Source organism: Oncorhynchus kisutch, linkage group LG14 (assembly GCF_002021735.2).
Source record: "Oncorhynchus kisutch isolate 150728-3 linkage group LG14, Okis_V2, whole genome shotgun sequence".
NCBI classification, from domain to species: Eukaryota; Metazoa; Chordata; class Actinopteri; order Salmoniformes; family Salmonidae; genus Oncorhynchus; species Oncorhynchus kisutch.
Genome location: NC_034187.2, coordinates 82,417,081 through 82,561,259, shown reverse-complemented (window position 1 = coordinate 82,561,259; position 144,179 = coordinate 82,417,081). Strand labels below are relative to the sequence as shown.

The following is a 144,179-nucleotide window of genomic DNA, read 5'->3' as shown; positions in this document are numbered from 1 at the left end:
CTCTAACCACACACTGGACTCTACCCAACACACTGGACTCTACCCACAGACTGGACTCTACCCAACACACTGGACTCTTCACACACTGGACTCTACCCAACACACTGGACTCTACCCAACACACTGGACTCTACCCAACACACTGGACTCTTCACACACTGGACTCTACCCAACACGCTGAACTCTACCCAACACACTGAACTCTTCACACACTGGACTCTACCCCACACACTGGACTCGACCCACACACTGGACTCTACCCAACACACTGGACTCTAGCCAACACACTGGACTCTACCCACAGACTGGACTCTACCCACACACACTGGACTATACCCAACACAATGGACTCTACCCACAGACTGGACTCTACCCAACACACTGGACTCTACCCACAGACAGGACTCTACCCAACACACTGGGCTCTTCCCACACACTGGACTCAAACCCACAGACAGGACTCTACCCACACACTGGACTCAAACCCACAGACAGGACTCTGCCCACACACTGGACTCAAACCCACAGACAGGACTCTACCCACACACTGGACTCTCCCCCACACACTGGACTCTACCCACACACTGGACTCTACCCACACACACTGGGCTCTTCCCACACACTGGACTCAAACCCACAGACAGGACTCTACCCAACACACTGGGCTCTTCCCACACACTGACACATACAGTACTTACACTGAAACACCAACAGACACGTACACACACACTACACACGCCCCATCACACACATAGCACGCGTACACATGCATACTGAAGCCACACACACACACATTCACACTCACCACATACACTGCTGTTACTGTCTATTATCTATCCTTTACCCCTACCTACAGTATACTGCTGTTACTGTCTATTATCTATCCTTTACCCTTACCTACAGTATACTGCTGTTACTGTCTATTATCTATCCTTTACCCCTACCTACAGTATACAGCTGTTACTGTATATTATCTATCCTTTACCCCTACCTACAGTATACTGCTGTTACTGTCTATTATCTATCCTTTACCCCTACCTACAGTATACTGCTGTTACTGTCTATTATCTATCCTTTACCCCTACCTACAGTATACTGCTGTTACTGTCTATTATCTATCCTTTATCCCTACCTACAGTATACTGCTGTTACTGTCTATTATCTATCCTTTACCCCTACCTACAGTATACTGCTGTTACTGTCTATTATCTATCCTTTACCCCTACCTACAGTATACTGCTGTTACTGTCTATTATCTATCCTTTACCCCTACCTACAGTATACTGCTGTTACTGTCTATTATCTATCCTTTACCCCTACCTACAGTATACTGCTGTTACTGTCTATTATGTATCCTTTACCCCTACCTACAGTATACTGCTGTTACTGTCTATTATCTATCCTTTACCCCTACCTACAGTATACTGCTGTTACTGTCTATTATCTATCCTTTATCCCTACCTACAGTATACTGCTGCTACTGTCTATTATCTATCCTTTATCCCTACCTACAGTATACTGCTGTTACTGTCTATTATGTATCCTTTACCCCTACCTACAGTATACTGCTGTTACTGTCTATTATCTATCCTTTACCCCTACCTACAGTATACTGCTGTTACTGTCTATTATCTATCCTTTACCCCTACCTACAGTATAATGCTGTTACTGTCTATTATCTATCCTTTACCCCTACCTACAGTATACTGCTGTTACTGTCTATTATCTATCCTTTACCCCTACCTACAGTATACTGCTGTTACTGTCTATTATGTATCCTTTACCCCTACCTACAGTATACTGCTGTTACTGTCTATTATGTATCCTTTACCCCTACCTACAGTATACTGCTGTTACTGTCTATTATCTATCCTTTACCCCTACCTACAGTATACTGCTGTTACTGTCTATTATGTATCCTTTACCCCTACCTACAGTATACTGCTGTTACTGTCTATTATCTATCCTTTACCCCTACCTACAGTTTACTGCTGTTACTGTCTATTATCTATCCTTTACCCCTACCTACAGTATACTGCTGTTACTGTCTATTATCTATCCTTTACCCTTACCTACAGTATACTGCTGTTACTGTCTATTATCTATCCTTTACCCCTACCTACAGTATACTGCTGTTACTGTCTATTATCTATCCTTTATCCCTACCTACAGTATACTGCTGTTACTGTCTATTATCTATCCTTTATCCCTACCTACAGTATACTGCTGTTACTGTCTATTATCTATCCTTTACCCTTACCTACAGTATACTGCTGTTACTGTCTATTATCTATCCTTTACCCCTACCTACAGTATACTGCTGTTACTGTCTATTATCTATCCTTTATCCCTACCTACAGTATACTGCTGCTACTGTCTATTATCTATCCTTTAACCCTACCTACAGTATACTGCTGTTACTGTCTATTATCTATCCTTTAACCCTACCTACAGTATACTGCTGCTACTGTCTATTATCTATCCTTTACCCCTACCTACAGTATACTGCTGTTACTGTCTATTATCTATCCTTTACCCCTACCTACAGTATACTGCTGTTACTGTCTGTTGTCACTTGACCTGTATCTATATGTACATACAGTCCCTTTAGAAAGCAATCATACTCCTGGATTATTCCACATTTTAAGGACTTTGAGTCAGCCTCCTTGTGACTCTGAGGCTTTCCTTTTTATATATATATATATATATGCATTTTATTTTAAATAGCGGATATATGAAACATTAATCAGAGGCTTTCCTCATATGAACACCATATTATATACAAGCTGCTCCCTGCATTGTCACGCCTTGGTCATTGTGTTTTGTGTTTTCGTTATATATTTTGTTCAGGCCAGGGTGTGACAGGGGTTTATGTTATTGTATTTCATATTGGGGTTTGTAGTATTTGGGATCGCGGCTGATTAGGGGTGTTGTATAGGCTTGGCTGCCTGAGGCGGTTCTCAATCAGGAGTCAGGTGATTCTCGTTGCCTCAGATTGGGAACCGTATTTAGGTAGCCTGAGTTTCACTTTGTATTTCGTGGGTGATTGTTCCTGTCTCTGTGTAGTTTCACCAGATAGGCTGTATTAGGTTGGTGGGTGATTGTTCCTGTCTCTGTGTAGTTTCACCAGATAGGCTGTAATTAGGTTGGTGGGTGATTGTTCCTGTCTCTGTGTAGTTTCACCAGATAGGCTGTATTAGGTTGGTGGGTGATTGTTCCTGTCTCTGTGTAGTTTCACCAGATAGGCTGTATTAGGTTGGTGGGTGATTGTTCCTGTCTCTGTGTAGTTTCACCAGATAGGCTGTAATTAGGTTGGTGGGTGATTGTTCCTGTCTCTGTGTAGTGTTCACCAGATAGGCTGTATTAGGTTGGTGGGTGATTGTTCCTGTCTCTGTGTAGTGTTCACCAGATAGGCTGTATTAGGTTGGTGGGTGATTGTTCCTGTCTCTGTGTAGTTTCACCAGATAGGCTGTATTAGGTTGGTGGGTGATTGTTCCTGTCTCTGTGTAGTTTCACCAGATAGGCTGTATTAGGTTGGTGGGTGATTGTTCCTGTCTCTGTGTAGTATCACCAGATAGGCTGTATTAGGTTGGTGGGTGATTGTTCCTGTCTCTGTGTAGTTTCACCAGATAGGCTGTAATTAGGTTGGTGGGTGATTGTTCCTGTCTCTGTGTAGTTTCACCAGATAGGCTGTAATTAGGTTGGTGGGTGATTGTTCCTGTCTCTGTGTAGTTTCACCAGATAGGCTGTATTAGGTTGGTGGGTGATTGTTCCTGTCTCTGTGTAGTTTCACCAGATAGGCTGTAATTAGGTTGGTGGGTGATTGTTCCTGTCTCTGTGTAGTTTCACCAGATAGGCTGTAATTAGGTTGGTGGGTGATTGTTCCTGTCTCTGTGTAGTTTCACCAGATAGGCTGTAATTAGGTTTCACGTTCCGTTTGTTGTTTTGTATTTATCAGTTATTTCATGTATCGTCACTTTTTCTTCATTAAAGAACATGAGTAACCACCACGCTGCATTTCGGTCCGACTCTCTTTCTACAAACGAAGAACGCCGTTACACGCATTCAGTCCGTACTGGGACTCAGGTCTCAGTATCTAATATCCTGCTGATGGACTAATCACTATGCACACTATCTTTAAACATCTTTGTAATTACAATAAATACACAGTAACAGGAAAAGACTGGATCGATTCCATTTCCTTTTCCTGTCAGGAAGTTCGCTACACATGTTAAGGCATCTTGATATGTGTATTTTAATGGCTGCGTGTGTTCCATAACATAACATTGTATTTAGAATGTTAGAATGTTAGAATGTTACTACAACGTTCCTACACAATATACAGTACAACATAAAATGATGGATAGATTGAATATTAGAATGTTATGGTCATGTAATGATTAGTGTCAACATGAAGGATAGTTTTCGGAATCCTGTTTTGGGCTTTGTCTATCTATGGCTGTGACCATTCCAGGCCCGGGAACTGGTGTGTGGTGAGATGCAAGTGTTCCGCGGTATCTCATATCAGTCACATAGTTATTGTCAGTATTGAGAAGTGATTGAATGATCTGGGAGAGTATTTTAAATTCACTTAGTCAGCATCACTGCATCACTTATCTATTCTACCACCTGGCAGAGACCGAGATGGAGAGAGCGAGAAAGAGAGATTTATTTATTTATTTAAATACCTTCAGTGACCCAATAGCTACATCATTAAAAGCACAAACTTTACTTCATTTGAATAGAACTAGAAAGTTAGATCCAAGCCCCTCTTCTTGTCCACTGTTCATAAAACGCCCCTTGACCCCACACCACTATAAAGTCCCTCAGAGAGAGAGAGAATACGAGTAAACCCAAGAGGAGAGGAGAGGAGAGAGAGAGAGAGAGAGAGAGAGAGAGAGAGAGAGAGAACCCAAGAGGAGAGTCACCCAGCTGGAGGTAAGACAGGTGGAGCTGGAACAGCAGGTGAACACACTCCAGTCAGCACAGACCCAGACAACAATCCAGCACATCAATACTCCCTCAACCAGACCCGGAGAGCTGGAGGGGGAGAGAGACATGTCTGCACTCTGGACTCCAACAGGAGAAAGAGGAGTAGAAAAAAAACAGAGGTAGGAGAACATCAAAGCACTAGAGGAATAGGATGAATAGCTGAAGGAGGAGCTGAGAAAGATGAGGTTTGACAGAGAACAACCCATGAAAGAGCTGGCAAATCCCCCAGAGAAGCCAGCAGAACAGCCCACCCCAGACCCTGACCGCAGCCTCAGGACCACAGCAGGACAGCCCACCCCAGACCCTGACCACAGCCTCAGCACCACAGCAGGACAGCCCACCCCAGACCCTGACCACAGCCTCAGCACCACAGCAGAACAGCCCATCCCAGACCCTGACCACAGCCTCAGGACCACAGCAGAACAGCCCATCCCAGACCCTGACCACAGCCTCAGCACCACAGCAGGACAGCCCACCCCAGACCCTGACCACAGCCTCAGGACCACAGCAGAACAGCCCATCCCAGACCCTGACCACAGCCTCAGCACCACAGCAGAACAGCCCACCCCAGACCCTGACCACAGCCTCAGGACCACAGCAGAACAGCCCATCCCAGACCCTGACCACAGCCTCAGGACCACAGCAGAACAGCCCACCCCAGACCCTGACCACAGCCTCAGGACCACAGCAGAACAGCCCACCCCAGACCCTGACCACAGCCTCAGGACCACAGCAGAACAGCCCACCCCAGACCCTGACCACAGCCTCAGGACCACAGCAGAACAGCCCACCCCAGACCCTGACCACAGCCTCAGGACCACAGCAGAACAGCCCATCCCAGACCCTGACCACAGCCTCAGGACCACAGCAGAACAGCCCATCCCAGACCCTGACCACAGCCTCAGCACCACAGCAGGACAGCCCACCCCAGACCCTGACCACAGCCTCAGGACCACAGCAGAACAGCCCATCCCAGACCCTGACCACAGCCTCAGCACCACAGCAGAACAGCCCACCCCAGACCCTGACCACAGCCTCAGGACCACAGCAGAACAGCCCATCCCAGACCCTGACCACAGCCTCAGCACCACAGCAGAACAGCCCACCCCAGACCCTGACCGCAGCCTCAACACCACAGCAGAACAGCAGAACAGCCCACCCCAGACCCTGACCACAGCCTCAGCACCACAGCAGAACAGCCCACCCCAGACCCTGACCGCAGCCTCAGCACCACAGCAGAACAACCCACCCCAGATCCTGGACAGACAAGTAAAGAACCACCAACTCAGCAGACCCCACCCCCTCCTAGCAGCCCCAATGAAAACACCTTTACACCCCCTGAGGACACACAGAAAGCCACAGATTGTACTCCTTATGGACTTGAATGTGAAATACACACAAGAAAAATGTACTTTTCCCCAAACAAAGATATTAACACCCAAACAAAGATATTAACACCCAAACAAAGATATTAACACCCAAACAAAGATATTAACACCCAAACAAAGATATTAACACCCAAACAAAGATAGGTTAACACCCAAACAACCCAGTGCACCATAGACCTGCTATCTGAGGAACAACTAGAGCCAGTCACATAATAATTCACACAGGTAGATTCTTTTTAACCATTTCAGTCCATGGGCTGGCGAAGCAAAACATTTCTCATGCATATTTATTTTTGTAATTAAAATGACAAAAAAACATAATATATCTCACCCCCTCCCCTATAATATATCACACCCCTCCCCCATAATATATCTCACCACCTCCCCTATAATATATCACACCCCTCCCCCATAATATATCTCACCACCTCCCCAATAATATCTCTCACACACCCTCCCCCATAATATATCTCACCCCCTCCCCCATAATATATCTCACCCCTCCCCCATAATGTATCTCACCCCCTCCCCCATAATATATCTCACCCCTCCCCCATAATATATCTCACCCCCTCCCCCATAATATATCTCACCCCCTCCCCAATAATATATCTCACCCCTCCCCCATAATTTATCTCACCCCCTCCCCCATAATATATCTCACCCCTCCCCACATAATATATCTCACCCCTCCCCATAATATATCTCCCCCCCTCCCCCCCTAATATATCTCACCCCCTCCCCCATAATATATCTCACCCCCCCCTAATATATCTCACCCCCTCCCCCCTAATATATCTCACCCCTCCCCCCCTAATATATCTCACCCCCTCCCCCATAATATATCACCCCCTCCCCCCCTAATATATCTCACCCTCTCCCCTATAATATATCACACCCCTCCCCCCTAATATATCTCACCCCTCCCCACATAATATATCTCACCCCTCCCCCATAATATATCTCACCCCCTCCCCAATAATATATCTCACCCCTCCCCACATAATATATCTCACCCCTCCCCCATTATATATCTCACCCCCTCCCCCCCTAATATATCTCACCCCCTCCCCATAATATATCTCCCCCCCTCCCCCCCTAATATATCTCACCCCCTCCCCCATAATATATCTCACCCCCTCCCCCATCATATATCTCACCCCTTCCCCCATAATATATAACTCCCTCCCCCCCTAATATTTCTCACCCTCTCCCCTATAATATATCACACCCCTCCCCCATAATATATCTCACCCCTTCCCCCATAATATATCTCACCCCCTCCCCCATAATATATCTCACCCCTCCCCCATAATATATATCACCCCCTCCCCCATAATATATCTCACCCCCTCCCCCATAATATATCTCACACACCCTCCCCCATAATATATCTCACCCCCTCCCCTCTACATGTACTCTGGTCCCCATCGTCTCTCCCGTTATTAAAGCAATGCTCTCTAAGCGGAGTCTTTCAGATAGTTCCTCTCTCTCTCCTGCATATGAACCATTCGTTCTCCAAGATTCTCACATTTCAGTGGAGTCTACCTATTAGCATACTGGGTGTAATTGAATCAGTAGATTATACCACGGGCTGCGTTCGAGTACGCACCACCAAACAAACTGTTTAAGACTCATGTAATAACCAATAACCAAACAAACTGTTCAGAATCATGTAATTATCCCACTTTGAGTGGTTGGTTTGTTTCGTCTTGACGTGATTAGGCAATATGTAATGTGATTGGTTTAATTTTTGGGGGCCCGAGCAGATTACACCAATCGTTTTAATCATGATGCAAGTACAGTGCATGGGGGAGGTTCTTGTTGTGGAATTTACCCTTTGGAGATTTGAGGCTTGATTGCTCAAAGATTGGTTCTAATAAAATAACCTGTTAGAGCCATGATGTAAAAACAGAACAGAGATATACATATTATGCAAAGCTTCAAGATGTGTATGGTACCCCCAATAAAGCCATCCAAAGCATTCTACAGCCCTGGAAGTGTTGATTCCACAACCAAAAGGTCGGGGGGAAAAACTGACAGTATCTAACGAGATGTAATTTAATATTCTATGTATTTCAGATCAGACCACCTACTGGGGATTTAGCTACAGCATCACGCTACAGTAACAACCACATCCCTGCTTCTCACATAAAAAGCAGACTTTTGAAATCAAGTAGGCTATTGTCCGTAATTATCTTTTTCCTATATGTCAGAACACCATTGCATACTTATTGTAAGCTGCTATGGTTATAGGAGCGGCAGGTTAGAGCGTTGGGACAGTAGCTGAAAGGTTGCTAGATCGAATCCCAGAGTTGACAAGGTAAAAAATCTGTTGTTCTGCCCCTGAACAAGGCAGTTAACCCAGTGTTTCTAGGCCGTTATTGAAAATAAGAATTTGTTCTTAACTGATTTGCCTAGTTAAATAAAGGTAAAATAAATGTTGCCTAGTAAAATAAACGTTAAATATTTGTAATTCACATGTTAAAAGTAGGCTATATTCATTCGATTAAATTATCTTTCAATAACCACATTCCTTATTTACTCTGTTTCAGACCAGATTACCGTACAATAGATGGTAAAGCTGACAACGTCACGGAAATTATGTTTACCCTTCAATGGGGCAGAAAGCTGTGTGCTGTCATTGTCCTGGATGGCCAGATAGCTAGCAACAATGACAAGAAACTGATATGGTTCTGGATGGCCAGATAGCTAGCAACAATGACAATAAACTGATATGGTTCTGGAAGGCAGACAGCTAGCAACAGTGACAAGAAACTGATATGGTTCTGGATGGCCAGACAGCTAGCAACAATTACAATAAACTGATATGGTTCTGGATGGCCAGATAGCTAGCAACAATGACAATAAACTGATATGGTTCTGGATGGCAGACAGCTAGCAACAATGACAAGAAACTGATATGGTTCTGGATGGCCAGACAGCTAGCAACAATGACAATAAACTGATATGGTTCTGGATGGCAGACAGCTAGCAACAATGACAAGAAACTGATATGGTTCTGGATGGCCAGACAGCTAGCAACAATGACAAGAAACTGATATGGTTCTGGATGGCAGACAGCTAGCAACAATGACAAGAAACTGATATGGTTCTGGATGGCAGACAGCTAGCAACAATGACAAGAAACTGATATGGTTCTGGATGGCCAGACAGCTAGCAACAATGACAAGAAACTGATATGGTTCTGGATGGCCAGATAGCTAGCAACAATGGCAAGAAACTCGTACGTGGCTAGTTTTTGTCTCACCCCCTCCCCTATAGTATGTGTCTTTGTCACGGATCCCTCCGGGAACTTTCATTACGCACACCTGTCCCCTATTCCCACTGATTAGTACTTGTATAAGTGTGCCATTTGGTTTCCATTGGGCTGTCGTTTATTGTTACAATGTCCGTTGGTGCGTGTGAGTACCTGTGCTGTGTTGTTTTTTGGCGTTCGTGCCCTTGTGGATTGTGCAGATGATTACGGGTCTCGTCCCGTGTGGTATCATTGGGCGCGTGTGTTATTTATTCGAGGTACTCCTCTCTCTTTTGTTTGGGTTTCTACCCTGTGTTTGTTTGGTCTTCGTCCCTGTGCCTTTACACGGTATGCCGTAATTTGGGTACAATTTTTTTATTTATTTTTTATTACGCATTCCTGCGCCTGTCTCCCTTTTCATTCATACCAACGTGACAGTCTTACTATGAGATGTTTTGACTGATGTCATTTTTATGCTATTATGGCAAATATTCGCTAGCTAGCTAGGCAACAACTGTAAAGATGTATTTGAGAGACAACAAGTGCTCATTGTGCAAATTTATTTATGTTTTCAATAAACATTGAAGACAATATATGGTTTATAATTGTCAGTAATCTAAGAAAACCCCATCTGATTTGCCCCATAGTTGTGCACGTGTCATTTTTGTTGTTAAACAACCAACCCAAATATGGATACTGGAATCTTAGCTACAGTACCAATCACATCCTTTCTTTCCATTTTAGACTGCCTATTATAGTTTGGATTAGGCCCTGATATCCTCAACAAATTATTCAAACTGCACCATTAAGAGCATCTTGACTGGCTGCATCGCCTCTTGGTAAGGCAACAGCACTGCCCTCCATCTCATGGTGCTACAGAGGGTGTTTCGGAGGCCGAGCAGTTGCCGAACCAGACAGTGATGCAACCTGTCAGGATGCTCTCGGTGGTGCAGCTGTAAAACCTTTGGAGAATCTGAGGACCCATGAAAAATATTTTCAGTTTATTTATTTTAATTTTATTTTACCTTTATTTAACCAGGTAGGCAAGTTGAGAACAAGTTCTCATTTACAATTGCGACCTGGCCAAGATAAAGCAAAGCAGTTCGACAGATACAACGACACAGAGTTACACATGGAGTAAAACAAACATACAGTCAATAATACAGTATAAACAAGTCTATATACAATGTGAGCAAATGAGGTGAGAAGGGAGGTAAAGGCAAAAAAGGCCAACACTGGAATGGTAGTTTTGCAATTTAAGAATGTGCAAAGTAGAAATAAAAATAATGGGGTGCAAAGGAGCAAAATAAATAAATAAATAAAAATTAAATACAGTTGGGAAAGAGGTAGTTGTTTGGGCTAAATTATAGGTGGGCGGCCAAAGAAAGAATTGGTTTTGGGGGTGACTAGAGAGATATACCTGCTGGAGCGTGTGCTACAGGTGGGAGATGCTATGGTGACCAGCGAGCTGAGATAAGGGGGGACTTTACCTAGCAGGGTCTTGTAGATGACATGGAGCCAGTGGGTTTGGCGACGAGTATGAAGCGAGGGCCAGCCAACGAGAGCGTACAGGTCGCAATGGTGGGTAGCATATGGGGCTTTGGTGATAAAACGGATTGCACTGTGATAGACTGCATCCAATTTGTTGAGTAGGGTATTGGAGGCTATTTTGTGAATGACATCGCCAAAGTCGAGGATTGGTAGGATGGTCAGTTTTACAAGGGTATGTTTGGCAGCATGTGTGAAGGATGCTTTGTTGCGAAATAGGAAGCCAAGTCTAGATTTAACTTTGGATTGGAGATGTTTGATATGGGTCTGGAAGGAGAGTTTACAGTCTAACCAGACACCTAAGTATTTGTAGTTGTCCACGTATTCTAAGTCAGAGCCGTCCAGAGTAGTGATGTTGGACAGGCGGGTAGGTGCAGGTAGCGATCGGTTGAAGAGCATGCATTTAGTTTTACTTGTATTTAAGAGCAATTGGAGGCCACGGAAGGAGAGTTGTATGGCATTGAAGCTTGCCTGGAGGGTTGTTAACACAGTGTCCAAAGAAAGGCCGGAAGTATACAGAATGGTGTCGTCTGCGTAGAGGTGGATCAGGGACTCACCAGCAGCAAGAGCGACCTCATTGATGTATACAGAGAAGAGAGTCGGTCCAAGAATTGAACCCTGTGGCACCCCCATAGAGACTGCCAGAGGTCCGGACAGCAGACCCTCCGATTTGACACACTGAACTCTATCAGAGAAGTAGTTAGTGAACCAGGCGAGGCAATCATTTGAGAAACCAAGGCTGTCGAGTCTGCCGATGAGGATGTGGTGATTGACAGAGTCGAAAGCCTTGGCCAGATCAATGAATACGGCTGCACAGTAATGTTTCTTATCGATGGCGGTTAAGATATCGTTTAGGACCTTGAGCGTGGCTGAGGTGCACCCATGACCAGCTCTGAAACCAGATTGCATAGCAGAGAAGGTATGGTGAGATTCAAAATGGTCGGTAATCTGTTTGTTGACTTGGCTTTCGAAGACCTTAGAAAGGCACGGTAGGATAGATATAGGTCTGTAGCAGTTTGGGTCAAGAGTGTCCCCCCCTTTGAAGAGGGGGATGACCGCAGCTGCTTTCCAATCTTTGGGAATCTCAGACGACACGAAAGAGAGGTTGAACAGGCTAGTAATAGGGGTGGCAACAATTTCGGCAGATAATTTTAGAAAGAAAGGGTCCAGATTGTCTAGCCCGGCTGATTTGTAGGGGTCCAGATTTTGCAGCTCTTTCAGAACATCAGCTGAATGGATTTGGGAGAAGGAGAAATGGGGAAGGCTTGGGCGAGTTGCTGTTGGGGGTGCAGTGCTGTTGTCCGGGGTAGGAGTAGCCAGGTGGAAAGCATGGCCAGCCGTAGAAAAATGCTTATTGAAATTCTCAATTATGGTGGATTTATCAGTGGTGACAGTGTTTCCTATCTTCAGTGCAGTGGGCAGCTGGGAGGAGGTGTTCTTATTCTCCATGGACTTTACAGTGTCCCAGAACGTTTTTGAGTTAGTGTTGCAGGAAGCAAATTTCTGCTTGAAAAAGCTAGCCTTGGAAAAAAAGCTAGCCTCAGTCTCCCAAGGAGGAATAGGTTCTGTTGTGCCCTCTTCCCGATTGTCTTGGTGTCCAGTGCATCACTGGGGTTGAGCTCAGTGCCATCCAGGACATAGACAGTACCAGTCAAAAGTTTGGACACACCTACTCATTCAAAGGGTTTTTCTTTAGTTGTACAATTTTCTACATTGTAGAATAACAGTGAAGACATCAAAACATTGACATTGATTACTGCGTTGTTGGGTTTAGAGCTGCAAGAAAGGCATTTCACTGTACTTGTGCAACTGACATTAAAACTTGAAACTGTAGATCCCTCCCTATTTAGTGTATTTCAGACTAACTATATAGTGACAACAGGCCTACCAACCACATTCCTTCCTTCCTCCCTCATCTAAGTCCTCTATAAAACCTTCATATATGGCTCTGATCTGCCCTGGTCCCCTCACCTCCTAGTCAAGGTATTAATATCATAATGGTTCTAATCTGCCCTGGTCCCCTCACGTCCTAGTCAAGGAATTAATATCATATATGGCTCTGATCTGCCCTGGTCCCCTCACCTCCTAGTCAAGGTATTAATATCATATATGGCTCTGATCTGCCCTGGTCCCCTCACCTCCTAGTCAAGGTATTATATCATAATGGTTCTGATCTGCCCTGGTCCCCTCACCTCCTAGTCAAGGAATTAATATCATAATGGCTCTGCCTCCCAGTTCTATTACAGTTGCAGGCTAGCAGCCTCTAAACCGTGACACTGACAAATGGTTCTGGGCTATAAACAGTCACCTTTACAGCTCCAGAAGATGTAAGCTAGGCTACAGATGTGCTCTAATGGGCCTTTAAATGGGAAACACTGAGAAATCACACAACCCTGCTGTGAAACTAGACCCTGGGTGTCCCAAATTGGACCCTATTCATTATTTAGTGCACTACTTTTGACCAGGGTCCATAAGGTTAGTAGTGCACTACTTTTGACCAAGGTCTATAGGGAAGTAGTGCACTACTTTTGACCAGGGTCTATAGGTTAGTAGTGCACTACTTTAGACCAGGGTCTATAGGGAAGTAGTGCACTACTTTTGACCCGTGTCCATAGTAGTGCACTGTGTAGAGAACAGGGTACAGCTCAGTAATAGCCATGAATGTATGCCTGTTCACTGCAATGAAAGCAGAGGTTTGCTTGCCAGGCTTTTAAGGCTCTGACGTTGTGAGTTACAAAGGCGAGACTAACATAGAATATTGCCCCATTCTTGTCCGTAAAGCATGTCAATTCTTGCAGCATTAGTTTGACGTGTAGAACGAAGAGGTGGACCATGTTCATGTGAGTCACATTATCATTTTGTATTTGTTTACTACTTTTTACACCCCTTTAATATTCCCCAAATTTTGGTGATATCCAATTGGTAGTTACAGTCTTGTCTCATCGCTGCAACTTCTTTAGGGACTCGGGGGAGGCGAAGGTCGAGAGCCGTGCGTCCTCCGAAAAACCAACCCCGATAAAGCCGCACTGCTTCTTGACACACCCAGAAGCCAGCCGCACCAATGTGTCAGAGGAAACACCGCACAGCTGGCGACCGATGTCAGCGTGCATGCGCCCGGTCCGCCACAAGGAGTCGCTAGAGCGCGATGGGACAAGGACATCCTGGCGCACAATTGGCCCAGCGTTGTCAAGGGGAGGATTTTGCCACTGGTTATCGCCACTGGTTGACAACAAGCATTTCGCTACACACGCATTAACATCTGCTATGTGACCAATAGAATTTGATTTGGTTCTATTTGTGACACTTGGTGCTCTGCAAATCCCGCTTCTCTCATCCCCTCATTGGGTTTTAGGAGCATATACCCACGTGAGTGATTGAAAGATGAACTTAGGTCCACACTGGTGGTGGTAATGGACCTTAAAGTTGGTGGCCAACCGCCATATAAAGTCCAAAGAAGAAGAAGCCTGGTCAACACTCCAGTCCAGTTGTGGTGGTAGCACATTACAGTTGGTTTCCAACCGTCATATAAAGTCCAAAGAAGAAGAAGAAGCCTGGTCAACACTCCAGTCCAGTTGGTGGTGGTAACACACATTACAGTTGGTTTCCAACCGCCATATAAAGTCCAAAGAAGAAGAAGAAGAAGCCTGGTCAACACTCCAGTCCAGTTGTGGTGGTAGCACATTACAGTTGGTTTCTAACCGCCATATAAAGTCCAAAGAAGAAGAAGAAGAAGCCTGAAGGAGGAGAGATTACTAGAAACTAACTAGGTTGACCCTTTTATCTGTGGATTCATTGTCAGAGTAGAGGACCCTGTGCATTTCAGGTAAAATAACAACCCAATGTTTATATCCCAGGATGAATTAGCTAGCAACCAGCAAGCTAGCTAGTTAAATTGCCATAAATGTTTAATGCTTTTCGACCTGTCTCCAAATTAATATAGTTGGTTCAGAGTTCGTTTTGACATTTCAACCTGACTGTCCTGATCGTGTCTGGTGTGGGTGGACAAAATCAACATGTGCGCACACTGACGCAGGTGCGCAGCCGGTTAGTCTGCTCACTCTCCTTGTGAGAAACCTTACCTGAGACCAGGGTTTTTTTATTTTTTATTTTACCTTTATTTAACTAGTCAGTTAAGAACAAAATCTTATTTACAATGACAGCCTAGGAACAGTGGGTTAACAGGCCTTGTTCAGGGGTAGAACAACAGAATATTACCTTTTCAGCTCTGGGATTTAATCTTGCAACCTTTTAGTTACTAGTCCAACGCTGTAACGACTAGGCTACCTACCTGTAATCATTAGTTGGAATCTGTTGCAAAACCGTTTACCGTTTACTCTAAGAACCAAACAAAAGCAAGCAGAGCACGAAACGGGGAGGGGCCTACCTGCTTTTGTCGAATAGAAACTCTTTTGTTGTAAAAGGTTTTTCCATTTGGAGTAAACGGTTTACGTTGCAAAACATTTTCGCTACAGTCAAAACGTTTTTCAATGGAATCTAACTAATGAACACACCCCTGAAGAGTCTTGTCGGGCTGTCTCCATTCAGACGTTCCACTCTATTGCATTTCCGGCCTACACCCTCATTTAGCACCAAATTCAGATTGCAAATGTTTTCTAATGTTTATTGATGTTGTTAGCGATGTCAAACAGATTTCCTACTGCTTGTCGTATCCCACATTTGTTAACCCACTGTTCCCCGGGCTCCGAAGACTTGGATGTCGATTATGGCATCCCTCTGCACCTCTCTGTTTCGGAGGGGTTGGGGGTTAAATGCGGAAGACACATTTCAGTTGAAGGCATTCAGTTGTAACTCTTAGTAGGTATCCCCTTTTCCCTTATGAAAGAAACAGCTGTTTTTCTACCATAGAGAATCATGTTAGTTCACTGCTTATGCAACACTGCCCCCTGCTGGTAGTTTTATATACTGCGTGTCTCTCTGTGGATGTTCCCGCAGGGTGTCAGAGGACAAGGGTGCATCACAAAAGGGTGCAGTAATTTACCACCATCTGCTCAGGGCAAATTGACCTCAGATGCACCTCCACTGTATAACTCTGTCACGTTCAATTAGTCCATAGAGGCTTGGTTATTAGCACATACAGCATTTCAAGGACAGGAGAGAAACAGAGAAACAGAGCGAGAGAGATTACTATCTCTTCATGGAATATACAGTCTGAGGTCAGAAAATGTTGTGCTAAAGAGCAGGAACCCAGAAGAAACGTGGTATAGAGGAGATGGACCCACTGGTTGCCCTCTAGGTTACAGAGAGCTGGTAATCCCATCCACCAAACTACCAGGTGGGTGGTATAGAGGAGATGGACCAACTGGTTGCCCTCTAGGTTACAGGGAGCTGGTAGTCCCATCCATCAAACTACCAGGTGGGTGGTATAGAGGAGATGGACCCACTGGTTGCCCTCTAGGTTACAGGGAGCTGGTAGTCCCATCCATCAAACTACCAGGTGGGTGGTATAGAAGAGATGGACCCACTGGTTGCCCTCTAGGTTACAGGGACCTGGTAGTCCCATCCATCAAACTACCAGGTGGGTGGTATAGAGGAGATGGACCCACTGGTTGCCCTCTAGGTTACAGGGACCTGGTAGTCCCATCCATCAAACTACCAGGTGGGTGGTATAGAGGAGATGGACCCACTGGTTGCCCTCTAGGTTACAGGGAGCTGGTAATCCCATCCATCAAACTACCAGGTGGGTGGTATAGAGGAGATGGACCCACTGGTTGCCCTCTAGGTTACAGGGAGCTGGTAGTCCCATCCACCACACTACCAGGTGGGTGGTATAGAGGAGATGGACCCACTGGTTGCCCTCTAGGTTACAGAGAGCTGGTAGTCCCATCCACCAAACTACCAGGTGGGTGGTATAGAGGAGATGGACCCACTGGTTGCCCTCTAGGTTACAGAGAGCTGGTAGTCCCATCCATCACACTACCAGGTGGGTGGTATAGAGGAGATGGACCCTCTGGTTTCCCTCTAGGTTACAGAGAGCTGGTAGTCCCATCCATCACACTACCAGGTGGGTGGTATAGAGGAGATGGACCCTCTGGTTTCCCTCTAGGTTACAGGGAGCTGGTAGTCCCATCCACCACACTACCAGGTGGGTGGTATAGAGGAGATGGACCCTCTGGTTTCCCTCTAGGTTACAGGGAGCTGGTAGTCCCATCCACCACACTACCAGGTGGGTGGTATAGAGGAGATGGACCCACTGGTTGCCCTCTAGGTTACAGGGAGCTGGTAGTCCCATCCACCACACTACCAGGTGGGTGGTATAGAGGAGATGGACCCACTGGTTGCCCTCTAGGTTACAGAGAGCTGGTAGTCCCATCCATCAAACTACCAGGTGGGTGGTATAGAGGAGACGGACCCACTGGTTGCCCTCTAGGTTACAGGGAGCTGGTAGTCCCATCCATCAAACTACCAGGTGGGTGGTATAGAGGAGATGGACCCACTGGTTGCCCTCTAGGTTACAGGGAGCTGGTAATCCCATCCACCAAACTACCAGGTGGGTGGTATAGAGGAGATGGACCCACTGGTTGCCCTCTAGGTTACAGGGAGCTGGTAATCCCATCCACCAAACTACCAGGTGGGTGGTATAGAGGAGATGGACCCACTGGTTGCCCTCTAGGTTACGGAGAGCTGGTAGTCTCATCCATCAAACTGCCAGGTGGGTGGTATAGAGGAGACGGACCCACTGGTTGCCCTCTAGGTTACAGGGAGCTGGTAGTCCCATCCACCAAACTACCAGGTGTGAAACATGGTATAGAGGAGACGGACCCACTGGTTGCCCTCTAGGTTACAGGGAGCTGGTAGTCCCATCCACCAAACTACCAGGTGTGAAACAGGGTATAGAGGAGACGGACCCACTGGTTGCCCTCTAGGTTACAGGGAGCTGGTAATCCCATCCACCAAACTACCAGGTGGGTGGTATAGAGGAGATGGACCCACTGGTTGCCCTCTAGGTTACAGGGAGCTGGTAGTCCCATCCACCAAACTACCAGGTGGGTGGTATAGAGGAGATGGACCCACTGGTTGCCCTCTAGGTTACGGAGAGCTGGTAGTCTCATCCATCAAACTGCCAGGTGGGTGGTATAGAGGAGACGGACCCACTGGTTGCCCTCTAGGTTACAGGGAGCTGGTAGTCCCATCCACCAAACTACCAGGTGTGAAACATGGTATAGAGGAGACGGACCCACTGGTTGCCCTCTAGGTTACAGGGAGCTGGTAGTCCCATCCACCAAACTACCAGGTGTGAAACAGGGTATAGAGGAGACGGACCCACTGGTTGCCCTCTAGGTTACAGGGAGCTGGTAGTCCCATCCACCAAACTACCAGGTGGGTGGTATAGAGGAGATGGACCCACTGGTTGCCCTCTAGGTTACAGAGAGCTGGTAGTCCCATCCATCAAACTACCAGGTGGGTGGTATAGAGGAGATGGACCCACTGGTTGCCCTCTAGGTTACAGGGAGCTGGTAGTCCCATCCACCAAACTACCAGGTGGGTGGTATAGAGGAGATGGACCCACTGGTTGCCCTCTAGGTTACAGGGAGCTGGTAGTCCCATCCACCAAACTACCAGGTGGGTGGTATAGAGGAGATGGACCCACTGGTTGCCCTCTAGGTTACAGGGAGCTGGTAGTCCCATCCACCAAACTACCAGGTGGGTGGTATAGAGGAGATGGACCCACTGGTTGCCCTCTAGGTTACAGGGAGCTGGTAGTCCCATCCATCAAACTACCAGGTGGGTGGTATAGAGGAGATGGACCCACTGGTTGCCCTCTAGGTTACGGAGAGCTGGTAGTCATATCCATCAAACTACCAGGTGGGTGGTATAGAGGAGACGGACCCACTGGTTGCCCTCTAGGTTACAGGGAGCTGGTAGTCCCATCCACCAAACTACCAGGTGTGAAACATGGTATAGAGGAGACGGACCCACTGGTTGCCCTCTAGGTTACAGGGAGCTGGTAGTCCCATCCACCAAACTACCAGGTGGGTGGTATAGAGGAGATGGACCCACTGGTTGCCCTCTAGGTTACAGGGAGCTGGTAGTCCCATCCACCAAACTACCAGGTGGGTGGTATAGAGGAGACGGACCCACTGGTTGCCCTCTAGGTTACAGGGAGCTGGTAGTCCCATCCATCAAACTACCAGGTGGGTGGTATAGAGGAGATGGAGCCACTGGTTGCCCTCTAGGTTACAGGGAGCTGGTAGTCCCATCCATCAAACTACCAGGTGGGTGGTATAGAGGAGATGGACCCACTGGTTTCCCTCTAGGTTACAGGGAGCTGGTAGTCCCATCCACCACACTACCAGGTGGGTGGTATAGAGGAGATGGACCCACTGGTTGCCCTCTAGGTTACAGGGAGCTGGTAGTCCCATCCACCACACTACCAGGTGGGTGGTATAGAGGAGATGGACCCACTGGTTGCCCTCTAGGTTACAGAGAGCTGGTAGTCCCATCCATCAAACTACCAGGTGGGTGGTATAGAGGAGACGGACCCACTGGTTGCCCTCTAGGTTACAGGGAGCTGGTAGTCCCATCCATCAAACTACCAGGTGGGTGGTATAGAGGAGATGGACCCACTGGTTGCCCTCTAGGTTACAGGGAGCTGGTAATCCCATCCACCAAACTACCAGGTGGGTGGTATAGAGGAGATGGACCCACTGGTTGCCCTCTAGGTTACAGGGAGCTGGTAATCCCATCCACCAAACTACCAGGTGGGTGGTATAGAGGAGATGGACCCACTGGTTGCCCTCTAGGTTACGGAGAGCTGGTAGTCTCATCCATCAAACTGCCAGGTGGGTGGTATAGAGGAGACGGACCCACTGGTTGCCCTCTAGGTTACAGGGAGCTGGTAGTCCCATCCACCAAACTACCAGGTGTGAAACATGGTATAGAGGAGACGGACCCACTGGTTGCCCTCTAGGTTACAGGGAGCTGGTAGTCCCATCCACCAAACTACCAGGTGTGAAACAGGGTATAGAGGAGACGGACCCACTGGTTGCCCTCTAGGTTACAGGGAGCTGGTAATCCCATCCACCAAACTACCAGGTGGGTGGTATAGAGGAGATGGACCCACTGGTTGCCCTCTAGGTTACAGGGAGCTGGTAGTCCCATCCACCAAACTACCAGGTGGGTGGTATAGAGGAGATGGACCCACTGGTTGCCCTCTAGGTTACGGAGAGCTGGTAGTCTCATCCATCAAACTGCCAGGTGGGTGGTATAGAGGAGACGGACCCACTGGTTGCCCTCTAGGTTACAGGGAGCTGGTAGTCCCATCCACCAAACTACCAGGTGTGAAACATGGTATAGAGGAGACGGACCCACTGGTTGCCCTCTAGGTTACAGGGAGCTGGTAGTCCCATCCACCAAACTACCAGGTGTGAAACAGGGTATAGAGGAGACGGACCCACTGGTTGCCCTCTAGGTTACAGGGAGCTGGTAGTCCCATCCACCAAACTACCAGGTGGGTGGTATAGAGGAGATGGACCCACTGGTTGCCCTCTAGGTTACAGAGAGCTGGTAGTCCCATCCATCAAACTACCAGGTGGGTGGTATAGAGGAGATGGACCCACTGGTTGCCCTCTAGGTTACAGGGAGCTGGTAGTCCCATCCACCACACTACCAGGTGGGTGGTATAGAGGAGATGGACCCACTGGTTGCCCTCTAGGTTACAGAGAGCTGGTAGTCCCATCCATCAAACTACCAGGTGGGTGGTATAGAGGAGACGGACCCACTGGTTGCCCTCTAGGTTACAGGGAGCTGGTAGTCCCATCCATCAAACTACCAGGTGGGTGGTATAGAGGAGATGGACCCACTGGTTGCCCTCTAGGTTACAGGGAGCTGGTAATCCCATCCACCAAACTACCAGGTGGGTGGTATAGAGGAGATGGACCCACTGGTTGCCCTCTAGGTTACAGGGAGCTGGTAATCCCATCCACCAAACTACCAGGTGGGTGGTATAGAGGAGATGGACCCACTGGTTGCCCTCTAGGTTACGGAGAGCTGGTAGTCTCATCCATCAAACTGCCAGGTGGGTGGTATAGAGGAGACGGACCCACTGGTTGCCCTCTAGGTTACAGGGAGCTGGTAGTCCCATCCACCAAACTACCAGGTGTGAAACATGGTATAGAGGAGACGGACCCACTGGTTGCCCTCTAGGTTACAGGGAGCTGGTAGTCCCATCCACCAAACTACCAGGTGTGAAACAGGGTATAGAGGAGACGGACCCACTGGTTGCCCTCTAGGTTACAGGGAGCTGGTAATCCCATCCACCAAACTACCAGGTGGGTGGTATAGAGGAGATGGACCCACTGGTTGCCCTCTAGGTTACAGGGAGCTGGTAGTCCCATCCACCAAACTACCAGGTGGGTGGTATAGAGGAGATGGACCCACTGGTTGCCCTCTAGGTTACGGAGAGCTGGTAGTCTCATCCATCAAACTGCCAGGTGGGTGGTATAGAGGAGACGGACCCACTGGTTGCCCTCTAGGTTACAGGGAGCTGGTAGTCCCATCCACCAAACTACCAGGTGTGAAACATGGTATAGAGGAGACGGACCCACTGGTTGCCCTCTAGGTTACAGGGAGCTGGTAGTCCCATCCACCAAACTACCAGGTGTGAAACAGGGTATAGAGGAGACGGACCCACTGGTTGCCCTCTAGGTTACAGGGAGCTGGTAGTCCCATCCACCAAACTACCAGGTGGGTGGTATAGAGGAGATGGACCCACTGGTTGCCCTCTAGGTTACAGAGAGCTGGTAGTCCCATCCATCAAACTACCAGGTGGGTGGTATAGAGGAGACGGACCCACTGGTTGCCCTCTAGGTTACAGGGAGCTGGTAGTCCCATCCATCAAACTACCAGGTGGGTGGTATAGAGGAGATGGAGCCACTGGTTGCCCTCTAGGTTACAGGGAGCTGGTAGTCCCATCCATCAAACTACCAGGTGGGTGGTATAGAGGAGATGGACCCACTGGTTGCCCTCTAGGTTACAGGGAGCTGGTAGTCCCATCCATCAAACTACCAGGTGGGTGGTATAGAGGAGATGGACCCACTGGTTGCCCTCTAGGTTACAGGGAGCTGGTAGTCCCATCCACCAAACTACCAGGTGGGTGGTATAGAGGAGACGGACCCACTGGTTGCCCTCTAGGTTACAGGGAGCTGGTAATCCCATCCATCAAACTACCAGGTGGGTGGTATAGAGGAGATGGACCCACTGGTTGCCCTCTAGGTTACAGGGAGCTGGTAGTCTCGTCCACCAAACTACCAGGTGGGTGGTATAGAGGTGATGGACCCACTGGTTGCCCTCTAGGTTACAGGGAGCTGGTAGTCCCATCCATCAAACTACCAGGTGGGTGGTATAGAGGAGATGGACCCACTGGTTGCCCTCTAGGTTACAGGGAGCTGGTAGTCCCATCCATCAAACTACCAGGTGGGTGGTATAGAGGAGATGGACCCACTGGTTGCCCTCTAGGTTACAGGGAGCTGGTAATCCCATCCACCAAACTACCAGGTGGGTGGTATAGAGGAGATGGACCCACTGGTTGCCCTCTAGGTTACAGGGAGCTGGTAATCCCATCCACCAAACTACCAGGTGGGTGGTATAGAGGAGATGGACCCACTGGTTGCCCTCTAGGTTACAGGGAGCTGGTAGTCCCATCCACCAAACTACCAGGTGGGTGGTATAGAGGAGATGGACCCACTGGTTGCCCTCTAGGTTACAGGGAGCTGGTAATCCCATCCACCAAACTACCAGGTGGGTGGTATAGAGGAGATGGACCCACTGGTTGCTCTCTAGGTTACAGGGAGCTGGTAGTCCCATCCACCAAACTACCAGGTGGGTGGTATAGAGGAGATGGACCCACTGGTTGCCCTCTAGGTTACAGGGAGCTGGTAATCCCATCCACCAAACTACCAGGTGGGTGGTATAGAGGAGATGGACCCACTGGTTGCCCTCTAGGTTACAGGGAGCTGGTAGTCCCATCCATCAAACTACCAGGTGGGTGGTATAGAGGAGATGGACCCACTGGTTGCCCTCTAGGTTACAGGGAAGCTGGTAGTCCCATCCATCAAACTACCAGGTGGGTGGTATAGAGGAGACGGACCCACTGGTTGCCCTCTAGATTACAGGGAGCTGGTAGTCCCATCCACCAAACTACCAGGTGGGTGGTATAGAGGAGACGGACCCACTGGTTGCCCTCTAGGTTACAGGGAGCTGGTAGTCCCATCCATCAAACTACCAGGTGGGTGGTATAGAGGAGATGGACCCACTGGTTGCCCTCTAGGTTACAGGGAGCTGGTAGTCCCATCCATCAAACTACCAGGGAACAATAATCAAACAGGAACATTTTATATTTGGTTAGAAATAAGGAAATTATCTCAACAGAGAAAAAGGGAGACAAACACCTACCTGGAAGTGACAGCATTCCCTCCCAAATATGCCCACTTAGACACAACTATGACAACATAACCAACAAAAAGCAGCTATGTTGCATGCTGGATATGTACACAGTCACTGGTAGGCTTCGAGAGGACCAACAAATCCAATCCCTTTTAGACAACTGTAAAGTTTGGTGGACAAAACGTTTCACTGCAAGAGTGAAGGTGTGAACCTGGCAGTAGAAAACCTAAACAGTATATTTGACCACTCAGCTTCCCTATCCAATCTAAAAATGTCAAGCAGACAACCTAAGAAAAATTAACAGCAATGACAAATGGTTTGATGGAAAATGCAAAAACGTAAGAAATTTAGAAACCTAACTAATCAAAAACATAGAGACCCAGAAAACCTGAGCCTACACCTTCACTATGGTGAATCACTAAAACAGTACAGAAATACACTACGGAGAAAGATGGAACAGCACGTCAGAAATCAGCTCAATGTAATTGAAGAATCCATAGAATCTAATTGGAAAACTCTATCTATCCAAAGAGATGTTTAACAGCTTCTCCAATATTTTTGGCTCTTTAACAAAGAACAAACAGCAAAAAAATATACATGATTAAATACAATTCTTAGACTACCACTTACAATGAATGAACAGGACTAAAATCCATCTTCAGTCTCCTCAGCGAAAACAATGTCCTCAGCAAATGTCAAATTGTCTTCTAATCAAAATACCAGATAAACAGTTGAAGTCGGAAGTTTACATACACTTAGGTTGGAGTCATTAAAACTTGTTTTTCAACCACTCCACTAATTTCTTGTTAACAAACTATGGTTTTGGCAAGTCGGTTAGGACATCTACTTTGTGCAAGACACAACTCATTTTTCCAACAATTGACAATTGTTTACTGTGCCTTTTTAGCAGCATGGATAATTCCAGAAAATGGTCCAGAAAATGGTCTGTCATGGCTTTAGAATCTTCTGATAAATGATGTCAATTAGCCTAAGTCAATTGGAGGCGTACCTGTGGATGTATTTCAAGGCCTACCTTCAAACTCAGTGCCTCTTTGCTTGACATTATGGGAAAATCAAAAGAAATCAGCCAAGACCTCAGAAAAAAGATTGTAGACCTCCAAGTCTGGTTCATCCTTGGGAGCAATTTCCAAATGCCTGTTGGTATCACATTCATCTATACAAACAAGAGTACCCAAGTATAAACACCATGGGACCACGCAGCCGTCATACCGCTCAGGAAGGAGACACGTTCTGTCTCCTAGAGATGAACGTACTTTGGTGTGAAAAGTCCCAGAACAACAGCAAAGGACCTTTGGAGGAAGGAAACAGGTACAAAAGTATCTATATCCACAGTAAAACGAGTCCTATATCAACATAACCTGAAAGGCCGCTCAGCAAGGAAGAAGCCACTGCTCCAAAACCTCCATAAAAATGCCAGACTACAGTTTGCAACTGCACATGGGGACAAAGATCGTACTTTTTGGAGAAATGTCCTCTGGTCTGATGAAACAAAAATAGAACTGTTTGGCCATAATGACCATCGTTATGTTTGGAGGACAAAAGGGGGAGGCTTGCAAGCCAAAGAACAACATCCCAACCGTGAAGCATGGGGGTGGCAGAATCATTTTGTAGGTGTGCTTTGCTGCAGGAGGGACTGGTGCACTTCACAAAATAGATGACATCATGAGGGAGGAAAATTATGTGGATATATTGAAGCAACATCTCAAGACATCAGTTAAAGCTTGGTCACAAATGGGTCTTCCAAATTAACAATGAGCCCAAGCATACTTCCAAAGTTGTGGCAAAATGTCCTAAGGATAACAAAGTCAAGGTATTGGAGTGGCCATCACAAAGCCCTGACCTCAATCCTATAGAAAATTAGTGGGCAGAACTGGAAGCGTGTGCGAGCAAGGAGGCCTACAAACCCGACTCAGTTACAACAGCTCTGTCAGGAGGAATGGGCCAAAATTCACCCAACTTATTGTGGGAAGCTTGTGGAAGGCTACCTAAATGTTTGACCCAAGTTAAACAATTTAAAGGCAATGCTACCAAATACTAATTGAGTGTATGTAAACTTCTGACCCACTGGGAATGTGATAAAATAAATAAAAGCTGAATTAAATCACTCTCTCTTCTATTATTCTGACATTTCACATTCTTAAAATAAAGTGGTGATCCTAACTGACCTAAGACAAGGACTTTTTACTAGGATTAAATGTCAGGAATTGTGAAAAACTGAGTTTAAATGTATTTGGCTAAGGTGTATGTAAACTTCTGACTTCAACTGTACACCATTATTGATAAGCAAACAAAACAAAATCAGTTTTTTGACTCAAGTCGGCATGAGGGTCTGCTTGATACAAATTGATGGAAAGCGGTGTTGGGGGAAAAAACATGACATCATAACATCAATGTACACAAACAACAAGTGTGGGGTTACAATAGGCAGTAAACATACATTTATTTCCTCAGGGGTGTGAGACAGGGATGCAGCTTGAGCCCCACCCTCGAACAGATTGCAACACCTCTTCAACAACAATTACATGACCGAAAGTTTCTGAGGTCTGTGGAGAGAAAGCAACACCATGTAGTCAGCAGGTCTGTGGAGAGAAAGCAACACCATGTAGTCAGCTGGTCTGTGGAGAGAAAGCAATACCATGTAGCCAGCTGGTCTGTGGAGAGAAAGCAATACCATGTAGCCAGTTGGTCTGTTGAGAGAAATAACACCATGTAGTCAGCTGGTCTGTGGAGAGAAAGCAATACCATGTAGCCAGTTGGTCTGTTGAGAGAAAGCAACACCATGTAGCCAGCTGGTCTGTGGAGAGAAAGCAATACCATGTAGCCAGCTGGTCTGTGGAGAGAAAGCAATACCATGTAGCCAGTTGGTCTGTTGAGAGAAATAACACCATGTAGTCAGCTGGTCTGTGGAGAGAAAGCAACACCATGTAGCCAGCAGGTCTGTGGAGAGAAAGCAATACCATGTAGCCTGCAGGTCTGTGGAGAGAAAGCAACACCATGTAGCCAGCAGGTCTGTGGAGAGAAAGCAATACCATGTAGCCTGCAGGTCTGTGGAGAGAAAGCAACACCATGTAGCCAGTTGGTCTGTTGAGAGAAAGCAACACCATGTAGCCAGTTGGTCTGTTGAGAGAAAGCAACACCGTGTAGTCAGCTGGTCTGTGGAGAGAAAGCAACACCATGTAGTCAGCTGGTCTGTTGAGAGAAAGCAGTCAGAGGTAGTAAATGTCAAACAGGGATTACCGGATTAATAACACCTTTAAATATCCCTCTAATACTCCCTAGTGCTGTCCCAAATGGCACCCTACTCCCTATACTGTATAGTGCACATCTGTTGACCAGGGCCCATATTGGGACTACTGGGACCCGTCTCTTTCCACTCATATAATTTCATCCATTTCTTCTTCTTCTTCTTCTTCTTCTTCTTCTTCTTCTTCCTTCTCTCTATTCTGTCTGTTCCACTGATCTAGAAGAAAAATAAACGCACACCTATTTAGGCGAGGTGCTGGCTAGCAGAGTAGAACACCTATTTAGGCGAGGTGCTGGCTAGCAGAGTAGAACACCTATTTAGGCGAGGTGCTGGCTAGCAGAGTAGAACACCTATTTAGGCAAGGTGCTGGCTAGCGGAGTAGAACACCTATTTAGGCGAGGTGCTGGCTAGAGGTGCTGGCTAGAGGTGCTGGCTAGAGGTGCTGGCTAGCAGAGTAGAAAACTAGAACATAAAGGAGAGCAGCACACTCTAGGAGCTCAGATGCAAAAATGTAATATCCAACGTTTCAACAGCCAAGCTGTCTTCATCAGGATTTGATCACAAACACTGCGGGATGACTCGTGTATATATAGTGTCGAAAGACACACAGGTGTCTGTAATCATGTCTCTTCCCTCTCATCAAATTTCATCCATTTCTTCTTCTTCTTTATTCTCTCTTCTTCTTCTTCTTCTTTATTCTCTCTTCTTCTTCTTCTTCTTCTTCTTCTTCTTCTTCTTCTCTATTCTCTCTTCTTCTTCTTCTTCTTTATTCTCTCTTCTTCTTCTTCTTCTTCTCTATTCTCTCTTCTTCTTCTTCTTCTTCTTCTTTATTCTCTCTTCTTCTTCTTCTCTATTCTCTCTTCTTCTTCTTCTTTATTCTCTCTTCTTCTTCTTCTTCTTCTTCTTCTTCTCTATTCTCTCTTCTTCTTCTTCTTTATTCTCTCTTCTTCTTCTTCTTCCTCTTCTTCTTCTTCTTCTTCTTTATTCTCTCTTCTTCTTCTTTTTTATTCTCTCTTCTTCTTCTTCTTCCCTATTCTCTCTTCTTCTTCTTCTTCTTCTTCTTCTTCTTCTTCTTCTTTATTCTCTCTTCTTCTTCTTTATTCTCTCTTCTTCTTCTCTATTCTCTCTTCTTCTTCTTCTTCTTCTTCTTCTTTATTCTCTCTTCTTCTTCTTCTTTATTCTCTCTTCTTCTTCTTCTTCTATATTCTCTCTTCTTCTTCTTCTTCTCTATTCTTCTTCTTCTTCTTCTTCTTCTTCTTCTTATTCTCTATTCTTTCTTCTTCTTCCTCCTCTCTATTCTGTCTGTTTCCATCCTCTTTCTGTCAGTCTGACAGTGTTCTTTCTCCACTAGTCTTTCTGTGTGTGTGTGTGTGTGTGTGTGTGTGTGTGTGTGTGTGTGTGTGTAGAGTGAGAGGAGAATCTGGGGACTTAAATCCAATTAGGAAGACAGAACCATCTTTACATTCAACCTATATGTGATATTGAGACAGACACATACACATGTTCACAGACCAAATATAAATGTGATATGGAGCTGCTGCCAGGTAGTGTGGAGATTTTTGACATGGGTTCTCCAGAAAATGTCAGTTACGCCCGCTTGTATTTCACACCAAGGACCTGGTGGTAGTTTATTTTACAGTAGGAATATCCGAAAGTCATATTTTCTCCCTAACTGGTCTCTGGGGTAAATACACGACATGAACAAAAGTATGTGGACACCTGCTTGTCGAACTTCTCATTAGAATATCATTGGCAATAATATGGAGTTTGTCTTCCCTTTGCTGCTATAACAGCCTCCACTCTTCTGGGAAGGCTTTCCACTAGATGTTGGGACATTGCTGCTATAACAGCCTCCACTCTTCTGGGAAGGCTTTCCACTAGATGTTGGAACATTGCTGCTATAACAGCCTCCACTCTTCTGGGAAGGCTTTCCACTAGATGTTGGAACATTGCTGCTATAACAGCCTCCAGTCTTCTGGGAAGGCTTTCCACTAGATGTTGGGACATTGCTGCTATAACAGCCTCCACTCTTCTGGGAAGACTTTCCACTAGATGTTGGAACATTGCTGCTATAACAGCCTCCAGTCTTCTGGGAAGGCCACACCTCCTCTGGCCTTATTGCCTTTAAATATAACACTTGAATTGTCTTTATCTTTTAAAAGCTTTTTTGAGTGCAATGTTTACTGTTCATTTCAAATATTGTTTGGTTGATGTTGTAAATATGTAAACATGTTTCCTATGCCAATAAAGCCTCTGAATATAGAATTAGAAAAAAAGAATTAGAAAAAACAAATTATTTTGTTTATTACACTTTTATCTACTTCAATGTACATTTCCCATGCCAATAAAGCCCTGAGAGAGAGAGAGAGAGAGAGAGGGAGAGAGAGAGAGAGAGAGAGAGAGAGAGAGAGGAAAGAGAGAGAGAGAGAGAGAGAGAGAGAGAGAGAGAGAGAGAGAGATTCTGACAAGAATCAATAAAGGCCTCCCAAAAATGTACTTAGAAATACACTAAGTACACAAACCATTAGGACCTTTATTACCTTATTACCTTATTACCTTCCTAATATTGAGTTGCACCACCTTTTGCCCTCAGAACAGCTTCAATTCGTCAGGCATGGATTCTATTATGTGTCAAATGCGTTCCCCAAGGATACTGGCCCATGTTGACTCTGGCTGGATAACCTTTGGGTGGTGGACCATTCTTGATACAAAACTGGAAACTGGGAAACTGTTGATCGAAGAAAAAAAAACAGCAACGTTGGAGTTCTTGACACACTCAAACTGGTGCGCCTGGCCCAGTTCCAAGTCACTTGCTCATTCACCCTCTGAATGGCACTCATAAACAATCCTTCTTTAACCTGTCTGCTCCCTTCAAGACAAAGGAGATGATTGCGGACTTCAGGAAAAAGAGGATCGAGCATGCCCCCGTTCTCATCGACAGAGCTGTTGTTGACCAGGTTGAGTTCAAGTTCCACATCACCAACAAACTAACATGGTCCAAGCGCACCAAAAATGTTGTGAAGAGGGCAAGACAAAACCTGTTCCCCCTCAGGAGACTGAAAAGAAAAGGTTCTACAGCTACACCATCCTAACTGGTTGCATCACTGCCTGGTATGGCAACTGCTCTGCCTCCGACCACAAGGCACTACAGAGGATAGTGCGTACGGCCCAGTACATCACTGGTGCCAAGCTTCCTGCCATCCAGGACCTCTATACCAGGCGGTGTCAGAGGAAGGCCCTACAAATTGTCAGAAACTCCAGTCACCAAGCGGTACCGGAGCGCCAAATCTAGGTCCAAGAGGCTTCTAAACAGCTTCTACCCCCAAGCCATAAGACTCCTGAACATCGAATCAAATGGCAACCTGAACTATTTGCATTGCCCCTCCCCCCTCTTTACATCTCTGCTACTCTCTGTTGTTATCATCTATGCGTAGTCACTTAATAACGCTACCTACATGTACATATTACCTCAACTAACCGGTGCCCCCGCACATTGACTCTGTACCGGTAACCCCCTGTATATAGCCTCCACATTGACTCTGTACCGGTACCCCCCTGTATATAGCCTCCACATTGACTCTGTACCGGTACCCCCTGTATATAGCCTCCACATTGACTCTGTACCGGTAACCCCCTGTATATAGCCTCCACATTGACTCTGTACCGGTACCCCCTGTATATAGCCTCCACATTGACTCTGTACCGGTAACCCCCTGTATATAGTCTCCACATTGACTCTGTACCGGTACCCCCTGTATATAGCCTCCACATTGACTCTGTACCAGTACCCCCTGTATATAGCCTCCACATTGACTCTGTACCGGTACCCCCTGTATATAGTCTCCACATTGACTCTGTACCGGTAACCCCCTGTATATAGCCTCCACATTGACTCTGTACCGGTACCCCCTGTATATAGTCTCCACATTGACTCTGTACCGGTACCCCCTGTATATAGCCTCCACATTGACTCTGTACCGGTACCCCCTGTATATAGCCTCCACATTGACTCTGTACCGGTAACCCCCTGTATATAGCCTCCACATTGACTCTGTACCGGTACCCCCTGTATATAGCCTCCACATTGACTCTGTACCGGTAACCCCCTGTATATAGCCTCCACATTGACTCTGTACCGGTAACCCCCTGTATATAGCCTCCACATTGACTCTGTACCGGTAACCCCCTGTATATAGCCTCCACATTGACTCTGTACCGGTAACCCCCTGTATATAGTCTCCACATTGACTCTGTACCGGTAACCCCCTGTATATAGCCTCCACATTGACTCTGTACCGGTAACCCCCTGTATATAGCCTCCACATTGACTCTGTACCGGTACCCCCTGTATATAGCCTCCACATTGACTCTGTACCGGTAACCCCCTGTATATAGCCTCCACATTGACTCTGTACCGGTACCCCCTGTATATAGCCTCCACATTGACTCTGTACCGGTAACCCCTGTATATAGTCTCCACATTGACTCTGTACCGGTACCCCCTGTATATAGCCTCCACATTGACTCTGTACCGGTAACCCCCTGTATATAGCCTCCACATTGACTCTGTACCGGTACCCCCTGTATATAGCCTCCACATTGACTCTGTACCGGTACCCCCTGTATATAGCCTCCACATTGACTCTGTACCGGTACCCCCTGTATATAGCCTCCACATTGACTCTGTACCGGTACCCCCTGTATATAGCCTCCACATTGACTCTGTACCGGTACCCCCTGTATATAGCCTCCACATTGACTCTGTACCGGTACCCCCTGTATATAGCCTCCACATTGACTCTGTACTGGTACCCCCTGTATATAGCCTCCACATTGACTCTGTACCGGTACCCCCTGTATATAGCCTCGCTACTGTTATTTTACTGCTGCTCTTTAATGACTGTTAATTCTTATTCATATTTTAAAAAATACATATATATATATATATATTAAACTTGTATTCAGCATTTCACTGTGAGGTCTACTACACCTGTTGTATTCAGCATTTCACTGTGAGGTCTACTACACCTGTTGTATTCAGCATTTCACTGTAAGGTCTACTACACCTGTTGTATTCAGCATTTCACTGTGAGGTCTACTACACCTGTTGTATTCAGCATTTCACTGTGAGGTCTACTACACCTGTTGTATTCAGCATTTCACTGTAAGGTCTACTACACCTGTTGTATTCAGCATTTCACTGTAAGGTCTACACCTGTTGTATTCAGCATTTCACTGTAAGGTCTACTACACCTGTTGTATTCAGCATTTCACTGTGAGGTCTACTACACCTGTTGTATTCAGCATTTCACTGTGAGGTCTACTACACCTGTTGTATTCAGCATTTCACTGTAAGGTCTACTACACCTGTTGTATTCAGCATTTCACTGTAAGGTCTACTACACCTGTTGTATTCAGCATTTCACTGTGAGGTCTACTACACCTGTTGTATTCAGCATTTCACTGTAAGGTCTACTACACCTGTTGTAATTCAGCATTTCACTGTAAGGTCTACTACACCTGTTGTATTCAGCATTTCACTGTAAGGTCTACTACACCTGTTGTATTCAGCATTTCACTGTAAGGTCTACTACACCTGTTGTATTCAGCATTTCACTGTAAGGTCTACTACACCTGTTGTAATTCAGCATTTCACTGTAAGGTCTACTACACCTGTTGTAATTCAGCATTTCACTGTAAGGTCTACTACACCTGTTGTAATTCAGCATTTCACTGTGAGGTCTACTACACCTGTTGTAATTCAGCATTTCACTGTAAGGTCTACACCTGTTGTAATTCAGCATTTCACTGTGAAGTCTTCACCTGTTCTATTCGGCACATGTGACTAATAACATTTGATTTGATCATCTACATTGATTGAAGTGCATTTAGGGACATCGTTAAGGGATGATGGCTTTCATCTGGATTCACCTGGTCAGTGCATGTCATGGAAAGAGCAGGTGTTCCTAATGTTTTGTACACTCAGTGTAGGCTGTGAATTTGTCTCGACAACCAGTAACATCTTTTCAATAATTGCTTGGATGTTGAATAAGATTTTGTCGATTTTTCATATTTTTTTTAAAGTATGCACCTGTGCACGTAACCTTAAGACTTTAAACTTGATCAAATATCATAAATATATTCCATTGTTTGAATTTGTGACGAAATGTATTGCGCAATAATGTATTATTATTATAATTATTTAAATGAACAGAGGTTTCGTGTTCGCGCCCCCTAGCGTCCGTGGGAAACAGTGGGATTAAATTTGTCATCTCTCGCCCTCCGTATTTCTCATGACGACATATCGTCTGTGAAGAGCAGATTCTGGAAAGCCAAGCGAGAAAGAGGATTTACTCTTTATTTCTAAACAACACACGAAGTATCTGTCATTTGAGATAAAAAAATAAATAAAATGGGTAAGTTACGATCTTGTGTTTCTAGACCGTGTGCTTCACACACGGGGCGAGAGAATAACGAGCGTTTGGGTCCATTCTTGTCAAATCCCTGCTAGCTAAGTTAGCTAAGTGAACTCCCTAGTCGACGTAGCTAGCAAACCAAAAATATTGTTTATAATATCGTAATGACTATGGGTGCTCGTCTACAAATTGGCCACCTTTCCTGGTAAAATGTTGTTCTAGACGACGTTTCCTTCAACAAAGTAACGTTAAGATACAGCGTTATAAACTAATTTAGCCATTTCAACAGCTAACGTTACATGCATCGTCTGTTCGCTAGTAATACGCGTTTTGCTGTGTGTTAGAAGGTAACGTTAGCATGGAAGCTAACTAAGTACGCAGGTGGTTAGCTAGTTAACTGTCAATTTAACTAGGTACTGAAGTTAGCAACCAGCCATACCACTGGTACGTTTATATTGACTCTGAGTTAACTAGGGTGGGCCACACCTACGTTATTTTTTTGTTTGTTGACAAGCTAACGTTAACTATCGTGACGTTAACTAGTTGGCTATCTAGCTAGCTACATATACTCAAACGTTGCTACCACAAGGTTCATAACTGAACTAACTTAGCTTGCTCGCTAGCTATCATACTCCATTGAATTTAATGCATTGTCACATTTGTGTCACAAGACTGTGACCCAGGTGATAACTGCTGCTCAAGACCGCTAGCTAGCCAGAAGTTATTTCCAGTATGTTTTATTTTGGACTCGATGTTAGCCACATGTCAAACTCAAGACACGTGGAAAATGGCTGAATTTCTATTGATAGTGTAATAGAGATGTCTCAACTATTTAGGCAGGGAGGTGTCAGTTGTTTACTTTTAGTTTGAGGGGAGAGAGGGGCACTGATAGAAAACACTGGAAGTGTGTGTGTCCAGTAGAGAGAACGAACATTATCACCTAGCCAAATGAGTATCATCATTTTTTTCAGGTTCTCTGTCCTCAGCATATCTGATCACCTTCTCACTTGCTGCTTCTCTCTCCACCTTTCCTTCTGACCACTGACTAGTAGTGTTTCCCACTGACCACTGACTAGTAGTGTTTCCCTCTGACCACTGACTAGTAGTGTTTCCCACTGACCACTGACTAGTAGTGTTTCCCACTGACCACTGACTAGTAGTGTTTCCCTCTGACCACTGACTAGTAGTGTTTCCCTCTGACCACTGACTAGTAGTGTTTCCCTCTGACCACTGACTAGTAGTGTTTCCCTCTGACCACTGACTAGTAGTGTTTACCACTGACTAGTAGTGTTTACCACTGACTAGTAGTGTTTCCCTCTGACCACTGACTAGTAGTGTTTCCCTCTGACCACTGACTAGTAGTGTTTCCCTCTGACCACTGACTAGTAGTGTTTCCCTCTGACCACTGACTAGTAGTGTTTCCCTCTGACCACTGACTAGTAGTGTTTCCCTCTGACCACTGACTAGTAGTGTTTCCCTCTGACCACTGACTAGTAGTGTTTCCCTCTGACCACTGACTAGTAGTGTTTCCCTCTGACCACTGACTAGTAGTGTTTCCCTCTGACCACTGACTAGTAGTGTTTCCCTCTGACCACTGACTAGTAGTGTTTCCCTCTGACCACTGACTAGTAGTTTCCCACTGACCACTGACTAGTAGTGTTTACCACTGACTAGTAGTGTTTACCACTGACTAGTAGTGTTTACCACTGACTAGTAGTGTTTCCCACTGACTAGTAGTGTTTCCCACTGACCACTGACTAGTAGTGTTTCCCACTGACCACTGACTAGTAGTGTTTACCACTGACTAGTAGTGTTTCCCTCTGACTAGTAGTGTTTCCCTCTGACCACTGACTAGTAGTGTTTCCCTCTGACCACTGACCAGTAGTGTTTCCCTCTGACCACTGACCAGTAGTGTTTCCCCTCTGACCACTGACTAGTAGTGTTTCCCCTCTGACCACTGACTAGTAGTGTTTCCCCTCTGACCACTGACTAGTAGTGTTTCCCCTCTGACCACTGACTAGTAGTGTTTCCCCTCTGACCACTGACTAGTAGTGTTTCCCCTCTGACCACTGACTAGTAGTGTTTCCCCTCTGACCACTGACTAGTAGTGTTTCCCCTCTGACCACTGACTAGTAGTGTTTCCCCTCTGACCACTGACTAGTAGTGTTTCCCCTCTGACCACTGACTAGTAGTGTTTCCCCTCTGACCACTGACTAGTAGTGTTTCCCCTCTGACCACTGACTAGTAGTGTTTCCCCTCTGACCACTGACTAGTAGTGTTTCCCCTCTGACCACTGACTAGTAGTGTTTCCCCTCTGACCACTGACTAGTAGTGTTTCCCCTCTGACCACTGACTAGTAGTGTTTCCCCTCTGACCACTGACTAGTAGTGTTTCCCCTCTGACCACTGACTAGTAGTGTTTCCCCTCTGACCACTGACTAGTAGTGTTTCCCCTCTGACCACTGACTAGTAGTGTTTCCCCTCTGACCACTGACTAGTAGTGTTTCCCCTCTGACCACTGACTAGTAGTGTTTCCCCTCTGACCACTGACTAGTAGTGTTTCCCCTCTGACCACTGACTAGTAGTGTTTCCCCTCTGACCACTGACTAGTAGTGTTTCCCCTCTGACCACTGACTAGTAGTGTTTCCCCTCTGACCACTGACTAGTAGTGTTTCCCCTCTGACTAGTAGTGTTCTCCACATATCTAACTGTCCTTCACCTGCTCCTCCTTTCTCACTCTCTCTGCACTTTTAAAAGTAGTTAGCTCATGCATGATGAATCTATCATGTCGTTATCAGACAGTTGCCCTTGTGTTGAGTGGCTCACTTCTCCTCTGGTCAAACTAGTTTGTACTCACTGAGCAACATCAACATGCCAATCGCCCTCTGTGCTGTGTGTGTTTCAAGAGTTGAAGTTGTATTAATCATATGTACATGGTAGAAGTCGACCGATTTTATGATTTTTCAATGCCGGTACCGATTTATTGGGGGACCAAAAAAGCAGAGTAATCGGTCATTTAAAAAAAGTGAATTCATTTAATTGTATTAATGATAATTAAAACAATACTGAATGAACACTTATTTATTTTAACTTAATATAATGCATCAATCAAATCAATTTAGCCTCAAATAATGAAACATGTTCAATTTGGTTTAAATAATGCAAAAGCAAAGTGTTGGAGAAGAAAGTAAAAGTGCAATATGTGCCATGTAAAAAAAAAAAGCTAACGTTTAGGTTCCTGGCTCAGAACATATGAAAGCTGGTTATAGGAATTATAGGACTATTTCTCTCTATACCATTTGTATTTCATACACCTTTGACTATTGGATGTTCTTATGTGCACTATAGTATTGCCAGTGTAACAGTATAGCTTCCGTCCCTCTCCTCGCCTCTACCTGGGCTCGAACCAGGAACACAACGACAACAGCCAGCCTCGAAGCATCGTTACCCATCGCTCCACAAAAGCCACGGCCCTTGCGGAGCAAGGGGAACAACTACTCCAAATCTCAGAGCGAGTGACGTTTGAAACGCTATTAGCACTCACCCAGCTAACTAGCTAGCCATTTCACATCGGTTACACCAGCCTAATCTCGGGAGTTGATAGGCTTGAAGTCATAAACAGCTGCTGGCAAACGCACAAAAGTGCTGTTTGAATGAATGCTTACGAGCCTGCTGCTGCCTACCACCGCTCCGTCAGACTGCTTTATCAAATCATAGATTTAATTATAACATAATAACACACAGAAATACGAGCCTTTGGTCATTAATAGTTTCTGGATTCGACCATATCATCTCGAAAACAAAATGTTTATTCTTTCAGTGAAATACGGAACAGTTCCTTATTTTATCTAACGGGTGGCATCCATAAGTCTAAAATTCCAACCTTCAATGTTATATCATAATTATGTAAAATTCCTGCAAATTAGTTCGCAACGAGCCAGGCGGCCCAAACTGTTGCATATACCCTGACTCTGCGTGCAATGAATGCAAGAGAAGTGACACAATTTTACCTGGTTAATATTGCCTGCTAACCTGGATTTATTTTAGCTAAATATGCAGGTTTAAAAATATATACTTCTGTGTATTGATTTTAAGAAAGGCATTGATGTTTATGGTTAGGTACAGTCGTGCAACGTTTGTGCTTTTTTCGCAAATGTGCTTTTGTTAAATCATCCTCCGTTTGGCGAAGTTGGCTGTCTTTGTTAGGAAGAAATAGTCTTCACACAGTTCGCAACGAGCCAGGCGGCCCAAACTGCTGCATATACCCTGACTCTGTTGCAAGAGAAGTGACACAATTTCCCTGGTTAAAATAAATTAATGTTAGGCGGCAATATTAACTAAATATGCAGGTTTAAAAATATATACTTGTCTATTGATTTTAAGAAAGGCATTGATGTTTATGGTTAGGTACACGTTGGAGCAACGACAGTCCTTTTTCGCGAATGCGCACCGCATCGATTATATGCAACGCAGGACACACGAGATCAAATCAAATTGATTTATATAGCCCTTCATACATCAGCTGATATCTGTGCTGTACAGAAACCCAGCCTAAAACCCCAAACAGCAAGCAATGCAGGTGTAGAAGCACGGTGGCTAGGAAAAACTCCCTAGAAAGGCCAAAACCTAGGAAGAAACCTAGAGAGGAACCAGGCTATGTGGGGTGGCCGGTCCTCTTCTGGCTGTGTGGAGATTGGAGATTGTGGAGATTATAACAGAACATGGCCAAGATGTTCATAAATGACCAGCATGGTCCAATAATAATAAGGCAGAACAGTTGAAACTGGAGCAGCAGCACGGCCAGGTGGACTGGGGACAGCATGGAGTCATCATGTCAGGTAGTCCTGAGGCATGGTCCTAGGGCTCAGGTCCTCCGAGAGAGAGAAAGAGAATGAGAGAATTAGAGAGAGCACACTTTAATTCACACAGGACACCGAATAGGACAGGAGAAGTACTCCAGATATAACACTGACCCTAGCCCCCCGACACACAAACTACTGCAGCCTAAATACTGGAGGCTGAGACAGGAGGGGTCAGGAGACACTGTGGCCCCATCCGAGGACACCTTAAGCCATGTTTCAGTCAGGCCAATCACATCAAGATTATGATCAGTGATTAGTTCATTGACTATAGATAAACTAGTAATATCATCAACCATGTGTAGTTAACTAGTGATTATGACTGATTGATTGTTTTTTTATAAGATAAGTTTAGTGCTAGCTAGCAACTTACCTTGGCTTACTGCATTCACATAACAGGCAGTCTCCTCGTGGAGTGCAATGTAATCCGGTGGTTAGAGCGTTGGACTAGTTAACCATAAGGTTGCAAGATTGAATCCCCCGAGCTGACAAGGTAAAAATCTGTCATTCTGCCCCAGAACAAGGCAGTTAACCCACTGTTCCTAGACCAGTTAACCCACTGTTCCTAGACCAGTTAACCCACTGTTCCTAGACCAGTTAACCCACCGTTCCTAGGCCATTATTGTAAATAAGAATGTGTTCTGAACTGACTTGCCTCGTTAAATAAAGGTGTATAAAAACAAACAAAAACAAAAAATAATTGGCCAAATCAGTGGCCAAAAATACCGATTTCCGATTGTTATGAAAACCTGAAATCGTTCCTAATCGGCCATTCCGATTAATCGGTCGACCTCTAGTACATTGTATTCACCGTCCAATGAAATGCATTGCTTGCTGGTTCTGTCTTGACAATGCAACAACACTAAATGAAAAAATATCTGAATAAGAACAAAGTAAATGTCCTAGTAGAATAGAATATATATATATGTGTATGTTTTTAAGCATAACTATAATACAGGAAGGCACAATTTATAGTGTAATATTTACACATGTATCAAGGAGAGGGGATTTGGGGGGGACAAGTGTTTTAAATTGTGCAATATTAGCAATAATAAACGAGTCTGGTAGCATCAGTTGTGATGTGGGTGTGGATATATGTACTGTTTTGTCTATGTGGGTGTGGATATACAGTGGGGAGAACAAGTATTTGATACACTGCTGATTTTGCAGGCTTTCCTACTTACAAAGCATGTAGAGGTCTAATTTTTTATCATAGGTACACTTCAACTGTGGGAGACGGAATCTAAAACAAAAATCCAGAAAATCACGTATGATTTTTAAGTAATTAATTTGCATTGTATTGCATGACATAAGTATTTGATCACCTACCAACCAGTAAGAATTCCGTCTCTCACAGACCTGTTCTCCACTCATTACCTGTATTAACTGCACCTGTTTGAACTCGTTACCTGTATAAAAGACACCTGTCCACACACTCAATCAAACAGGCTCCAACCTCTCCACAATGGCCAAGACCAGGGAGCTGTGTAAGGACATCAGGGATAAAATTGTAGACCTGCACAAGTCTGGGATGGGCTACAGGACAATAGGCAAGCAGCTTGGTGAGAAGGCAACAACTGTTGGCGCAATTATTAGAAAATGGAAGAAGTTCAAGATGACGGTCAATCACCCTCTGTCTGGGGCTCCATGCAAGGTCTCACCTCGTGAGGCATCAATGATCATGAGGAAGGTGAGGGATCAGCCCAGAACTACACGGCAGGACCTGGTCAATGACCTGAATGGAGCTGGGACCACAGTCTCAAAGAAAACCATTAGTAACACACTACGTCATCATGGATTAAAATCCTGCAGCGCACACAAGGTCCCCCTGCTCAAGCCAGGGCATGTCCAGGCCCTTCTGAAGTTTGCCAATGACCATCTGGATGATCCAGAGGAGGAATGGAAGAAGGTCATGTGGTCTGATGAGACAAAAATAGAGCTTTTTGGTCTAAGCTCCACTTGCTGTGTTTGGAGGAAGAAGGATGAGTACAACCCCAAGAACACCATCCCAACCGTGAAGCATGGAGGTGGAAACATCATTCTTTGGGGATGCTTTTCTGCAAAGGGGACAGGACGACTGCACCGTATTGAGGGGAGGATGGATGGGTCCATGTATCGTGAGATTTTGGCCAACAACCTCCTTCCCTCAGTAAGAGCATTGAAGATGGGTCGTGGCTGGGTCTTCCAGCATGACAACGACCCGAAACACACAGCCAGGGCAACTAAGGATTGGCTCCGTAAGAGGCATCTCAAGGTCCTGGAGTGGCCTAGCCAGTCTCCAGACTGAAAATCTTTGGAGGGCGCTGAAAGACCGTATTGCCCAGCGACAGCCCCGAAACCTGAAGGATCTGGAGAAGGTCTGTATGGAGGTGTGGGCCAAAATCCCTGCTGCAGTGTGTGCAAACCTGGTCAAGAACTACAGGAAACATAATGATCTCTGTAATTGCAAACTAAGGTTTCTGTACCAAATGTTAAGTTCTGCTTTTCTGATGTATCAAATACTTATGTCATGCAATAAAATGCAATTTAATTACTTAAAAATCATACAATGTGATTTTCTGGATTTTTGTTTTAGATTCCGTCTCCCACAGTTGAAGTGTACCTATGATAAAAATTACAGACCTCTACATGCTTTGTAAGTAAGAAACACTGCCGAATTTGCAGGTTATCAAATACTTGTTCTCCCCACTGTATCTACTGTTTTGTCTGTGTGGGTGTGGATGTATGTACTGTTTTGTGTGTGTGCTAAGTTGCGAAAGGTTAAGTTCAGAGAGTCACTGCAGGTGGTCAGTTCAAGTGTTCAACAGTCTGATGGCTGGTAGATAGAAACTGTGTCTGAAGCTGTTGGCAACAGTTGCTATGATAACGTCGGGCTGACTGCAAGGGAGTGAACAGCTCATGGCTGGGGTGTGTGCTAGTGATTTTGGGGGGGGGGGCACAATATTATTTTTTTTACAATATCACAACTTTTCTGAGGTAGTTGGCTGCACTAACTCCAGTATTTTATGGAGCCAATTTGTTTTCAGTACTTTTATTTCCATAACTGATTAAAGCTGTTTTTTCTCATGGCTCTGTCTTGTTCCTCTCATATGATGAGAAATATGTTTGGAACATCAAATTGCAATATAAATCACAGTATTGAATCACAATACATTTAGAATTGTGAGAATCGCCATACAAATCCTATTGGCACCTTCGTATCGTGATAATATCGCATTGTATGTTCCCTGGCAATTTCCTGCTCTAATGTGTGGGGTGCTTGATGATGCTGCAGGACTTTCTCAGGTACCGTTTTCAAGTAGATGCCCTGGATGTGTGTGAATGCGGCCCCGGTGATGTACTGGGCCGTCTTCACCACCTGCTTGGAGGGCTTTGCGGTTGTGGGCGGAGCAATTCCCGTACAAGGCAGTGATGCAATCGGTCAGGACGCTCTCGATGGTGCAGCAGTTGCTCACCTTTCCTCTGACTGCAGTATGTTCGTGGTTGCCTCTGGAGCTAGTCAATGAATACACTGACTCAGTCACCAGATTCATAAAAAAAAATGCATAGATGATGTGATAAGGATAGTATCTTTCAAAACGAATCAAAAACCATGGATTGATAGCAGCCAATGTGGTTAGCCTCTAAGGGATCGGTGTCCCCCCTGCGGGACAGGTGAACTAGTCTAAAATTTGGGCCATGCACTCTGCCATCTAGTGGTCAAAATCTAAATTTCGCCTGGCCTGGAATAATACATTATGTCCTTTCTCTTGCATTTCAAAGATGATGGTACAAAACAAGAAACCCATGTTTTATCTTCTACCAGATCTGTGTTATATCCTCCTACACTCATTTCACATTTCCACAAACTTCAGCGTTTCCTTTTCAAATGGTACCAATAATATACATATTCTTGCTTCAGGTCCTGAGCTACAGACAGTTCGATTTGGGTATGTTATTTTAGGTGAGAATTGGGGGGGGGGGAAAAGGTTGGATCCTTAATTAAGCAGGATTAGGCAACCGCCTACAAACATGATCAAAATTAGAATATTTTTTTTATGATGAATTAATATTGATTCTAAATATAATTCTATGAATAGGTCCCACGGCCGGCCCGTCCGTTAGGCAGGATTAGGCACCCGCCTACAGCGTCAGTTTTGACGAGGACAGCGTTTCCCGAGATGTTGAACAAGACGCAGCTCCAACAAGATAAGATCTCACGTTATTCCGCCCAAAAACAGTAACTTCTCTCACCCAGTGGTATTAGGGCTCTATAGGTGAGCTGATGCAGTGCCCACTTTTGCCAAAGGCATGAGCAAAATGTTTATTTAGTTTGTCCTTGCCCAGCTCGCCTCTCCAGGGTGCTGTTGGAGAGACGGTGCATCATCAATTTTGTTTAACATACACTGAACATGAATATAAATGCAACATGTAAAGTGTTGGTTTCTTGAGCTGAAAAAAAATATCTCAAATGTTCCATATGCACAAAAAGCTTATTTGGGCACAACTTTGTTTACATTCCTGTTGGTGAGCATTTCTCCTTTGCCCAGATAATCAATCCACCAGATAGGTGTGGCATATCAAGAAACTGATTAAACAGCATGATTATTACACAGGTACACCTTGTGCTGGGAACAATAAAAGGCCTCTCTAAAATGTGCAGTTTTGTCACACTACACAATGCCACAGGTGTCTCTAGTTTTAAGGGAGTGTGCAACTGGCATTCTGACTCCAGGAATGTCCACCAGAGCTCATGCCAGATAATGTAATGTTCCATTCTCTACCATAAGCCGCCTCCAATGTAGTTGCTTTGCTGATGTCAATGTTGGCCGATTTTAATACGATTTTACTTTCTCTACCTTAAGCCGCCTTAGAATTTGGCAGTATGTCCAACCGGCCTCACAATCGTGGACCACGTATGGCGTTGTGTAGACAAGCGGTTTGCTGATGTCAATGTTGTGAACAGAGTGCCTATGGTGGCGGTATGGGCAGGCATAAGCTACGGACAACCAAAAACAAGTGCGTTTAATCAATGGCAATTTTAATGTACAGAGATCGAGGCCCATTGTCGAGCCATACAAACGCCGCCATCACCTCATGATGCACGACCCCATGTTGCAAGGATCTGTACACATTCCTGGAAGCTGAATGTTGCATTTCTTCCATGGCCTCCATACTTGCCACCTGTTGAGCATGTTTGGGATGCTCTGGATTGAAGTGTGTGTGACAGTGTTTTCCAGTTCCCAGTAACATCCAACAACTTCACAGCCATTGAAGATGAGTGGGACAACATTCCACAGGCCAAAAGCAACAGTCTGAACAACTCTATGAGAAGGAGATGTGTTGGGCTGCATGAGACAAATGGTGGTCACACCAGATACCGACTGGTTTTCTGATCCACACCCCTACTTCTTTTTAAAGGTGTCTGTGAGCAACAGATGCATGTCTGTATTCCCAGTTGTGATATCCGTAGATTAGGGTCTAGTGAATTTATTTCCATTGACTGATTTTTCCTCGTATGGACTTTAACACAGTAAAATCATTGAAATTGTTTATTTTTTGTTTAGTATACATTTTTGATTAGCACAATGACCCTGAGCTTGCCAAGGAGACTTAATTTAGTTTTATAATGATCTCACATAGAGGTTGACCGATTCATCGGAATGGCCGATTTAATTATGGCTGATTTCAAGTTTTCATAACAATCGGAAATCGGTATTTTTGGGCACTGATTTGGCCAATTATTTTTTGTTTTTGTTTGTTTTTATACACCTTTATTTAACGAGGCAAGTCAGTTCAGAACACATTCTTATTTACAATGACGGCCTAGGAACAGTGGGTTAACTGGCCTAGGAACAGTGGGTTAACTGGCCTAGGAACAGTGGGTTAACTGGCCTAGGAACAGTGGGTTAACTGGCCTAGGAAAGGTGGGTTAACTGGCCTAGGAACAGTGGGTTAACTGGCCTAGGAACAGTGGGTTAACTGGTCTAGGAACAGTGGGTTAACTGGTCTAGGAACAGTGGGTTAACTGGTCTAGGAACAGTGGGTTAACTGGTCTAGGAACAGTGGGTTAACTGGTCTAGGAACAGTGGGTTAACTGGTCTAGGAACAGTGGGTTAACTGGTCTAGGAACAGTGGGTTAACTGGTCTAGGAACAGTGGGTTAACTGGTCTAGGAACAGTGGGTTAACTGGTCTAGGAACAGTGGGTTAACTGGTCTAGGAACAGTGGGTTAACTGGTCTAGGAACAGTGGGTTAACTGGTCTAGGAACAGTGGGTTAACTGGTCTAGGAACAGTGGGTTAACTGGTCTAGGAACAGTGGGTTAACTGGCCTAGGAACAGTGGGTTAACTGGCCTAGGAACAGTGGGTTAACTGGCCTAGGAAAGGTGGGTTAACTGCCTTGTTCAGGGGCAGAATGACAGATTTTTACCTTGTCAGCTCAGGGATTCAATCTTGCAACCTTCCGGTTAACTAGTCAAATCAAATTGATTTATATAGCCCTTCGTACATCAGCTGATATCTCAAAGTGCTGTACAGAAACCCAGCCTAAAACCCCAAACAGCAAGCAATGCAGGTGTAGAAGCATGGTGGCTAGGAAAAACTCCAAGTCCAACGCTCTAACCACCTGATTACATTGCACTCCATGAGGAGACTGCCTGTTACGCGAATGTAGTAGAAGCCAAGGTAAGTTGCTAGCTAGCATTAAACTTATCTTATAAAAAACAATCAATCAATCCTAATCACTAGTTAACTACACATGGTTGATGATATTGCTAGTTTATCTAGCGTGTCCTGTGTTGCATATAATCGATGCGTTGCGTATCGTTGCTCCAACGTGTACCTAAACATCAATGCCTTTCAATCAATACACAGAAGTATATATTTTTAAACCTGCATATTTAGCTAAAGGAAATCCAGGTTAGCAGGCAATATTAACCAGGTAAAATTGTCACTTCTCTTGCGTTCATTGCACGCAAAGTCAGGGTATATGCAACAGTTTGGGCTGCCTAATTTGCCAGAATTTTACGTAATTATGACATTGAAGATTGTGCAATGTAACAGGAATATTTAGACTGATGGATGCCACCCGTTAGATAAAATACAGAATGGTTCCGTATTTCACTGAAAGAATAAACGTCTTGTTTTTGAGATAATTTCTGCATTCAACCATATTAATGACCAAAGGCTCGTATTTCTGTGTGTTATCATGTTATAACTAAGGTAGGGGCGAGGAGGGGGACCGAAGCTATACTGTTACACTGGCAATACTAAAGTGCCTAGAAGGACATCCAATAGTCAAAGGTTAATGAAATACAAATGGTATAGAGAGAGAGTCCTATAATAACTACAACCTAAAACTTCTTACCTGGGAATATTGAAGACTCATGTTCTGAGCAAGGAACTTAAACCTTAGCTTTCTTACATGGCACATATTGCACTTTTACTTTCTTCTCCAACACTTTGTTTTTGCATTATTTAAACCAAATTGAACGGTTCATTATTTGAGTCTAAATTGATTTTGATGTATTATATATTAAGTTAAAATAAATCTTCATTCAGTATTGTTGTAATTGTCATTATTATAAATAAATAAAAATCGGTTTCGGCCTTTTTTTGGTCCTCCAATAATTGGTATCAGCGTTGAAAATTCCTAATCGGTCGACCTCTAATCTCACAGCAGACCTAAACATGGGAGACTAGACCCTCACTTCTCACACTGCTGTATCAGGTAGAGGAAAGTTGAGGCTTCCCCATCCACAACCTGTGGGCGGGCATGAATGCATGGAACCATCTGGACACATCACGATCCCCCCACCACCCCCCAATACTGTCTTGGGCCTTGGGGTGAGGCAGCAGCACACAAATCATTACAGCAGGCCTCTGTGTGGGATAAAAACTATTCTGATTTGAACGAAACATGTATTTTTCAGATCGTAAACGTTATCCCATCCCCTGTGGTGGTGGGTGTGGCTTGCAGACAGAATGCCAGATTGTGAACGTTATCCCATCCCCTGTGGTGGTGGGTGTGGCTTGCAGACAGAATGCCAGATTGTGAACGTTATCCCATCCCCTGTGGTGGTGGGTGTGGCTTGCAGACAGAATGCCAGATTGTGAACGTTATCCCATCCCCTGTGGTGGTGGGTGTGGCTTGCAGACAGTGCCAGATTGTGAACGTTATCCCATCCCCTGTGGTGGTGGGTGTGGCTTGCAGACAGAATGCCAGATTGTGAACGTTATCCCATCCCCTGTGGTGGTGGGTGTGGCTTGCAGACAGAATGCCAGATTGTGACATCATCTTCTAATGCAACTAAGGACCTGGATGTTTCCATTATTAATAACTGGATTCTCCACCTGGTGGGCCGCGGGTATTTTTTTGAGTTGGGGTTTATTTTTTAATATAATTTTTATTGTTAGACAAAAGACCAGTATAAAGACCAGGAAATCATCTCCAAGTGATTTTACATGAATGGAAGCAAGGTTTGAAAATGATTGTTTTAGTCAAATATTATATCTGCTTGGGCTTCTTTGCGGTCAATTATTTGTAATTAAGTTCCGGCCTCCTGACCCTTCCTTCCAGGAACATAGTGGTTGAGTCTAGTTTATGGGTTGTACAGGTTGAAGCCACACCCTGCCCTGCCCTCTCTTTACACACACTATAGCCGGAACCATACCAGTATTGCCATATTCGTTAGTATTGTGGCAATGAAACGGAACACAAATCCGATTTAACTTCATTAGGAAAACATTGTTGTAGTCCAGAGTCGCATGTATTTATTTTCCAATCTATAGCAGACACTATTTTACATACAGCAGGTTTGAAGACTATATACCGCTTCATGTTAAATGTTTTGCTCTTGTGCTGCTTCTGGTGATGAGTCTGGCTGCTTCTGGTGACGGGTCTGGCTGCTTCTGGTGATGAGTCTGGCTGCTTCTGGTGACGGGTCTGGCTGCTTCTGGTGATGAGTCTGGCTGCTTCTGGTGATGAGTCTGGCTGCTTCTGGTGATGAGTCTGGCTGCTTCTGGTGACCGGTCTGGCTGCTTCTGGTGACGAGTCTGGCTGCTTCTGGTGACGAGTCTGGCTGCTTCTGGTGACGAGTCTGGCTGCTTCTGGTGACGAGTCTGGCTGCTTCTGGTGACGAGTCTGGCTGCTTCTGGTGACGAGTCTGGCTGCTTCTGGTGACGGGTCTGGCTGCTTCTGGTGACGGGTCTGGCTGCTTCTGGTGATGGGTCTGGCTGCTTCTGGTGACGGGTCTGGCTGCTTCTGGTGACGGGTCTGGCTGCTTCTGGTGACGGGTCTGGCTGCTTCTGGTGACGGGTCTGGCTGCTTCTGGTGACGGGTCTGGCTGCTTCTGGTGACGGGTCTGGCTGCTTCTGGTGACGGGTCTGGCTGCTTCTGGTGACGGGTCTGGCTGCTTCTGGTGACGGGTCTGGCTGCTTCTGGTGACGGGTCTGGCTGCTTCTGGTGACGGGTCTGGCTGCTTCTGGTGACGGGTCTGGCTGCTTCTGGTGACGGGTCTGGCTGCTTCTGGTGACGGGTCTGGCTGCTTCTGGTGACGGGTCTGGCTGCTTCTGGTGACGGGTCTGGCTGCTTCTGGTGACGGGTCTGGCTGCTTCTGGTGACGGGTCTGGCTGCTTCTGGTGACGGGTCTGGCTGCTTCTGGTGACGGGTCTGGCTGCTTCTGGTGACGGGTCTGGCTGCTTCTGGTGACGGGTCTGGCTGCTTCTGGTGACGGGTCTGGCTGCTTCTGGTGACGGGTCTGGCTGCTTCTGGTGACGGGTCTGGCTGCTTCTGGTGACGGGTCTGGCTGCTTCTGGTGACGGGTCTGGCTGCTTCTGGTGACGGGTCTGGCTGCTTCTGGTGACGGGTCTGGCTGCTTCTGGTGACGGGTCTGGCTGCTTCTGGTGACGGGTCTGGCTGCTTCTGGTGACGGGTCTGGCTGCTTCTGGTGACGGGGTCTGGCTGCTTCTGGTGACCGGTCTGGTACCATGACTGCACAAATGCTGAGTTGGGGCAGTTTGCACAGTGGTCAGTCGGCTGGCTGATCAGGCACTTCCTGCTAACTCAGCAATTAACTCTCCTGAATCAATGTTTTTGTCTGCCAGCTGAATGCTGTAGAATAGAGCCTCTGTCTGTGGGCTGCATCCCTGTGTCTGTGGGACAGTGTTGTCTGTGTGTTTCCACTGTCTGTGTGTGTGTGTGTGTGTGTGTGTGTTTCCACTGTGTGTGTGTGTGTGTGTGTGTGTTTTGGTTTATGACAAAGTCATAAAAGTCAGAGAGAAGTTCACTTGGGCTATATGTAAGTCTCTATTTGCATATCTGGTGTGTGAGTGTGGACTCATCACATACTCCAGTGTAATTTTACCCATGTGGCCGTGCTCTGTTTCCAGGAGATTGTTTATACTGGGCTCACCAAGTCTATACTCTGGGATCTGAGACACACAATAGACTTCCTGTGGAAGAGTCTAGTTCCTTGGGAAATGTGTTACTTCTCAGTGTTTTTCCTGACGACTGTTGCTAGACTTCATTTTGTTAAAGGCCTAACCGTTCTATGATAAACTTTCTCAAATAAAAATAAATAGTTCTCTCCTTAAGATCGGATTAGTTGGACTTATTGTTATAAAGATGATCTAACGTGTGTGTGTGTGTGTGTGTGTGTGTGCGCTTCAGAGCCGTCAGCCAGTCCAGCGAAGGATAACCACAGGATGAACAGCTACAAGAACAAAGCCCTGAATGTGGAGGAGATGAGACGCAGAAGAGAGGAGGAGGGTGTCCAGCTGAGGAAGCAGAAACGAGAACAACAGGTACACAACACAACCCCCCTGTATAGGACCTAGCCTAGAACACCTAGCCTAGAGCACCTAGCCTATAACAACTAGCCCACTGCTAGTGTCTAAACAGGAGACAGGTACACAACATAACCCCCCTGTATAGGACCTAGCCTAGAACACCTAGCCTAGAGCACCTAGCCTATAACAACTAGCCCACTGCTAGTGTCTAAACAGGAGACAGGTACACAACATAACCCCCCTGTATAGGACCTAGCCTAGAACACCTAGCATAGAACACCTAGCCTATAACAACTAGCCTATAACAACTAGCCCACTGCTAGTGTCTAAACAGGAGACAGGTACACAACATAACCCCCCTGTATAGGGCCTAGCCTAGAGCGCCTAGCCTAGAGCGCCTAGCCTAGAGCGCCTAGCCTAGAGCACCTAGCTCACTGCTAGTGTCTAAACAGGAGAGGTACAGAACCTAACCCACCTGTATAACACCTAGCCTAGAACACCTAGCTCACTGCTAGTGTCTAAACAGGAGAGGTACAGAACCTGACCCACCTGTATAACACCTAGCCTAGAACACCTAGCTCACTGCTAGTGTCTAAACAGGAGAGGTACAGAACCTAACCCACCTGTATAACACCTAGCCTAGAACACCTAGCTCACTGCTAGTGTCTAAACAGGAGAGGTACAGAACCTAACCCACCTGTATAACACCTAGCCTAGAACACCTAGCTCACTGCTAGTGTCTAAACAGGAGAGGTACAGAACCTAACCCACCTGTATAACACCTAGCCTAGAACACCTAGCTCACTGCTAGTGTCTAAACAGGAGAGGTACAGAACCTAACCCACCTGTATAACACCTAGCCTAGAACACCTAGCTCACTGCTAGTGTCTAAACAGGAGAGGTACAGAACCTAACCCACCTGTATAACACCTAGCCTAGAACACCTAGCTCACTGCTAGTGTCTAAACAGGAGAGGTACAGAACCTAACCCACCTGTATAACACCTAGCCTAGAACACCTAGCTCACTGCTAGTGTCTAAACAGGAGAGGTACAGAACCTAACCCACCTGTATAACACCTAGCCTAGAACACCTAGCTCACTGCTAGTGTCTAAACAGGAGAGGTACAGAACCTAACCCACCTGTATAACACCTAGCCTAGAACACCTAGCTCACTGCTAGTGTCTAAACAGGAGAGGTACAGAACCTAACCCACCTGTATAACACCTAGCCTAGAACACCTAGCTCACTGCTAGTGTCTAAACAGGAGAGGTACAGAACCTAACCCACCTGTATAACACCTTTTTAAAAACATTTTTTTACCCTTTTTATTTATACAGGTTTTTCTCATTGAGATAACATCTCTTTTCCAAGAGAGACCTGGTCCAATAGCAGCAGGGAGAACAACGTTTCAGACTAAACAACTTACATACACTAACACAACATTAAACAAAGCTATCAACACACACAGTACAACAAAAACATTTTACTTTAAAAACACAAACGTCTTGACTAAAAACAGCTGTCCTAAAGACAATGACACTCTTCTATGACATATACATCGATGACGTGTTTAAACTCCACCAACGAAACTAGATCATCACATTTTAAAATGTTCAGGAGAGAATTCCAGGACCACGGAGCTGAGTAACTAAAACTATTTCAACCATGACCTGTTCTAATGTGTGGTTCTGTTAGAAGCTAATCAGAATAGGACCGTAATTGATATTTTATTTACTGACCGGACTAAAAAAAGAACAGAGATAAAATTGCATTTTACCCAGTATGACCTTATAAATCGGTGTAAACCAGTGTTTAAGCCTACGCAAGGTCAATGACGACCAGCCAACAGCGCTGTAGAGATCACAATGATGTGTTAGACGTTTCTGATTTGTAATGAACCTGAGGGCTGCGTGATACACTGAATCAAGTGCTCTCAGGGTCGTGGCTGAGGCCTGCATATATAGATGACATCTGTAAAACCGCCAGTAACCACCATCGTACCAGCTCCTTCCTGGCCTCAAAAGAAAAACTAGCCTTATGCCGGTAATAAAACCTATTCTCAGCTTGAGCTTCCTTATCAAGTTCTCTACATGCACAGTGAAGCTCAGCTTATCATCAACCCACACACCCAAATATTTGTACACTTTAACTTGCTCTATAGTATGTCCAGCCAATGTAGCAATGACATGATTAGTAACATGCCTGGCATTTGAAAATACCATGCAGTTTGTTTTACCTGAATTTAGAACCAGCTTTAAATCATACAGATTCTGTTGTAGGATGTTAAATGCTCTTTGGGCATTTTCAAAAGCTAACACCTAGCCGACAACACCTAGCCGACAACACCTAGCCGACAACACCTAGCCGACAACACCTAGCCGACAACACCTAGCCGACAACACCTAGCCGACAACACCTAGCCGACAACACCTAGCCGACAACACCTAGCCGACAACACCTAGCCGACAACACCTAGCCGACAACACCTAGCCGACAACACCTAGCCGACAACACCTAGCCGACAACACCTAGCCGACAACACCTAGCCGACAACACCTAGCCGACAACACCTAGCCGACAACACCTAGCCGACAACACCTAGCCGACAACACCTAGCCGACAACACCTAGCCCACTGCTAGTGTCTAAACAGGAGAGGTACAGAACCTAACCCACCTGTATAACACCTACCACAGTTTACTATCCTCTTCCTAGGCAGAATACACACACACACACACACACACACACACACACACACACACACACACACACACAGAGAAACTGATCTGCTGTTGCTCTCCTGTATTTGGCAGCTGTTCAAGAGGAGAAACGTGGACATGTTGAATGAGGAGGGAGTCATGTTTGAGAGTCCACTGGTCGACTCGTATGTGGACTCCACAGCCACAGAGGAAGGTGTCCTAACGAGACGCCTGGTGGAAATGCTCTTCTCAGAGGACCCAGAGCTCCAACTCACCACCACACAGACATTCAGGAAACTACTGTCCAAAGGTACCAGGCTGTTCAGTGAATATCACCAGGATATTCTGTCGTCCCTGTGTATAGCCGTGCCCTTCACTCCTTGTCCAAGGGACCCCGGGCTCTTGTCCCTCCTGATGCGGGCGGGCATCTGGCTCTTGTCCCTCCTGGGGGGGTGGGGCTGTTGTCCCTCCTGGAGGGGGGGGGTCGGGCGGGCATCTGGCTGTTGTCCCTCCTGGGTGGGGTTGACCCTCGGGCTGTTGTCCCTCCTGCTCCAAGCCCAGCACTAACTCTGCTGATTCGGCTACCTCCCTCTAGGGTGATAAAGGTTGAGTCCATGGTGCTAATTGTTACATCATTACTCTTCTATTCTGTCTGATGTGTTCCAGAACCCAATCCACCTATTGACGAGGTCATCAACACCCCAGGCATTGTAGAGAGGTTTGTGGAGTTCCTCAAGATGAGCGTCAACTGCACATTACAGGTGAGACCTTGGAAATATTAGGAAACAGTTTGTATTGGTAAAATAGAAAAGTTATAACCCAGACAAATCCTAGAAACTTAAGAGGATGGTCAGGCTTTTCATTTACTACTAATACATTGTGGATATCGTTGTGAATTATTGCTGTCTACAATAACATTTATGTCGTCGAGTTTTATTACACAATACCGATGTGTCATTAATAGTGTGTGTGTGTGTGTGTGTGTGTGTGTAGTTTGAGGCAGCCTGGGCCCTGACCAACATAGCATCAGGTACATCCATGCAGACTAACATAGTAATCGAGGCAGGAGCAGTCCCCATCTTTATAGAACTACTCAACTCGGACTTTGAAGATGTTCAGGAACAGGTAAAGGCCGACCCCGTGTTCATAGAAACAGTCATGGAATTATTTTATTACAAGACCGTCTATAATTTATACCTAGCTGTGGTGTTGGAACTAGTACGATCAGAACCTGCTTTCTCTCTCTCTCCCTCTCTCTCTCTCTCCCTCTCTCTCTCTCCCCTCTCTCTCCTCTCCCCCTCTCTCTCCTCTCCCCCTCTCTCTCCTCTCCCCCTCTCTCTCCTCTCCCTCCTCTCTCTCCTCTCCCTCCTCTCTCTCCTCTCCCTCCTCTCTCTCCTCTCCCTCCTCTCTCTCCTCTCCCTCCTCTCTCTCCTCTCCCTCCTCTCTCTCCTCTCCCCTCTCTCTCTCCTCTCCTCCTCTCTCTCCTCCTCTCTCTCCTCTCCCCTCTCTCTCCTCTCCCCCCTCTCTCCTCTCCCCCTCTCTCCTCTCCCCCCTCTCTCTCTCCCCCTCTCCCTCCCCTCTCTCTCTCCTCTCCCCCCTCTCTCTCCTCTCCCCCCTCTCTCTCCTCTCCCTCCTCTCCCCCCTCTCTCTCCTCTCCCCCCTCTCTCTCCTCTCCCCCCTCTCTCTCCTCTCCCCCCTCTCTCTCCTCTCCCCCCTCTCTCTCCTCTCCCCCCTCTCTCTCCTCTCCTCCCTCTCTCTCCTCCTCTCCCTCCTCTCCCTCTCTCTCCTCTCCCCCCTCTCTCTCCTCTCCCCCCTCTCTCTCCTCTCCCCCCTCTCTCTCCTCTCCCCCCTCTCTCTCCTCTCCCCCCTCTCTCTCCTCTCCCCTCCCCCTCTCTCTCCTCTCCCCTCCCCCTCTCTCTCCTCTCCCCTCCCCCTCTCTCTCCTCTCCCCTCCCCCTCTCTCTCCTCTCCCCTCCCCCTCTCTCTCCTCTCCCCTCCCCCTCTCTCTCCTCTCCCCCCCTCTCTCCTCTCCTCCCCCTCTCTCCTCTCCTCCCCCTCTCTCCTCTCCTCCCCCTCTCTCCTCTCCTCCCCCTCTCTCCTCTCCTCCCCCTCTCTCCTCTCTCTCAGGCAGTGTGGGCGTTGGGTAACATAGCAGGGGACAGTGCAGTGTGCAGAGACTACGTACTCAACTGTAATATCCTGCCACCACTATTAATGTGAGCGCACACAATCACACACTACTGTTTATGTTGATGTGTCAGTGAAATCAGAGTGGAGGTCCTGTGTCCTCTGATATCTACTGCTCTCATGGTTCCTCTCCCCGGTTCCTCTCCAGGCTTCTGACTAAATCCACCAGACTGAGCATGACCAGGAATGCAGTGTGGGCTCTGTCTAACCTGTGCAGGGGGAAGAGCCCCCCACCTGTATTTGAGAAGGTAACACCCTAATCCCACCCACTGTCCCAAACCCCCCCCGCCCCCAGCTCTATATTAGATGTATCCGAAGAGCCCTATGGAAGTCTAAATGAAACCATCTCTATATTAGATGTAACCAAAGAGCACTATGGAAGTCTAAATGAAACCATCTCTATATTAGATGTATCCAAAGAGCCCTATGGAAGTCTAAATGAAACCATCTCTATATTAGATATATCCAAAGAGCCCTATGGAAGTCTAAATGAAACCATCTCTATATTAGATGTATCCAACCAGGGAAGAGTCAAGGGGCTAGGAAAGGAGGATATTAAGGGACAAGGCAACCCTCTGCTTCATCGTCTCTGCATATGTCTCCACTACTTTAACACAGCTTCTGTTGTCTGATTTCCCCCCCCCCCCCCCCCCCCCCCCCCCCCCCCCAGCTGAAAATAGGCATGGTGTCAGACATAGTTCACATTTGTAGAATGGTTTGGAGCCAGGAAGGAATGTTGGTGTAGTCAGAACATTCTAACAGGATAAGGATTAGTGTTATATAAATCTGATCTCTGATTGGTGTGTCCTTAATATCACTACCTCTCTCTGTGTGTGTATGCTACAATCTAAACGGTAACAGCTAGCTAAGCCTAAAGAACTAGGTTAACTCCATAATTGGTATAAACACTTTCCAAACCGCTTGTAGTTGAAAGCAGTGGACTCATTGAGTTCTGAATGTAAACCGTAACCTCTAGCTCGGTGAAGTCAGTCTTTTGACACCTATAGGGCACTACTAGTGACCAGGGCCCTATGTAGGAGATGAGGTGTTATTAGCCTCAGTCTGGAGTCCATGGAGCTAGTCTGTAATGCTGTGTTATTCCCTGCTGTTAGTTAGCTAGCTAGCTAGCTACTGGTTTAATCTACTAGTGACCAGGGCCCTATGTAGGAGATGAGGTGTTATTTGCCTCAGTCTGGAGTCCATGGAGCTAGTCTGTAATGCTGTGTTATTCCCTCCTGTTAGCTAGCTAGCTAGCTACTGGTTTAATCTGCTAGTGACTCAAGCCAGCCAGAACATAAAAGCCCCAGTGATTAACTGACAGCATGTGACCAGGGGGGACGGTATGTGAAGAGGTGGGAGTTTCTCTCACCCTGTGTGACTCTCTCAGTAGTCTAAAGTGTTATACCTCTTCGTCAGCCCTGTTTCTCTGTTGGCATTTAATACAAGAGGGACAGGAAGCCATTTTTAAAAACTTGAGATTCACCCCGGGTGAGGAGATCAGTCTCTGTGTCCCAATAGCCTACTCTTCCCTTTGAGTGTCACCTTTCCCTTAGTCACAGTAACTCAGTTTATTGGGCTGTTATAGTGTCAGAGAGGGTGTAGTATTGAGCCCTATCAGCTGTACTAAATGACATGAGGAGGACAGAGCACGTTAAGAGTGTCGTTTTTTTTTTTCATATTGAAATCATTGACTTAGCACAGAATGCATCCCTACGCATTCTACAAAGAGAATATCAGCGTTCAGAGCGTGATGTCAGCTCTGTCCTATCAGAATGAGAATATCAGCGTTCAGAGCGTGATGGCAGCTCTGTCCTATCAGAATGAGAATATCAGCGTTCAGAGCGTGATGGCAGCTCTGTCCTATCAGAATGAGAATATCAGCGTTCAGAGCGTGATGGCAGCTCTGTCCTATCAGAATGAGAATATCAGCGTTCAGAGCGTGATGTCAGCTCTGTCCTATCAGAATGAGAATATCAGCGTTCAGAGCGTGATGGCAGCTCTGTCCTATCAGAATGAGAATATCAGCGTTCAGAGCGTGATGGCAGCTCTGTCCTATCAGAATGAGAATATCAGCGTTCAGAGCGTGATGGCAGCTCTGTCCTATCAGAATGAGAATATCAGCGTTCAGAGCGTCATGTCAGCTCTGTCCTATCAGAATGAGAATATCAGCGTTCAGAGCGTCATGTCAGCTCTGTCCTATCAGAATAAATGCTTCATCACAGCGTGATATTGGATCAACCAGCGGCATACCCCTAACAAGCCAATCCTCTCATAAATGTTCCCTCAATTTTTTTACAGAAAATTTCAGGTCTGCTGAGCACTAACTTGAACATTGTTAAAAAATTCTGTGCAACTTCCAGTGCGCGTTTACTGTGAACACGGAGGTTGTACCTGCGTTTTAATTGACTGTTTTAACAGTAGCCGAGTAGACTAGTGTGGCTGGGATCGTAACATAGACCTACCAGAGTGTTGTTTTATGGTAGGCCAATGTGGGGGGGGGGGTCCATAACATTTTAACATGTACATAGCCATTCTATCGTTCAGCAGCCAATGTGTAGTGTTCAATGTAGGCCTACATTCCATGAGACTTTTGGAGAGAAAAAATAATATTGCCTACTTAGACTTGAGTATGCTGTCTCCAAAAAATAACACTGTCACTTTAAGACATCATTTAAAAAAAGCTCTTTACCTGACTGAAAGATGTCTAGAAATGTACATGTTTTGTTGTAGGAAGCAATAACTCACTAACTAGCAAAGGATGTGCACTCGTGGCTACATGCAGCTCTCGCTTTGATCTCTACTCACGACCGCTCATGCTGTAAACACAGTCCAGTTCAGAGAATGGCACAAATCCATATATGGCAATAGTCTATTTGCATATAGGGCTACTGCAGCTCTGATTGGTTATGGGTCACCGGTCTGTGTAGAATACAGGCCTGAGTTGTCTTTCAGCGTAATAGAATCCTATTCCAATACACTCTGCCTACAACTAAATCGCTTGCATAGTTTTTGTTTTCGGTATGTTGCGTTTGAAAGTGGCTAATATTTGCGTTGATTCGATCACAAATTCCCAAAGTAAAGGGAAACGTTGATAGTGTTAACTGACGGTGTGGCCGGCTTGCTCACTAGGCAGGATTTAGGCAGCCGCCTAATTCTCATTCTGATTGGGCCCAAACATTGACGAGGGTAGCATTTTCCGTGCTAAACTGACCAAGATGCACCTCGAACATCACATAAAACCTCACAAAAAAAAACAATAACGAATTCTCTCTCAACCAGTGGTGTTATGGGCTTTTTTAGGTGAGCGCTGATGCCGCCCTGTGGTGACCTATGGTGACCTAATGGTAAGCAGTGCCCACTTTTGTCAAAGGCAGAGGGTACAAAATAAAGTAGATGCAACAACCTGTTTTACAAACGATGGGCCTACCACCATGGATGAGACAGTCATACAATTCCATGGCAGCCCGACGTGGTAGGCTACAGCCCAGTAACCACGGACCGACGTGGTAGGCTACATACAGCCCAGTAAGCACGGACCGACGTGGTAGGCTACATACAGCCCAGTAAGCACAGACCGACGTGGTAGGCTACAGCCCAGTAAGCACGGACCGACGTGGTAGGCAACATGCAGCCCAGTAAGTACGGACCAATGTGGTAGGCTACAGCCCAGTAAGCACGGACCAATGTCGACATCTTTTTTAAAATGTATTTCTTAATTCTGTTCGGTCCGGCCTTGATTTCCACGTCCACAGACATTGGTTTTTGGTCGGGTCGGAATCTGAACCAATCACGGACGTCTGTTTGATTCAGATTTGGTCCTGTCTGGACCAGCCTTGATTGGGCCCAAACATTAACGTCTATAAATGTACTTATTTTTAACTTTAATCGTTCAGAACCAAAAAATGGGCCTGACTTTAACATCCGGAAAATATAGATTTTTTTTTTTCAACATCCTGGAAAATGTATTTTCACTTATTTTCAACGTCATTTAGCATGTTTTTTGGTCTCGCTAGTTTTGGTCTCGCCTAGTGCGGCAGAACGCCTACTGGGCCTTGTCCTACCTCTCTGATATAATACACTAACTGTCTCCCTGACTGTCCTACCTCTCTGATAGAATACACTAACTGTCTCCCTGTCTGTCCTACCTCTCTGATAGAATACACTAACTGTCCCCCTGTCTGTCCTCTGTCTCTCAGGTGTCCCCTTGTCTGCAGGTCCTGTCTAGACTGTTGTTCAGCAGTGATTCAGATCTGTTAGCAGATGCTTGCTGGGCTCTGTCCTACCTCTCTGACGGACCCAACGAGAAGATCCAGGCTGTCATCGACTCCGGCGTCTGCAGGCGCCTTGTAGAGCTGCTCATGTAAGTGTGTGTGTTTCTGTAGGCGCCTCGTAGAGTTGTGTGTGTTTGTGCGTCCAGACTTCAGGGGCCTCAGCGTAGTAACTTTTGAATGTTCCCTCTGTCAGGCACACGGACTACAAGGTGGCGTCTCCTGCTCTGAGAGCAGTGGGGAACATCGTCACGGGAGACGACATCCAGACGCAGGTGGTGTTGAACTGTTCAGCCCTGCCTTGTCTGCTCCACCTGCTGAGTAGTCCTAAAGAATCCATCCGGAAAGAAGCCTGCTGGACCGTCTCCAACATCACCGCTGGCAACAGGGCTCAGATACAGGTGAGGTCCAGACTTTACACACAGACATACAAACATCACCCCTGGCAACAGGGCTCAGATACAGGTGAGGTCCAGACTTTATACACAGACAAACATCACCCCTGGCAACAAGGCTCAGATACAGGTGAGGTCCAGATACCGTTCTCTACAGTTACAGATGCGTAACACAGACTGGTACAGTACAGACACTACACAGGTCCAAAGAGGTCTTCAGGATCTGGGTCTTATCTCAGTCTTCGGTCTGCATAAAGGGCTTGTGTTGCCTCTCTCCAGTTTAGGTTGCGGGCATCTCTGTCTCCACTCAACTGTTTTCACTTCCTCTCGTTTCTCCTCTCCTAAGACGGTGATCGACGCCAACATCTTCCCTGTGCTGATCGACATCCTGCAGAAGGCAGAGTTCAGAACCAGGAAGGAAGCAGCCTGGGCCATCACTAACGCCACCTCTGGAGGAACACCAGAACAGATCAGGTAATAAAGCCACGCCCACCTGAACAGATCAGGTAATAAAGCCACGCCCACCTGAACAGATCAGGCAATAAAGCCACGCCCACCTGAACAGATCAGGTAATAAAGCCACGCCCACCTGAACAGATCAGGTAATAAAGCCACGCCCACCTGAACAGATCAGGTAATAAAGCCACGCCCACCTGAACAGATCAGGTAATAAAGCCACGCCCACCTGAACAGATCAGGTAATAAAGCCACGCCCACCTGAACAGATCAGGTAATAAAGCCACGCCCACCTGAACAGATCAGGTAATAAAGCCACGCCCACCTGAACAGATCAGGTAATAAAGCCACGCCCACCTGAACAGATCAGGTAATAAAGCCACGCCCACCTGAACAGATCAGGTAATAAAGCCACGCCCACCTGAACAGATCAGGTAATAAAGCCACGCCCACCTCACCAGAACAGATCAGGCAATAAAGCCACGCCCACCTCACCAGAACAGATCAGGCAATAAAGCCGCGCCCACCTCACCAGAACAGATCAGGCAATAAAGCCGCGCCCACCTCACCAGAACAGATCGGGCAATAAAGCCGCGCCCACCTCACCAGAACAGATCGGGCAATAAAGCCGCGCCCACCTCACCAGGACAGATCGGGCAATAAAGCCGCGCCCACCTCACCAGGACAGATCGGGCAATAAAGCCACGCCCACCTCACCAGGACAGGATTAGAGCGAGGTGGGACGCTCCTCACCAGGACAGGATTATAGAGAGGTGTGACGCTCCTCACCAGGACAGGATTAGAGAGGGAGGGGACGCTCCTCACCAGGACAGGATTAGAGAGGGAGGGGACGCTCCTCACCAGGACAGGATTAGAGAGGGAGGGGACGCTCCTCACCAGGACAGGATTAGAGAGAGGGGACGCTCCTCACCAGGACAGGATTAGAGAAATGGGACGCTCCTCACCAGGACAGGATTAGAGAGGGAGGGGACGCTCCTCACCAGGACAGGATTAGAGCGAGGTGGGACGCTCCTCACCAGGACAGGATTATAGAGAGGTGTGACGCTCCTCACCGGGACAGGACTAGAGAGGGAGGGGACGCTCCTCACCGGGACAGGATTAGAGAGGGAGGGGACAGTAGCTGAACGTGTAAAGAAACCTAGTCCATGTCAGAAGAGGGAGGGGTCTATGGGATTGGTGTTCGTTTTTCACTGTTTCCTCCTGGAGTCTGATTCCAGTCTTAGCAGTGTTTCCATGGTCTGCATTCGGTAATACCAAGGTTGTCCCCGTTATATCAAACAGGAGCTATCCGTGTGTGTGTGTGTGTGTGTGTGTGTGTGTGTGTGTGTGTGTGAGGCCTAGTTGAAAGCTTTTTGTCTGTTGTTGAATGACGTTGCAGTTCTTTTTCCCTCCGTCAGTGGAATGTCACGAGACACTAACACACGTTCTGTCTCGGGCCTCTGCATTTTGTCAGGCGTCTGGATTGTACCGAACACATTCCATATTCATTATCTAGGGTTCATGTTGCCGTCTCTCACACAAGTCCTGCTCTCTCTCTTGCTCTCTCTCTTCAAAGGGATTTTTATTGGCATGGGGAAACATATGTCTACATTGCCAAAGCAAGTGAAATAAACAATAAAAAATGAACAGTAGTTCTCCCAGTGTTGCGCATCGTTCTAAGGCACTGCATCGCAGTGTTGCGACGTTACTACCGCCTGGGGTTCGATCCCAGGCTGTAGTCATTACCAGCCGTGACCTGAAGTCCCGTAGGACAATTGGCCCAGTGTCGTTCGGTAGGGTTTGGCCGAGGGGGCTTGGCTCATCGCGCTCTAGCGACTCCTTGTGGTGGGTTCGGGCACCTGCAGGCTGGCTTCGGTTGTCAGTTGAGCAGTGTATTATTTTTTATTTCACCTTTATTTAACCAGGTAGGCCAGTTGAAAACGAGTTCTCATTTACAACTGAGACCTGGCCAAGATAAAGCAAAGCAGTGCGACAAAAACAACAGAGTTACACATTAACAAGCGTACGGTCAATAACACAATACAAAAATATATGTGCAGTGTGTGCAAATGTAGAAGATTAGGGAGGTAAAGGCAATAAATAGGCCATAGAGGTGAAATAATTACAATTTAGTGTTAACACTGTGTAAGATGTGCAGATGATGATATGCAAGTAGAGATACTGTGGTGCAAAAGAGCAACACAAAATGACTATATGGGGATGAGGTAGTTAGATGGGCTGTTTTACAGATGGGCTATGTACAGGTGCAGTGATCTGTGAGCTGCTCTGACAGCTGGTTCTTAACCCAATTGAGGGAGATATGAGTCTCTAGCTTCAGTGATTTTGCCCATTTGTTCCAGTCATTGGCAGCAGAGAACTGGAAGGAAAGGCGACCAAAGGAGTTGTTGGCTTTGGAGATGACCAGTGAAATGCTGGAGTTTCATCCAACCCATTGGTGTAGCTGATTTCCGGGTCAAGCGAGCAGGTGTTAAAAAGCACGGTTTTGCTCTCCCGAGCCTGTAGGGGAGTTGCAGCAATGAGACAAGATCGTAATCATGAAATCATGAAATTGGGGAGAAAAAAAGGCTGCATCGGTTTATTTATATGAACAGTAAACTTTACATTCAAATTCCAAAGGAATTTTATTTGAATTGACAGATTAGAAGACCCTTGCCTTGTCTCTCAGAGCTTTGTGGTGGGGATGTTTAGGCCGAGGTATGTACAGTTGTTTGTGGTGGGGATGTTTAGGCCGAGGTATGTATAGTTGTTTGTGGTGGGGATGTTTAGGCCGAGGTATGTATAGTTGTTTGTGGTGGGGATGTTTAGGCCGAGGTATGTACAGTTGTTTGTGGTGGGGATGTTTAGGCCGAGGTATGTATAGTTGTTTGTGGTGGGGATGTTTAGGCCGAGGTATGTATAGTTGTTTGTGGTGGGGATGTTTAGGCCGAGGTATGTACAGTTTGTGGTGGGGATGTTTAGGCCGAGGTATGTACAGTTTGTGGTGGGGATGTTTAGGCCGAGGTATGTACAGTTGTTTGTGGTGGGGATGTTTAGGCCGAGGTATGTATAGTTGTTGTGGTGGGGATGTTTAGGCCGAGGTATGTATAGTTGTTTGGTGCTGATGTTTAGGCCGAGGTATGTATAGTTGTTTGTGGTGGGGATGTTTAGGCCGAGGTATGTATAGTTGTTTGGTGCTGATGTTTAGGCCGAGGTATGTATAGTTGTTTGTGGTGGGGATGTTTAGGCCGAGGTATGTATAGTTGTTTGTGGTGGGGATGTTTAGGCCGAGGTATGTACAGTTGTTTGTGGTGGGGATGTTTAGGCCGAGGTATGTACAGTTGTTTGTGGTGGGGATGTTTAGGCCGAGGTATGTATAGTTGTTTGTGGTGGGGATGTTTAGGCCGAGGTATGTATAGTTGTTTGTGGTGGGGATGTTTAGGCCGAGGTATGTATAGTTGTTTGTGGTGGGGATGTTTAGGCCGAGGTATGTATAGTTGTTTGTGGTGGGGATGTTTAGGCCGAGGTATGTACAGTTTGTGGTGGGGATGTTTAGGCCGAGGTATGTACAGTTTGTGGTGGGGATGTTTAGGCCGAGGTATGTACAGTTGTTTGTGGTGGGGATGTTTAGGCCGAGGTATGTATAGTTGTTTGTGGTGGGGATGTTTAGGCCGAGGTATGTATAGTTGTTTGGTGCTGATGTTTAGGCCGAGGTATGTATAGTTGTTTGTGGTGGGGATGTTTAGCCCGAGGTATGTACAGTTGTTTGTGGTGGGGATGTTTAGGCCGAGGTATGTACAGTTGTTTGTGGTGGGGATGTTTAGGCCGAGGTATGTACAGTTGTTTGTGGTGGGGATGTTTAGGCCGAGGTATGTATAGTTGTTTGGTGCTGATGTTTAGGCCGAGGTATGTACAGTTGTTTGTGGTGGGGATGTTTAGGCCGAGGTATGTATAGTTGTTTGTGGTGCTGATGTTTAGGCCGAGGTATGTACAGTTGTTTGTGGTGGGGATGTTTAGGCCGAGGTATGTATAGTTGTTTGTGGTGCTGATGTTTAGGCCGAGGTATGTACAGTTGTTTGTGGTGGGGATGTTTAGGCCGAGGTATGTACAGTTGTTTGTGGTGCTGATGTTTAGGCCGAGGTATGTATAGTTGTTTGTGGTGGGGATGTTTAGGCCGAGGTATGTACAGTTGTTTGTGGTGGGGATGTTTAGGCCGAGGTATGTACAGTTGTTTGTGGTGGGGATGTTTAGGCCGAGGTATGTACAGTTGTTTGTGGTGGGGATGTTTAGGCCGAGGTATGTATAGTTGTTTGTGGTGGGGATGTTTAGGCCGAGGTATGTACAGTTGTTTGTGGTGGGGATGTTTAGGCCGAGGTATGTACAGTTGTTTGTGGTGGGGATGTTTAGGCCGAGGTATGTACAGTTGTTTGTGGTGGGGATGTTTAGGCCGAGGTATGTACAGTTGTTTGTGGTGGGGATGTTTAGGCCGAGGTATGTACAGTTGTTTGTGGTGGGGATGTTTAGGCCGAGGTATGTACAGTTGTTTGTGGTGGGGATGTTTAGGCCGAGGTATGTACAGTTGTTTGTGGTGGGGATGTTTAGGCCGAGGTATGTACAGTTGTTTGTGGTGGGGATGTTTAGGCCGAGGTATGTACAGTTGTTTGTGGTGGGGATGTTTAGGCCGAGGTATGTATAGTTGTTTGGTGCTGATGTTTAGGCCGAGGTATGTATAGTTGTTTGTGGTGGGGATGTTTAGGCCGAGGTATGTATAGTTGTTTGGTGCTGATGTTTAGGCCGAGGTATGTATAGTTGTTTGTGGTGCTGATGTTTAGGCCGAGGTATGTACAGTTGTTTGTGGTGCTGATGTTTAGGCCAAGGTATGTATAGTTGTTTGTGGTGCTGATGTTTAGGCCGAGGTATGTACAGTTGTTTGTGGTGGGGATGTTTAGGCCGAGGTATGTACAGTTGTTTGTGGTGGGGATGTTTAGGCCGAGGTATGTATAGTTGTTTGTGGTGCTGATGTTTAGGCCGAGGTATGTATAGTTGTTTGTGTGCTCTAGGGCAACGGTGTCTAGATGGAATTTGTTTATTCGTTGTCCGGGTAACTGGACCTTTTTTTGGAACACCATTATTTTTTGTCTTTCTGAGATTTACTGTCACGGTCCAGGTCCGACACAATCTCTTCCTGTCTCTCCCTTTTTCTCCATCTTTAATTCTCTGATCTCTCTCTTCTCTCTCTAGGTACCTGGTGAACCTGGGCTGTATCAAGCCTCTGTGTGACTTGTTGACAGTGATGGACAGTAAGATAGTCCAGGTGTCTCTGAACGGTCTGGAGAACATTTTGAGACTGGGAGACCAAGAGGCCAAGCAGGATGCAGGACCCAGTGGTACCGGCATCAACCCCTACTGCTCTCTCATAGAGGAGGCCTATGGTACATACACACATCAACCCCTACTGCTCTCTCATAGGAGGCCTATAGTACATACACACATCAACCCCTACTGCTCTCTCATAGAGGAGGCCTATGGTATGTACATACAAACATCAACCCCTACTGCTCTCTCTGAGGCCTATACAGTGATGTATATTAGTTAGTTGATGTAAGAAAGCTACAGTGAGGGAAAATAGTATTTGATCCCCTGCTGATTTTGTACGTTTGCCCACTGACAAAGAAATGATCAGTCTATAATTTTAATGGTAGGTTTATTTGAACAGTGAGAGACAGAATAACAACAACAACAAAAATCCAGAAAAATGCATGTCAAATGTTATAAATTGTTTGCATTTTAATGGGGGAATGTAGGTATTAGACCCTGTCTCAATCAGAAAGATTTCCAGGTGTCTTTTATACAGGTAATGAGCTGTGATTAGTAGCACACTCTTAAAGGGAGTGCTCCTAATCTCAGTTTGTTACCTGTATAAAAGACACCTGTCCACAGAAGCAATCAATCAACCAGATTCCAAACTCTCCACCATGGCCAAGACCAAAGAGCTCTCCAAGGATGTCAGGGACAAGATTGTAGACCTACAGAAGGCTGGAATGGGCTACAAGACCATCGCCAAGCAGCTTGGTGAGAAGGTGACAACAGTTGGTGCGATTATTTGCAAATGGAAGAAACACAAAAGAACTGCCAATCTCCCTTGGCCTGGGGCTCCATGCAAGATCTCACCTCGTGGAGTTGCAATGATCATGAGAACGGTGAGGAATCAGCCCAGAACTACACGGGAGGATCTTGTCAATGATCTCAAGGCAGCTGGGACCATAGTCACCAAGAAAATAATTGGTAACACATTACGCCGTGAAGGACTGAAATCCTGCAGCGCCCGCAAGGTCCCCCTGCTCAAGAAAGCACATATACATGCCCGTCTGAAGTTTGCCAATGAACATGTGATTGATTCAGAGGACAACTGGGTGAGTGTTGTGGTCAGATGAGACCAAAGTGGAGCTCTTTGGCATCAATTCAACTCGCTGTGTTTGGAGAAGGAGGAATGCTGCCTATGACCCCAAGAACACCATCCCCACCGTCAAACATGGAGGTGGAAACATTATGCTTTGGGGGTGTTTTCTGCTAAGGGGACAGGACTACTTCACTGCATCAAAGGGATGATGAACGGGGCCATGTACCGTCAAATCTTGGGTGAGAACCTCCTTCCCCAAAACACACGGCCAAGGCAACAAAGGAGAGGCTCAAGAAGAAGCACATTAAGGTCCTGGAGTGGCCTAGCCAGTCTCCAGACCTTAATCCCATAGAAAATCTGTGGAGGGAGCTGAAGCTTGGAGTTACCAAACGTCAGCCTCGAAACCTTAATGAGTTGGAGAAGATCTGCAAAGAGGAGTGGGACAAAATCCCTCCTGAGATGTGTGCAAACCTGGTGGCCAACTGCAAGAAAAGTCTGACCTCTGATTGCCACCAAGGGTTTTGCCACCAAGTACTAAGTCATGTTTTGCAGAGGGGTCAAATACTTATTTCCCTCATTAAAAATGCAAGTAGATTTTTTTTAACAACATTTTGACATGCGTTTTTTCTGGATGTTGTTGTTATTCTGTCTCTCACTGTTCAAATAAACCTTCCATTCAAATGATAGACGGATCATTTCTTTGTCAGTGGGCAAACATACAAAATCAGCAGAGGATCAAATACTTTTCCCCATCACTGTAGTACGTACATTTGGAAAGTATTCACACCACTTAAATCTACAAACAATACCCCATAATGACAATACCCCATAATGACAATACCCCATAATGACAATACCCCATAATGACAATACCCCATAAATATCACAGTATTCAGACCCTTTACTCAGTACTTTGTTGAAGCACCTTTTGGCAACGATTACAGCCTCCAGTCTTCTTGGGTATGACGCTACAAGCTTGGCTCACCTGTATTTGGGAAGTTTCTCCCATTCTTCTCTGCAGATCCTCTCTAACTCTGTCAGGTTGGATGGGGATCGTCGCTGCACAGCTATTTTCAGGTCTCTCCAGAGATGTTTGATCAGGTTAAATTCCGGGCTCTGGCTGGGCCACTCAAGGACATTATGAGACCTGTCCCAAAGCCACTCCTGCGTTGTCCTGATGGAAGGTGAACCTTCGCCCCAGTCTGAGGTCCTGAGCGCTCTGGAGCAAGTTTTCATCAAAGATCTCTCTGTACTTTGCTCCGTTCATCTTTCCCTCGATCCTGACTAGTCTCCCAGTCCTTGCCGCTGAAGAACATCCACACAGCATGATGATAACACCACCATGCTTCACCGTAGGGATGGTGCCAGGTTTCCTCCAGATATGACGCTTGTCATTCAGGCCAAAGAGTTCAATCTTGGTTTCATCATACCAGAGAATCTTGTTTCTAATGCTCAGGTGCCTTTTGGCAAACTCCAAGCGGGCTGTCATGTGCCTTTTTACTGAGGAGTGGCTTCCATCTGGCTACTCTAACAAAGGTCTGGTGGAGTGCTGCAGAGATGGTTGTCCTTCTGGAGTGTTCTCCCATCTCCACAGAGGAACTATGGAGCTCTGTCAGTGATCATCGGGTTCTTCACCTCCCTGACCCTTCTACCCTTATTGGTCAGTTTGGCTGGGTGGCCAGCTCTAGGAAGAGTATTGGTGGCTTCCATTTAAGAATGATGGAGGCCACTCTTCTTGAGGACCTTCGATGCTGCAGAAATGTTTTGGTACCCTTCACCAGATCTGTGCCTCGACACCATCCTGTCTTGGAGGTCTATGGACAGTTCCTTCCACCTCATGGCTTGGTTTTTGCTCTGACTTGCACTGTCAACTGTGGGACGTTATATAGACAGGTGTGTGCCTTTCCAAATCATGTCCAATCAATTGAATTTACCACATGTGGACTCCAATCAAGTTGTAGAAACATCTCAAGGATGATCAATGAAAACAGGATGCACCTGAGCTTAATTTTCGACTCTCATAGCAAAGGGTCTGAATACTTATGGTATTTCTGGGGGGGGGGGGGGGTTAATCGAAAAACATGTGTTTCGCTTTGTCATTATGGGGCGTTGTGTGTAGATTTATACAACATGTGGAAAAGGTCAAGGGGTCTGAATACTTGCTGAAATGCACTGTATAATACAAACAACTGCTACTGTTCTGAGGTACCTGTATAGACACATTCAGACAGTATAGGCACGTGCCAGACAGACAGACAGACACGTTCGTACAGTACACAAACGCACTTCCGCATACATGCAATTGCATAATCTACCGTGGTGTATGAATAAACTCTCCTCTCCATCTCCAGGTCTGGATAAGATCGAGTTCCTTCAGAGCCATGAGAACCAAGAGATCTACCAGAAGGCCTTTGATCTGATAGAGCACTACTTTGGAGTGGAGGAGGAGGACCAGAACCTGGCTCCTCAGGTAGACCAGGTCAACCAGCAGTTCCTCTTCCCCCAGCAGGAAGCACCCATGGAGGGCTTCCAGCTATAACGCCCTCCCTTTGGTTCATCCAAACATCACTCATTTACCCATGGATCCCATTGGAAGGCTTTCGGTTAACTTCTTCCCCCATATCCCCTACCAATGGAGGGTTTTGAGGTAAATTAGGGTCCCTGTGTCCCTCCCACCACCACCCATCCTATATGCCCCTGCCCGTGGCTAGCTCTGCTACCCCAACCTCTACTGATGCAGGGTCTCCTGTACCCTATCCTTTCTCCACTGTGACCTTCCAGGCTCAACCGTGGAAGATAGAACGTTGTCCTGTCCCTCCTATCCCATGGAAGGCTTTATCCAACCTATTACCCAATCCTGTGAGCGTGTCTCTACCTACCCAAACAGATCAGACACTTCTAACAGAACACCACGCCTCGGCTGAGGAGCCAATCGGAGAGCTGAACTCGCACCACATGACCTGATGATTTAAAACACAGCTCTTCCAGATCGGTGATCACACACCAGGGCCGTGATCACACACCAGGGCCGTGATCACACACCAGGGCCGTGATCACACACCAGGGCCGTGATCACACACCAGGGCAGGTTTGAAACGCATAGATACATTGAGAAATACCGCCAGTACTGTTGATAGTCCTGATGTTCTTCTGCCAGTAGCAGTGGCTTGTTGTGGATTTGACTGCTCCCTGTCGGCCCGTAGGGATGACCTTTAGGAGGTGGGGGGTCAAATCTGACCTCGAGTGATGAGTGTTATTTCGCTTATTTATCCTTTCCCCTCATTTAGCTTTTGTCAGCCCCCCCCCGGCCTGTTCTGAAGCACATCTCGGTGTACCACCTGAAGACTAGTGTCCCCAGACTGAAAACTTCCTTACTGTTAGCAATAGAACTCCGAGGCCAAACCCTCATTCACATTGGTTTCTGTCTGATCAGACATACAGGGTTCCACTAGAACAATTCTGGGGATTCTTAGTAATTCTGGTTTGGAGTGTTGACCCAAGGTTCTCTCCTTCTAGAACTGACGGTCCTTTCTCTACTATTTAATTTCTTACAACTTTTAGCAACTTTTTTTGTTTGCGTCAGATGATTTCTTGGACCTGGGGAGGGATGATGAGGGTGGAACAACATGTTTGGGGTCTAAATCGTAAAATCAGGAAAACTTCTGGGCGTCGATGGGGATTTAAGGTGAGGGGGGGGGGGTCCATATTGAATCGTGTAACAGTAAAATACCTAGGTTGCTAGCTTGATCTGAAGTTGATATAGCTAGAGATATAATGTTCGTGGTGTGCTGTGTTCTTAATAACGATAGATTTGAATTATGACGTGATTCTAGCTATTAAAACGGCAGACCGCTGGGGGGGGGGGGGGTTTGAGGGGCTACACTAACTTGAGAAAAAAACATGTAACTCAGCTTCACGTAAGTCAGGCATCAATGTCAGATTCACTGTGATATCCTATTTACTCACCTGCATGTAAGGTTGGAGGGTTTTGGGCCCGGGATGCGTTCTGAATGGCATGCTAAGCCCTATGGGCCCTGGTCTAAAATAGTGTACTATATAGGGATTAGGGCCCTGGTCTAAAGTAGTGTACTATATAGGAAATAGGGCCCTGGTCTAAAATAGTGTACTAATATAGGGAATAGGGCCCTGGTCTAAAATAGTGTACTATATAGGGCCCTGGTCTAAAGTAGTGTACTATATAGGGAATAGGGTGTCATTTGGAACAGAGCTCCAGTGTAAATAGATATGTTTGTGCTGGCTGAGTTGCATTAGGCCTCTGATTTGGTGTGTGTCCCCCCCCGGTGTGTATGTATGCTAGGGTTTGCATGGTGTTCCTATTGCCCTACCTACAGTCACGCAGTATCCTTTTGCCAAACACCTGGAATTATTGTTGGGAGAGGTAGTGAGAGAGTCAGGGTGTGAGAGTGCCATCATTTAAGTCTTAGAAAATTGAACCAAGATATTATTTTTAAGCAATAAGGTCTGAGGGGGGTTGTGGTATATGGCCAATATACCACGGTTAAGGGCTTTTCTTATGCACGACGCAACGCGGAGTGCCTGGAAACAGCCCTTAGCCATGTTATATTGCCCATATACCACAAACCCCCAAGGTGCCTTATTGCTATTATAAACTAGGTGGTTCAAGCCCTGAATGCTGATTGACCCGACCATATGTGGTATATCAGACCGTATAAAACGGTTATGACAACATGTATTTTTACTGCTCTAATTACATTGGTAATCAGTTTATAATAAGGCCCGAGGTGTGGTGTATATGGCCAATATACCACGGCTAAGGGCTGTGTCCAGGCACTCAGCGTTGCATCGTACCGGGTACCATTTGTGATGGCCACACGTACTGGGTATTGATATCTATTATTCACTGTCGCATTAGAAAAGTGTACAGCTCCCCTTATTCTTCTCATAAGGTGCATTTTAAATAACACTTTGTTCCTCTTAGTGCACTCGTTTCGCCACCTAGGGAGCCTCTGGCCAGAGGTAGAGGCCACTCGTTTCGCCACCTAGGGAGCCTCTGGCCAGAGGTAGAGGCCACTCGTTTCGCCACCTAGGGAGCCTCTGGCCAGAGGTAGAGGCCACTCGTTTCGCCACCTAGGGAGCCTCTGGCCAGAGGTAGAGGCCACTCGTTTCGCCACCTAGGGAGCCTCTGGCCAGAGGTAGAGGCCACTCGTTTCGCCACCTAGGGAGCCTCTGGCCAGAGGTAAAGGCACTATATCAGACAAGGTGTCATGCATCTAACGACAACCAGGGTTTGGCAAGGGATAAGTGTTTTGTTTTTTTTAGACCGTGACGAACCTAACCTAACCGCAACAGAAATTAAGTTAAGATGTATTTGCACAGACACTTCATGCACACATGCATACAACGCCAGCAGACTGCACACGGCTCACACGGATGAGTGCTACACAAGGAGAATCAACTTCCATTATCCACCTTGTTGAAGGAACGAAATTGCATGTTTTCTTTCTGTGCTATATTGGGTTTTCAATGCGGTATGTTCACTCAATGTTTTGCCACTTCCTTATCGGCACTATTGAGATTATGTGCTTAGATTTTTATTTTTAAGAATGCACCTACCCACAATGCATCACATTCACAGCATCCTTTAAAATCTCTATTTTTTTTTAGGAGAAAATTACATTTTTTGTTTTGACATTTTTTTTCTTGAGGAAGTGCAGGGGTGTGTACTGTCTGGTAATATGCTCAGTTGAAAAATAAACAGGATAAAAACATTATAGTGATTTCATGTGGAGAGTTGGAAAATAAACACATTCGTTAGATTAGCATTGAAATCGTGACCATCAACTGGATGGAAAAAAACGTTTCAAATTCATAGAATGAAAATGTAAAAGTTGTTTGCTGAGCAGTTAGCTGAAATCCATTGTTTATTTCCTACTTTGTTGGTGAACTGCTTACAATTCACTTTGTCATTTTCTATTATTTTTTTTTTTCAAACTCTTCCACATGTCAATTATTACGTTGTCTTTTTAACCTTTTTTTTGTTATCTTCAACCTAGGTATATTATGGAAGCCTTTTCTCCTTTCTGCTACATGACTGAAAATATGGTTAGATTGATATGCCCTTAAGAGACAGATCTAGGATCAGCTTGCCCTCCTTTAAATCTTGACCTGTAACATTTTAATGGGGCAAAAGCAAAACTGATCATAGATCAGTCTCTGGGTTGAGTGGAGCCTAAACAGTTTAGTGGTGACAGTTTGACTGACCGGCACTGTGTGAGGTAGCGATAGATGTACAATTTGTATGTCCTCTTCAGTCACAGCTTGTTCTGTGGATCCACTGTTTCCCCTGGTTGAGCAGAACCAAACTGGTTTGAGGTAAACAAAATCAGAATTTACAGAGCTGTTTTTATTTCAAACTTAATGCCTAAACTTTCATTTTGGAAGGGCATCTATCTGTAACTCATCTTTAAAAAATATATATATATTTTTTACTTGATATGCTAGCTATGAGGAGCCTAGTCATTGCACATGTTTATATAGAAAATCATCCCTTATGGTTATATTGTCCTTCCTGACGTGATGTCTCGGTAGGTTGACCCTGTGAGGATGTGGGCCATGACTTTGTACAATGTCATAGCTTGTTATTATGTTCAATCTGCAAAATGGTGTTTTTTCATGGTCTGCAAAATGGTGATTTTTCACGGTCTGCAAAATGGTGATTTTTCATGGTCTGCAAAATGGTTACGGACACGTTGCCCTTTGGTTGACATGCAAAAATGTATTGACGTTGGTGAGAGACTAAGCTTGTCATTGATCTAACATGGACAGTAAGTAACAGTAATAGGCTATTATAGGAGTCTATGCACTTTGGTCCTCTAAAGGGAAATGGTTGTCCACAGAACAAGTGTTCCTAACTGACATTTTGAGACTAAATAAATCTTGGAAAACATGAAAAAATTTGCTAAAGAACTTTTGACTAACAAGTGGGGGGGGCATTTATAAAATCAGAAGTCCTCCTTATTTTTTCTCTCGACTTCTGCGTGCAGTCTACCAACAGACTTCCAGAAACGTAAAATAAAAACACAAAATAAACATATTTATATTTATGAAGAAAAACAAGTGCCAATCCTGACCAACTAAAGACTTGAGGGTGATTTTACATAACTTTTGACTTGATTCATTTAATTTTCTTAATATTTCCTTGAATGTGCACACGTTTTGTGCAAAAACATTGCTGCTCTATTTTCCTCGTCTTATAGTTCCATGATGTGGTTTCTCTGAATGTGGCATTCTCTACTGCTTTTGCACTGTGGGATTGGGTCAGAACAGTCATTTTAAATCGGCAAAAATAACATTTATTCCATCATGCTGATCCGTCTAACTAAATATTGATGCTCGCTTTCTTTTTTTGTACAGTGTAATGCATTGTTGATTTCACTGTGCAGACCTCACACTGCAGCTGGGGGACAGACAGTCTTAGACGTTCGTTAGAATGATGCAGGGCCATCAAGTGTAATTTTAGCCTGAGGCAAAGACTGCACTGCACATTATTAGGGCCCTGAGTTTTTCCTAGTCAGGTCACATGGTCTGGAAAAGCTCCCGGCCCTGTTTATCAGGTCAGATATCGTATCAGGCCAATACAGGGCCACGTTCAGTAGCCAGACGTTGTAAATGGAGAGGCCAACGTTGTTCCATATTTAACATGTCATGTTTTTTTTATTTTTTACATAGAAATATTTCTATCTGAACGTTAGAAAATGTTGCGTTCTTGCTGAACGTGCCCCGGGGTTTCTCCACCTAAACTACCATGTTTGCACATAATGAGTCAAACCCATCTTATCACAAAGAACTAAACAGCCAATTCAAAATGGACACTACTCACTGAAGTTTTTTGATTTTGTGCAGCTATACCATTTACATGGATATGGATGGTTCTAGAATGTTTCAGTGGCATAATCTTATTGGCTGTCCACACCCAGTCAATCAACCAAAACAACCAATCACTGGTCCTGAGACTTCTCTCAGCTACTTCTTGATTTAGCACAAGGACTCAGAGACACTTCTCTTGAGATGGGAAGCTAAATGGAAGCTATGTTATTGGCTGAGAATGAACAACCTAACAAGTAATGCAATAAATATTCTCCAAAAGTCTGCCATCCCAAGAGGTTTATGCTGTGTCCCGAAGTGCACCCTATTCCATATTTAATGAACAACTTTTGACCAGGAGTCCATGAAGTTCTGGTCAAAAATAGTGCACAATATACCCCCACAGTGGAGGTGTAATAATACCCATAATACCTAGTGGTCAAACGGAAATAATTCTAATCGTGTTTTTTCCAACCATTTGATTTTTCCCCATAGGCGATTTTTAGAAACACTTAAAATAAAGGGTGTTTTGTGTAGGCTTTACCCCGGGGTGACATGCTGATAACCGTGTAGATCTCTCTAGGACAAGGTGACTCAATATTATTCGGCTCTCTTTTTTACTCGCAGAATTGAAAATACTTCAAGTAGACAATCATGCAAGACTACAAATCCCTGCATGCTTCTCCATGTCATCTCTAGCTGACATCTTTGCTTAACAGGTATTGTGTCAATTTAAAACGTGCACAAGACAGTTCACAGAATTGTAAAAAAAAATGTATTAAAGAAATGTAGCTAATTTATTCATCAATCCATTTTTAGCTAGCATTAGATAATTAATCCAGAGATTCTTACCTTTGCCTCGATACGTCAGTCATCATGGTATTTGTAGTTCTTTATGATAGCCACTTTAGCAGCTAATTAGCATTTCGTTTTGGTGGGGGAGTACAGGCAAACATATTAAGTCACCTTGTCCGGTTGAGATTTGAGCGGTTATCAAAACATCACGCCAGGGTAAGCCTCCCACTGAGACGACTGCAGGGATTCGGGTCACGGCCAGGGTCGCCATTGTACGCAGCCCATGTTTTAAGTGTTCCTAAAAAATAAAATAAAGACTGGGAAAAATGGATGATGGGAAAACAATTGGTGCCATTTTCCTGTTTGACCACTATGTTTTATAGGCATTATGACTCATACTGTGGTACATTTTATAGAGGGAATAGTGGCATTTTGAGAGGGAGCTTAAGACTTCTTTTTCAGGTGTTTGCCCTCTTCAAGAGGGCAATTAACAGAGATGACTGGTCAACAGTTTCCTAGAACAAATCTGGGATGCAGGAATGTGAAATTTACATTTAAAAAATGATAATCAAGTGTCCAAGTGGAACTGTGTATGATTTATAATTTGGGGGGTGCTTATATTTTGTTCTCTTACACAAGTGTGTAATGAAAAAATATATATAGATTTTGATTGTTGCATATCTGACTCCCACTGAGACGACTGCAGGGATTTGGGTCACGGCCAGGGTCGCCATTGTACAATGCCCCTGGAAATATGTACATTAGCTGGAGGAATCATCCATATTTTTTAACGACTGCTGAGATGCTTTTTAAGGCATAGTAAAGGGATATGAGTTTTTCCCCTGACCAAATGACAAGGAGAAACTGTCTGTGTCCCAAATGGGCACTTATATACCCTATATAGTGCACTACTTTTGACCAGAGACCTATTAGGTCCTGGTCAAAAATGGCGAACCACATAGGAAATAGGGTGCCATTTGCTCTAGTGTCTGTTTCCCTGTCAGGCCATTTGGTCAGGAACAACTCCTAGGCATGGATTTGAAAAAAAAAAAATATATATATATAATTAAGATACATTTTGAAATGGGATATTTTTTGGGGGTTGGTCTTCTGGCCTAGATTGTGTAAATGTGTATAACTGAGACAAAGGTGTCTGAAAATCCCAAGCCACGCCTTAGTGCTTGGCTTTGTCAAATAAATTATGCTATCTAGGCTATAATTGTTTACAATGCTACATGTTTATAAAGTGTTTTTTCATATGTCATAACTGACCAGTCCTGATGTATTCTCTGGTCCTCTCATTTCGCTCTCTTTCAATGTATTTATTTACAAAACAAATATTTTTTTTCTTTTTTTGCTTATGATAACCCATATTATACTGTGACTTGACATTACCGACGGTATGAATGAGTGACTGATACACTTCAACTGAACATGACACACAAACATGAACACAGAAACAAATGCATTAACAAATATTAGAAATGTATAAAAAATTGTCCAGTGGAAACTGTACAAAACAAATCCCCGAGAAATAAAATGTTGCAACCCTTTTTCTCCTGTTTTTCCAATTATTTAACAAGTTTTGAATGACTAAAAGATACAACGTAAACGTACTTTTGCTGCCGCATGTGTAAGATGTAGAATCGTTGAATGAACGTTTTTTGTAGTTCTGAGTTGAGGGTTTGAACTACATTTTCCACAAGATTGTCAGTTACGCACTTCCGTGGTTCATTGCGTATTTCCTGTATTGGTTGGCAGGAGGAAAGGCAGTAGGCAACAACGGAGTGTGTTTATTGAGTTGGATCAAGAAGGTAATCAGTAATTTTATGTTCTAATAAAGTACCTAAATATTTTTACAAGTCTGTATAATGACTGTTTCGATATGTTGAAGTGTCGTCTTTTTTGGGGTGTTCCGTAGCGTAGGGCTAAGATAGCAAGCTAACTTAGAAAGCTAAATGCTAACTAAGGTTATCTCAACGTTACGAATGTCTGTTTAAAGTGAAACCTAGTTATGTATTTGGTTGCTAAGAGAAGAGGTCTTGTTTCACTTGCTAGACAAAGATATTAAGTAGACTTTCCAATATGTCAACTATTCGTGTAGTTAACTACACTTTGGCCGAGTTGCAATTTCACTTCGTTAGCATACCACTTATTTATTCGTTGCTTTGCTTGCTAGCTAATGTTCGCCATTTCAGATAAATGTAATATTGTTTATGTAAAATGTTTCAACACATTTTCTGGCAAGGTGCACGGTCTTGATTTCCGGTGACCAACTAAACTCCACTCCTTGGTGAATGACTGAGTTCACCAATACAGTTGAGTTTAGTCCGCTAACTAATAGGTTTAGACGACACTAACACATCCCCGTTGACGTTTGGCAGTTTAATTTATTTTCTCAAGCACGGGTACGTGTTATGATCGTTAGCCAACACTTGCGTATTCGGTTCTGTAACTCACGCCACAGTTTGACTTTTCCCGTATACAAACACAGTACTCGATGAACAATTTGGATATCTGTTTCGGGGCGTTTCATCATGAAGAAACAGGACACACAAGAGTCGTCCACGCAGGGCAGTGATGCAGCACCTGGCACGGGAGAGATGGAGGCAAGCAAGGTTACAGAGACCAGTAGCCCAAAAGAGCAAGAGCAGGACATGCCTTCACGAGCTGATGGGGCTGAAAGCGCAGGTAAAGTTAGCGCTGTGTGTCATAGTTCCATCACATCAGTGACAACCAAATGGCCACGTTCATGTGCTAGTCTAGTCAGAACAAGGTAACTCTGGGATTTTTTTGGACCTGCTAACTGGTTGAACGCGGCATGTGTATAACTACAACCAGTAGGCAAGGCTGAAATGTCAAGAGTTCCAACTAGCATGTTGAACGCGGCATAATGGCACTAGTCAAATGCAGTCATTTTACAGCGGATTTCTTGAGACTGGGCTGGCTCTTTTTCTCTCTCTAGCGTTGAATAGATATCACTGCTCCTATCCACGAAGTCACGTCTGCTACTATTCAATTAATGAACATACCTCCTCCAGCTCTCAACTCAGCTGGGAACCTTCAACACTCATGGCACTGAATTTCTACGTCCACATAGGCAGGACCGTTACCTCCAGCTCTCAACTCAGCTGGGAACCTTCAACACTCATGGCACTGAATTTCTACGTCCACATAGGCAGGACCGTTACGACCGCAGGGTATCACATTGTGACATTGATATGTGAAGGCTTCCATACAGCCGTTACACCCTAGCTAGTGTAAAGCAAATTTTTCAACAAACCTTTACATGGCAATTATTACTGAGGTGAAAGAAATGGTAAGGGGGATGCCGTACCGGGGGAAAAACGCGAGCCTATCGCAAAAATTAAAACATCATTACTGGCTGTAAGTTGCATGAAAGGGGAGTGAATGGACTTGAAAACACATGGAAATAAGTTCCCTAATGCGAAGTGGATTCGACGAGTTTCATTTCGCCACAGCGTAGATGTGTGTTTGAGACGCGTGCGGACAGCAGTGCACTCATCAATTCTGTGGGGCCTATTTGACAGTCACTGAATGTCATTCATTGCCATTCATCAATGGCAGGTGTGCCGTGCAGTTCAAATCGAATCAAATGTATTTATATAGCCCTTCGTACATCAGCTGATATCTCCAAGTGCTGTACAGAAACCCAGCCTAAAACCCCAAACAGCAAGCAATGCAGGTGTAGAAGCACAGTTCTATGGATACAGGGTGAATGTGTGCAGGTAGCCAGGCTGAGAAATGTTTAGCTAGTTGTGTTTCATGGCACAATAAAAGTTAAATGACACATCTTTACTATTAGCAACTGAGTTCCTTTTTAAATGATTAGGGATTATATATGGAATTATATGATTAGGCCCATAAGTGGGGCGGCAGGGTAGCCTAGTGGTTAGAGCGTTGGTCTAGTAACCGAAAGGTTGCAAGTTCAAATCCCCGAACTGACAAGGTACAAATCTGTCGTTCTGCCCCTGAACAGGCAGTTAACCCACTGTTCCTAGACCGTCATTGAAAATAAGAATTTGTTCTTAACTGACTTGCCTAGTTAAATAAATAAAAATAAATTTAAAAAGTGTGTGTAGCTAGCAGTGTAGCTAGCAGTGTAGCTAGCAGTGTAGCTTTCTGGGTTCTTTCTTTGACTGATCTTTGAGTGTTTGTTTGCTTTGTTATTATAAATCATTTTTATGTCCCCCTTGTTGTTCTTACATACTGAATTTCATATTATTATTATTATTATTTTACATCTTTCTCTCCATCCCCTGTCTAGTGGCTGCCGTTTCCAACACAGCAAAGTCTGCAGCCGTCCCCACGGTCCCACCTGTAGCAGACCCTGTACCAGTCTCCACTGTAGCAGACCCTGTACCAGTCTCCACTGTAGCGGACCCTGTACCAGTCTCCACTGTAGCGGACCCTGTACCAGTCTCCACTGTAGCAGACCCTGTACCAGTCTCCACTGTAGCAGACCCTGTACCAGTCTCCACTGTAGCGGACCCTGTACCAGTCTCCACTGTAGCAGACCCTGTACCAGTCTCCACTGTAGCAGACCCTGTACCAGTCTCCACTGTAGCAGACCCTGTACCAGTCTCCACTGTAGCGGACCCTGTACCAGTCTCCACTGTAGCGGACCCTGTACCAGTCTCCACTGTAGAGGACCCAGTACCAGTCTCCACTGTAGCAGACCCTGTACCCCTCCCGGTCTCCACTATAGAGGAGGGGGTGTCGTCTCAGTGTGACATGGCTGAGGAGCTGAGCCGCCAGCTGGAGGACATCCTCAACACCTACTGCCTGGAGGACAACGGGGAGGACGGGGTTAACCTGCCCCACGGCCAATCATACTGCCCCGTGCTCAACGGCCTGGCCAATGAGAAGGAGTTGGATGCCAAGCCGGACGAGGTCAAAGTGAACGCCGGCGGAGTGGAGAAAGTGAAGATTCAAGAGAAGAAGAAGGTGAAAGGGCTGGGTAAGGACTGGTTCTGTTACTCTGGCTGAAATCAATCCCTGGGGGCGTATTCCTGGATGCTTGTCGTTGATCTGAAATGTTTGGCTGGGTGTAGGTCAGTCGCCTCCAATCCTGGAGACCGATATGGTCTTCCGGACCAGGATTGGTCACTAATATCTAGCTGTCATCCATCAGATTATTTTAGTCTTACATGTGGTGGCTAGGGGTTTAGGGCTGGATAGCTTCCCCTTGTGTGTTGTAGGGTCCCTGTTGTGATGAGGTGGTGTTGCGCTGAATATGTCTCCCCCCCGTCCTGTGTGTTGCGCTGAATGTGTTCCCTCTCCTGTGTGTTGCGCTGAATGTGTTCCCTCTCCTGTGTGTTGCGCTGAATGTGTTCCCTCTCCTGTGTGTTGCGCTGAATGTGTTCCCTCTCCTGTGTGTTGCGCTGAATGTGTTCCCTCTCCTGTGTTGCGCTGAATGTGCTCCTGTGTTGCGCTGAATGTGCTCCTGTGTGTTGCGCTGAATGCGCTCCTGTGTGTTGCGCTGAATGTGTTCCCGCTCCTGTGTGTTGCGCTGAATGTGTTCCCTCTCCTGTGTTGCGCTGAATGTGTTCCCTGTCCTGTGTTGCGCTGAATGTGTTCCCTGTCCTGTGTTGCGCTGAATGTGTTCCCTGTCCTGTGTTGCGCTGAATGTGTTCCCTCTCCTGTGTTGCGCTGAATGTGTTCCCTCTCCCGTGTTGCGCTGAATGTGTTCCCTCTCCCGTGTTGCGCTGAATGTGTTCCCTCTCCTGTGTGTTGCGCTGAATGTGTTCCCTCTCCCGTGTTGCGCTGAATGTGTTCCCTCTCCCGTGTTGCGCTGAATGTGTTCCCTCTCCCGTGTTGCGCTGAATGTGTTCCCTCTCCCGTGTTGCGCTGAATGTGTTCCCTCTCCCGTGTTGCGCTGAATGTGTTCTCTCTCCCGTGTTGCGCTGAATGTGTTCCCTCTCCTGTGTGTTGCGCTGAATGTGTTCCCTCTCCCGTGTTGCGCTGAATGTGTTCCCTCTCCCGTGTTGCGCTGAATGTGTTCCCTCTCCCGTGTTGCGCTGAATGTGTTCCCTCTCCTGTGTTGCGCTGAATGTGTTCCCTCTCCTGTGTGTTGCGCTGAATGTGTTCCCTCTCCTGTGTGTTGCAGGTAAAGAGATCACCCTGCTGATGCAGACCCTGAATACTCTGAGTACTCCAGAGGAGAAACTGACAGGCCTCTGTAAGAAGTATGCTGAACTGGTAACTAGTGACTCTCATAAATGCTTTGACTCGGGTGTGGTTCAAAGGCTGTTTGATTTAGTTCATATCTTTTCATTTCGGCATGCTAGCCAACCTCTTATTTCTAGCCTCCATCTGTGTATCAGACAGTAGTAGTTTGTCTCCTTGTGTTGGAGAATGGTCAGGGGTGACCTACAGGGGAATGGTCAGGGTAGCTCAACACAGGGTGACCTACAGGGGAATGGTCAGGGGTGACCTACAGGGGAATGGTCAGGGGTGACCTACAGGGGAATGGTCAGGGGTGACCTACAGGGGAATGGTCAGGCGTGACCTACAGGGGAATGGTCAGGGGTGACCTACAGGGGAATGGTCAGGGTAGCTCAACACAGGGTGACCTACAGGGGAATGGTCAGGGGTGACCTACAGGGGAATGGTCAGGGGTGAACTACAGGGGAATGGTCAGGGGTGAACTACAGGGGAATGGTCAGGGGTGAACTACAGGGGAATGGTCAGGGGTGAACTACAGGGGAATGGTCAGGGGTGAACTACAGGGGAATGGTCAGGGGTGAACTACAGGGGAATGGTCAGGGGTGAACTACAGGGGAATGGTCAGGGGTGAACTACAGGGGAATGGTCAGGGCAACTGGCTGATGGAGCAACACTGAGGGGAAACTGCAGCGGTTAGAATGGGCTAGAGGGGATACTGCAGCGGTTAGAATGGGCTAGAGGGGGATACTGCAGCGGTTAGAATGGGCTAGAGGGGGAAACTGCAGCGGTTAGAATGGGCTAGAGGGGGAAACTGCAGCGGTTAGAATGGGCTAGAGGGGGAAACTGCAGCGGTTAGAATGGGCTAGAGGGGATACTGCAGCGGTTAGAATGGGCTAGAGGGGGAAACTGCAGCGGTTAGAATGGGCTAGAGGGGGAACCGCTGTACAGTGTCTTTACTGGACAAGGACATGGCCGACACACCCAGCTTCCCTTGACAGCCTGACTTGTTTCCCCCCTAGACTTCCATCAGGAGACCTATTGGAGCCATTTTATCAATAGCTTTTCATTTAGGTGTAACTGAACAGCTGTAATAGGATTTTCATGCATTAAACTATTTTCCGTGTGTGTGTGTGTGTGTGTGTGTGTGTGTGTGTGTGTGTGTGTGTGTGTGTGTGTGTTTAGCTGGAGGAGCGGCGGAACAATCAGAAGCTAATGCGGGTCTTGCAGAAGAAACAGTCTCAGCTGGTGCAGGAGACGGACCACCTGAGGAACGAACACAGCAAGACCATCCTGGCACGCAGCAAACTGGAGTCGCTCTGTCGGGAGCTGCAGAGACACAACCGCACACTCAAGGTAAAGGATGGTGAAGCCGGTACGTCCTCTCTAAAGGATGGTGAAGCAGGTACTTCCTCTCTAAAGGATGGTGAAGCAGGTACTTCCTCTCTAGGTAAAGGATGGTGAAGCAGGTACTTCCTCTCTAAAGGATGGTGAAGCAGGTACTTCCTCCCTAGGTAAAGGATGGTGAAGCAGGTACTTCCCCTCTAAAGGATGGTGAAGCCTGTACTTCCCCTCTAAAGGATGGTGAAGCCTGTACTTCCCCTCTAAAGGATGGTGAAGCAGGTACTCCCCCTCTAAAGGATGGTGAAGCAGGTACTTCCCCTCTAAAGGATGGTGAAGCAGGTACTTCCCCTCTAAAGGATGGTGAAGCCGGTACTTCCCCTCTAAAGGGTGGTGAAGCAGGTACTTCCCCTCTAAAGGGTGGTGAAGCCAGTACTTCCCCTCTAAAGGATGGTGAAGCAGGTACTTCCCCTCTAAAGGATGGTGAAGCCGGTACTTCCCCTCTAAAGGATGGTGAAGCCGGTACTTCCCCTCTAGGTAAAGGATGGTGAAGCAGGTACTTCCTCTCTAGGTAAAGGATGGTGAAGCAGGTACTTCCCCTCTAAAGGATGGTGAAGCCTGTACTTCCCCTCTAAAGGATGGTGAAGCAGGTACTTCCCCTCTAAAGGATGGTGAAGCAGGTACTTCCCCTCTAAAGGATGGTGAAGCAGGTACTTCCCCTCTAAAGGGTGGTGGAGCAGGTACTTCCCCTCGAAAGGATGGTGAAGCAGGTACTTCCCCTCTAAAGGATGGTGAAGCAGGTACTTCCCCTCTAGGTAAAGGATGGTGAAGCAGGTACTTCCTCTCTAGGTAAAGGATGGTGAAGCAGGTACTTCCCCTCTAAAGGATGGTGAAGCCTGTACTTCCCCTCTAAAGGATGGTGAAGCCTGTACTTCCCCTCTAAAGGATGGTGAAGCCGGTACTTCCCCTCTAAAGGATGGTGAAGCCGGTACTTCCCCTCTAGGTAAAGGATGGTGAAGCAGGTACTTCCTCTCTAGGTAAAGGTTGCTCACACTTGTACTTTTGTCACACTACTGAGCTAAAGCTGGGCTGGGTTAGGGCTAGCTGGGTTAGGTTAGGGCCAGCTGGGCTAGGTGGGCTGTGTTAAGGGTTATGCAGATGTAACAGTATAGCTTACGTTCCTCTCCTCGCCCCTACCTGGGCTCGAACCAGGGACCCTCTGCACACAGACAACAGTCACCCACGAAGCATCGTTATCCGTTGCGCCCCAAGAGCCCATGCAGCGCAAAGGGAACAACTACTTCAAGGTCTCAGAGAGAGTGACGTCACCGATTGAAACGCTAGTAGCGCGCACCACCGCTAACTAGCTTGCCATTTCACATTGATTACACAGACATGCACACTACGCTTTCAGACCTGCAGACATGCACACTACGCTTTCAGACCTACAAACATGCACGCATTTTGCATAGCAGCTACGCAATTCCTTGTCCATGTACGAGATCCGAGGTATAAGTAGGCAGGAATGAATAGGGATAAAACTGGTTTTATTTGTATGTACTCCTACATGTTAGTATCCACTGAGTCAACCTTAACGTCCCGGTTCTCCAGCTGCAACACACAGACATGTACGGAGTTTGTGTCAACGCACATGGAGATGAATACATCCTTATTGGACGTAGCTGCCCCATGTCAGCCCCCCCCCCCCCCCCTCCTGTTTGTTGGGATGCTGAGTTTGGCCGACTGTCAGCTGTACGTAAACGACTTGTGCAAATCTCTTTTTTTGACTTTGTGTGTTGTGGAAAGGTAAACACTGGTTGTTTCAAGCTAACGTTAGCGAACAGAAGATGGACATTCAGTGGGCTCTAAAGTGACAACAGTTCACTCGTATTTGCTAGTGAATGAAATTAAATGCAGATACAAAAAAATTTAACTGGTCGCATTTGTGCGAGTGTGAAATACATTTAATTCTGCATCCTATTTAGTTGTATTTTTCCACGTAACAACATTACGAGAATCACGCAACCTGATAGACTGGTCATTTATGATCCGCATCACACAAAAAAGCATTACAAAAATATAATCCAAAATAAATATGAACATCTTGGCATTAAATGGAGTCGGGAGTTTAGAAGACGAATGGAGGCGATGGAGAATGTCCGTTAGGTGAACATTTTCTGTGGGAATTAACGGAAATGTATGCAAATTAATATTAATATCATTTAAATGTAGATATTTTTTGCATTGCGTATATTTACCATATCATATGGAGACGTAAACCTTTAACCTTATCATAAGTACACATTTATTTATTTTTTTAAACCTTTATTTTACTAACCGAAAAGTTGCAAGTTCAAACCCCCTGAGCTGACAAGGTACAAATCTGTCGTTCTGCCCCTGAACAGGCAGTTAACCCACTGTTCCCAGGCCGTCATTGAAAATAAGAATGTTATTCACTGACTTGCCTGGTTAAATAAAGGTTAAAAAAAAAAGATAAATAACTTCAGTATGTATCTCTTATTGTTTTGTAAATGCCTTTTTCAGAGGACTGAACTGAACCAGGTGTGATCTGTAATGTTTGTTTATGAATCTCCAATTTGCCGCGTGCGTCTGGTCCTCTTAAAAAGCTGGACCGGGTTGGCAGGTCTGGGTCGGGCCCTAATGCGAATCAGTCGTCTCCGACTCATGAAGTTGAACAGCTTTCTGGACTAAAATGGAGCCATACGTTTTACACAAACTTTAACCTGCTCTTGCAGGACGACGGGACGCAGCGTGCACGTGTGGAGGAGGAGAAGAGGAAGGAAGTGACGTCACACTTCCAGGTGAGCCACTAGCGTCATGTAAAGAGGGGATGAATGTCAAATCTTTTCCTTGATGCGTTGATTTATGGGCCGCCGTCTTCTCCGAAGAGGTGAGAAATCTAGGAAAATACTTTGTGGACGTTCACCCAAAGATTCAACACCAGTTGGTGTCTATTGTGATGTAACGTCCTCTAGCGTGTGTGTGTGTTTGTGTGTGTGTGTGTGTTTGCGTGTGTGTGTTTGCGTGTGTGTGTGTGTTTGCGTGTGTGTGTGGTGTGTATTTGCGTGTGGTGTGTGTTTGCGTGTGGTGTGTGTTTGCGTGTGGTGTGTGTTTGCGTGCGTGTTTGTGTGTGGTGTGTGTTTGCGTGTGGCGTGAGTGCGTGTGGCGTGAGTTTGCGTGTGGGTGCGTGTGGGTGCGTGTGGTGCGTGCGTGTTTGCGTGTGTTCACAGGTGACTCTGTATGACATCCAGGCCCAGATGGAGCAGCATGACGAGAGGAATGCCAGTCTGAGGCTGGAGAACTCTGAGCTGGCAGAGAAGCTCAAGAAACTCATCCAACAGTACGAACTACGAGAGGAGGTGCGTGGTTACGAGTGGGGAGAACTGCGTGCGTGGTTACGAGTGGGGAGAGCGGCGTGCGTGGTTACGAGTGGGGAGAGCGGCGTGCGTGGTTACGAGTGGGGAGAACGGCGTGCGTGGTTACGAGTGGGGAGAGCGGCGTGCGTGGTTACGAGTGGGGAGTGCGGCGTGTGTGTTTCTAGGAGGAGCAGACAGGAGCTAGGACAAGTCCATTGACTTACACAACTAAAGCACACAAGGTGCAACTGCAGTAAATGTCTGACAATGTTCTGGTCATGTGAGTGTTAACCCCCTGTCCCCTCTCAGCACATTGACAAGGTGTTTAAGCATAAGGAACTGCAACAACAGTTGGTGGATGCTAAGCTACACCAGGCTCAGGGTTTGCTCATAGAGTCAGAGGACCGCCATCACAGAGAGAAGGACTTTGTGAGTAACAGTAAAATAATATGGTTGTTTGGTGAACACTCTAGTCAACATATTCAACTCGATGAGAATATATATATATATCTATCTTTTTTGTTCAACATTTTACAGGATGAAATCACTTGATGCATCTCGTTTTCAAGAGTGTCCAAATGAAGACAAGCTATCGTTAGTCACGATAATCATGTGGGAGCTAGAGGCCGATTGCTCTATCAAATCATAGACTTGATTATAATGTAAAAATACAGAAATACGGTCAAATTTCGAAAAACAAAACGTTTATTATTTTGGATCCGAAAGTCAAAATATTGCTGTTACATTGCACAACCTTCAATGTTATGTCATAATTATGTACAATTCTGGCAAATTAATTACGGTCTTTGTTGGGAAGAAATGATCTTCACACAGTTCGCAATGAGCCAGGTGGACCAAACTGCTGCATATAACCCAACTCTGCTTGCACAGAACGCAGGAGAAATTACACAATTTCCCTAGTTAATATTACCTGCTAACATGAATTTATTTGAACTAAATATGCAGGTTTAGAAATGTGTGTATATATATATATATATATATATTTGTATTGATTTTAATGTTTATGGTTAAGGTACATTTGAGGTACATTTGTGCAACGATTGTGCTTTGTTTCGCAAATGCTCTTTTGTGAAATCATCACCCGTTTGGCGAAGTCGAAGTAGGCTGTGATTCGATGTTAAATTGAACAGGCACTGCGTTGATTTAAAAAATAAATCTTTGCTTTGCTGTAGTGAAGGCTTTACCCTTTTGTCTGTTAGACCAGCCTCTCTGGTATTTATCTACTGTTTACACTGTTCCCAATAGTCAGATGTTGTATTTATAATAATAACCTTCCTTTTTCCTTTATCTCCTAATTGTTGTTAAGATTTTGTACTTATATAGGCTTCCTGTATCAATAAGTCGTTTATTTATTTGTTCGTGTCATCGCACAGCGTAGGAGTCATTCATGATTTAGAAATGCAATCGAGCATTTTAGTTTTTGCAATAAATAACAATGTCGACCGTTGAATAATTAGCTTAAATAATAAATAGGCCCGTTCCATTCCGGAAATTGCATTCATGAATTAATGCGACTTTTTAAAAAACAACCTAAAGGCTTTTTACATTTTTTTATTACAACCGACTCGCTGGTTCGCTTCTTATTTATTTAGTGTTTACAGTGTTCCAAATGTTATTGTAATCTACACAGCACCTGTTTGGCACACACAATATGCACACACTGCTGGCTCCTTCCCTTTTTCTTGATATCCAGTGTTTTCCACAACATTTATTCCACGCATCTGACATTCCCTTTACCTACTGAGCAACCAGTAAACATTCCTGTTTCGAGTGTTAGTGTTTATTGACGATTTATTGATGTGATTATGATACGCTATATAGGTCACATGCATGTGATGTATACATCTGTCGTGTAAAGAGAGAGCGAGGATTGAGTCAATATTTTTATTTTCCTAAACAAATGAGGGATTTTGGTTAACAGAACGTTTCAGTTTAGAAATGGCTCTAAATATGTTACAGCTCCAGTAACACTAAGACAGCGAGATAAATACTGTTGATGTTCTGTGTCGGTCGCTCTAGCAGGGAGGAGAGACAGACAATGGGTGCTATGTGGGTGTTTTGGTTTTTAGACGACACAGCAAGTCTGAGCCCGGCACAATCAAATCAATTGCAGTCGGACTCCCTCTAGTCATTTGTGTGTCTTGATTATTTAATCAAATTGTGTGCTTAAAGCATCAGACAAGCTCAGTGCATATAGTTGATTTGATTAAAACTCTAGATAAATACACGTTTTGAAAATTTCGACCAATCGATTGGTCAAAGGAAAAAGATGACTCTTGGTAGACCCAATATTTATTTATTTATTTTTAGTTGTGGAAAGCCCTAGTCTCGTGTCTCTCCAGCTGCTGAAGGTAGAGGTAGTTTCAGATGATGGGTTAGTGTTGGTCTCATGTTGTCTCGTGTCTCTCCAGCTGCTGAAGGAAGCGGCAGAGTCTCAGAGGATGTGTGAGCTCATGAAGCAGCAGGAGGTGCATCTCAAACAACAGGTAACAATCTCTCTAGAACTCTGTAGGACAGAGTGGATGCTCTACGATAAACATCCTCGCTGTTTCTGCTGAGCTGTAAAGGTAATATGTGAATGAACTCTCCTCCCTCTGTTCCCCGTTTCCCTCTGTTCCCCGTTTCCCTCTGTTTCGCCCTGTTTCCCCTCTGTTTCCCCATCCAGCTGTCCTTATACACAGAGAAGTTTGAGGATTTCCAGACGACTCTGTCCAAGAGCAACGAGGTGTTCACCACATTCAAACAGGAGATGGAGAAGGTAAGCCTGTGTGTTAAAATGGAGGCGCACCCATGTTTGAGCGTTGATTATTTGAGTCAGTTGTGTATTGTTTATGGTTAAAACCAAAACGTGCTCCCCTTGGGATCCCGAGGACCGAGTTCGGTAAACGTTGACGTAACCACTTAGCTCTTTCCTAGTTAGCTCCTTCGCTAAGGCTTCATTACGACAAAAGGTAGTGAGCTACAGCATTTAGTCTACTAAGCGAGAACCTTCTTGCCCGCACATGACCTCCGCGAAGACGGTAGTAGGCAAGTGCATTGACGAGCAAGGAAACGTGCGGTGCTTCGGTGCGCGTCGCTGCGTGGATGGAATCGGACATGGCAGAGAGCTGTTCTGCTGAAATACAGACCTTCAGAAAGTGATGTTAAACTGTTAAAGATTAGCAAGAGTTGTGTTAATGAATCAGTCCTCTGGAGGTCAACACAGTAGGCTGCTAACGATGCCATAATAATCAGGTCACCCATGACGATGAGGCATGTTGAATGAATGGTAGCCTAGTGGTCAGGGCCCGGGTGGATGAGGTCAGGGCCCATGAGGTCAGGGCCCGGGTGGATGAGGTCAGGGCCCGGGTGGATGAGGTCAGAAACAAGCTCGTATAGCCCTAGTTCAGTTGTTTCACATTCCAAATATCCTTTACATACAGTAAGCTAGACGACTACATTACATCCAGTAATTGAATTATCCTGAATTTTATCGCAAAACAAAATGAAGAAGCCAGTTTACATTTTCACCCGACTATCTGCATAAAGACGCCTATTATTTCTAAGATGTTCCACTCCATGTTCGTCTCCAGCATCACCCCAACATCAGCTCACTGTATGTGATATTTTTTTTTTTTTTTTGAAGATACAGGAAGATAAGTGTTTACAGTGACATCATCAATCAATTAGTATGCAATGCCTCCTCATTGGTTAAAATCACACGATGGACACTGATGTCTTTGGGAACACTTCTTCACTACAAAACATAGAAATGAGCTGTTTTCACATGTTGATATTCTGTTCGTGCTGGAGGTGATTTTTTAAATTTTTATTATTTATCCGTTATTTTACCAGGTAAGTTGACTGAGAACATGTTCTCATTTGCAGCAACGACCTGGGGAATAGTTACAGGGGAGAGGAGGAATGATTAGACAACGACCTGGGGAATAGTTACAGGGGAGAGGAGGAATGATTAGACAACGACCTGGGGAATAGTTACAGGGGAGAGGAGGGTGATTAATGATAAACTGGGGATTATTAGGTGACCATGATGGTTTGAGGGCCAGATTGGGAATTTTAGCCAGGACACCGGGGTTAACACCCCTACTCTTACGATAAGTGCCATGGGATCTTTAATGACCTCAGAGAGTCAGGACACCCGTTTAACGTCCCATCCGAAAGACGGCACCCTACACAGGGCAGTGTCCCCAATCAATATTTTTTTTAGACCAGAGGAGAGAGTGCCTCCTACTGGCCCTCCAACACCACTTCCAGCAGCATCTGGTCTCCCATCCAGGAACAACCCTGCTTCGCTTCAGAAGCAAGCCAGCAGTGGTATGCAGGGTGGTATGCTGCTGATGAATATGAAGTTTTTAATTAGAATAATCATGACCCCTAAATGTAACCTAGAATAATAATAATTCTGCAAGTGTCTGGAGCTCTAGTGGAGGGATACAACACCATTTTTCCACGATAAATTCTCTCATTTGGTGTTTTGTTGATGGTGGTGGATAACGCTGTCTCAGGCACCTCTCCAGAGTCTTCAACAAGTGTTCAATTGGGTTGAGATCGGGTGCCCTGAGACGGCCATGGAATATGGCTTACCTCGTTTTCATGCTCATCAAACCAGTGACTGCTCGTGCCACCCTCATTTACTCAAACGTTGTCATTTATTTGACCTGTAGTTACCTGTATCTTAGCTGGCCTGCCTGCTGTCAAGGTTGGTAGACTTTAGAAAAGCCAGCAAATAACTAAATGTACTGAATAAAACTCACATTCCTTTCAGTCTTTTTACCCAGATTTTAGCAGTGATGCAGAGCAACATAATTAGTGTATTTTTTTTAAATATATTTTTGAATAACCAATAGATGGCTCAAGATGTATGCTTCAATATGCAGAAAAATAGACATACTTTTAGAATGAAACTGATCATGACTCTGGATTGCAGAAAATAAGCTGTTTCAGGTGTAAAAAAAGAAAAAAAAGAAGCTAAATTCTCCAAATTCCTAATCACCCCCCCCCCCCCCCCCCCCAGCCATCCTCATGTACTTTGTGATTATAAATTTCAGTGTATTTCTAGTTAGCTACTGAGGGGCAGCCAATTACCAATTACCCATAAGTCTGTAGACTACTGAGGCAGTCTTCTGCCAACATCATTAATAGGCAGTAAATAAAAAAAGGTGCATGCCAAATGATTTGTGCAGTGTGGGTGTTGCACGTGCGCCGTAGTGGGGCTGGGGGTGCCGCTGCAGTGGTACTCGTAAAAAAAAAAGATTCCCGGGTTGGCAGGTCTGTGTCTATCTTTGTTGTAGTCCGTGGTCATGTGACCCTGTGTGTGTGTGTGTCCGTAGATGACGAAGAAGATCAAGAAGCTGGAGAAGGAGACGACCATGTATCGTTCCAGGTGGGAGAGCAGCAACAAGGCCCTGCTGAACATGGCTGAGGAGGTAGGCTGGACTCGGGATTTAAATCACTGAACATGGCTGAGGAGGTAGGCTGGACTCGGGATTTGAATCACTGAACATGGCTGAGGAGGTAGGCTGGACTCGGGATTTAAATCAATGAACATGGCTGAGGAGGTAGGCTGGACTCGGGATTTAAATCACTGAACATGGCTGAGGAGGTAGGCTGGACTCGGGATTTAAATCACTGAACATGGCTGAGGAGGTAGGCTGGACTCGGGATTTAAATCACTGAACATGGCTGAGGAGGTAGGCTGGACTCGGGATTTAAATCACTGAACATGGCTGAGGAGGTAGGCTGGACTCGGGATTTAAATCACTGAACATGGCTGAGGAGGTAGGCTGGACTCGGGATTTAAATCACTGAACATGGCTGAGGAGGTAGGCTGGACTCGGGATTTAAATCACTGAACATGGCTGAGGAGGTAGGCTGGACTCGGGATTTAAATCACTGAACATGGCTGAGGAGGTAGGCTGGACTCGGGATTTAAATCACTGAACATGGCTGAGGAGGTAGGCTGGACTCGGGATTTAAATCACTGAACATGGCTGAGGAGGTAGGCTGGACTCGGGATTTAAATCAATGAACATGGCTGAGGAGGTAGGCTGGACTCGGGATTTAAATCACTGAACATGGCTGAGGAGGTAGGCTGGACTCGGGATTTTGAATCTCTGAATGGGACTTTTAGATTAGTGTGAGTGCATTTTTGTTTTGTTGTGAAAAGTGCAAGGTGTCTGTCTGACTGACTGTGTGTTCCCTAGAAAACTGTGCAGGAGCGTGAGTTTGACAGCCTCCAGGGGAAGGTAGGGAGGCTGGAGAAGCTCTGTCGGGCATTGCAGAACGAACGCAACGAACTCAGCAAGAAGGTACAGGGCCTTAGCGCCGGCCCCGAGGACGACCCCAGCCCAGGAGATGAATCCAACTCCCTCCCCCCCATAGACTCCCAGGAGCCCAGCCCAGACACCACCACCCCTAGTTCCTCCACACCCTGCTGCCACTTCAGCCCAGAGTTGGCCACTGAGAACCAGGCCTGTGCAGCCTCCCTCACTGCCCAGGAATGAAACCTCTCGTCTGGGCAACAACGCTCCCACTCTCCTCTTCACCAACCAACTTCCAGCCTGCAAGCCAAGCCACTACTAACATAGGGGTTAAGAGTGTGGGTCTGTGTAATTCCCTCAAGAATAAGATGAAGTTGTCCCCTAACCACAGATCTAGAATCAGTTTCCATTTGGTCCATCCTAACTAAAACCCAATAGGGCGGTGCAAGAGAACCTGATCCTGGATTTGTATTCGGGGATCAGCGTCTACTTACTCTGGTTTCCCCCTGGAGAGTTGAAGGTGATGTCAGTCAGGGGAGATTGTGCCGCCTTGAAGGTTCTTATCCTGCGTTTTTTATTTGTCCTTTCCTTTGAGAAGTCCTGTACGCAATATTCATGTAAATCACAAGCTAAGGAAAATCTGCACCCCAATTTGCACCCTATTCCCTAAATAGCGCCCTATATTTCACCAGAACCATATGGGAATAGACTGTCACAATTGGCACCCTATTCCCTAAATAGTGCCCTATATTTCACCAGAACCATATGGGAATAGTCTGCGCCCCAATTGGCACCCTATTCCCTATATAGTGCCCTATATTTCACCAGAACCATATGGGAATAGCCTGTCACAATTTGCACCCTATTCCCAAAATAGTGTCCTATATTTCACCAGAACCCTAGATGTTGGACCACAAGAGTATTTAGTATGTGTGTACGTGTCTCCATCGGTCTTTCTTTTGTGTGTGTGTGTGTGTGTGTGTGTGTGTGTGTGTGTGTGTGTGTGTGTGTGTGTGTGTGTGTGTGTGTGGCATACAGAGATACAGTGAAGCAGCAGATGTCTGGCCACAGTTGGACTTCAACCCAGAGCATGTAGGGATCATCACCTTTTCAGTTCAAAGATCAGTGTGTATATCTCTAGGTTGGAGATGTCACTTTTTTTCATTCTGTTCTAGATATCATTGTTTATCCTAGAACCAGAGGTCCAGAGCGTTAATGGATTATGTACGTATTCTGTAGGAATCTTGTGCAATCGGTGGATCTACAGAAAGTACTCTAACCAAGGGGTGTGTAATGTCTCGGAACCAACAGGAAGCTAATAGGGCAAACCAGGGAAGGGACTAAACTGAACTTGTCCAATATGAAACGCGTTTTCCATTGCAAAATGTTTCACTACAGTGTGCACTACTGAATACACCCCAAGAATAGAGGGAATAGCCTTGTGTTTTGGTTTGTTTATTTTTTTATTTAACCTTTATTTAACCAGGCAAGTCAGTTAAGAACACATTCTTATTTTCAATGACGGCCTAGGAACAGTGGGTTAACTGCCAGTTCAGGGGCAGAACGACAGATTTGTACCTTGTCAGCTCGGGGGTTTGAACTCACAACCTTCCGGTTACTAGTCCAACGCTCTAACCACTAGGCTACCCTGAGTTTGTAGACTGTTTTTGATATGTTATTTTAACACATGTGTATCTAATGGAGAATCACCACTATATATAGATATCAGTCAACAATTTTTTTATGATTTGTTAACTAATTGAGATTTTTTTTTTTCGTCATCATTCCCACAATATGCATGTATCCATTCCACACTCTCATATTCCTTGTTTTCCAATGTCATTCTACAACATTTGATCCGATGGAATGTTTTTTTCATGCTGCCTTTCCTTGTTATCATGAGCCATGTATATGTTTAATATGTAAGATTCCATTAACCACTAAAACAGATATTGAAATGTACTGACCAAGGTTGGCTACCAATAATGAATGCCTGTGTGTGGGTGAGTGTACGTATGTTAGCAAGATTTGTTGAATCACAACTCGGATAGTTTGATTTGTTAATCAGGTGCAAGTAATAAAATATTTTAACTGATCTATGCAGCCTCGCTATTTAGTTTTGTGGCAGTTTGATTTGACGAGAACTTAACTGAGAATGTGTTATCCCCTCCCGTCCTCGACACACTGTCCTGGGGTGTATTCACTAAGAACCAAACGTTAGGAAACAGGATGTAACCGGGAGGGAACTACCTGAATTCATCCAATAAGAAACGTGTTTTCGGTTGTAAAATGTTTTGCTATGGTTTGCGAAGGTATACACTAATGAATACACACCCCCAGACGTAAACACTCAGTTGATCCTAACCACAGATCTAGGATCAGATTACTCTAGTCCATTCCTAACCCTGACCATTGGGAAGGTGAAACAACTGACCCTGTATCAGTGGTTAGTGGCAATGTCTACGTTCTACATAATATTGTTTATATTTTCCTATACTTTTGTCTTATCCCGTGTTACTTAATTACTTGCTTATTTAAAATGTGTATCTGTTAACGTGATTTTTTATTTTTGACCCCCAGTCGAAAGCTGCAATTTAGCTCTCTAGGATTTTGATTTAAGGGTGAGAATTATTTAACATATTTGCTGCAATTACTGAGACATTTCACCATTGACTTTGAATAACTTTACACTTCACTTGGCTAACACTGTACAACTTTTTCCAAAGACCTGTCCTGTGAATATTGTGAAGGTTTATCACATGCCATTATTCATTTATTCTAGTGACTTTTACTCAGCGCAAAATGCACCTTTGAGAACGTTCATGCGGTCACTGGTTTTACCGGAAGTACCATCATTCATTTTCCGCTTTCGCCCTGGTGCCTAGCAACACGAATCCTCGTCTTTTCTCGTTTTTGGGAGAAATAACGATTACAACGGATAAAGCGACAAGGGTTAAGCTTTTGGGGATGGTAAGTATATCAGATTTTAACTTTTTTTTTAAATATATTTTTATTTCATTAGCCACTCATCAAAGTGCTAAAGTTAGCTAGGATTTTCTGTACAATGTCAGTGTTTTATGCTAACCAGCTAGCCGCCGAGATAAGTAGTTCCCGTTACCATAACAGTGTGACGTTGTTGGGGTCTGAAGCATAATGCTCGGCTGTCTCCCTGGAAAAAACTTCAAATAACTACTGTGACACTTCTTTGTCACAATGATGAAACTAGATATCCCTAATGTTTATTGTTCTTAACATTTCTAGCTAAAATGGGCCCATATGTTTGATAACCATGTATACTGAACACAAAATATAAACGGCAACCATTTCAATGATTTTTACTGAGCTATGCACACTAACAGGGATGTAAACACACTTGTGCACAACATTTTATAGAAATAACCTTTTTGTGCAGTATGGAATATTTCGTGGAAAAGTACAAATGTAATTAAGCAAACCAGACAACACAATTCTTTTTTATTTATTGACAGATAGCCAGAGGCACACTCCAACGCTCAGACATAATTTACAAACGAAGCATTTGAGTCCGCCAGATCAGAGGCAGTAGGGATGTTCTCTGTTTAGTGAGTCCTCCAGATCAGAGGCAGTAGAGATGACCAGGGATGTTCTCTGTTTAGTGAGTCCTCCAGATCAGAGGCAGTAGAGATGACCAGGGATGTTCTCTGTTTAGTGAGTCCTACAGATCAGAGGCAGTAGAGATGACCAGGGATGTTCTCTTTTTAGTGAGTCCTACAGATCAGAGGCAGTAGAGATGACCAGGGATGTTCTCTGTTTAGTGAGTCCTCCAGATCAGAGGCAGTAGGGATGACCAGGGATGTTCTCTGTTTAGTGAGTCCACCAGATCAGAGGCAGTAGGGATGACCAGGGATGTTCTCTGTTTAGTAAGTCCTCCAGATCAGAGGCAGTAGAGATGACCAGGGATGTTCTCTGTTTAGTGAGTCCTCCAGATCAGAGGCAGTAGAGATGACCAGGGATGTTCTCTGTTTAGTGAGTCCATCAGATCAGAGGCAGTAGGGATGACCAGGGATGTTCTCTGTTTAGTGAGTCCATCAGATCAGAGGCAGTAGAGATGACCAGGGATGTTCTCTGTTTAGTGAGTCCTCCAGATCAGAGGCAGTAGAGATGGCCAGGGGATGTTCTCTTGATAAGTGTGTGTATTGGACCATGTTCCTGTCCAAATGTAACAAGTACTTTTCGGTGTCAGGAAAAATGTTTAATTTTCTTTGGGAATGTAGAGAAGTAAAAATAGCCAAAAATATAAATAGTAAATTAACCCCAAAAAACTACTAGAGTAAAAATACTTAAGTACTACCTAAGTACTTTACACCACTGCTTGCGTACAGCTGCACTGGGGTCGGATAACAATTCTGTTTAGAGAAAGACACCGCGAAGCCGGCACGAGATATGGCTCAGAAAACGTACCTCATCCCAGGGATGATTCATGTGTTGTGCTCCGAGTTGTCCCATTATCCTAACAGTTACAGAGAAGATTGAGCGACTGCTACAGCCAATAAACTCCGTTTTTTGTTGTTCAACTAGACCTGCCATTCCATAATGGCTACTGCTAGCTAGCATAGACCTAATGGATTCCAACCATATGCCTTAGGCAGGTGGCAAGGATTTGGCTGGGTGTTAACTGTTATTCTTGTGTCCTGCAGAAACCCATCTTGCTACAGGGTCATGAGAGGTCTATCACACAGTCAGATACAACCGAGAAGGAGACCTGATCTTCTCTGTTGCCAAAGAAACGGTGAGAAATGATACACAGAAGAATGCCATGTATATAGAAACGAGACCTGTCACACATAGGGACCATACCAGTATTGCCTTTCTCGTTAGTATCGTGGAAAAGGAAACAAAACACAAAGCGGATTAAACTTCTTTAGGAAAACAGTCCTCCTGTCGGAAACAAACATTTATGTTGTCACATATTTATTTTTTCCCAAGCTATAGCGGACAATATTATACATACAGAAGGTTTTTGAAGGACCAAAGATTTCTCTGCGTTGTGATTTCATTTTTGCCATGGAACAAATATTGAGATACTAGTATCGTCTCTCACCCGCCATTCATTTCATTCCTAATTCACTTCATGTTTTGTCAGAATGAGGGATTGTCTAAATCTGACAACTGAATCTTAGTATGTGTCATTTTTGTTGAAAGGTGGAGAACGTGTTGCACTCTGTGAACGGGGAGCGACTCGGCACTTACAATGGACATACTGGAGCTTTGTGGTGTGTGGATTGTGACTGTATCCTTTACATTAGTCATCAAACAATTTACCACAATATAATCTGTGTGTGTTATGTGTTCACGTCTGTACATGTACAGTGCATTTGGAAAGTGTTCAGAACCCTTCACTTTTTGTTACGTTTTAAAATAAGTCTTCAACGTATTATCGCCCCCCCCCCCCCCCCCCCCCCAAATCTACACACAATACCCCATAACGACATCACAATACCCCATAACGACATCACAATACCCCATAATGACATCACAATACCCCATAATGACAAACCAAAAAACTGGTTTTTAGAACATTTTGCAAACGTATTCAAAATTAAAAATACACTGATTTACACTGATTTACATAAGTAAATCAGAGGTTCTCCCATTCTTTTCTGTTGGAAGGTGAACCTTCGCCCCAGTCTGAGGTCCTGAGCGCTCTGGAGTAGGTTTTTATCAAGGATCTCTTTGTACTTTGCTCTGTTCATCTTTCCCTCGATCCTGAAAAGTCTCCCACTACCTGCCGCTGAAAAACATCCCTTCCACATGATGCTGCCACCATGCTTCACTGTAGGGATGGTATTGGCCAGGTGATGAGCGGTGCCTGTTTTCCTCCAGACGTGACACTTGGAATTCAGGCAAAAATAATTAAATCTTGGTTTCATCAGACCAGAGAATCTTGTTTCTTATGGACTGAAAGTCCTTTAGGTGCCTTTTGGCAAACTCCAAGTGGGTTGTCATGTGCCTTTTACTGAGTAGTGGCTTCCATCTGACCACTCTACCATAAAAACCTGATTGGTGGATTGCTGCAGAGATGGTTGTCCTTCTGGAAGGTTCTCTCACCTCCACAGAGGAACTCTGGAGTTCTGTCAGAGTGACCATCGGGTTCTTGGTCAACTCCCTGACCAAGGCCCGTTTTCTATTTGAGAATGATGGAGGCCACTGTGTTCTTATGGACCTTCAATGCTGCAGAACTGTTTTGGTACCCTTCCTCAGATCTGTGCCTCGACACAATCCTGCCTTGGAGGTCTATGGACAGTTCCTTCCACCTCATTGCTTGGTTTCTGCTCTGACATAAAACTGTCAACTGTGTGACCTTATATAGACAGGTGTGTGCCTTTCCAAATCATGTCCAATCAATTGAATTTACCACATGTGGACTCCAAGTTGTAGAAACATCTCAAGGATGATCAATGGAAACAGGATTAACCTGAACTCAATTTAGAGTCTCATAGCAAAGGGTCTGAATAATTCTATATATATATTATAATTTTTTTAACCTTATTTACATATCTAACACCCTGTTTACTCTTTGTCATTATGGGTTGTTGTGTTTAGACTCAGGGGAAAAATATTTGTTTAATCCGTTTTAGAATAAGGCTGTACCGTAAAAACTGGAACAAGTAAAGGGGTCTTAATGCACTGTATGTGATGTTTACAGGGGGTAGGTCACCTGGGGTTAAGGTCCTATGTTGGGGTTACAGGGGGTAGGTCATCTGGGGTTATAGGGGGTAGGTCATCTGGGGTTACATGGGGTAGGTCATCTGAGTTTACAGGGGGTAGGTCACCTGGGGTTAAGGTCCTATGTTATAGGGGGTAGGTCATCTGGGGTTACATGGGGTAGGTCACCTGGGGTTTACAGGGGGTAGGTCACCTGGGGTTTACAGGGGGTAGGTCACCTGGGGTTTACAGGGGGTAGGTCACCTGGGGTTTACAGGGGGTAGGTCACCTGGGGTTTACAGGGGGTAGGTCACCTGGGGTTTACAGGGGGTAGGTCACCTGGGGTTTACAGGGGGTAGGTCACCTGGGGTTTACAGGGGGTAGGTCACCTGGGGTTTACAGGGGGTAGGTCACCTGGGGTTTACAGGGGGTAGGTCACCTGGGGGTTTACAGGGGGTAGGTCACCTGGGGGTTTACAGGGGGTAGGTCACCTGGGGGTTTACAGGGGGTAGGTCACCTGGGGGTTTACAGGGGGTAGGTCACCTGGGGGTTTACAGGGGGTAGGTCACCTGGGGGTTTACAGGGGGTAGGTCACCTGGGGGTTTACAGGGGGTAGGTCACCTGGGGGTTTACAGGGGGTAGGTCACCTGGGGGTTTACAGGGGGTAGGTCACCTGGGGGTTTACAGGGGGTAGGTCACCTGGGGGTTTACAGGGGGTAGGTCACCTGGGGGTTTACAGGGGGTAGGTCACCTGGGGGTTTACAGGGGGTAGGTCACCTGGGGGTTTACAGGGGGTAGGTCACCTGGGGGTTTACAGGGGGTAGGTCACCTGGGGGTTTACAGGGGGTAGGTAATCTGGAGTTTACAGGGGGTAGGTAATCTGGGGTTTACAGGGGGTAGGTAATCTGGGGTTTACAGGGGGTAGGTCACCTGGGGGTTTACAGGGGGTAGGTCACCTGGGGTTTACAGGGGGTAGGTCACCTGGGGTTTACAGGGGGTAGGTCACCTGGGGTTTACAGGGGGTAGGTCACCTGGGGTTTACAGGGGGTAGGTCACCTGGGGGTTTACAGGGGGTAGGTCACCTGGGGGCAAGGTCACCTGGGGGTTTACAGGGGGTAGGTCACCTGGGGTTTACAGGGGGTAGGTCACCTGGGGTTTACAGGGGGTAGGTCACCTGGGGTTTACAGGGGGTAGGTCACCTGGGGTTACAGGGGGTAGGTCATCTGGGGTTAAGGTCCTATTTTGGGGTTACAGGGGGTAGGTCACCTGGGGTTAAGGTCCTGCTTGCAACCCTAAGGTTGTTATGGGTAATATGAGTTTACGGGGTGCAGGTGTCGGGTCCTTAACCGTGCTCTCAGGGGACACCAAGAACGTGCTGACAGGGTCAGCAGACATCAGCTGTAGACTATGGGACTGTGAGTGAGAAAACAAGATGGAGAAGATAGACTTTAGTTACGGTGTGTGTGTTTTGTTTACTCGTCTAGGTGTGTTGAATGTGTGAGACTGAGGTTAGGTGAACAACTTCCTGGTGTGTGTGTGTGGTATAATGCCCACTCCCCTCTCTCTCTCTCCCAGGTAAACAGCCATGTTGAACACCAGCTCGGCTGTGAGGACCTGTGGCTTTGACTTCAGTGGCAACATCATCATGTTCTCTACAGACAAGCAGATGGGCTACCAGTGTTTCCTCAACTACTTTGACCTCCGCGACCCCCAACAGATCGATAAGTACTGTACACTTCTGATTGGTCTCAAAACAACCCTGTTGGTCTGTTACTGTATCCAACCATGTGGATCTCTCTGACATGCTGACCACACCAGACGCCATTCAGGACACGCAGGTTGAAATGTCAAAACCAACTGAATTCATTTGGGGACAGGTCAAAAAGCATTAAACATTCATGGCAATTTAGGTAGCTAACTTGCTGGTTGCTAGCTAATTCGTCCTGGGATATAAACATTGAGTTGTTATTTTACCTGAAATGCACAAGGTCCTCTACTCTGACAATGAATCCACAGATAAAAGGGTCAACCTAGTTAGTTTCTAGTAATCCCTCCTCCTTCAGGCTTCTTCTTCTGTGGACTTTATATTGCGGTTGGAAACCAACTGTAATGTGTGTTACCACCACAACTGGACTGGAGTGTTGACCTCAGTTCATCTTTCAATCACCCACGTGCTCCTAAAAAAACTATGAGATGAGAGAGGAGAGCTTTCTCAATATCAAGGCTATGCTCCCTGAGTCGGTACATAGTCAAGGATTTCCTTAAGTTTGGTTCAGTCTGGTCAGGTATTCTGCCACTGTGTGCTCTCTGTTTTAGGGCAAAATAGCGTTCTAGTTTGCTGTGAAAACCCAGCAGGCTCCGGACCTCGTGGGGTATGAGTTGAGTACCCCAAGGCCCTGGACCTCGTGGGGTATGAGTTGAGTACCCCAAGGCCCTTCCCTTAACCGTATTGGTTTCACAACTGGAGGGACGGGATAGAAACTGCTGTTTGGAGATGAAGGTAAAAGCAACTGTTCCTTCTAATGGGCTTTCTGGAGCTTCGGCTGTACTGTTTATTCCTTCAGATCAGAATGTATCTGGTTTCACAGCCATCAGTTATCTGAGGAGGTTTCTCCCCTTACGCCCTCTCTCCCTCTACCTCACGCACTCTCTCCCTCACCCCCTCTCCCTCTCTCCCTCTACCCCACGCCCAGAGAGCAGAGGTTCTGGGTTGGGGACTTGGTATGCGCTGAATCAGGAAGTGATACTCGCTCAGCAAGTAGTGTGGCGTCCATTAAACAATGATGTAGAAGAGTTGTCTTTTTTAATACTTAATGATAATTTGTATGTGATCCTTCTCAGCCCACTGTAGACAACTAAAACACGTTGTTTCCGGTTAACTCGACCTCAGCTGTTCCAGTGGAGAAGACGGTTACACTTTGACCCCCAGCTGGAGGCGTAAACGGTTACACTTTGACCCCCAGCTGGAGGTGTAAACAGAAGACCAGCAGCAATACATCCCTGTATCAACATCAAGTCAAACTTATCAGTTATACTCAGGAAGACTTCCACAGACGGAGATGTTTAAATAGTTGGGAGGAAAGGAAGCCACAGAATAATTTGGTCATCAACAAAAGGAAGAGGAAGAGTATTTAAACGGATTCTCCTAAATAAATGGAAATTGAGCCGCTACATGATTTGTCTATATTATGCACAATAATCTGGCACAAATCAGACCTTCTGATTTAGTTCATTTTTAATGACTACCAAACACTGAAAATGTTCACTAACCAGATTTCCATACCAGTAAAGTACAGGCCCGATGGTAAACTTCCCAGAGGTCGACTAAAACAGACGGGATCTTTTACGTTGTGGACCTCCCACTATGACTCAGCCATCTCTTGAACGCAACCAAAGGGCTCTCCTTAACCATGGTATATTGGGGGTTTGATATGGCTATGGGCTGTCCTTAACCATGGTATATTGGGGGTTTGATATGGCTACGGGCCGTCTTTAACCATGGTATATTGGGGGTTTGATATGGCTACGGGCTGTCCTTAGCCATGGTATATTGGGGGTTTGATATGGCTATGGGCTGTTCTTAACCATGGTATATTGGGGGTTTGATATGGCTAAGGGCTGTCCTTAACCATGGTATATTGGGGGTTTGATATGGCTATGGGCTGTTCTTAACCATGGTATATTGGGGGTTTGTTATGGCTAAGGGCTGTCCTTAACCATGGTATATTGGGGGTTTGATATGGCTAAGGGCTGTCCTTACCATGGTATATTGGGGGTTTGTTATGGCTATGGGCTCTCCTTAACCATGGTATATTGGGGGTTTGATATGGCTAAGGGCTGTCCTTAACCATGGTATATTGGGGGTTTGTTATGGCTATGGGCTGTTCTTAACCATGGTATATTGGGGGTTTGATATGGCTAAGGGCTGTCCTTACCATGGTATATTGGCCGTATATATCAAACCCCCAGAGTTGCCTCATTGTTAATGTAAACTGGTTACCAACGTAATTAGAGAAGTACAAATAAAATGGTGGTCTGATATACCACGGCTGTCAGCCAATCAGGATTCAGGGCTCGAACCACCCAGTTAATAATTGCCGTTTGACCATAATAGTAATCTCATTGAGGTGGAAAGGAGTCGCTATATTGTGACAGAACGATCAGTAGTTAAATAATGGCATGCCACACATCACAGCAACATCAGTTTTATATTTGCATGGAAATGAGCTGCCAAGTTGTCTAGATAAACCAAATGATTGCCTTTATCATGTTATTTAGAACACAAAAAGTACGAAGTCGATGAGAAATGTTTTTTCTTTTTCTTCCCTATATAAAAACAAGTTATATGCACATTTCACAACTGAACACCCAAAACAAGCACCATATCTGTCACCTTTACAGTAGAAAATACCAGGGGTTTAAAACGTGAGCCGGTTCCCAACGGTGTAGGCTGAAGTTGCCTCTGCATGCTGATCTTGGGGTTTTTCCTTGATGGGGAAGCTAGATTGTTCCAGGGGTCATAAGTCAGGAGAATTACTTTCTAGACTGGGTTTTTTTTTTTTTGCAAACAGAATTTGACTGAAACATTGCATACGATCACATCTTATGTGGGAATACTTGGTGTTTTTACAGTCTTATGTCCAACAATGAATAAAAATAAATTGTGTGTGGGGGGGGTGCTCTGACTACGACAAATTCAGCCTGTCAGTTGGGGAAGTCCTGCCCTCTGTATGACCTAATAAAAAGACGTCAACATTTTGTTAATTTTAGAAATATAAAACGAGGTAAGGAGGAAGCCAGCATGGAGCGTACAGTCAGAAACTAACCCTGGGAGAGGAGGAAGCCAGCATGGGGCGTACAGTCAGAAACTAACCCTGGGAGAAGAGGAAGCCAGCATGGGGCGTACAGTCAGAAACTAACCCTGGGAGAAGCCAACATGGAGAGGAACAGTCAGAAACTAACCCTGGGAGAAGCCAACATGGAGAGGAACAGTCAGAAACTAACCCTGGGAGAAGCCAACATGGAGAGGAACAGTCAGAAACTAACCCTGGGAGAAGCCAACATGGAGAGGAACAGTCAGAAACTAACCCTGGGAGAAGCCAACATGGAGAGGAACAGTCAGAAACTAACCCTGGGAGAAGCCAACATGGAGAGGAACAGTCAGAAACTAACCCTGGGAGAAGCCAACATGGAGAGGAACAGTCAGAAACTAACCCTGGGAGAAGCCAACATGGAGAGGAACAGTCAGAAACTAACCCTGGGAGAAGAGGAAGCCAGCATGGGGCGTACAGTCAGAAACTAACCCTGGGAGAAGAGGAAGCCAGCATGGGGCGTACAGTCAGAAACTAACCCTGGGAGAAGCCAACATGGAGAGGAACAGTCAGAAACTAACCCTGGGAGAAGCCAACATGGAGCGTACAGTCAGAAACTAACCCTGGGAGAAGCCAACATGGAGAGGAACAGTCAGAAACTAACCCTGGGAGAAGCCAACATGGAGAGGAACAGTCAGAAACTAACCCTGGGAGAAGCCAACATGGAGCGTACAGTCAGAAACTAACCCTGGGAGAAGCCAACATGGAGAGGAACAGTCAGAAAATAACCCTGGGAGAAGCCAACATGGAGAGGGACAGTCAGAAACTAACCCTGGGAGAAGCCAACATGGAGAGGAACAGTCAGAAACTAACCCTGGGAGAAGCCAACATGGAGAGGAACAGTCAGAAACTAACCCTGGGAGAAGAGGAAGCCAGCATGGGGCGTACAGTCAGAAACTAACCCTGGGAGAAGAGGAAGCCAGCATGGGGCGTACAGTCAGAAACTAACCCTGGGAGAAGCCAACATGGAGAGGAACAGTCAGAAACTAACCCTGGGAGAAGCCAACATGGAGAGGAACAGTCAAACTAACCCTGGGAGAAGCCAACATGGAGAGGGACTGTCAGAAACTAACCCTGGGAGAAGCCAACATGGAGAGGAACAGTCAGAAACTAACCCTGGGAGAAGAGGAAGCCAGCATGGGGCGTACAGTCAGAAACTAACCCTGGGAGAAGTAAAACACAACATATGTTGATCTGTGATTTAAAATAACTTCGAGCTAGTGACTATTGTTCAACGGGGAATGTTTGCAGTGGGAAGTGGATTCCTTTTCAAGTCTTCATCTGGACTGATCTGAGAACTGTGAAAGCAGTATGGCCTCAGGGGGATTTGCTTTCACCAAGTTACCTCGGGTCAGTGAAGAGAGCGAAAATAAGGTAGGAATTCAATCCAAGCCCTGTCAGAGCAGCGCACTAGACCGCCGACAACACAGTAAAGGCATTTCCCCCTGACGGTAACCGTCTGTACAACATCAGCTCAAGCTGACATGACTCCTTGCTGTCCCCAGTCCACCTGACCGTGTTGCTGCTCCAGTTTCAACTGTTCTGCCTGCGATTATTATTATTTGACCATGCTGGTCATTTATGAACATTTGAACATCTTTGCCATGTTCTGTTATAATCTCCACCCGGCACAGCCAGAAGAGGACTGGCCACCCCACATAGCCTGGTTCCTCTCTAGGTTTCTAATCTCCACCCGGCACAGCCAGAAGAGGACTGGCCACCCCACATAGCCTGGTTCCTCTCTAGGTTTTGGAGTTTTTCCTAGCCACCGTGCTTCTACACCTGCATTGCTTGCTGTTTGGGGTTTTAGGCTGGGTTTCTGTACAGCACTTTGTGACATCAGCTGATGTACGAAGGGCTATATAAATACATTTGATTTGAAGCGACCGTACGTCTGTTAGAGAGCAGTGTGCACGACAGCACGAACTTGGATTGAATCCCAACCAGGCTTTTTTAGACTATTGAAATGGGACCCTCCTGCTTCAGATCCTCAGGCTCCATAACTAACACATGGTATAAAAAACTACTTAAATTAGGTGGCAGAGACATGAGTTAATAAAAGAGCATTTCAACACTGACACAGGCTAAAACATTTGACTGTTTGAGGAAATACTAAAACTGTGTTAAGAGAATAATTTACAGTCCATTTCGATTGATTAGATTCACAACTGGAAGCCCCTGTTTATCTGCTGCTCCCACTTCAGGACGTCTTCGTTTCTTCTGTTGGCCTGGTGGTGAAATGAACAAACGCTAGTTGACTGGGCTTAGACCGGATCAGTTACATTTAAAGTTAAGTGTTGTGGTTACGACTCACCCTGTTGTGTCCATCTTCTCCTCAGTCTCTTTCTCCTCTTTCACATCTGAGGAAAACAGAACATGTCAGTGTGTTGTCATGTCCAGCGTCCCGGGGCCAGTCAGTGTGTTGTCATCATGTCCCGGGGCCAGCCAGTGTGTCCAGCGTCCCGGGGCCAGTCAGTGTCGTCATGTCCAGCGTCCCGGGGCCAGTCGTCATGTCCAGCGTCCCGGGGCCAGTCGGCGTGTCGTCGTGTCCAGCGTCCCGGGGCCAGTCGGCGTGTCGTCGTGTCCAGCGTCCCGGGGCCAGTCGTCGTGTCCCGGGGCCAGTCGTCGTGTCCCGGGGCCAGTCGTCGTGTCCCGGGGCCAGTCGTCGTGTCCCGGGGCCAGTCGTCGTGTCGTCATGTCCCGGGGCCAGTCAGCGTGTCGTCATGTCCCGGGGCCAGTCAGCGTGTCGTCATGTCCCGGGGCCAGTCAGCGTGTCGTCATGTCCAGCGTCCCGGGGCCAGTCAGTGTGTCGTCATGTCCAGCGTCCCGGGAGTGTGTTAGTTGTTTACCTTTCTTCTCCTCTGCCTCCTTCTCTTTCTCCTCCTCAGTCTTGACTCGTTTGGTCTTCTTGTGGTTGGCAGCGTTCCTCCTTCCACCTCCTCCCTGTCCCTCATCCTCAGAGTCAGAGAACTCCTCTTCACAGGCTATCCTCTTATCATGGGCCCAGACTATACAGGAACACACACGCAGTTCAATAAGAGATTCATAACACGCGGTGAGACGGTACTCTTGTTGGAGGAGCTAGTGTGTGTGTGTGTACTTACTGGAGATGCGTTTATCAGGGCTCTCGTCCTCCTCATCTCCAGAGTCCGGGTGTGGAGCGTCTTCTGGGATGGCCTGCATCTGAACCCCCGGGGCGTGGGGCAGCATGCGCAGGTTCTCAAACAACCTCTGTCTGGGGAGGGAGAGAGGATGCTTAGTATGTACACTACCAGTCAAAAGTTAAAGAACACCTACTCATTCAAGGGTTTTTCTTTATTATCTACATTGTATAATTTCTTTCCTTCTTAATGCGTCTGAGCCAATCAGTTGTGACAAGATAGGGGGGGTATATAGAGGATGCCCTAACTTGTCACAACACAACTCATTAAGGAAAGAAATTCCACAAATTAACTTTTACCAAGGCACACCTGCTAATTGAAATGCATTCCAGGTAACTACCTCATGAGGCTGGTTGAGAGAATGCCAAGAGTGTGCAAAGGGTGGCTACTTTTGAAGAATCTCAAATATATTTTGATTTCTTTAACACTTTTGGTTACTACATGATTCCATAGTTTCTTTTTTTACGTAGCTTAGACCTACTGGTTGTGTGATTTGGGATCTATCGTCCCACAAACTATCCCAGTGTGTTTGGAGTAGGCCATTTATTTCACACAGAACGACAAGCTGACCAATAGACTAGGTCAACTTCAGTACTATAGGGGAATAGTAGATTAGGCCTAAGTGATTGTCTTGTTGCCTGAGGAAAAGTAACTTAAAATGTGGACTGTTATTGTAGCGTCGGAAATCAGTGAGAAGGACATGAGCCATTGCATTCTGTCAAGATAAATAACCGTCATTTAAATATGTGATGTGTGTAGTAGACACCATAAATCATGCCCGGCACCACATTTTCCCCAACAGAAACCCTGCTGTGCGAGAGCGCAGTGGCTGTCTGTAACTTACTTGATCTTCTCCAGGTAATCATTGGTGTTCTGGTTGGTCATGTTAGACGGGCTGATGTGGAGCTTGAAGTCAGGACCAAAGTACTCAAAGTAATCGTTGTAAGGCAGCTCTGATTGGACGAGAGACCGAGACATCATTATAAAGTCAAACGTGAAGCAGAGAGACAGATCTTACTCTGATGCTTAATGGTAGAACGAGGTGTGTGTGTGTGTGTACCGTTAGGTATAATGCTGTGTGTGTGTGTACCGTTAGGTATAATGCTGTGTGTGTGTGTACCGTTAGGTATAATGCTGTGTGTGTGTGTACCGTTAGGTATAATGCTGTGTGTGTGTGTACCGTTAGGTATAATGCTGTGTGTGTGTGTACCGTTAGGTATAATGCTGTGTGTGTGTGTGTGTGTGTGTGTGTGTACCGTTAGGTATAATGCTGTCCAGAGCCACAGCGGTCTCGTAGGTCCAGCAGCGGGCCACGTTACGGATGGTATAACCTCCACCTCCCAACATCAACAGAGGCAGGTTGAAACTCTTCATGTACTCAACACACTTAGCATGACCTGAAACACAGCGTCAGGGGTTCAACGTCCCAAAACTTTATTGTCCGTTCTTCTGGATTGGAAATGTCTTCATATGCATGTGGCAGGCAGGCAGGCCGACAGAACTCCTGGCTGGCAGGCAGGCAGACCGACAGAACTCCTGGCTGGCAGGCAGACCGACAGAACGCCTGGCTGGCAGGCAGGCCGACAGAACGCCTGGCTGGCAGGCAGGCAGACCGACAGAACGCCTGGCAGGCAGGCAGGCAGACCGACAGAACGCCTGGCTGGCAGGCAGGCAGGCAGACCGACAGAACGCCTGGCTGGCAGGCAGGCAGACCGACAGAACGCCTGGCTGGCAGGCAGGCAGGCAGACCGACAGAACGCCTGGCTGGCAGGCAGGCAGGCAGACCGACAGAACGCCTGGCTGGCAGGCAGGCAGGCAGACCGACAGAACGCCTGGCTGGCAGGCAGGCAGGCAGACCGACAGAAGGCCTGGCTGGCAGGCAGGCAGGCAGACCGACAGAAGGCCTGGCTGGCAGGCAGGCAGGCAGACCGACAGAAGGCCTGGCTGGCAGGCAGGCAGGCAGACCGACAGAAGGCCTGGCTGGCAGGCAGGCAGGCAGACCGACAGAAGGCCTGGCTGGCAGGCAGGCAGGCAGACCGACAGAAGGCCTGGCTGGCAGGCAGGCAGGCAGACCGACAGAAGGCCTGGCTGGCAGGCAGGCAGGCAGACCGACAGAAGGCCTGGCTGGCAGGCAGGCAGGCAGACCGACAGAAGGCCTGGCTGGCAGGCAGGCAGGCAGACCGACGGCAGGCAGGCAGGCAGACCGACAGAAGGCCTGGCTGGCAGGCAGGCAGGCAGACCGACAGAAGGCCTGGCTGGCAGGCAGGCAGGCAGACCGACAGAAGGCCTGGCTGGCAGGCAGGCAGGCAGACCGACAGAAGGCCTGGCTGGCAGGCAGGCAGACCGACAGAAGGCCTGGCTGGCAGGCAGGCAGGCAGACCGACAGAAGGCCTGGCTGGCAGGCAGGCAGGCAGACCGACAGAAGGCCTGGCTGGCAGGCAGGCAGGCAGACCGACAGAAGGCCTGGCTGGCAGGCAGGCAGACCGACAGAAGGCCTGGCTGGCAGGCAGGCAGACCGACAGAAGGCCTGGCTGGCTGGCAGGCAGACCGACAGAAGGCCTGGCTGGCAGGCAGACCGACAGAAGGCCTGGCTGGCTGGCAGACCGACAGAAGGCCTGGCAGACAGACAGTATACTAAACAAGCCTACACATCAACACCGTTAGAGCAGGATCATTAAAACTACATTATTCCACTCTTACTGTAACGCCACACGGCACCTGAAAACACAAACTGCTGAGTAAAATGTGCGTTACCTTTGATGGTCAGGTTGAAACAGCCCAGTCTGTCTCCTGAGAGAGAGTCCTAGCAGCACATACACACACACACACACACACTGAAGACAGCCCTCCTTCAGGTGCGTTACCTTTGATGGTCAGGTTGAAACAGCCCAGTCTGTCTCCTGAGAGAGAGTCGGCTCCACACTGTAACACGACTGCACTGGGCTGGAACATCTCCATCACTTTAGCCATCACCTAGCAACACACACACATTGATTACAACAACAACAACAACGTTACCGTGTGTGTGTGTATGGAACCAAAACACGGAATGACTTACAGGTTTGAAGATGGCTTCGTAAGACTCATCGTCGATGCCGTCTCTGAGAGGGTAGTTTACAGCGTAGTACTTCCCTTTCCCTGCTCCAATGTCCTACACACACACACACACACACCTTATTGTACATTCTGGAGTACAGTAATGACTCAAATATACTCTGAATACACTCTGAAGGGGGAAGTGTAATCACACTGAAATATATCATGCTTATTTCTGCCCCCCCCCCCAGCACACACACACACTCAGGTCTCCGGTACCAGGGAGGTATTCTCCCAGAGGACACACACACACCCCCTCAGGTCTCCGGTACCAGAGGACACACACACGCACACACACACACACACACACACACCCTCAGGTCTCCGGTACCAGAGGACACACACACACACACACACCCTCAGGTCTCCGGTACCAGAGGACACACACACTCACCCTCAGGTCTCCGGTACCAGAGGACACACACACTCACCCTCAGGTCTCCGGTACCAGAGGACACACACACTCACCCTCAGGTCTCCGGTACCAGAGGACACACACTCACCCTCAGGTCTCCGGTACCAGGGAAGTATTCTCCATACTTGTGGAAGGACACCGTCATGACCCGGTCTGTGGTGAAGAAAGCCTCTTCCACCCCGTCTCCATGGTGAATGTCGATGTCTATGTACAACACCCTCTGGTGGTACCTGACAGGACAGACAACTCATTACACACAGATAGGTTCTGACCGCTAACCTTTACAATATGGTTAAATCATCAGGTATCCTAGGGAAAGGAGAAGGGTCACGGTCAGGTTGACTACACCAGAAGTGAATGGTTCGCCGTAGGAGGAACGTCTACACCAGAAGTGAATGGTTCGCCGTAGGAGGAACGTCTACACCAGAAGTGAATGGTTCGCCGTAGGAGGAACGTCTACACCAGAAGTGAATGGTTCGCCGTAGGAGGAACGTCTACACCAGAAGTGAATGGTTCGCCGTAGGAGGAACGTCTACACCAGAAGTGAATGGTTCGCCGTAGGAGGAACGTCTACACCAGAAGTGAATGGTTCGCCGTAGGAGGAACGTCTACACCAGAAGTGAATGGTTCGCCGTAGGAGGAACGTCTACACCAGAAGTGAATGGTTCGCCGTAGGAGGAACGTCTACACCAGAAGTGAATGGTTCGCCGTAGGAGGAACGTCTACAACAGAAGTGAATGGTTCGCCGTAGGAGGAACGTCTACAACAGAAGTGAATGGTTCGCCGTAGGAGGAACGTCTACAACAGAAGTGAATGGTTCGCCGTAGGAGGACGTCTACGGTGGATATGAACCAAAAGGGGCTTGGAATGTCATGCTTATTTCTGCCCCCCCCCCCCCCCAGCACACACACACTCAGGTCTCCGGTACCAGAGAGGTGTTCTCCCAGAGGACACACACACACTCAGGCAATCACATGGTTGTCGACACTGATAAAGATGGAGTGGAGTGGGTGAGGTGGCCCAACGGGGAGGGGGGGGGGGGTTTATGTGTGGGTGAGGTGGCCACACACAGGGCTCTTACTTGAGCAGCTCCAGGATGGCGAGGACTATGTCGTTGACGTAGCAGAACCCAGAGGCCTCAGACTTCTTGGCATGATGGAGTCCTCCGGCCCAGTTGATGGCGATGTCCGTCTGCTGCTTGTTCAGCTTCACTGCCCCCGCTACACACACACAGATGGAGGACAGAGACAGTCAATAAGGAGTGAGAGAGAGGACAGGCAATAAGGAGCGAGAGAGAGGACAGGCAATAAGGAGAGAGGACAGGCAATAAGGAGCGAGAGAGAGGACAGGCAATAAGGAGCGAGAGAGAGGACAGTCAATAAGGAGAGAGGACAGGCAATAAGGAGCGAGAGAGAGGACAGTCAATAAGGAGAGAGGACAGGCAATAAGGAGCGAGAGAGAGGACAGGCAATAAGGAGCGAGAGAGGGGACAGGCAATAAGGAGCGGGAGAGAGGACAGGCAATAAGGAGCGAGAGAGAGGACAGGCAATAAGGAGCGAGAGAGGACAGTCAATAAGGAGAGAGGACAGGCAATAATGAGCGAGAGAGAGGACAGGCAATAAGGAGCGAGAGAGAGGACAGGCAATAAGGAGAGAGGACAGGCAATAAGGAGCGAGAGAGAGGACAGTCAATAAGGAGAGAGGACAGGCAATAATGAGCGAGAGAGAGGACAGGCAATAAGGAGCGAGAGAGAGGACAGGCAATAAGGAGAGAGGACAGGCAATAAGGAGCGAGAGAGAGGACAGTCAATAATGAGCGAGAGAGAGGACAGGCAATAATGAGCGAGAGAGAGGACAGGCAATAATGAGCGAGAGAGAGGACAGGCAATAAGGAGAGAGGACAGGCAATAAGGAGCGAGAGAGAGGACAGGCAATAAGGAGCGAGAGAGAGGACAGGCAATAAGGAGAGAGGACAGGCAATAAGGAGAGAGGACAGGCAATAAGGAGAGAGGACAGGCAATAAGGAGCGAGAGAGAGGACAGGCAATAAGGAGCGAGAGAGGGGACAGGCAATAAGGAGTGAGAGAGGGGACAGGCAATAAGGAGCGAGAGAGGGGACAGGCAATAAGGAGCGAGAGAGAGGACAGGCAATAAGGAGAGAGGACAGGCAATAAGGAGAGAGGACAGGCAATAAGGAGAGAGGACAGGCAATAAGGAGCGAGAGAGAGGACAGGCAATAAGGAGCGAGAGAGAGGACAGGCAATAAGGAGAGAGGACAGGCAATAAGGAGAGAGGACAGGCAATAAGGAGAGAGGACAGGCAATAAGGAGAGAGGACAGGCAATAAGGAGAGAGGACAGGCAATAAGGAGCGAGAGAGAGGACAGGCAATAAGGAGAGAGGACAGGCAATAAGGAGAGAGGACAGGCAATAAGGAGAGAGGACAGGCAATAAGGAGCGAGAGAGGGGACAGGCAATAAGGAGCGAGAGAGGGGACAGGCAATAAGGAGCGAGAGAGGGGACAGGCAATAAGGAGCGAGAGAGAGGACAGGCAATAAGAAGCGAGGACAGGCAATAAGGAGCGAGAGAGAGGACAGGCAATAAGGAGCGAGAGAGAGGACAGGCAATAAGGAGCGAGAGAGGGGACAGGCAATAAGGAGCGAGAGAGGGGACAGGCAATAAGGAGCGAGAGAGGGGACAGGCAATAAGGAGCGAGAGGGGGGACAGGCAATAAGGAGCGAGAGGGGGGACAGGCAATAAGGAGCGAGAGGGGACAGGCAATAAGGAGCGAGAGAGGGGACAGGCAATAAGGAGCGAGAGAGAGGACAGGCAATAAGGAGCGAGAGAGAGGACAGAGACAGGCAATAAGGAGCGAGAGAGAGGACAGAGACAGGCAATAAGGAGCGAGAGAGAGGACAGAGACAGGCAATAAGGAGCGAGAGAGAGGACAGAGACAGGCAATAAGGAGCGAGAGAGAGGACAGAGACAGGCAATAAGGAGCGAGAGAGAGGACAGATGAGACTTACCGACAGAGCCTCCTGTTGAGAGCTGACAGAACTCAAACAGGCCGTCAAACACTGGGCAGTCCTCTCCCACATTAACTGTTAGAGAGCAGCAAGGATAGAAGACATTCATTTGAGATGTGTGATTGAATCCTGCACATTTGTTCCAATGCATTAAAGCACTACCTAAACAGATGTGAGTGTGGAGTACAGTCTAAAGTCAGCTCAACATTAGCCCATATGAAAACGTACGACAAACTTTGGTTTTGGGGTGAACTATCCCTTTAAATAACACATAGGGCCCCCCACCTAAACAATCCTTGGGGGAAACACTGTCTGCTACTCACATCTCTGCATCTGTTTGCTGTGCTCTGACATGTTGTCTGGCCGGATGGAACGCAGGAACTTGATGTAGTCGTCACTGTGGTACTTGGTCATCTCCTCTCCACTGGCCTTGTGGGGTCTCTAGGAGGACAGAGGAAATCAAAAGGGCTGAAAAAAAAGGTGGAAAACACCACCATTTCCTGGTTGCTAAAAATGGTCACCTAATTTCATCTGATATTATCAATAACCCAAAATATACGGAAGGTCAGAAAACATATAGTCCACAACTATCCATCTAGGTCTTTATAAGTCTATAGGACTTTGGAACAGCTCAACTATACAGAAAGTTACTTTGGACCTGTAGTGTAGAAGTGTGTTGAAGAATTAGGAGTCCACTCGTATCAGCTTCAGTCCCATACAATATATTTATATCAGGTTTTTTTATTTAACTAAGCAAGTCAGTTATGAACTAAATTCTTATTTACAATAACTGCCTATCCCGGGCAAACCCTAACAGCGCTGGGCCAATTGTGCACCGCCCTATGGGCCTCCCAATCACGACCGGTTATGATACAGCCTGGAATCGAACCAGGGTCTGTAGTGACGCCTCTAGCACTGAGATGCAGTGCCTTTAGACCGCTGCGTCACCCTCTATAGACCCATCTCGTGGCCACGTTCTGAAAAGTAACACTTTGGCTTATTTGATGTTTAGGATTATTTTTTAATGTGTGCATCACTAATAGGACGTTTGTTTAATTATTATTATTTTTAAGTGTATAAACCCCCTGTAGCTGCTGTGCTTACATATATCTCCATCTTCCTGTACAGTCCATAGTTGAGCAGGAGGTTGTGGGTCATACGGATCCTGTGGGGTTTCATGGGATGACCCTGGCCATAGTAATAATTACCAACGTCGCCTGGGGAAAGGAAATATGAGGTTTAGACAAACTACCGAAACAATAAAAACCACATTTCCTTCCACCTAGCCCCAGAGATAAGGTATATTTTAGCTTTATGCGTTTATCCAGAGCGACTTACAGGGTCAATAAAAGACACCGACCGACTCTTCACCTGGTCGACTCTGGGATTCGAACGAGCAACCTTTCTATTACGGTCTCTCCCAGGCTCTTAGCGGTCGATTTAAAGTGCCGGCTTTTGTTCCAGGCTATAGCACTATCACGCCTGAATCATAGTTGCAAGCCTGGTAGCTACACTGCACGAAACACAAATTATAAGAGTAATCAAATGAGCAGCCTCTGAAAAGTGATCTGAATCTACAGGCTCAACCCCCCTCACACACACACAGTTACCTATACAACACCGATAGCTACATGATAACCCCACTTTACTAAACAAATGGTGTAGATAAATATGAAGAGGTAATTTGTGATTCGGACACTGAGTTCCTAACCATCTCTTCGTTATTAGGCTAGTTGTCGCAAATTTTAAAAAGCATCAACTTGCTAGCAAGCTAGATATCGCCAATTTAGCTCATTTGGGAAAAATAAAATAAAAACTACCATTCTCAAGTTGCTTTGGCTAGCTAACCAAAAAAAAAAAACGTATTCCTAACCAGGTTAACCAGGCTAACTAACTTAGCTAGCGAGCTAACCACTCTGCGGCTACAGTAACGTTAGCATGCTAGCAGCTAACTCACCTACGGCACTTCAACGTGGATCAACAAAAATATATATATTTTTTTATCGAGCACCAAATCCTTCGCCGATACAATCAATAATATTGCAGACAAGACACACACACACTAAGCTACATCTTACCATCATAATAATAACAAACTTTCTTCTTTGTTCCTCCTGCAGACGACAGCGCCATTTTACTGTAATTAACAGGGGCACCGTTCTTTGTGGCCCACACGGGATCATTTTTTACACCACCGTCTCGTCCAATCACCCGAAGGCGTTGTTTGTGAAGGGTGTACACTTGTTTCTGTCTGTTCCCTGGTCTGTGATGGCAAGTTATGTGCTTCTAACAAGTCGACAAAAAAAAATATATATATATGTTGAATAAATAAATCCTTATTTTTTTTAACCTTTATTTTACTAGGCAAGTCAGTTAAGAACAAATTCTTATTTTCAATGACGGCCTAGGAACAGTGGGTTAACTGCCTGTTCAAGGGCAGAACGACAGATTTTGTACCTTGTCAGCTTGGGGATTTGAACTTGCAACCTTTCGGTTACTAGTCCAATGCTCTAACCACTAGGCTACACTTGCCGCCACATATTGCTGTATGATGAACGCCAATTTTTCCAACCTACACTGCAAGACTAAGGATCTTGCACACAATCGATACATTCCTGTACAATGATCTTGCACAATATTGTTTCTCTCACATTGAGCTGTATATTGAAGTGCATCGGCAAAAAGGATGAAGTTGATGATAGTCTGCTACAGGAACCTTCATACGTCATTTTCAAAAGTCTAACTTTTTGCCACCAGATGGTTCCATTGTACTACAATAAGCTAGTCTGCTCAGTTTTGCACGTGTTTGTTGCTTATATTTAAAAAATAAATTAAAAAATAAGCTTCCCACAGAGTTTCAAACTATAGTCCTACCAGCTCTGGCACTATACCTGTCTGAACAACAGCACACCTGTCTGCTACCCCACCCTTCTTAAAGGGGCAGTTCAGTATCTGTGCTGAAATCGTCCTGGCACAAGTGACATAAATGGTCTGCTTTATTTGTCAGGAACTCAGTCTGGGTCTCAAAATGTGTTTCTATTGTTATGTCAGTCACTGACAGTCACTCTGCTGTAAAATTGCACAGTTTATGTCTCTGCAAACACGTCAAAAATCAAAACAAATCTAATTGTATTCGACACATTGGCCCGAATGCAACAGGTGTAGTAGACCTTACCATGAAACGCTTACTTATAAGCACTCAAACAACAATGTAGATTTTAAAATAAAAAAAAGTCCAAATAAAAGATAAATAAAGATTAAACTAAAGTAAGAAAAAATAAATAACACAATAAAATAAGAATGACGAGGCTATATACAAGAGGTACCAGTACAGAGTCAATGTGGAGGCTATATACAAGAGGTACCAGTACAGAGTCAATGTGGAGGCTATATACAAGAGGTACCAGTACAGAGTCAATGTGGAGGCTATATACAAGAGGTACCAGTACAGAGTCAATGTGGAGGCTATATACAAGAGGTACCAGTATAGAGTCAATGTGGAGGCTATATACAAGAGGTACCAGTACAGAGTCAATGTGGAGGCTATATACAAGAGGTACCAGTACAGAGTCAATGTGGAGGCTATATACAAGAGGTGCCAGTACAGAGTCAATGTGGAGGCTATATACAAGAGGTACCAGTATAGAGTCAATGTGGAGGCTATATACAAGAGGTACCAGTACAGAGTCAATGTGTGGGAGTACAAGTTAGTCAAGGTAATTGAGGTAATATGTACATGCAGGTAGTTGTAAAGTGACTATGCATAGATAAACAGCAAGTAGCAGCAGCGTAAAAATGGGGGTCAATGCAAATAGTGCGGGTGACCATTTGATTAACTGTTCAGCAGTCTTATGGCTTGGGGGGAGAAGCCCAGTAAAAGAGCCTTGTTGCCGTGCTGCAACAGAGAGAACAGTCTCTGAATAGGGTGGCTGGCCACAAAATTGGAAGCAACATTTCTCATTTTGTCTGTCACAGTTGAAGTGTACCTATGATGAAAATTACAGGCCTCTCTCATCTTTTTAAGTGGGAGAACTTGCACAATTGGTGGCTGACCAAATACTTTTTTGCCCCACTGTATAGTGTATTCATTTACAGTGATCTCAGCTATGTTTTTGTTTTTCATTTCATGCATAGGCTCAAGTCTCCTACTCACCAGCTGTCTGTCTATGAAGAATAACAGGTCAATCCACCAACAACATAACTTCAGTCCCCTTGATCTAAGGTAAGATATCAACTGGGACTACAGCAGACTGGAACTGGGACTACAGCAGACTAGTCTGGAACTGGGACTACAGCAGACTAGTCTGGAACTGGGACTACAGCAGACTGGAACTGGGACTACAGCAGACTAGAACTGGGACTACAGGAGACTGGAACTGGGACTACAGCAGACTGGAACTGGGACTACAGCAGACTAGTCTGGAACTGGGACTACAGCAGACTAGTCTGGAACTGGGACTACAGCAGACTAGAACTGGGACTACAGGAGACTGGAACTGGGACTACAGCAGACTGGAACTGGGACTACAGCAGACTAGAACTGGGACTACAGGAGACTGGAACTGGGACTACAGCAGACTGGAACTGGGACTACAGCAGAATAGTCTGGAACTGGGACTACAGCAGACTAGTCTGGAACTGGGACTACAGCAGACTGGAACTGGGACTACAGCAGACTGGAACTGGGACTACAGCAGACTGGAACTGGGACTACAGCAGACTGGAACTGGGACTACAGCAGACTAGTCTGGAACTGGGACTACAGGAGACTGGAACTGGGACTACAGCAGACTGGAACTGGGACTACAGGAGACTGGAACTGGGACTACAGGAGACTGGAACTGGGACTACAGGAGACTGGAACTGGGACTACAGCAGACTGGAACTGGGACTACAGCAGACTAGAACTGGGACTACAGCAGACTGGAATTGGGACTACAGCAGACTGGAACTGGGACTACAGCAGACTGGAACTGGGACTACAGGAGACTGGAACTGGGACTACAGGAGACTGGAACTGGGACTACAGCAGACTAGTCTGTGTATGCTTTTATGTTCATGATTTTCTTTGTGGGGACCGTTTTGAATTTGGACAACAACAAAAAATGTACAGAAATTGCAAATATTTGATCAGTGGAGTCAAGAAGGTGAGTGAGGATTCTCCTGTTCTACATTGTCTGTCTATGAAGGGTGACAAGCCAATGAACCAACCCCTTAATTAACTACAGACCTGTTTTTCTGAGAGTCCCAAACAGGTCCGTAGTAATATGCCATAATTACTGTGTGTGTCATGATTTGTCCTCAGGACAGGACTGAGGGGGAGAGGTAGCTTGTATGTAAAAAAAAAAATAATTACAGAAATGAAAGACGAAGAAGAATATTTTGATTAGAAACTTTTCTGAACTGAAGAAGCTAATCTGTGAGCTGGAGCAGGAGATCTCTGAACTGAAGAAGCTAATCTGTGAGCTGGAGCAGGAGATCTCTGAACTGAAGAAGCTAATCTGTGAGCTGGAGCAGGAGATCTCTGAACTGAAGAAGCTAATCTGTGAGCTGGAGCAGGAGATCTCTGAACTGAAGAAGCTAATCTGTGAGCTGGAGCAGGAGATCTCTGAACTGAAGAACATCTCTCAGCTAAAAAAAACAAACAGATTTGGACTAGGAGATCTCTGATGTCAAAGATGACATACGTAAGTGAGCTCAACAAAGGGAATGCTATGCTAAAACAAGAAACAACGTTCAAGAAACAAAAGAGGGTGGGGCCTCCCGAGTGGCACAGCGTTATAAGGCACTGAGGCATCACTACAGACCCGGGTTCGATTCCAGGCTGTCTCATAACCGGTTGGCCCAGCACCGTCCAGGTTAGGGGAAGGTTTGGCCCGGGGGGGGGGGGCTTTACTTGGTTCTTCGAGCTCTAGCGACTCCTTATGGCGGGCCGGGCGCCTGCAGGCTGACCTCTGCCGTCAGTTGAATGGTGTTTCCTCTGACAGATTGGGAAAAGGGCCAGTGAAGGGCCTTGCCAGTGTCTTGTGGGACTCAGACACAACAATTTTTCCTCCCTTACCAACCATTACAGTGTTTAATATTTCATACTGTTTAAGACTTTTAAAGTTTCAGATGTTTCATCACTCTCATTCAACTGTCTTTTTTATTAATTTAATCTTACAGTATCAATCGACCACAAGCACGCATTCGTATAAAGTGAGTGATGACAAACACAAGTGCAGTTGGCATTGAATAACCCATATTGGGGTGGCAGGGTAGCCTAGTAGTTAGAGCGTTGGACTAGTAACCGGAAGGTTGCAAGTTCAAATCCCCGAGCTGACAAGGTACAACATATCTGTCATTCTGCCCCTGAACAGGTAGTTAACCCACTGTTCCTAGACCAGTTAACCCACTGTTCCTAGACCAGTTAATCCACTGTTCCTAGACCAGTTAATCCACTGTTCCTAGACCAGTTAATCCACTGTTCCTAGACCAGTTAACCCACTGTTTCTAGACCAGTTAACCTACTGTTCCTAGACCAGTTAACCCACTGTTCCTAGACCAATTAACCTACTGTTCCTAGACCAGTTAACCCACTGTTCCTAGACCAGTTAACCCACTGTTCCTAGACCGTCATTGAAAATAAGAATTTGTTCTTAACTGACTTGCCTAGTTAATAAATCAAGGTAAAATAAATGTTGCATAGTGTTGTTGTTTTTGTTTTTGTTTCTGTGCCTCCTTTGTATTTTTTCACAATAGTCGACAACAAAGAATAATTCATTGTGGAGAATAATCCATTGTGGAGAATAATCCATTGTGGAGAATAATCCATTGTCTATGTTTTGTATCACCCTGATCTGTTCCACCTGTCTTGTGCTTGTCTCCGCCCCCCCCACCAGGTGTCTCCTATTGTCCCCCATTATCCCCTGGCTATTTATACCTGTCTTTTCTGTCTGTCTGTTGCCAGATCGTCTTGTTTTGTCAGGTCTTACCAGCGTGTTTCCCCTATTCGTCTGCGCTCAAGTTTTTGTTTTCTAGTCTCCCGGTTCTGACCTTTCTATCTGTCCTGAGCCTGCCTGCCGTTCTGTCCCTGATTGACTATGCCTTGGATTACGAACCTCCGTCTGCCCTCGACCTGCCCTCGACCTGCCCCTTTAATATAATCATTATTCTGAGAATAGAACTACCCACCTCCTGTGTCTACATCTGGGTCATACCCTGAGCCATGATATGTTTGTTTAAATTGTGCATCTGATATGATTGATAAAATCTTACAATTTTTGACAAATATACCGTTTTAATTCATTAGATAATGATACGGTTCAGTATGAAAAGTCACTTCCTTGATAGTCCAAGTAAACTAGTACCTAATGACCTCATCCACAGAAGTAAGCTATCTAATGACCTCCTCCATAGTAGTAGGCTAGTACTTAACGACCTCATCCACAGTAGTAAGCTAGTACATAACGACTTGATCCACAGTAGTAGGCTAGTACATAACGACTTCATCCACAGTAGTAGGCTAGTACCTAACGACCTCATCCATAGTAGTAGGTTAGTACATAATGACTTCATCCACAGTAGTAGGCTAGTACTTAACAACCTCATCCACAGTAGTGGGCTAGTACATAACGACTTCATCCACAGTAGTAGGCTAGTACCTAACAACCTCATCCACAGTAGTAGGCTAGTACCTAACGACCTCATCCACAGTAGTAGGCTAGTACTTAACGACCTCATCCACAGTAGTAGGCTAGTACTTAACAACCTCATCCACAGTAGTGGGCTAGTACATAACGACTTCATCCACAGTAGTAGGCTAGTACCTAACAACCTCATCCACAGTAGTAGGCTAGTACCTAACGACCTCATCCACAGTAGTAGGCTAGTACTTAACGACCTCATCCACAGTAGTAGGCTCGTACATAACAACCTCATCCATAGTAGTAGGCTAGTACCTAATGACCTCATCCACAGTAGTAGGCTAGTACCTAACAACCTCAATCACAGTAGTAAGCTACCTAACGACCTCATCCACAGTAGTAAGCTACCTAACGACCCCTTCCACAGTAGTAGGCTAGTACCTAACGACCTCAATCACAGTAGTAAGCTACCTAACGACTTCATCCACAGTAGTAAGCTACCTAACGACTTCATCCACAGTAGTAAGCTACCTAACGACCTCATCCACAGTAGTAGGCTAGTACCTAACGACCTCATCCACAGTAGTAAGCTACCTAATGACCTCATCCACAGTTGCAAGCGTCCTAAAGACCTCATCCACAGTAGTAAGCTACCTAATGACCTCATCCACTGTAGTAAGCTACCTAATGACCTCATCCACAGTAGTAAGCTACCTAACGACCTCATCCGCATTAGCAAGCTTCCTGAAGACTTCATCCACAGTAGTAAGCTACCTAACGACCTCATCCACATTATCAAGCTTCCTAAAGATATCATCCACATTAGCAAGCTTCCTGAAGACCTTATCCACAGTAATAAGCTACCTAATGACCTCATCCACAGTAGTAAGCTACCTAATGACCTCATCCACAGTAGTAAGCTACCTAATGACCTCATCCACAGTAATAAGCTACGTAACGACCTCATCCACGTATTCACAAATTGTCAGTTCAGTGATTAGATTACTAGACTTTGAGTTCGACAAATGCCTCTGCAATCTGTGCAAAATGGCTGAAGCAACACAAATGTGGAGCTACATCTGTGTTTGAATAATTCATCATTGTTTGAAGGCTGGGATGACTAGAAATAACTCTGATCTCAACTCATCTTATCACCATGTGAACTAGGTCAGTGGGCATATCCCCAATGGCACCCTATTCCCCAATAGGACTCTGGTCCAAATTAGTGCACTATATACAGTATAGTGAATAGGATGTCATTTGGGATACAAACCTACAACCAACCCAAATCAGGATCAACGATTTAGAGTTCAACAAACTCAATTAAATTAACTTTATTGAGGAAGAAGATCACACGAGGAGAAGTCATTTCTCGTGTGATTTGAGGAGGTATATAAGTCCTAAGCAATGACGTCTTGAGAGATGCTGTCACTACAGGGGTTACAGAGGTCACGGGGATAATGTGGGCGTGTATGCAAGGATCATTGGCTGCTTTCCAATTCTCTACCATTTTCCAGAAGTGTGCACTTGTTCTGTTCACTACTTATTACACATCTAAAAGCATTGGATTGGTGGAGGACTGGGCTAGTGGGAGTATTCCACACGTTGGGAAGAAAGAGAGACAAAACGGGTACATAGGGAGTTATCTCAATTGCATTTCCTTGACTCCTCACATCTCAAAACACATTGGAGGAGAAGGTCAGAGGGAAGTCCCTCTAACTATCTTATCCAATATGTTTTTGAAAAGGAGATGAGGAGAGAGGACATGAGGAGTCAAGAAAAATATATTGAGATTGTGCCATAGCCCTAGAATGTAGTCATTATGGGGTGGATCTCAATACTCTGCAGTAGTCTCTCCTCTCCATCAGCACTTACCAATACTCCATCAAAAGGTATTCTCTGTGTGAACTAATAGCCTAAGTAATAAATTATGACAAATGAGGCATTGTCCCCTCTTGTTTTCAGTTGTAGGTGGTTTACTACTATGTGTGATTGGTTGATGACATATTTAATTGGTCAGGCTTGTCAAGAATGTCAGGCTATCTCTTAGATGGACATTAATCTTGGGATTATGAACTATGAGAAGTCTAAAACACATCAATGTTCTCTTACAAGAATCACATTCCTATCGGAAAATGTAATGTAACTCATTGATTCTTAGAATTGGAAAGCACATTGTACACTGAACAAAAATATAAACACAACATGTGAAGTGTTGGTCCCATGTTTGAAGAGCTAAAATTAAATATCCCAGAAATGTTCCAGATGCTCAAAAAGCGTATTTCTCTCAAGTTTTCTGCACAAATGTGTTTACATCCCTGTGAGTGAACATTTCTCCTTTACAAAGATAATCCATCCATCTGACAGGTGTGGCATATTAAGAAACGGATTAAACAGCATGATCATTACACAGGTACACCTTGTGCTGGGGACAATAAAATACCTCTCTAAAATGTGCAGTTTTGTCACACAACACAATGCTACAGATGTCAAGTTTTGAGGGAGTGTGCAATTGGCATGCTGACTGCAGGAATGCCCACCAGAGCTCTTGCCAGATAATGTAATGTTCCATTCTCTACCATAAGCCGCCTCCAATGTAGTTTTAGAGAATTTGGCGGTACGTTCAACTGGCCTCTCACAACCGCAGTGTATGGTGCTGTGTGGGCGAGCGCTTTGCTGATGTCAATGTTGTGAACAGAGTGCCCCATGGTGGAGGTGGGGTTATGATATGGGCAGGCATAAGCTACGGACAACGAACACAATTGCATTTTATCGATGGCAATTTGAATACAGTGATACCGTGACGATATCCTGAGGCCCCATTGTCATGCCATTCATCCGCCGCCATCACCTCATGTTTCAGCATCATAATGTACTGCTTCACGTCTCAAGGATCTGAACACAATTCCTGGTAGCTGAAAATGTCCCAGTTTTTCCATGGCCTGCATACTCACCAGACATGTCACCCACTGAGCATGTTTGGGATGCTCTGGATTGACGTGTATGACAGTGTGTTCCAGTTCCTGCCAATGTCTAACAACATCACACAGACATTGAAGAGGAGTGGGACAACCTTCCACAGGCCACAATCAACAGCCTGATGAACTCTATGAGAAGGAGATGTGTGGCGCTGCATGAGATACCGACTGGTTTCCTGATCCACACCCCTACCTTTTTCTGTGACCAACAGATACAGATCTGTATTCCCAGTCATGTGAAAATCCATAGATTAGGACCTAATGAATTTATTTCAATTGACTGATTTCCTCATATGAACTGTAAAGGCTTCGAAATGGTTGCATGCTGTGTTTATTGATTTTTGTTCGGGTAAAAGAGGAATGTTTATGACCACAATAAACAGTTAATACAGATTTTGTTTCCCCCAGCCAGCACGCTGTACTACTAAATCACCCTTCCCACATAAAAATAACAATATCCATACAACAATGGGCAGGTATTGGTAACCAACATTTATTTACCATTTTGAACTTTACAATAAAACCATAAACATCTGTCAACAGTAGCAAAATAAAGAACAGAATCAGTCCAACGTATTTACAGAGACCATCGAGCAAGAGTCAGGCTTACACACCACAGACAGATCAACAACTCTGCTTCGTTTTTTAAAAACTGCAACAGTGAACATAGAAAGCTTAATTGTTCTCTTTTTATTTCTCTTATTTTTTATAGCCAAGATAAAAATCTAAACTTATTGATTTCTTCTTCTTCAAAACAAAACAAGACATAGCTTCTCTGAATCGTTAAAATGGTTCTCTATTGTAACACCACAAAATAGTTCAAATTTTGGGTTAAAATATAGGAATGTATAAAGTTGGCGAGTCTTTTTTGTTTATATTTATTTCATGTGGTGGTTGGTTGGTGTCTCGCTCGCTCGCGTTGATGCATCTTTTTGAGCTGGGTGTTTTGAGAAAGACACGTCAACTCAACTCCCACCCATAACTGTGTCTTCCACTCTCCCCGTTGTCCCACAGCAATCAGCACATAATACTAATGGGTTCAGATGTGTCGCTGTAACCAGGGGTCGTAACCAGGGAAGTGAACTAGTGAATCTAGTCTGTCATCTTGTTACCATGACAAAAGTGGCACGAAGGAGTCTCTCACATAAATGTGTATATATTTACATACACATATATCTATACATATGTATACATATACACATATAGAAATATATATATATAACTCAATTTTTTCTCTCTCTCTTGAAAAACAGTTCACAGTCCTTGTTGTGGGTAAAGATACAATCACTCTGCTTTCTGTTGGGAGGGAGCTGCTGCCGTGGGGGTCGAGCTGGTCTCCTCTGTTGGTTTGGTGGGCTCTGGGGCAGGAGCAGCGGCAGCCGCCTCCTTCACCTCCACCTTCACCTCCTCCTTAGGAGCCTCCTTCACCTCCTCAGTTTTAGCCTGCACCTCCTCTGCCTTCGGGGCTTCTGTAGCAGGAGCAGCAGCCTCCTCCTTCACCACCTCCTCTTTCTTCTCCTCCGAAGCCACAGCGGCTCCGTTCTCAGCTGGTTTCTCCTCAGCGGGAGCGGCCGCCTCCTCCTTCACCACCTCCTCTTTCTTGGTCTTCTTCAGTTTCAGGCCCTTGAAGTTGAATGATTTCTTCAGGGAGAACTTCTTCTTTTTCTTGGGGGTATCCTTGGTGGCGGCCTCACCTACCGGTTTGGCAGCATCCTTGTCGGCGGCTGGCGCTGGCTCGATGGCGTCCCCTCCTGCGCCGGCCTCGGCCTCCTCGGCGGCGTCAGTGGAACCGTTGGTGGCGGCCGTCTCTGTGGCAGAGACGTCACCATTGGACTTGACATGGCCATTCTCCTAGGAGGAAAGGAGGGAAATTGAAGGAACTAAATTAGAGGATGGTTTAAAATATATATATATAATACAATGAAATTAATAAAGAAAATACAATTGACGTTAGATTTTTACACTGTGACTCAAACACAACCATCAACACATTTAGCTATATAACGATGATTCGTCGTGCTCATCAATTAACCACCGTGTCGCTCAAAAGCCGACGCCTTGTAGAACCACAAGAAAACGACAGGCGGCGACGGTGCAACATCACACACAGGAGGGGGGTATCTTTTCAATAAAGACCTGGCCTAGTCGATGAAAAAAACAATAAATTATATTTAAATTTTAAAAAATCAATGAAACTGATGATGCATTGACAAAAATGTACATTCATTTCACAAGGTGAAGATGTGATTTATGTCGCTTTTGCATGTGTCTATAAAATAACGTTTACAGTCACTGATCGAGACATGTCTAGACTCTCCGGGTCTTGAGGGGCTGCAACTTCATCCATCATGGATGGGCTTGCATGAATTCGGTGTGATTAGATTGATATCCACTGTTAAAACGCTGCTTTTGAATCCATAATTCACAAATTGTCTCTGATATTTTCTGCATGAGGGGGTAGCTTGTCTACGTGCGCCCTCGCCTTTCCAACCCCCCTCATGGCCACGGCTTTGGAACTGTGACCGAGCTAGTGAGGCTAACTAGAACCAAGGTTCGTTAACGGTGGCATATGCTCCCGGTCCAAATCCCGATTAACTACGTTATTTTAGATATTATATCACGGCTTTAGCAGCAAGCACGTTGGCAGTTCCATCCCCCCCGCGTCTCAATCTAGTGTTGGTAACTAGCTACCCGTCACTGGTGACCATGCGAGCCAGACTAAACTAAGATGCACATTTATCCCCTAATAATATAATCGAAACAGACCAACCTCGTTTTTAAAATTAAATAGCAACATTATACTACAGAAAAATATTAGCTAAGCTATTTTTTAATTAGTTGAGTAAAAAAGGTGTGTCGTCTGGTGGCCCAGGGATGAGTGCGTTTCATACCTGTCCGTTCGTTTTTATGGAAACCGTATTCGCGACGGCAGCCGCGTCCGCGGCAGCAGCTTTCGCCTCCCCGACTACCTCTCCTTTGGACGCTTGGGAACCCATCGTTGTTCGGTGTTTTTAAATAAAATTTCAAAGGAAAAACACAAAAAGTGGTCTCAATTTAATCCAGCCCCGCTCAGTGTTATGGATCCAATGGAAAAATAAAAGGCGATCGTATAATTTTTTGGGGGGGAGGTCCTTTGAAGAAAAAAATAATAGCTAGTTTCTTTTACTTTTCCTCGCACTTCAACCTGTCGCTCCCGTAGAAGGATACCCACTAGTTTCAACAGTGGTTGAACGCAGCGCTTGAATATAGACCAAGATACCACGAACGGGCGTGGTCACACGAGTCTATCCAATCATGTGCGCCTTTATGAGTTCTCTCCGCCCTCTTCAAAAGACGCGAAAACATTTTCTCCACAAACATCATATCCCAATGGTCTCTCTCTCCAACATCATATTACACTGGTCTCCCTCTCTCTAACATCATATTACACTGGTCTCTCTCTCTCTCTAACATCATATTATAATGGTCTCTCTCTCTAACATCATATTATAATGGTCTCTCTCTCTCTAACATCATATTATAATGGTCTCCCTCTCTCTAACATCATATTACACTGGTCTCCCTCTCTCTAACATCATATTATAATGGTCTCTCTCTCTAACATATTATAATGGTCTCTCTCTCTAACATCATATTATAATGGTCTCTCTCTCCAACATATTATAATGGTCTCTCTCTAACATCATATTATAATGGTCTCTCTCTCCAACATCATATTATAATGGTCTCTCTCTCTAACATTATATTACACTGGTCTCTCTCTCTAACATCATATTATAATGGTCTCTCTCTAACATCATATTATAATGGTCTCTCTCTAACATCATATTATAATGGTCTCTCTCTCTAACATCATATTATAATGGTCTCTCTCTCCAACATCATATTACACTGGTCTCTCTCTCTAACATCATATTATAATGGTCTCTCTCTCTCTCCAACATCATATTATAATGGTCTCCCTCTCCATCATATTATAATGGTCTCTCTCTCTCTCTAACATCATATTATAATGGTCTCTCTCTCTCCCTCTAACATCATATTATAATGGTCTCTCTCTCTCTCTCCAACATCATATTATAATGGTCTCTCTCTCTCTCTAACATCATATTATAACGGTCTCTCTCTCTCTAACATCATATTATAATGGTCTCTCTCTCTCTCTCCAACATATTATAATGGTCTCTCTCTCTCTCTCTCTCTCTCTCTCTCTCTAACATCATATTATAATGGTCTCTCTCTCTCTAACATCATATTACACTGGTCTCCCTCTCTCTAACATCATATTACACTGGTCTCCCTCTCTCTAACATCATATTATAATGGTCTCTCTCTCTAACATATTATAATGGTCTCTCTCTCTAACATCATATTATAATGGTCTCTCTCTCCAACATATTATAATGGTCTCTCTCTAACATCATATTATAATGGTCTCTCTCTCTAACATTATATTACACTGGTCTCTCTCTCTAACATCATATTATAATGGTCTCTCTCTAACATCATATTATAATGGTCTCTCTCTAACATCATATTATAATGGTCTCTCTCTCTAACATCATATTATAATGGTCTCTCTCTCCAACATCATATTACACTGGTCTCTCTCTCTAACATCATATTATAATGGTCTCTCTCTCTCTCCAACATCATATTATAATGGTCTCCCTCTCCATCATATTATAATGGTCTCTCTCTCTCTCTAACATCATATTATAATGGTCTCTCTCTCTCCCTCTAACATCATATTATAATGGTCTCTCTCTCTCTCTCCAACATCATATTATAATGGTCTCTCTCTCTCTCTAACATCATATTATAATGGTCTCTCTCTCTCTAACATCATATTATAATGGTCTCTCTCTCTCTCTCCAACATATTATAATGGTCTCTCTCTCTCTCTCTCTCTCTCTCTCTCTCTAACATCATATTATAATGGTCTCTCTCTCCAACATATTATAATGGTCTCTCTCTCTAACATCATATTATAATGGTCTCTCTCTCTCTCTCCAACATATTATAATGGTCTCTCTCTCTCTCCAACATATTATAATGGTCTCTCTCTCTAACATCATATTATAATGGTCTCTCTCTCTCTCTAACATCATATTATAATGGTCTCTCTCTCTAACATCATATTCCGATTGACTGTATTGAGCGATTGAATGGCGAGAGTCGTTATGAGTGAGTAGGAGTGTAGAAGACTGGCAAATTGATATCGCGCTCGTGCAGTGATGTGCGCATCTACCAGGTCGAATACAGATTGAACAACATAACATTTGCCCGGAAAACCGATGTTTAATTGCATTGAATGATATGTCTGGCAGAAATGCGTGTTTGAATCAGGCACGTGTCGTGAAAGGAAATGTTCCTGGTGCAAACGTCGATTTCTGCCCCACATAGGATTCAATGCAACTCAAAAGTCGTGTTGCCAGGCAACCTTGACGCGCGTTCAAAGGTTTGTTTGTTCCCCCTCGGTTTGTCAACAACAACACCAACATCCCAACAACATGTGACGTGGCCATCACGCACATTCCAACCGTTTGCACACACAAACATAAGCTACCCTCTACAGCTCTTTAGGAATTCATAGCTAGCTGTTTATTTTAGACAGCCACACATTCATGCCAGACTTCCACTTCCAATCACCTTTATTGATGACATCTCTTCATTAATAATGCAACCTTTATTTTTTATTTTTCAAACAACAACACCTATAGCTCGGGAATGCATTTTGACTGATTTAATGGGGAAACCAAGGCAAGAACCAGAAGGAGATTTCACCTGTTGAATCCATCACACAGACACACTGTCTGCCATGGTTTGTAAATGTATACCCTGACCTGATCCTGGTTGGCTGGCACATTATGACACAATGTTCCATCCATAGTGAGAAAGAGAGAATGGCCGTATATATCTAAACATCATATCCCGTTTACAATAACCCGAAACGGATTATGGGCTGTGCTGATTTTAGACGGGATGCTAAGCCATGTTAACGTCTTACCGTATTTAGGCTTACCGTTGTTTTTCACGGTCTGCCGCAGGCTCAGTGATTATGTTTTGATCTGATTGTGAAACAAATCACTTCAAAAAGAAGGACATCTACACAGTTCAACATAATAATTCCTTAATAATTAATTTAGCTGATACTCCCCACTGCACCACACTGGACTACTGACTACCTTCTGTCCTAATTCAGACACATTTCTGCGTAGCATTTTCTACATTTGGTAGGCCATTTGTTTGTCATCTAGTTAGATACATGCAGCTTCTCTTCTGTCATACCTTGTTGCCCTATGAGACTAAATAAAGTAGTGCTCACCAGAATAGTGTCTTACATTGATAGAATGATTAGTAATCTAGTTTAACACGGGTACATTTCTGTTTCGTTTAGGGACCGGGGAGAAAACACAATAACAAAACAAACCAAAATATCCTTGGTCCTGTGCAAAATGTCCAAATGTCATCAGAAAATTAAAAACGATGAATGACTTCAGTTGATCTTGGGTCAATTATGCAGTTGAAATACTGTGTCAACGAATTACACCGTACAGACTCATTCACATTTTCTCAAGAGATGCTGAAATAAATAAATAATATTTACAAAATTAACATTTGTTCATACATTTTATGGAAGAAATGCATCTCTCTCCTAGTTCTGCAGGAATTTATAAGAGAGGTTATCGGTCTACAGTCAGTGTCCATATTTCAGTTTATATTCTGTTACATGTGAGAGGTTATCGGTCTACAGTCAGTGTCCACATATCAGTTTATATTCTGTTACATGTGAGAGGTTATCGGTCTACAGTCAGTGTCCATATTTCAGTTAATATTCCATTGAACCCATATGAATTTAGACGAGGAATCTTCTGTTTATTCATGGATACAGGGATACTCGTGAGCGGGATACCAAAGATGCATGTAAACAGCTTATCCTGAATAGTGTGCATGTAACCTGGTCAATGAGAGAAAGAGAGACCGAGAGAGAGAGCGAGAGCGAGAAAGAGAGAGCGAGAGAGACGGTTCAGTGAGCACGAGAGAGCGAGAGCGAGTGCCAACCATGGAGCCACACTGTTAAACTTTCTCACATCCCTCCTCTCCCTTCCTCCGTCTCTCTCTCCGTCACCTCCCTCTCATTACTCTCCCTCACCTCCTTCTCCCTCACTCCCCTCTCCCTCTCCTTTCTCACCATGACATATCGTCTCCACTGTCTGGCTGTAGAATGCGTGGCATGCCTTAAGGCAAATTTGACATTTCTCACTTTTTCTGAGAATGGACTGGGCCAGGCAGAAACACTCTTACGGGTTAAAGGCCCAATGCAGCCGTTTTAAGTCATTCCACTTTCAAAAGCACAAGAAAGAGGACTTAAACACATCTCGGTTTTGTTCTGAAGTTGTTTTTGTATTTAGAAAGAGGTAAGATTAGCATTCCTGCAGAATTATTTTGTTGAAAGATAAATTTGAACTCTGAGAAATTAACTCATTGATTTGCACCCAAATTGGCTATTTCAATTGGTTGGATTTGTGTAATACTCAATAAATATAGCACCCAACATTCAATTTGGATACAAAACCTCTTCTTAAAAATGGTTAAGACATGAGGGTCTGTCGGTGAGATTTGACCATTTATTTTGATTCCTTAAGTTTTTATTCATTTAGGTTTGGTACAAATTGGATGTTGGGTACTATATTTATTGAATACTATATGAATCCTATCATTTGAAATGACCAATTTACGTTCACTCATTTTAGCTTTCTGAGAGTTAAAATTGTCTTTCAACAAAATAATGTGTCAGGAATGCTTATCCAATCTGTTTTTAACTACATAAACCATTTCAGAAGCATCTGAGAAGGTGGTTTAATGGAATGAAATGGAACGATCCTGTAATAGATTTTCATTAGAATATCATTTTTCATAGACTGTCTGGGAGTGGTCTGAGGGGGGAGGGGACAACTGAAAACTAGCTGTTATTGGCAGAGAGATTTGGAACTCTCTTTCTTATTGGTCTATTTCACTAATTTACCTCATGGTGATGTCACCATGAAAGCCGAAACTCCTGACCATTCAAACCCGCTGATTAGAAGTTCAAATCAAATGTTACTAGTCACATGCGCCGAATACAACAGGTGTTGTACACCTTACAGTGAAATGCTGAATACAACAGGTGTAGTACACCTTACAGTGAAATGCTGAATACAACAGGTGTAGACCTTATAGTGAAATGCTGAATACAACAGGTGTAGTACACCTTACAGTGAAATGCTGAATACAACAGGTTTAGTACACCTTACAGTGAAATGCTGAATACAACAGGTGTAGTACACCTTACAGTGAAATGCTGAATACAACAGGTGTAGTACACCTTACAGTGAAATGCTGAATACAACAGGTGTTGTACACCTTACAGTGAAATGCTGAATACAACAGGTGTAGTACACCTTACAGTGAAATGCTGAATACAACAGGTGTTGTACACCTTACAGTGAAATGCTGAATACAACAGGTGTTGTACACCTTACAGTGAAATGCTTACTACAACAGGTGTTGTACACCTTACAGTGAAATGCTGAATACAAAAGGTGTAGTAGACCTTTACAGATAAGAATAAGAGATAAAAGTAACAAGTAATTGTCACGCCTTGGGGGGGGTTTCTGTCACGCAATGTGGAGACTATATACAGGGGGGTACTGGTACAGAGTCAATATGGAGACTATATACAGGGGGGTACTGGTACAGAGTCAATATGGAGACTATATACAGGGGGGTATTGGTACAGAGTCAATATGGAGACTATATACAGGGGGGTACTGGTACAGAGTCAATGTGGAGACTATATACAGGGGGGTATTGGTACAGAGTCAATATGGAGACTATATACAGGGGGGTACTGGTACAGAGTCAATATGGAGACTATATACAGGGGGGTACTGGTACAGAGTCAATATGGAGACTATATACAGGGGGGTACTGGTACAGAGTCAATATGGAGACTTTATACAGGGGGGTACTGGTACAGAGTCAATGTGGAGGCTTACACAGGGGGGTATTGGTACAGAGTCAATGTGGAGGCTATATACAGGGGGGTACTGGTACAGAGTCAATATGGAGACTATATAAAGGGGGTACTGGTACAGAGTCAATGTGGAGACTATATACAGGGGGGTACTGGTACAGAGTCAATGTGGAGACTATATACAGGGGGGTACTGGTACAGAGTCAATATGGAGACTATATACAGGGGGTTACTGGTACAGAGTCAATATGGAGGCTATATACAGGGGGGTACTGGTACAGAGTCAATATGGAGACTATATACAGGGGGGTGTTGGTACAGAGTCAATGTGGAGGCTATATACAGGGGGGTACTGGTACAGAGTCAATATGGAGACTATATACAGGGGGGTACTGGTACAGAGTCAATGTGGAGACTATATACAGGGGGGTACTGGTACAGAGTCAATATGGAGACTATATACAGGGGGGTACTGGTACAGAGTCAATATGGAGACTATATACAGGGGGGTACTGGTACAGAGTCAATATGGAGACTATATACAGGGGGGTGTTGGTACAGAGTCAATGTGGAGGCTATATACAGGGGGGTACTGGTACAGAGTCAATATGGAGACTATATACAGGGGGGTACTGGTACAGAGTCAATGTGGAGACTATATACAGGGGGGTACTGGTACAGAGTCAATATGGAGACTATATACAGCGGGGTACTGGTACAGATTCAATGTGGAGATTATATACAGGGGGGTACTGGTACAGAGTCAATATGGAGACTATATACAGGGGGGTACTGGTACAGAGTCAATATGGAGACTATATACAGGGGGGTACTGGTACAGAGTCAATATGGAGACTATATACAGGGGGGTATTGGTACAGAGTCAATGTGGAGGCTATATACAGGGGGGTACTGGTACAGAGTCAATATGGAGACTATATACAGGGGGGTACTGGTACAGAGTCAATGTGGAGACTATATACAGGGGGGTACTGGTACAGAGTCAATGTGGAGGCTATATACAGGGGGGTACTGGTACAGAGTCAATATGGAGACTATATACAGGGGGGTACTGGTACAGAGTCAATGTGGAGACTATATACAGGGGGGTACTGGTACAGAGTCAATATGGAGACTATATACAGGGGGGTATTGGTACAGAGTCAATGTGGAGGCTATATACAGGGGGGTACTGGTACAGAGTCAATATGGAGACTATATACAGGGGGTACTGGTACAGAGTCAATGTGGAGACTATATACAGGGGGGTACTGGTACAGAGTCAATATGGAGACTATATACAGGGGGGTACTGGTACAGAGTCAATATGGAGACTATATACAGGGGGGTACTGGTACAGAGTCAATATGGAGACTATATACAGGGGGGTGTTGGTACAGAGTCAATGTGGAGGCTATATACAGGGGGGTACTGGTACAGAGTCAATATGGAGACTATATACAGGGGGGTACTGGTACAGAGTCAATGTGGAGACTATATACAGGGGGGTACTGGTACAGAGTCAATATGGAGACTATATACAGGGGGGTACTGGTACAGATTCAATGTGGAGATTATATACAGGGGGGTACTGGTACAGAGTCAATATGGAGACTATATACAGGGGGGTACTGGTAGAGAGTCAATATGGAGACTATATACAGGGGGGTACTGGTACAGAGTCAATATGGAGACTATATACAGGGGGGTATTGGTACAGAGTCAATGTGGAGGCTATATACAGGGGGTACCGGTACCGAGTCAATATGGAGACTATATCAGGGGGTACCGGTACAGAGTCAATGTGGAGACTATATACAGGGGGTACCGGTACAGAGTCAATGTGGAGACTATATACAGGGGGTACCGGTACAGAGTCCATGTGGAGACTATATACAGGGGGTACCGGTACAGAGTCAATGTGGAGACTATATACAGGGGGTACCGGTACAGAGTCAATGTGGAGACTATATACAGGGGGGTACTGGTACAGAGTCAATGTGGAGACTATGTACAGGGGGTACCGGTACAGAGTCAATGTGGAGGACTATATACAGGGGGTACCGGTACAGAGTCAATGTGGAGGCTATACACAGGGGGTATTGGTACAGAGTCAATGTGGAGGCTATATACAGGGGGGTACTGGTACAGCGTCAATATGGAGACTATATACAGGGGGGTACTGGTACAGAGTCAATGTGGAGACTATATACAGGGGGGTACTGGTACAGAGTCAATATGGAGACTATATAACAGGGGGGTACTGGTACAGAGTCAATATGGAGACTATATACAGGGGGGTACTGGTACAGAGTCAATATGGAGACTATATACAGGGGGTACCGGTACAGAGTCAATGTGGAGACTATATACAGGGGGGTACTGGTACAGAGTCAATGTGGAGACTATATTCAGGGGGTACTGGTACAGAGTCAATGTGGAGGCTATATACAGGGGGGTAACTGGTACAGAGTCAATGTGGAGACTATATACAGGGGGTACTGGTACAGAGTCAATATGGAGACTATATACAGGGGGGTACTGGTACAGAGTCAATGTGGAGACTATATACAGGGGGGTACTGGTACAGAGTCAATGTGGAGGCTATATACAGGGGGGTACTGGTACAGAGTCAATATGGAGACTATATACAGGGGGGTACTGGTACAGAGTCAGTATGGAGACTATATACAGGGGGGTATTGGTACAGAGTCAATATGGGAGACTATATACAGGGGGGTACTGGTACAGAGTCAATATGGAGACTATATACAGGGGGTACTGGTACAGAGTCAATATGGAGACTATATACAGGGGGGTACTGGTACAGAGTCAATATGGAGACTATATACAGGGGGGTACTGGTACAGAGTCAATATTGGAGACAATATACAGGGGGTACTGGTAAGAGTCAATATGGAGACTATATACAGGGGGGTACTGGTACAGAGTCAATATGGAGACTATATACAGGGGGGTACTGGTACAGAGTCAATATGGAGACTATATACAGGGGGGTACTGGTACAGAGTCAATATGGAGACTATATACAGGGGGGTACTGGTACAGAGTCAATATGGAGACTATATACAGGGGGGGTACTGGTACAGAGTCAATATGGAGACTATATACAGGGGGGTACTGGTACAGAGTCAATATGGGAGACTATACAGGGGGGGTACTGGTACAGAGTCAATATGGAGACTATATACAGGGGGGTACTGGTACAGAGTCAATATGGAGACTATATACAGGGGGTACTGGTACAGAGTCAATATGGAGACTATATACAGGGGGTACTGGTAACAGAGTCAATATGGAGACTATATACAGGGGGTACTGGTACAGTCAATATGGAGACTATATACAGGGGGTACTGGACAGAGTCAATATGGGAGACTATATACAGGGGGGTACTGGTACAGAGTCAATGTGGAGGCTATATACAGGGGGGTACTGGTACAGAGTCCATGTGGAGACTATATACAGGGGGGGGTGCTGGTACAGAGTCAATATGGAGACTATATACAGGGGGGTACTGGTACAGAGTCAATATGGAGACTATATACAGGGGGGTACTGGTACAGAGTCAATATGGAGACTATAACAGGGGGGTACTGGTACAGAGTCCATATGGAGACTATATACAGGGGGTAAACCGGTACAGAGTCAATGTGGAGACTATATACAGGGGGGTACTGGTACAGAGTCAATGTGGAGACTATATACAGGGGGTACCGGTACAGAGTCAATGTGGAGACCTATATACAGGGGTTACCGGTACAGAGTCAATGTGGAGGCTATACACAGGGGGTATTGGACAGAGTCATATGGAGACTATATACAGGGGGGTACTGGTACAGAGTCAATATGGAGACTATATAGCAGGGGGTAATGTACAGAGTCAATGTGGAGACTATATACAGGGGGGGTACTGGTAGCAGAGTCAGATGTGGAGGCTATATACAGGGGGGGTACTGGTACAGAGTCAATATGGAGACTATATACAGGGGGGTACTGGTACAGAGTCAGTATGGAGACTATATACAGGGGGGTATTGGTACAGAGTCAATATGGAGACTATATACAGGGGGGTAACGGGTACAGAGTCAATATGGAGACTATATACAAGGGGGGGTACTGGTACAGAGTCAATAGGAGACTATATACAGGGGGGTACTGGTACAGAGGCATATGGAGACTATATACAGGGGGGTATTGGTCAGAGTCAATGTGGAGACTATATACAAGGGGGGTACTGGTACAGAGTCAATATGGAGACTATATACAAGGGATGTACTGGTACAGAGTCAATATGGAGACTATATACAGGGGGGTATTGGTACAGAGTCATATGGAGACCTATATACAGGGGGGTACTGGTACAGAGTCATGTGGAGACTATATACAGGGGGGTATTGGTACAGAGTCATATGGAGACTATATACAGGGGGGTACTGTACAGAGTCAATATGGAGACTATATACAGGGGGGTACTGGTACAGAGTCAATATGGAGACTTTATACAGGGGGGTACCCGGTACAGAGTCAATGTGGAGGCTATACACAGGGGGGTATTGGTACGAGTCAATTGGAGGCTATACACAGGGGGGTATGGGTACAGAGTCAATGTGGAGGCTATATCAGGGGGGTACTGGTACAGAGTCATATGGAGACTATATACAGGGGGGTACTGGTACAGAGTCAATGTGGAGACTATATACAGGGGGGGTACTGGTACAGAGTCAATATGGAGACTATATACATGGGGGTACTGGTACAGAGTCATATGGAGACTATATACAGGGGGGTTCTGGTACAGAGTCAATATGGAGACTCTATACAGGGGGGTACTGGTACAGAGTCAATATGGAGAATATATACATGGGGGTATTGGTACAGAGTCAATATGGAGACTATATACAGGGGGGTACTGGTACAGAGTCAATATGGAGACTATATACAGGGGGGTACTGGTACAGAGTCATATGGAGACTATATACAGGGGGGTACTGGTACAGAGTCAATATGGAGACTATATACCGGGGGGTATTGGTCAGAGTCAATGTGGAGACTATATACAGGGGGGTACTGGTACAGAGTCAATATGGAGACTATATACAGGGGGGTACTGGTACAGAGTCAATATGGAGACTATAATACAGGGGGGAACTGGTACAGAGTCAATATGGAGACTTTATACAGGGGGGTACCGTACAGAGTCATGTGGAGGCTATACACAGGGGGTTATTGTACAGAGTCAAGTGTGGAGGCTATATACAGGGGGGTACTGGTACAGAGTCAATATGGAGACTATATACAGGGGGTACTGGTACAGAGTCAATGTGGATACTATATACAGGGGGGTACTGGTACAGAGTCAATATGGAGACTATATACAGGGGGTTACTGGTACAGAGTCAATATGGGACTATATACAGGGGGTTACTGGTACAGAGTCAATGTGGAGGCTATACACAGGGGGGTATTGTACAGAGTCATGTGGAGGCTATATACAGAGGGGGTACTGGTCAGAGTCAATATGGAGACTATATACAGGGGGGTACTGGTACAGAGTCAATGTGGAGACTATATACAGGGGGGTACTGGTACAGAGTCAATATGGAGACTATATACATGGGGTACTGGTACAGAGTCAATATGGAGACTATATACAGGGGGGTACTGGTACAGGAGTCAATTAGGAGACTATATATCAAGGGGGGTGGTTGTACAGAGTCAATGGTGGAGGCTATAATACAGGGGGGGTACTGGTAGCAGAGTCAATATGGAGACTTATATAACAGGGGGTACTGGTACAGAGCTCAATGTGGAGACCATATACAGGGGGGTACTTGGTACAGAGTCAATATGGAGACTATATACAGGTGGGTACTGGTACAGATTCAATGTGGAGATTATATACAGGGGGGTACTGGTACAGAGTCATATGGAGACTATATACAGGGGGGTACTGTACAGAGTCAATATGGAGACTATATACAGGGGGGTACTCGGTACAGAGTCAATATGGAGACTATATACAGGGGGTCACCGGTACAGAGTCATGTTGGAGACTATATACAGGGGGTACCGGTACAGAGTCAATGTGGAGACTATATACAGGGGTACCGGTACAGAGTCCATGTGGAGACTATATACAGGGGGTACTGGTAAAGATCCAATAGTGGAGACTATATACAGGGGGTACTAGGTAACGAGTCAATATGGAGACTATATACAGGGGGGGTATTGGTACAGAGTCAATGTGGAGGCTATATACAGGGGGTACCGGTACCCTTGAGTCAATATGGAGGACTATATACAGGGGGTACCGGTACAGAGTCAATGTGGAGACTATATAACTGGGGGGTACCGGTACAGAGTCAATGTGGAGACTATATACATGGGGGTACCGGTAAGAGTCCATGTGGAGGACTATATACAGGGGGTACCGGTACAGAGTCAATGTGGAGGGACTATATACAGGGGGGTACCGGTAACGAGTCAATGTGGAGACTATATACAGGGGGTACTGGTTACAGAGTCAATGTGGCGACTATGTACAGGGGGGGTACCGGTACAGAGTCAATGTGGAGGACTATATACAGGGGGGGTGGGTTGGGGGGGAGGTACCGGTAGGTACATGAGTCAATGTGGAGGGCTATACAACAGGGGGTATTGGTACATGAGTCAATGTGGAGGCTATATACAGGGGGTACTGGTACAGCGTCAATATGGAGACTATATACAGGGGGGTACTGGTACAGAGTCCAATGTGGAGACTAATATACAGGGGGGGTACGGTACAGAGTCAATATGGAGACTATATACAGGGGGGTACTGGTACAGAGTCAATATGGAGACTATATACAGGGGGGTACTGGTACAGAGTCAATATGGAGACTATATACAGGGGGTACCGGTACAGAGTCAATGTGGAGACTATATACAGGGGGTACTGGTACAGAGTCAATGTGGAGACTATATACAGGGGGTACTGGTACAGAGTCAATGTGGAGGCTATATACAGGGGGTACTGGTACAGAGTCAATGTGGAGACTATATACAGGGGGTACTGGTACAGAGTCAATATGGAGACTATATACAGGGGGGTACTGGTACAGAGTCAATGTGGAGACTATATACAGGGGGGTACTGGTACAGAGTCAATGTGGAGGCTATATACAGGGGGTACTGGTACAGAGTCAATATGGAGACTATATACAGGGGGTACTGGTACAGAGTCAATGTGGAGACTATATACAGGGGGGTACTGGTACAGAGTCAATATGGAGACTATATACAGGGGGGTACTGGTACAGAGTCAATATGGAGACTATATACAGGGGGTACTGGTACAGAGTCAATATGGAGACTATATACAGGGGGTACTGGTACAGAGTCAATATGGAGACTATATACAGGGGGGTACTGGTACAGAGTCAATATGGAGACTATATACAGGGGGTACTGGTACAGAGTCAATATGGAGACTATATACAGGGGGTACTGGTACAGAGTCAATATGGAGACTATATACAGGGGGGTACTGGTACAGAGTCAATATGGAGACTATATACAGGGGGGTACTGGTACAGAGTCAATATGGAGACTATATACAGGGGGTACTGGTACAGAGTCATGTGGAGACTATATACAGGGGGGTACTGGTACAGAGTCAATATGGACTATATACAGGGGGTACTGGTACAGAGTCAATATGGAGACTATATACAGGGGGGTACTGGTACAGAGTCAATATGGAGACTATATACAGGGGGTACTGGTACAGAGTCAATATGGAGACTATATACAGGGGGGTACTGGTACAGAGTCAATATGGAGACTATATACAGGGGGTACTGGTACAGAGTCAATATGGAGACTATATACAGGGGGGTACTGGTACAGAGTCAATATGGAGACTATATACAGGGGGTACTGGTACAGAGTCAATGTGGAGGCTATATACAGGGGGTACTGGTACAGAGTCAATGTGGAGACTATATACAGGGGGGTACTGGTACAGAGTCAATATGGAGACTATATACAGGGGGTACTGGTACAGAGTCAATATGGAGACTATATACAGGGGGTACTGGTACAGAGTCAATATGGAGACTATATACAGGGGGGTACTGGTACAGAGTCAATATGGAGACTATATACAGGGGGTACTGGTACAGAGTCAATGTGGAGACTATATACAGGGGGGTACTGGTACAGAGTCAATGTGGAGACTATATACAGGGGGTACCGGTACAGAGTCAATGTGGAGACTATATACAGGGGGTACTGGTACAGAGTCAATGTGGAGGCTATATACAGGGGTACTGGTACAGAGTCAATATGGAGACTATATACAGGGGGGTACTGGTACAGAGTCAATATGGAGACTATATACAGGGGGTACTGGTACAGAGTCAATGTGGAGACTATATACAGGGGGTACTGGTACAGAGTCAATGTGGAGACTATATACAGGGGGTACTGGTACAGAGTCATATGGAGACTATATACAGGGGGTACTGGTACAGAGTCAATGGACTATATACAGGGGGTACTGGTACAGAGTCAATATGGAGACTATATACAGGGGGTACTGGTACAGAGTCAATATGGAGACTATATACAGGGGGTACTGGTACAGAGTCAATATGGAGACTATATACAGGGGGGTACTGGTACAGAGTCAATATGGAGACTATATACAGGGGGTATTGGTCAGAGTCAATGTGGAGACTATATACAGGGGGTACTGGTACAGAGTCAATATGGAGACTATATACAGGGGGTACTGGTACAGAGTCAATATGGAGACTATATACAGGGGGTACTGGTACAGAGTCAATATGGAGACTATATACAGGGGGTACTGGTACAGAGTCAATGTGGAGACTATATACAGGGGGGTACTGGTACAGAGTCAATATGGAGACTATATACAGGGGGTACTGGTACAGAGTCAATATGGAGACTATATACAGGGGGTACTGGTACAGAGTCAATATGGAGACTATATACAGGGGGTACCGGTACAGAGTCAATGTGGAGAGCTATATACAGGGGGGTACTGGTACAGAGTCAATGTGGAGGCTATATACAGGGGGGTACTGGTACAGAGTCAATGTGGAGGACTATATACAGGGGGGTACTGGTACAGAGTCAATATGGAGACTATATACAGGGGGTACTGGTACAGAGTCAATGTGGAGACTATATACAGGGGGTACTGGTACAGAGTCAATATGGAGACTATATACATGGGGGTACTGGTACAGAGTCAATATGGAGACTATATACAGGGGGTACTGGTACAGAGTCAATATGGAGACTATATACAGGGGGGTACTGGTACAGAGTCAATATGGAGACTATATACAGGGGGTACTGGTACAGAGTCAATATGGAGACTATATACAGGGGGTACTGGTACAGAGTCAATATGGAGACTATATACAGGGGGGTACTGGTACAGAGTCAATATGGAGACTATATACAGGGGGGTACTGGTACAGAGTCAATATGGAGACTATATACAGGGGGTACCGGTACAGAGTCAATGTGGAGACTATATACAGGGGGTACTGGTACAGAGTCAATATGGAGACTATATACAGGGGGGTACTGGTACAGAGTCAATATGGAGACTATATACAGGGGGGTACTGGTACAGAGTCAATATGGAGACTATATACAGGGGGGTACCGGTACAGAGTCAATGTGGAGGCTATATACAGGGGGTACTGGTACAGAGTCAATGTGGAGGCTATATACAGGGGGTACTGGTACAGAGTCAATATGGAGACTATATACAGGGGGTACTGGTACAGAGTCAATGTGGAGACTATATACAGGGGGTACTGGTACAGAGTCAATATGGAGACTATATACAGGGGGTTACTGGTACAGAGTCAATATGGAGACTATATACAGGGGGGTACTGGTACAGAGTCAATGTGGAGGCTATATACAGGGGGGTACTGGTACAGAGTCAATGTGGAGGCTATATACAGGGGGGTACTGGTACAGAGTCAATATGGAGACTATAACAGGGGGGTACTGGTACAGAGTCAATGTGGAGACTATATACAGGGGGGTACTGGTACAGAGTCAATATGGAGACTATATACAGGGGGTACTGGTACAGAGTCAATATGGAGACTATATACAGGGGGGTACTGGTACAGAGTCAATATGGAGACTATATCAGGGGGTTGGTACAGAGTCAATGTGGAGGCTATATACAGGGGGTACGGTACAGAGTCAATGTGGAGACTATATACAAGGGGGTACTGGTACAGAGTCAATGTGGAGACTATATACAGGGGGTACTGGTACAGAGTCAATATGGAGACTATATACAGGGGGGTACTGGTACACAGATCAATGTGGAGATTATATACAGGGGGTACTGGTACAGAGTCAATATGGAGACTATATACAGGGGGGTACTGGTACAGAGTCAATATGGAGACTATATACAAGGGGGGTACTGGTACAGAGTCAATATGGAGACTATATACAACATGGGGTACTGGTACAGAGTCCATGTGGAGACTATATACAGGGGGTACCGTACAGAGTCAATGTGGAGACTATATACAGGGGTACCGGTACAGAGTCCATGTGGAGACTATATACAGGGGGGTACTGGTACAGAGTCAATGTGGAGACTATATACAGGGGGTACTGGTACAGAGTCAATGTGGAGACTATATACAGGGGGGTACTGGTACAGAGTCAATGTGGAGGCTATATACAGGGGGTACTGGTACAGAGTCAATATGGAGACTATATACAGGGGGTACTGGTACAGAGTCAATGTGGAGACTATATACAGGGGGTACCGTACAGAGTCAGTATGACTATATACAGGGGTACTGGTACAGAGTCAATATGGAGACTATTACGGGGGGTACAATGGTACAGTAGTCAATAGGTACGACTATAGAATGTGGAGGTACTGTATACAGGGGGGTACTGGTATACAAGGGAGTCAATGTGGAATTGACTATAATACAGGGGGTACTGGTACAGAGTCAATGTGGAGACTATATAAGGGGGTACTGGTACAGAGTCAATGTGGAGACTATATACAGGGGGTACTGGTACAGAGTCAATGTGAGGCATTATATGGAAGAGGGCTATGGAGACTATATAGGAGGCTATATACGGGGTACAAATAGAGAGAGTCAATGGTGGAGATATATACAGGGGGTACTGGTTAGAGGAAGAAGGGACTACTATACGGGGACTATATAGAGTCAATGTGGGACTATAACGGGGGTACTGGCAGAGTCAATGTGGAGACTATATACAGGGGGTACTGGTACAGAGTCAATATGGAGACTATATACAGGGGGTACTGGTACAGAGTCAATATGGAGACTATATACAGGGGGGTACTGGTACAGAGTCAATGTGGAGACTATATACAGGGGGTACTGGTACAGAGTCAATGTGGAGACTATATACAGGGGGTACTGGTACAGAGTCAATGTGGAGACTATATACAGGGGGTACTGGTACAGAGTCAATGTGGAGACTATATACAGGGGGTACTGGTACAGAGTCAATGTGGAGACTATATACAGGGGGGTACTGGTACAGAGTCAATATGGAGACTATATACAGGGGGTACTGGTACAGAGTCAATGTGGAGACTATATACAGGGGGTACTGGTACAGAGTCAATGTGGAGACTATATACAGGGGGGTACTGGTACAGAGTCAATGTGGAGACTATATACAGGGGGTACTGGTACAGAGTCAATATGGAGACTATATACAGGGGGGTACTGGTACAGAGTCAATGTGGAGATATACAGGGGGGTACTATTAATAGATACAAGGGGGCTGGGTGAGTCTATGGAGTACATGGTATTACAGAGTCACGTATCATGGAGGTGGAGACATATATCAGGGGGTACTGGTACAGAGTCAATATGGAGACTATATACAGGGGGGTACTGGTACAGAGTCAATATGGAGACTATATACAGGGGGGTACTGGTACAGAGTCAATATGGAGACTATATACAGGGGGGTACTGGTACAGAGTCAATGTGGAGACTATATACAGGGGGTACTGGTACAGAGTCAATATGGAGACTATATACAGGGGGGTACTGGTACAGAGTCAATATGGAGACTATATACAGGGGGTACTGGTACAGAGT

General features: G+C 45.6%; 4 protein-coding genes and 1 long non-coding RNA gene across 11 annotated transcripts; 3 read left to right on the top strand and 2 right to left on the bottom strand.

The window, feature by feature from the left end:
* Positions 1-33,135: 33,135 nt before the first annotated feature.
* On the top strand, positions 33,136-75,491 carry LOC109903297 (importin subunit alpha-7). Its single transcript, XM_031789073.1, has 12 exons — positions 33,136-33,270; positions 48,778-48,911; positions 51,711-51,906; positions 52,263-52,357; positions 52,590-52,721; positions 53,723-53,811; positions 53,931-54,030; positions 57,979-58,142; positions 58,247-58,451; positions 58,792-58,919; positions 64,140-64,330; positions 67,650-75,491. Exons 1-12 carry the CDS (start codon positions 33,267-33,269, stop codon positions 67,835-67,837), a joined length of 1,626 nt encoding a protein of 541 aa, XP_031644933.1. The 5' UTR covers positions 33,136-33,266; the 3' UTR covers positions 67,838-75,491.
* Positions 75,492-75,594: 103 nt separating this feature from the next.
* LOC109904366 (alpha-taxilin) lies at positions 75,595-93,220 on the top strand. 6 transcript variants are annotated; one of them, XM_031789068.1, is made up of 12 exons: positions 75,625-75,752; positions 76,433-76,629; positions 78,227-78,919; positions 80,069-80,160; positions 81,310-81,480; positions 84,222-84,287; positions 84,738-84,845; positions 85,152-85,271; positions 87,275-87,349; positions 87,529-87,621; positions 90,194-90,289; positions 91,067-93,220. In XM_031789068.1, exons 2-12 carry the CDS (start codon positions 76,476-76,478, stop codon positions 91,364-91,366), a joined length of 1,968 nt encoding a protein of 655 aa, XP_031644928.1. In that variant the 5' UTR covers positions 75,625-75,752; positions 76,433-76,475; the 3' UTR covers positions 91,367-93,220. The 6 variants fall into 6 exon arrangements, with proteins under 6 accessions (XP_031644931.1, XP_031644928.1, XP_031644930.1 ...); XM_031789070.1 differs by having other exon boundaries at positions 84,717-84,845; positions 92,162-93,220; XM_031789067.1 differs by having other exon boundaries at positions 75,626-75,752; positions 84,717-84,845.
* A 5,798-nt stretch (positions 93,221-99,018) lies between these two features.
* On the top strand, positions 99,019-102,287 carry LOC109903274 (uncharacterized). The gene is made up of 2 exons (XR_004202912.1): positions 99,019-99,264; positions 99,383-102,287. It is a non-coding gene; the product is annotated as an uncharacterized LOC109903274 (long non-coding RNA).
* Positions 102,002-114,582, bottom strand: LOC109904367 (probable histone deacetylase 1-B). 2 transcript variants are annotated; one of them, XM_031789074.1, is made up of 14 exons: positions 114,451-114,582; positions 113,477-113,589; positions 112,696-112,813; positions 112,373-112,447; positions 110,432-110,570; positions 109,439-109,580; positions 108,898-108,990; positions 108,704-108,812; positions 107,096-107,236; positions 106,684-106,792; positions 105,783-105,913; positions 105,528-105,686; positions 104,993-105,038; positions 102,002-104,906 (listed from the first exon to the last, which is right to left on the bottom strand). In XM_031789074.1, exons 1-14 carry the CDS (start codon positions 114,503-114,505, stop codon positions 104,879-104,881), a joined length of 1,458 nt encoding a protein of 485 aa, XP_031644934.1. In that variant the 5' UTR covers positions 114,506-114,582; the 3' UTR covers positions 102,002-104,878. The 2 variants fall into 2 exon arrangements, with proteins under 2 accessions (XP_031644934.1, XP_031644935.1); XM_031789075.1 differs by lacking the exon at positions 113,477-113,589 and having other exon boundaries at positions 114,451-114,522.
* Positions 114,583-123,446: 8,864 nt separating this feature from the next.
* LOC109903299 (MARCKS-related protein 1-B-like) lies at positions 123,447-126,370 on the bottom strand. Its single transcript, XM_020499926.2, has 2 exons — positions 125,867-126,370; positions 123,447-124,826 (listed from the first exon to the last, which is right to left on the bottom strand). The coding sequence occupies exons 1-2, from the start codon at positions 125,969-125,971 to the stop codon at positions 124,260-124,262; spliced, it is 672 nt and encodes a 223-aa protein (XP_020355515.1). The 5' UTR covers positions 125,972-126,370; the 3' UTR covers positions 123,447-124,259.
* Positions 126,371-144,179: the final 17,809 nt, after the last annotated feature.

Coding starts and splice junctions, on each gene's coding strand:
- LOC109903297 (XM_031789073.1), top strand. Junction 52,722..53,722: donor TTGAAGATGTTCAGGAACAG/GTAAAGGCCGAC, acceptor CCTCTCTCTCAG/GCAGTGTGGGCGTTGGGTAA. Junction 58,920..64,139: donor GGAACACCAGAACAGATCAG/GTAATAAAGCCA, acceptor TTCTCTCTCTAG/GTACCTGGTGAACCTGGGCT.
- LOC109903299 (XM_020499926.2), bottom strand. CDS start 125,971: ATGGGTTCCCAAGCGTCCAAAGGAGAGGTAGTCGGGGAGGCGAAAGCT. Junction 124,827..125,866: donor CCATAAAAACGAACGGACAG/GTATGAAACGCA, acceptor CTTTCCTCCTAG/GAGAATGGCCATGTCAAGTC.
- LOC109904367 (XM_031789074.1), bottom strand. CDS start 114,505: ATGGCGCTGTCGTCTGCAGGAGGAACAAAGAAGAAAGTTTGTTATTAT. Junction 110,571..112,372: donor CTCAACAGGAGGCTCTGTCG/GTAAGTCTCATC, acceptor GTGTGTGTGTAG/CGGGGGCAGTGAAGCTGAAC. Junction 105,687..105,782: donor CCCTGATAAACGCATCTCCA/GTAAGTACACAC, acceptor GTTCCTGTATAG/TCTGGGCCCATGATAAGAGG.
- LOC109904366 (XM_031789067.1), top strand. CDS start 76,476: ATGAAGAAACAGGACACACAAGAGTCGTCCACGCAGGGCAGTGATGCA. Junction 78,920..80,068: donor GAAGAAGGTGAAAGGGCTGG/GTAAGGACTGGT, acceptor TGTGTGTTGCAG/GTAAAGAGATCACCCTGCTG. Junction 85,272..87,274: donor ATCACAGAGAGAAGGACTTT/GTGAGTAACAGT, acceptor GTGTCTCTCCAG/CTGCTGAAGGAAGCGGCAGA.